The 144,179-nt window shown below is 39.6% G+C and overlaps 7 protein-coding genes across 22 annotated transcripts in view; 3 read left to right on the forward strand and 4 right to left on the reverse strand.

Annotated features, from left to right (window-relative positions):
* Positions 1-5,494, forward strand: part of LOC110531520 (butyrophilin subfamily 1 member A1) — an 8,853-nt gene extending 3,359 nt beyond the window's left edge. For 3 of the 4 annotated variants that reach the window (XM_021614730.2, XM_021614731.2, XM_021614729.2), the window contains 4 exons: positions 1-15; positions 4,406-4,444; positions 4,552-4,578; positions 4,741-5,494. The exon at positions 1-15 is cut by the window's left edge and continues 57 nt beyond it. In XM_021614730.2, the coding sequence (XP_021470405.2) occupies positions 1-15; positions 4,406-4,444; positions 4,552-4,578; positions 4,741-5,267 (608 nt within the window). In that variant the 3' untranslated portion in view covers positions 5,268-5,494. Of the gene's footprint in view, positions 16-153; positions 171-4,405; positions 4,445-4,551; positions 4,579-4,740 lie in introns of all 4 variants that reach the window. The other variant, XR_005053422.1, reaches the window with a different exon arrangement.
* A 13,937-nt stretch (positions 5,495-19,431) lies between these two features.
* LOC110531522 (butyrophilin subfamily 1 member A1) lies at positions 19,432-37,370 on the reverse strand. The gene is made up of 11 exons (XM_021614735.2): positions 37,186-37,370; positions 36,729-36,808; positions 28,237-28,575; positions 26,171-26,461; positions 24,911-25,030; positions 23,498-23,524; positions 23,325-23,360; positions 23,189-23,236; positions 23,036-23,062; positions 21,219-21,248; positions 19,432-21,055 (listed from the first exon to the last, which is right to left on the reverse strand). The coding sequence occupies exons 1-11, from the start codon at positions 37,245-37,247 to the stop codon at positions 20,523-20,525; spliced, it is 1,593 nt and encodes a 530-aa protein (XP_021470410.2). The 5' UTR covers positions 37,248-37,370; the 3' UTR covers positions 19,432-20,522.
* Positions 37,371-45,515: 8,145 nt separating this feature from the next.
* Positions 45,516-61,933, forward strand: LOC110531525 (E3 ubiquitin-protein ligase TRIM39). 2 transcript variants are annotated; one of them, XM_036989217.1, is made up of 7 exons: positions 45,516-45,627; positions 49,423-49,484; positions 50,024-50,062; positions 50,366-50,410; positions 50,632-50,649; positions 52,693-52,886; positions 61,041-61,933. In XM_036989217.1, the coding sequence occupies exons 2-7, from the start codon at positions 49,481-49,483 to the stop codon at positions 61,476-61,478; spliced, it is 738 nt and encodes a 245-aa protein (XP_036845112.1). In that variant the 5' UTR covers positions 45,516-45,627; positions 49,423-49,480; the 3' UTR covers positions 61,479-61,933. The 2 variants fall into 2 exon arrangements, with proteins under 2 accessions (XP_036845112.1, XP_036845113.1); XM_036989218.1 differs by lacking the exons at positions 45,516-45,627; positions 49,423-49,484; positions 50,024-50,062; positions 50,366-50,410; positions 50,632-50,649 and adding an exon at positions 52,101-52,145.
* A 243-nt stretch (positions 61,934-62,176) lies between these two features.
* On the reverse strand, positions 62,177-107,780 carry LOC110531523 (butyrophilin subfamily 1 member A1). Of its 10 annotated transcripts, none has more exons than XM_036989174.1 (12): positions 71,504-71,586; positions 71,179-71,341; positions 68,368-68,447; positions 67,585-67,923; positions 67,152-67,439; positions 66,508-66,627; positions 66,279-66,305; positions 66,061-66,096; positions 65,906-65,953; positions 65,784-65,810; positions 63,944-63,970; positions 62,177-63,561 (listed from the first exon to the last, which is right to left on the reverse strand). In XM_036989174.1, the coding sequence occupies exons 3-12, from the start codon at positions 68,438-68,440 to the stop codon at positions 62,756-62,758; spliced, it is 1,791 nt and encodes a 596-aa protein (XP_036845069.1). In that variant the 5' UTR covers positions 68,441-68,447; positions 71,179-71,341; positions 71,504-71,586; the 3' UTR covers positions 62,177-62,755. The 10 variants fall into 10 exon arrangements, 9 of the variants coding, with proteins under 9 accessions (XP_036845069.1, XP_021470413.2, XP_036845066.1 ...); XM_036989173.1 differs by lacking the exons at positions 62,177-63,561; positions 63,944-63,970; positions 65,784-65,810; ... (7 more) ...; positions 71,179-71,341; positions 71,504-71,586 and adding exons at positions 98,786-100,323; positions 100,611-100,637; positions 102,487-102,513; ... (7 more) ...; positions 107,292-107,411; positions 107,639-107,770; XM_036989172.1 differs by lacking the exons at positions 62,177-63,561; positions 63,944-63,970; positions 65,784-65,810; ... (7 more) ...; positions 71,179-71,341; positions 71,504-71,586 and adding exons at positions 98,786-100,323; positions 100,611-100,637; positions 102,487-102,513; ... (7 more) ...; positions 105,563-106,405; positions 107,639-107,748.
* On the forward strand, positions 76,547-88,834 carry LOC118966141 (probable E3 ubiquitin-protein ligase TRIML1). 2 transcript variants are annotated; one of them, XM_036989214.1, is made up of 7 exons: positions 76,547-76,664; positions 78,339-78,419; positions 78,665-78,820; positions 79,125-79,172; positions 83,140-83,172; positions 86,099-86,116; positions 87,664-88,834. In XM_036989214.1, the coding sequence occupies exons 2-7, from the start codon at positions 78,350-78,352 to the stop codon at positions 88,224-88,226; spliced, it is 888 nt and encodes a 295-aa protein (XP_036845109.1). In that variant the 5' UTR covers positions 76,547-76,664; positions 78,339-78,349; the 3' UTR covers positions 88,227-88,834. The 2 variants fall into 2 exon arrangements, with proteins under 2 accessions (XP_036845109.1, XP_036845108.1); XM_036989213.1 differs by lacking the exon at positions 83,140-83,172 and adding an exon at positions 84,250-84,282 and having other exon boundaries at positions 87,664-88,832.
* Positions 107,781-131,658: 23,878 nt separating the features above from the next.
* Positions 131,659-133,482, reverse strand: LOC110532994 (endonuclease domain-containing 1 protein-like). The gene is made up of 2 exons (XM_021617133.2): positions 133,189-133,482; positions 131,659-132,233 (listed from the first exon to the last, which is right to left on the reverse strand). The coding sequence occupies exons 1-2, from the start codon at positions 133,360-133,362 to the stop codon at positions 131,733-131,735; spliced, it is 675 nt and encodes a 224-aa protein (XP_021472808.2). The 5' UTR covers positions 133,363-133,482; the 3' UTR covers positions 131,659-131,732.
* Positions 133,483-140,877: 7,395 nt separating this feature from the next.
* LOC110531529 (E3 ubiquitin-protein ligase TRIM39) overlaps positions 140,878-144,179 on the reverse strand; it is an 8,744-nt gene continuing 5,442 nt past the window's right edge. For both annotated transcript variants that reach the window (XM_021614748.2, XM_036989190.1), the window contains 2 exons: positions 142,943-142,969; positions 140,878-142,762 (listed from right to left, as the gene is read on the reverse strand). In XM_021614748.2, coding sequence (XP_021470423.2) covers positions 142,224-142,762; positions 142,943-142,969 — 566 coding nt within the window. In that variant the 3' untranslated portion in view covers positions 140,878-142,223. The remainder of the gene's footprint in view (positions 142,763-142,942; positions 142,970-144,179) is intronic.

The following is a 144,179-nucleotide window of genomic DNA, read 5'->3' on the forward strand; positions in this document are numbered from 1 at the left end:
TATCTCCTAAGAAAGGTGAGAAATATTGTACATTAATACAGAGGATGCTGTATAACTTCTGGGTAAGCACCAACTTTGCACCAACTTACACAATATTAAGTCAGTGTCACGCCTTGACCTTAGATATCTCTGTTTTCTTTATATTTTGGTTAGGTCAGGGCGTGACTAAGGTGGGTACGCTAGTTTTTGTATTGTCTAGGGTTTTTTGTATGTCTAGGGTTTTGTAGGTCTAGGTGATTTGTATGTCTATGGTGGCCTGATATGGTTCCCAATCAGATGCAGTTGTTTATCGTTGTCTCTGATTGGGGATCATATTTAGGTAGCCATTTCCCTTTGGTGTTTGGGGGATCTTGTCTATGTGAAGTTGCCTGTCAACACTCATTTGTATAGCTTCACGTTTCGTTTTGTTATTTTGTTAGTTTGTTCAGTGTTCATTCTTTAAACTTCTTATGGCTGGGGGCAGTATTGAGTAGCTTGGATGAATAAGGTGCCCAGAGATGCCCAGAGTAAACGGCCTGCTCCTCAGTCCGAGTTGCTAATATATGCATATTATTAGTAGCATTGGATAGAAAACACTCTGAAGTTTCTAAAACTGTTTGAATGATGTCAGTGAGTATAAAATAACTCATATGGCAGGCAAAAACCTGAGAAGAAATCCAAACAGGAGGTTGGAATTGAATACACAGTGGGATATTGGTTATGTTGCAGTTCCTAAGGCTTCCACTGGATGTAAACCGTCTTTAGAAACTTGTTTGAGGATTCTACTGTGAAGTGGGACCGAATGAGAAGGGAATGAGTAAGGTCTGCCATGAGCTGACCATGCTCTGACCATGCACGCTCACATGAGAGGTATCTCTTGTTCCATTGCTTTTCTACAGACATAGGAATTCTCCAGTTGGAACATTATTGATGTTTTATGTTAAAAAACATCCTAAAGATTGATTCCATACATCGTTTGACATGTTTCTACGGACAGTAACGGAACTTTTCATCTGCAACTAGGGAACGCGCTTCATGACTTTGGATTTGTTTACCAAACGTGCTAACAAGAGTAGCTCTTTGGACATTAATGATGGACATTATCGAACTAAATCAAACATTTAATGTGGAACTGGTATTCCTGGGAGTGCATTCTGATGAAGATCATCAAAGGTAAGTGAATATTTATAATGCTATTTCTGACTTCTGTTAACTACCCAATATGGTGGATATCTTTTTGTCTGCTTTGTTGTTTGAGCGATGTACTCAGATTATTGCATGGATTGCTTTTTCCGTAAAGTTTTATTGAAATCTGACACAGCGATTGCATTAATCTCTAGCACTTAGCCATCCCGGATCCGGGATCGTGAATACAGCCTCGAGCTCATTACCATAACGCAACGTTAACTATTCATGAAAATCGCAAATGAAATGAAATAAATATGCTAGCTCTCAAGCTTAGCCTTTTGTTAACAACACTGTCATCTCAGATTTTCAAAATATGCTTCTCAACCATAGGAAAACAATAATTTGTGTAACAGTAGCTAGCTAGCATAGCATTTAGCGTTAGCGTTAGCGTTAGCATTTAGCAGGCAACATTTTCACAAAAACCAGAAAAGCATTCAAATAAAATAATTTACCTTTGAAGAACTTCAGATGTTTTCAATGAGGAGACTCTGTTAGATAGCAAATGTTCAGTTTTTCCTGAAAGATTATTTGTTTAGGAGAAATCACTCCGTTTGGCTACCAAAAAAACCAGAAAATCCAGTCATCAAAACGCCAAACTTTTTTCCAAATTAACTCCATAATATCGACTGAAACATGGCAAACGTTGTTTAGAACCAATCCTCAAGGTGTTTTTCACATATCTCTTCGATGATATATCGTTCGTGGAAGTGTGCTTTCTGTTCTGAATCCCAGGAGAAAATGCCTGCAGCTGAAGATTACGCACCAATTTAGACAAAGGACACCGGGCGGACCCCTGGAAAATGTAGTCTCTTATGGCCAATCTTCCAATGATATGCCTACAAATACGTCACAATGCTGCAGACATCTTGAAGAAACGACAGAAAGGGCAGGCTCGTTCCTGGTGCATTCACAGCCATATAAGGAGACAATGGAAAACAGAGCCTCAGATATTCTGCTCATTTCCTGTTTGAAGTTTCATCTTGGTTTCGCCTGTAGCATGAGTTCTGTGGCACTCACAGATAATATCTTTGCAGTTTTGGAAATGTCAGACTGTTTTCTTTCCAAAGCTGTCAATTATATGCATAGTCGAGCATCTTTTTGTGACAAAATATTGCGCTTAAAACGGGCACGTTTTTTTTATCCAATAATGAAATAGCGCCCCCATAGACTCAACTGGTTAAGGAGAAGGGGATCTAAAGTTCCATGCATAACAGTTGTATCTTTTATCAATGTTTATTATGAGTATTTCTGTAAATTGATGTGGCTTTCTGCAAATTTACCAGATGTTTTGGAACTACTGAACATAACGCGCCAATGTAAACTCAGATTTTTGGATAGAAATATGAACTTGTGTATCTATATTTCCATGTCTAACAATTGTATTTTCATCGACATTTATAATGAGTATTTCTGTAAAATGATGTGGCTCTCTGCAATATCACCAGATGTTTTTGGAACTAGTGAAGATAACGTGCCAATGTATACAGAGATTTTTTTATATAAATATGCACTTTATCGAACAAAACATATATGTATTGTGTAACATGAAGTCCTATGAGTGTCATATGATGAAGATCATCAAAGGTTAGTGATTATTTGTATCTATATTTGTGCTTTTTGTGACTCCTCTCTTTGGCTGGAAAAATGGCCGAATTTTTCGGTGACTTGGTGGTGACCTAACATAATCGTTTGTGGTGCTTTCGCTGTAAATCCTATTTGAAATTGGACACTTTGGTGGAATTAACAACAAGATTACCTTTAAAATGGTATAAGATACAGGAATTTTAATTATGGGATTTCTGTTGTTTGAATTTGGTACTCTGCACTTTCACTGTCTGTTGTCATATCAATCCCATTAACAGGATTGCAGCCCTAAGAAGTTTAAATAAGAATATGTGCATACCACGCTGCACCTTGGTCCGCTCCTTATAACGAACGTGACAGAAGATCCCACCACAAAAAGACCAAACAGCATGTTCAAGAGGAGTGGACATCCTGGGCTCGGGAGAAAGATGAGTGGAGGACATCCTGGACCTGGGAGGACGTAATGGCAGGGGAGAAGACCATGACATGGAAGCAGGTGGAATGGCGACGATATGAGGGGACACGGCTAGCACGGAAGCCCGAGAGGCAGATTTTTTGGGGGGGCACACAGGGAGAATGGCAGAGTGAGGGGTTAGCCCTGAGCCAACTCCCCGTGCTTACCGTGGGGAGCGTGTGACTGGTCAGACACCGTGTTATGCAGTGATGCGCACGGTGTCTCCAGTTCGCATTCATAGCCCGGTGCGCTCTATTCCAGCTCCTCGCTTTTGCCGGGCTAGAATGGGCATCCAGCCAGGACTGATGGTGCCAGCTCAGCGCTCCTGGTCTCCAGTACACCTCCTTGGACCAGGATATCCTGCGCCGGCTCTGCGCACTGTGTCTCCGGTGCGTCTGCACAGCCCAGTGCTTCCTGTGCCAGCTCCCCGCACTTGCTGGGCTCAAGTTAGCATCTAGCCAGGACGCATTGTGCCAGCTCTACGCAGATCTCCAGTGCGCCTCCACAGTCCAGTACGTCCTGTGCCTCCTCTCCGCACTCGCCCTGAGGTGCATGTCTTCAGCTCGGTACCACCAGTGCCGGCACCACGCATCAGGTTTCCAGTGCGCCTCCACAGTCCAGAGCTTCCGGTGACAGTTCCCAGTCCAGAGCTTCCGGCGATCGTTCCCAGTCCAGAGCTTCCGGCGACAGTTCCCAGTCCAGAGCTTCTGGCGACGTTTCACAGTCCGGAACCTCCAATGACGTTTCACAGTCCGGAACCTCCAATGACGGCCCACAGTCCGGAACCTCCAACGACGGCCCAGAGTCTGGAACCTCCAATGACGGTCCACAGTCCGGGAACCTCCAATGACGGTCCACAGTCTGGAACCTCCAACAACGGTCCACAGTCCGGAACCTCCACCGACGGTCCACAGTCCGGAACCTCCATGTCTATCGTGGTTTGATATGGTTCCCAATCAGAGGCAGCTGTTTATCGTTGTCTCTGATTGGGGATCATATTTAGGTAGCCATTTCCCTTTTGTTAGTTTGTTCAGTGTTCATTCTTTAAATAAATAAGAATGTACGCAACCCACACTGCGCCTTGGTCCGATCCTTATAACGAACTTGACAGTCAGTATATTTTTGTTAGTGACACATTATCTTTCCCAGTTATTAGCTTTGTGTTCCATACCTCATTCTGGTTTATCATTACAATTGTAGATGCATCAGCAAGATCCATCAAGAAGACTGCAAAGTTCGGTAATGCATCTCTTTTAAAATACAATATCATTTCAGATAATATTCATCTGATATGTGAGACATTGAATTTCTCTTTGCTATTCTTTTTTAAATGTATTTTTTTCCAGATATAAATCAAGCACGCTCACATGAAGGTAATGGGCTGTGAAAACATAATCTGTTTTTCAACTCAATTAAAATACCTAATAAAATAAAACACTTTCTCTGTCCTTTATAACTAAGCTTTAAATCACTGAAGATTAAATTACAATGAAAATGATGAGTAAATAAATATTTGGTCTTCCCATTCTCCACAGTGGATGTTACTCTGGATGTGGACACTGCTCACCCTAAGCTGAAGATACATGGGAACTCACTACAGTGGACTAATGAATCACCACAGAGAAAAATTAAAGTTGAAAACTGTTTTGATGAAGAGCCTTTTGTGTTGGGCAAAATGGGCAGTCCTTTGAAGACTTACTGGGAGGTGAATGTGAAGGAGAAGGATGACTGGCTGCTTGGCGTTGCCAAGGAAACGGCTAACAGGAAGGGGCCGTTGGCTTTCAGTCCAACTAATGGCTTCTGGGTAATCAGACTATCCAATGGGCAAAGACTTAAAGCCATGGAGGATGAAGAACATGTTCTTGACAAAGGTATTCCAGATAAAGTCGGTATCTATCTGGATTATCAGGAAAGGAAGGTGACTTTCTTTAATGCAGAAGAAGGTTCGCTCATCTACTCATTTATTAATGGACCAAGTTATCAGGATGATGTCCTCCCACTTTTCTCACCCTGGAACAACGATGCAGATCCAATCACAATTTTGCCCATTACAGCAACATAAAAAAACATCATTCATCACATACCCTGTATGTCAATAGCTTATTGTGGTATAAAGCTATGTGAATCATTTTCGATTAAGTGATGTACAGAATTGTGGATTAATTCTCATCCTTTGCTGTCATCGAACCAGGCATCAATGTTGTGTTCCCTATTCTTTATTAATATATTAGACATTCATTATTTCAGTAGAGTATTGTGTGTGAGATTAAACATGCATTTTTGTTTTAAAACATGTTGATTTGTGAAAAATACAAGTTCTTATTTGGTATCTGGTTGTCAATGTATTGATGACTAGGATTGAAAGAAACAACTGCAATCTACTGTAGTTGTTTTGACAAGTTTAATAATCATCCATCACATAAAACCTTGATTATCTTTACAATGACCAACAATGCAAGCTAGTTAGCCAGATACTTGACACAATATATATTGACCCAGTGAAGCCTGTAGTTAGTTGTACAGTGTAACATCTAGTTGGATCATATTATCATTACAGATATTTCTACCGACATTCTAGTTCTATCAGTCTGGGATATAAAGTAATTCTTTGAATTAAAAAATAAATAAATATGACTATACACTATGAATATGACAGAACATTAATATGACAAATGAGTATGACAAAACAAAATATGTTAGTTTATACATCATTACAGCAGATGATATTGTCTCACTTTACAATAATGAGTATTTACAGGATCAAAACAGAGATATTTGTAGTTTTTTACAGTTACATCTACAGTTACATCAATAAGTTGTCAGTTACAACTACATCAAGGGGAAAACGGTCCATCTCAAATCGCTCAGATCAGTGAAGAAGTAAAAGATTAAAGTAACTCAATCTTCAAAAAGTTAATAATTGCTAAAGCTAAAATAAAATGCTTAAACGATGGAAGATAATCTGCATTGCACTCTGTGCATCAGCTGTTTTTCCCATGGTTAAATAAAACCACAGATAGTTTTGGGGTATTAGAGTAATAATAAAACCACAGAGAGTTGTGGGGTATTAGAGTACTAATTAAACCACTGATAGTTTTGGGGTATTAGAGTACTAATAAAACCACAAAGAGTGTTGGGGGTATTAGAGTACTAATTAAACCACAGAGAGTTTTGGGGGTATTAGAGTACTATTAAGACCACAGAGAGTTGTGTGGTTTTAGAGTACTAATTAAACCACAGAGTTGTGTGGTTTTAGAGTACTAATTAAAACCACAGAGTTGTGTGGTTTTAGAGTACTAATTAAACCCTAGAGTTGTGTGGTTTTAAGGTACAAATACATAATAAAGCTACAGGCAGTAGTAACCAAAGACTGAACAAACAATGCTATGGCCTTGCCTGTTAACTGCAATCTTTTACAGGTTCACTTTGCAGCTTGTGGAGGATTTCGCTTGTCAGACTGGTGCGCTTTTGAGTTCATTTTTACAACCTAACAAAGGGCCGAAGAATGGATAGAGTTTCTTGGTAAATGTTCCAGTGAAGGAGTGGATGTGGCATCTCTTCTCAACGTTGAAAAATACTATCTCCCCCCTCATAGTGCTCTAACACTCCCTGCTTCTCAGGTTTCAGTCCAGTCAACTGCTTTCAATACTTTGTTTTCCACCGATTGGTATCACCTCGTTAGTCAGTATGTGTTACATCCGGGATGACGTATAGTGTAGGAACCATGACGTTTAACAAGTACTGACTCCCAAATGAGATGCTGCTTTCATGGGCTGTAGCAAGCTCGTAGGTCTCTGGAACACTGTAAGATGGCGCCGGAGAAGATGGCAAACGTTTTACGTGCCCCCAGCCGATTGTGTTTTTTGTTTGTTTATTTGAGTTGTTTGTAATTAATTGTTTTACTTATTTTGTACATAATGTTGCCTCTACCGTCTCTTTTGACGAAAAATTACTTCTAGACATCAGGACTGCGATTGCTCACCACTGTAACTGTTTTTTTTTTTTAATTTTTTTTTTATTTCACCTTTATTTAACCAGGTAGGCTAGTTGAGAACAAGTTCTCATTTGCAACTGCGACCTGGCCAAGATAAGGCATAGCAGTGTGAACAGACAACACAGAGTTACACATGGAGTAAACAATTAACAAGTCAATAACACAGTAGAAAAAAGGGGAGTCTATATATACATTGTGTGCAAAAGGCATGAGAAGGTAGGCAAATAATTACAATTATGCAGATTAACACTGGAGTGATAAATGATCAGATGGTTATGTAAAGGTAGAGATAGAGATATTGGTGTGCAAAAGAGCAGAAAAATAAATAAAAACAGTATGGGGATGAGGTAGGTGAAAATGGGTGGGCTATTTACCAATAGACTATGTACAGCTGCAGCGATCGGTTAGCTGCTCAGATAGCAGATGTTTGAAGTTGGTGAGGGAGATAAAAGTCTCCAACTTCAGCGATTTTTGCAATTCGTTCCAATCACAGGCAGCAGAGAACTGGAACGAAAGGCGGCCAAATGAGGTGTTGGCTTTAGGGATGATCAGTGAGATACACCTGCTGGAGCGCGTGCTACGGATGGGTGTTGCCATCGTAACCAGTGAACTGAGATAAGGCGGAGCTTTACCTAGCATGGACTTGTAGATGACCTGGAGCCAGTGGGTCTGGCGACGAATATGTAGCGAGGGCCAGCCGACTAGAGCATACAAATCGCAGTGGTGGGTGGTATAAGGTGCTTTAGTGACAAAACGGATGGCACTGTGATAAACTGCATCCAGTTTGCTGAGTAGAGTGTTGGAAGCAATTTTGTAGATGACATCGCCGAAGTCGAGGATCGGTAGGATAGTCAGTTTTACTAGGGTAAGTTTGGCGGCGTGAGTGAAGGAGGCTTTGTTGCGGAATAGAAAGCCGACTCTTGATTTGATTTTCGATTGGAGATGTTTGATATGGGTCTGGAAGGAGAGTTTAGAGTCTAGCCAGACACCTAGGTACTTATAGATGTCCACATATTCAAGGTCGGAACCATCCAGGGTGGTGATGCTGGTCAGGCGTGCGGGTGCAGGCAGCGAACGGTTGAAAAGCATGCATTTGGTTTTACTAGCGTTTAAGAGCAGTTGGAGGCCACGGAAGGAGTGCTGTATGGCATTGAAGCTCGTTTGGAGGTTAGATAGCACAGTGTCCAAGGACGGGCCGGAAGTATATAGAATGGTGTCGTCTGCGTAGAGGTGGATCAGGGAATCGCCCGCAGCATGAGAAACATCATTGATATATACAGAGAAGCTGTCTGCTTCCAACTCATACTCTCAAACACATAGATCCCCTGAACGCAGCTAACTCTCCAGATCCCAATCACCTGAATTCTGATAACCTGTTCACACACCTGTATGTCATTTACATACACTATTTAGGTCAGTTATTTGCACCCCATCATAGTGAGGTATTGTTTGTTTTGATACACATTTCTATTCGGAGCTCTGTTTTGTCCGTATTAGTTCTCCCGTGTATCGTAGTTTTTTGCCATCCTCACTAACGATGCCTTTTTGCCTATTCCCTGCCTGTACTTTTGTCTATTGGATTTCCTGTCATCAACCTCTTTCCTGATCTCCCAGACTACGTTATTAGTCTTTTCCCTGCCTGTACTGTTACCTTTTTGGAGCCCTTGTGTATGACCATCTGCCTGCCCCTGGATCCAGTTACCTGCCTCCTCCTGTGGTCCTTTACAATTAAACACCTGCTGCGCCCTGCACTTTAAACCAGCACTCTGTCTCCCATCGTATTCATGACAAGCACGGACTAGCAGAATCCTTTTTTTCCTTTCATGACTCTGACGAGCACAATGCGAAGAATACACTGCTTCCTCGTGATCTAAGTGAAGAGGAGGCGGAAAAAGAGAGGCTGAAGGTCGGGTTGCCTTCTGATAATTCGTAGGTGATCGAATAAACCCACACTTTCCTCCATTCTGCTAGCAAACGTGCAATCTTTGGACAATAAAATTAACGAGTTATGCGGAAGATTAAACTACGAACGGGACATTAAATACTGTAACATCTTATGATTCACGTAGTCGTGGCTGAACAATGACAACATCAACATACAGCTGACTGTTTATACGATGTACCGGCAGGATAGAACAGCGGCACCTGGCAAGACAAGGGGCGCCATCTATTTATTTTTGTAAACAGCTGGTGCACGATATCTAAGGAAGTCTCGAGCTATTGCTCGCCTGAGCTAGAGTTTCTCATGATAAGCTGTAGACCACACTACCTACCGAGAGAGTTTTCATCTGTATTCTTTGTAGCTGTTTACAAACCACCACAGTCAGAAGCTGGCACTAAGCCAGCATTGAATGAGCTTTATTCTGCCATAAGAAAACAAGAAGAAGCTCACCCAGAGGCGGCACTCTTAGTAGTCGGGGACTTTAATGCAGAGAAACTTATTTCCGTTTGACCAAATTTCTATCAGCTTGTTAAATGTGCAAACAGAGGACAAAGAACTCTGGACCACCTATACTCCACACACAGAGATGCATTCAAAGCTCTCCCTTGCCCTCAATTTGGCAAATCTGACCATAATTATTGCCTCCTGATTCCTGGTTACAAGCAAGAATTAAAGCAGGAAGCACCAGTGATTCCCCCCCCCCCCTGTTGTCATCTGTGCATAGTCAGTCACTTTAATAACTCTACCTACATGTACATACGACCTCAAACTACCAGTGCCCCTGTAACGGCTTTCTTCTGTGGACGAAGGATCGGACCAAAGCGCAGCGTGGTTAGTGTTCAACATGTTTAATAAAGACCATAAACGTGAACACTACAAAATACCAAAACAACAAATGTGAAAAAAACAAAACAGTCCTATCTGGTGCATAGACACAAAGACAGAAGACAACCACCCACAAAACCCAACACAAAACAGGCTACCTAAATATGGTTCCCAATCAGACAATGACAAACACCTGCCTCTGATTGAGAACCATATCAGGCCAAACAACAAACCCAACGTAGAAACACAAAACATAGAATGCCCACTCAGCTCACGTCCTGACCAACACTAAAACAAAGAAAACACAAAAGAACTATGGTCAAAACGTGACAGCCCCCACACATTGACTCTGTAATGGCACCCCCCTGTATATAGTCTCGGTGTTGTTATTTCAATGCTGTTCTAAAATGACTTGTTACTTTTATCTCTTATTCTTATCTGTATTTTTTTAGACTGAATTTTTGGTTATGGGCTCGTAGCATTTCACTGTAAGGTCCTACACCTGTTGTATTCGGCGCATGTGACAAATTCAATTTGATTTGATTTGATTTTCATATGTGTGTTTATGTGAATTGGCTAGCTAATTAGCAGTGTGCTAGCGGTGAAATCACCTGCTCTGAGACCTAGAAGTAGTTGTTTCCTTTGCTGTGCAAGGGTTTTTGTGACACTGCTGTTAACACTACTTTGTCGGTGACATGTGTCAATGTGTTCAGGGAGTCACTCGTTTGAGCACAGGTTCAGACAACAAGAATCATGGAAGCAACACCATTAGCCTCAGACAGCTCAGCCAATACCTCAAAAACAATTTCTTATCCCTCCGTGACAAAATGCTGTTTTTGCTAGTCAACTTTCAGTGGACACTCCCATGAGTGTCTTTCAGAACCCCTACTAAAACCCCAGCTGTTTCATTTTGGTTGTTACCGGTGACTCTTTGGTTTTCTAGGAACGTAACAGTATCTAAGAGGAAAGCCCTCATGCTCATCACATTGAGAAACAATCACGGATCACCTATAGATTGTGTCCCAAATCACTGTACAGTGCATTGCCAAAGTAGTGCACTAAGTAGGGAATAGCATGTCATTTCAGATGCAGCCCTAGTAAAGCCATAGGTTGGGTCTACATGTATCTTACATACAGGACTGAATGCAGCTACATATGATGACCACTGTGACATCAAAACACTGTACCATAAAACAACTATTTCAATATCAGACAAGGTTGAGTGGATTGTCAATATGAATTGAATAACCTGACTGACAATAAGTGTCCCAAACATGCTCGTAATAACAACAGTGATGAATAGCACAATTTTTCCACTGAAAGCAAATGCGTAGGATGTGTGAATAGTAGCTGCATTCTTCCTTGTTGTTGGTTGTAGGCAAGCACAGAGTGTCAAGTAACATGGCTATCAGTATTTTCATTACATATTGTATTTGATTTGGATATATTTGTAATCACAGGGGTCATCTGTATAAAGAGACCTTGTTCTCAGCATGACTACTTGTAAAATAAAGATTACACATTAGGGTCATACTCACAAAGCATTCTGACTATGGCGTTAGTGAGGTTTGGCACTGGAACAAACACACACACACGCAAGCACGCACACACGACTGCATCTTTATTTAACTAGGAAAGTCAGCTAAGAACAAATTCTTTTTTACAATGATGGTCAAGGAACAGTGGATTACTGCCTTGTTCAGTGGCAGAACGACAGATTTTTATCTGTTACTTTATCTTTAGCTCAGGGATTCAATACACCAACCTTTTGGTTACTAATAAACTAGTGTATGCCTTAGGTTGGATATTACCTGGTTCTTAACCAACTACTGGATCACATGACAGTAAATGCCGTAAGAGTTGGTCAAAGCACAAACAGATCCGGGTACCAGGATAAGAGATAGAACGGTTGGGTGATTAGATCTTCATCAGATTCTGATGCCCCACAAAAATGCAGTCCCACCTGTTCAGCAACACGACAGGGTTTTTCACCACAAGAATTAAAGGTTATCGAGCTCTCTCTCTCTCTCTCTCTCTCTCTCTCTCTCTCTCTCTCTCTCTCTCTCTCTCTCTCTCTCTCTCTCACATCTTTCAACACTGAGTCATTCAGGAAAAATCTGTTTTCCACTAAATAAAACGAGAACATTTAGTTGAGTCACCAAAACATCAGATAAGGACTTGCTCACCATGTAATCATTTTAACTACCATTACATCCAATAGCAAAGAATACAAGATACACATTTCAAAGCTGTTATTTTTGTGCTGAATAGAACGAATAGTCGATGGTAAATATAATTTTCCAAACAGTATTTGACTAAAACTTGACACGCACAATTAAAAATAATAATTTGTATCCAAAGGCAGGTTATGAGGACGTTGAGAAATGTGTCAGTCTTACAGTTTCATTATCCTTATACAATACATATTTGGACAAATAATCAGAAATATGGGTATTGTAAAGCAGTTGGCTACTGTATTAACGTAGCATGGTGTTGTATGCCATTTCTTCCTCGTGCAACATTGAACAAGATCACCTTTTCTACGTGACTAATACAGTATTGCCTGTCAGAGAGAATAAAGTAGACGGCACACGTCAAACGTATGATTTATGACCCTATGTCAGGATGACGTGTGCATGCCCACATTTGGGCATCCGGTCAGGACATCCTGTTCCTGTTCTCATGCCTTAGGGGGTGTGCTAATTTATGCATATATTGTATCTATTCCTTTGAAGTTGTCATGATGATTGATGTGTAGGGCCCTGGTTGAACTGGGGTGGGGCCTGTGTTTGAACGTTGGAAAGAGAATGGCCCCACACCCACTATTTTATTGCCCTTAGGGTTGTTGTCTATGAAGCAGGAATGACTGGGAGGGGGATTATGTGTGTGTGTGTGTGTGTGTGTGTGTGTGTGTGTGTGTGTGTGTGTGTGTGTGTGTGTCTCTGCATGGTGTGTTAGAAACAAGGTCCCTTTGCATTGTGTACATTTCAAGCTTTCAACAACAATAAAACAACCATCTAAATAATGTTTCTCGGCCTAACACACTGTTGAGTTTCCTATTTGGTTCTCTTTATATGTACATGCACCGAGCTTCCAGGTGGCTCCAGCCTATGGATGTTCGGGGCATGTACACAGGGGGGGGATTTTGAAAGAGGGAGATTAGAACCCCAAAGTAATAGGGGGTAAGATAGATCCTAAAGGTAATTTCAGATTCAGGTTTAGGGTGTAATAACTTTAGGGAAACCGCATTTCACACTATGTACAGACATAGAGAGCCAAAACATAAAGGTGTAACAGGGATGAATGGATATTCAATGTACAACAGTAGTCTTCTGTAACAAGCGTTACGTGTTAAATATGACAGCCTCTTTTTGAAAGGCCTTTGCTTATGACTTAAACAGATACATTTTCTACCCAGCTTATTCATTAATGCTGGGGGATAAATCAGGTGTTTCTAGGTGGGCTTAAACAAATCTACAGTGAAACAAACGTGTACACTTTACACACATGTTTATAGTAACGTGACAGATATAGTGGAGATGCGACAATGTCTGTCCGTTGTCATGTATCTTCCAAGGCATGCATGGATGTCTTGACAGTGTTTAGCTTTAAATGGCGTGATTATCCCATATTCATAACCCTTATGAAAAAGCTGGACCGTCTTTTCCAAATTCGTGAACAATTACGGCGCTGGCCTCGGCTATCCTTGACACATACCCAGGACCTTCATGCCCGACGGATTATCAACCCATGGAGGGAAAACGCTTTGATGGAGCGTGCAAGAATGTCATGGCGACGGTGAATTGGAAACGGATGCAGGTCAGGGCTAACCAGGCCCTATATCTGTAAGAAAGGAATAGTAAAAAGGTTTAATTATGACATGCTTTAAACTCTATGTACTTAATATTTTGAATTAAATAAAATTGTATCTCACCCCTTAATGAACGGGAAGCTCTCATTTTCGCTCTCACACTGGTCTGTCGTGAAGGAAAAGACTTACGGAAAAGCCATGTGCGTGCGTGTGCTGGCGTGTATGTGTGTGTGTTTCAAAAACAAAAAGGGTATGGGGGTGTGTCTCTGTAGGTTTGCACTATCATGCATACTGTATGTCCAGATATCTGCCTACCCCCCATCAAAAAGTGTGTGACGGCGTCTCTTAAATGGGCACTTTCGATTCATTAACACATAGGTCTTTCAAATCCAAATTTATCTCACCCCAGAGGATGTGGGGGCTAAAAAGTCAAACACCCAGACGATGTGAGGGCTAAAAAGTCAAACAAACCAGAAAGAATACAGTATGGCGAGATAGCCCCCTAGGGTTTAAAACAATGTTATTTCTAATCAGCGCCAGGTCCCGCCACCCCGGTCTATACATTTACATCGGACACACCCCAAGCTGCTACCCCTGAGGATGTAGGAAATCAAAAGGCAATACATGCAGAAGTAATGTCTCGACATCCCCTCCTGTTGTTTGAAATCACTACCTTTGTAATCTAAACCAAATATACAGGGTGTTGCATACAGGATATCCGTACTATCTCTAGTTAGGGACACGACCGTGAACGAGTCTAGTGAAACAGATACTTTCCCACTCTGTTCGCACCGCTTTAGCGCATCTACAAACCCACAGGCCAACAGATAAAAAGATAATCTGTGAATCCATCCTAATGGAGCTTTCTGAAGGTGAGTTAGTGAAAATAATACATAAGATTTGGAGTCGGGGAATTTTTTTAATATTATGGATATTATTGTACTATTAAACAGGACTTAAATGTGTTTTAAACCGATTACATTGATTTTTTTTTTATGTCAAATGCCCATATTCTTGTAATTTAAAAATGTATATATATCGTATAACATGTTAATATTATCTAATATGGCACACCTGTATTTGGGGAGTTTCTCCCATTCTTCTCTGCAGATCCTCTTAAGCTCTGTCAGGTTGGATGGGGTGCGTTGCAGTACAGCTATTTTCAGGTCTCTCCAGACATGTTCAATCCAGTCCAGGCTCTGTTTGGGCCACTCAAGGACATTCAGAGACTTCCCGAAGCCACTCCTGCGTTGTCTTGGCTTTGTGATTAGGGTCGTTGTCTTGTTGGAAGGTGAACCTTGGCCCCAAACTGAGGTCCTAAGCGCTCTGGAGCAGGTTTTCAACAAGCCGACATATTGAATTGTTATAAGCTGACATATTGAATTGTTTTAAGATGGTCATACCTTGGATCATTTAGCTATTTCATTTAGAATTTTAGGACCCCTTTAGGTATAAAAACATATATAAAACAATTATTTGATAAAATATAGAATATGGCCATCACTACTATAGCCCATAGAAATGCATTGAACAACACATTCATAAATTTTTTTTTTTAAAGACAGTCAAAAATTAAATCTTGAGAAATAAGTTCATTTTTTTTTAAAGTTATTTTTACATCATCAGTTGTCACAAAGTACCACACTATAATACTATCATCCCAATAAAATAAGTCCATCATCTGCATAGTATCCTCTAATTCAGAGCATCCCAACACAGTGTTAGTGTGTGTGTTTTTATGTTTCTGTCTGTTTGGATGTAGACGTTCAGGATGAGAAGGATTCTCCCTGGTGCCCTGTTTGGCTATGGAGCTAAGGATTCTCCCTGGTGCCCTGTTCGGCTATGGAGCAAATGATTCTCCTTGGTGCCCTGTTTGGCTATGGAGCTAAGGATTCTCCTTGGTGCCCTGTTTGGCTATGGAGCTAAGGATTCTCCTTGGTGCCCTGTTTGGCTATGGAGCTAAGGATTCTCCCTGGTGCCCTGTTTGGCTATGGAGCAAAGGATTCTCCTTGGTGCCCTGTTTGGCTATGGAGCTAAGGATTCTCCCTGGTGCCCTGTTCGGCTATGGAGCTAAGGATTCTCCCTGGTGCCCTGTTTGGCTATGGAGCTAAGGATTCTCCCTGGTGCCCTGTTCGGCTATGGAGCTAAGGATTCTCCCTGGTGCCCTGTTCGGCTATGGAGCTAAGGATTCTCCCTGGTGCCCTGTTTGGCTATGGAGCAAAGGCCACCCTATTTTCACTATTCCATTTTCTCTTAGTCACCCATGTCTTTTTTACTCAAGTTGTTGTTTCCTGAATTTCATATGAATTCATATTAATCTGAATATTAATAATATAACAATGTAATAATATCTTCACTATAGGAGGGCATATTGGAGGTTCAGCCTCTGGAGATAACTACAGTTCCAGTACCTAGTGCAGAAATCCCACTGGACACTGAAGATGCATGTACTGTACATTGCCTTCAGAAATAATTCAGAACCCTTAACTTTTTCCAAATTTTGTTACGTTACAGCCTTATTCTAAAATGGATGAAAAAAAAATATCCTCAGCACTCTATCCACAATACCCAATAACGACAGCAGGCTTTTAAAAATGTTTGCTAATTATTGAAAACTAAAAAACAGAAATGTCTTATTTACAGTACAGAAGTATTCAGACCCTTTTCAATGAGACTCGAAATTGACCTCACAACAGCAGTCAAGAATCCAAGCTAACTGGCTAATGTTGGCTAGCTTGCTAGCTACTTCCAGACATAAATGAGAGAACACCTCACTCTGACCCTTTTACTCTGTTTTCATGTTATCAAGAGCTTTGGTGACTGTAACTGTGCTGCTGGCAACAATTTAACTAAGCTTTTTTCTGACAGCAATTACAGCCTTGAGTCTTCTTGGGTATGACGCTACAAGCTTGGCACACCTGTATTTGGGGAGTTTCTAGCATTCTTCTCTGCAGATCCTCTCAAAGCTCTGTCAGGTTGGATGGGGAGCGTTGCCGCACAGCTATTTTCAGGCCTCTCCAGACATGTTCAATCCAGTCCAGGCTCTGTCTGGGCCACTCTAGGACATTCAGAGACTTGTCCCAAAGCCACACCTGCGTTCTCTTGGCTTCGTGCTTAGGGTCGTTGTCTTGTTGGAAGGTGAACCTTGGCCCCAGTCTGAGGTCCTGAGTTCTCTGGAGCAGGTTTTCATCATGGATCTCTCTGTACTTTGTTCCATTCATCTTTCCCTCAATTTTGACAAGTCTCCCAGTCCCTGCCACTGAAAAACATCCCCACACCATGATGCAGTCACCACCATGCTTCACCGTAGGGATGGTGCAAGGTTTACTCCAGACGTGGCGCTTGGTATTCAGGCCAAAGTGTACAATCTTGGTTTCATCAATCTTATTTTTCATGGTTTGAGAGTCTTTAGGTGCCTTTTGGCATCCTCCAATCGGGCCGTCATGGGCCTTTTACTGAGGAGTGGCATCCGTCTGGCCACTCTACCGTAAAGGCCTGATTGGTGTAGTGCTGCAGGAATGGTTGCCCTCTGATAAGTTCTACCTTTTCACAGAGGAACTCTAAAGCTCTGTCAGAGTGACCATCCCTGACCAAAGCCCTTCTCGTCCACTGTGTTCTTGGGGATCTTCAATGCTGCAAACATTTTTTGGTACCCTTCCCCAGATCTGTGCCTTGACACAATCTGTCTCAGAGCTCTACAGACAATTCCTTCGACCTCATGGTTGGTTTTTGCTCTGACATGCACTGTCAACTGTGTAAAGAAATGTGTGTGCCGTTCAAACCAATTTAATTTACCACAGGTGGACTGGATGCACCTGAGCTCAATTTCGAGTCTCATTGAAAAGGGTCTGAATACTTATGTACTGTAAATAAGGCAATTATGTTTTTTTAGTTTTTATTAATTCACAAACATTTCTAAAAGCCTGTTTTTGCTTTGTCATCATTGGGTATTGTGGGTAGAGTGCTGAGGACTTTTTAGAATGAGGCTATAACGTAACAAAATGTGGAAAAAGTTAAGGGATCTGAATTATTTCTGAAGGCGATGTACAGTACATGCATCTTCACTGTCCAGTGGGACTTCTGCACTAGGTACTGGAACTGCAGTTATCTCCAGAGGCTGCAGCAACTTGAGTAAAAAAGACATGGATGACTAAGAGTAAAAGGAAGTGTGTGAAAATAGGGTGGTCTTTGCTCCATAGCCAAACAGGGTTCCAGGGAAAATCTTTCTCATCCTGAACGTAAACATCCAAACAGACAGAAATATAAAAACACACACTAACACTGTGTTGGGAGGCTCTGAATTAAAGAGTACTATTCAGATGATGCACTTATTTTGGGGGGATGATAGTATTATAGTGTGGCACTTTGTGACAACTGGCCTTTTAAAAATGAATTACAAGCTGACATATGGAATTGTTATAAGCTGACATATTGAATTGTTTTAAGATGGTTATACCTTGGATCATTTAGCAATTTGAATTATAATGTTTGGACCCCTTTAGGTATAAAAACCTATATAAAACAATTATTTGATAAAATATAGAATTTGGCCATCAATACTTTAGCTTAAATTCTTAAATTCTACTAGCTTAAATTCTAGTTATTACAATTAACTACAATACTTGTAAAAAGCATATGCCTGTGAGATTGTTGAACATTGACTTTGAAATTTGACCATTATCCATGTCCTGAGGACACCAGGAAATTACTTAAAAACTGGCCAATAGGAGGCAACAGTGCGCACTATTCCAGTGGTAGACCAGTGTTTTTTATTTATTTTGTTTTAACACTTACTTTAACCCTTCGGAACCCTATGCCAAACCTTTACCTTAACTATGAGTGTCGAATCCCTAAACTTTGATTTAGGTTATATCAACTTCGAAAATTGATGTTTGGAGAAACGTAACAAAGCTGAGCAGGAGTCAACCCAGTCCAGGGTGGAAAAAACAGTTAGAAATTTGACATTTGGCGAAATGTGGATGAACTTCAGAATCTGAAGTCAAATTGGTAAAACCGTGATATGCAGACACTGCTTCTCAATTAGAAATCCCTGATCATTCTTGTAGGTGACGTTAGCTAGCATAGTTCATGCACAAAAACACGTCATTGTGTCTAATAGTCTCATCGTGCTGTACTACTTAGGCCGTCAAATAAAAGGCATTCCTTTGATATAAAGTTGTTTTGACAATACATGTAACGTGTCAATTTGTCACTTTTACTAGGTTGTAGTAATTACAGGTTCACACACACACACACACACACACACACACAATCAAGCATGTTTTTCTTGTACACTGAGTATATCATGTACAATTATATTTAATATTCTTTGTTTACTTGATTAAACACACTTTTTTAATGTACTTGTATTTTTGGTGTGGTTTACATATCAGCCCGTATGGTCTTCCAACCTCACATGCACACCGTTTTGCGAATAAATAAAACCTAAAAAAAACAAAAAAGAAATCTCACTCTGGAACAAAGATGCAAAACCAATCCAAATTTTGTCAATCACGGTAACATACAAAAACATAAGCTGTCTGTCAACAGCTTATCGTGGTATAAAGCTATGTGAATAATTTTCAATTAAGTAATATCAAGAAATGTGGATTAATTTGTATGATCCTTTGCTGTCATCAAACCAGGCATCAACGTTGTGTTCCATATTCTTTATTACTGTATTATACATTTTTATTTCAGTAGTTTGTTGCTTGTGACATTAAACAAGCATTCGATTTGTGAAGCTGTTGATTTGTGAAAAATACCATATCTTATTGGTATGTGGATGTAGATCTATAGATCTATTGATGACTAGGATTGAGATAAACAACTACATTCTATTGGCTTTTATGTAGTTGTTTTGACAAGTTTAATAATCATCCATCACAAAAAAAATGATATCTTTACAATGACCAACAATGCAAGCTAGTTAGCCAGAGACTGGACACAATATATTCACCCTGTGAAGCCTATCCAGTGTAAGATCTAGTGTGTCCATATTATCATTACATATATTTCTAACAACATGTTAGTTCAATCAGTCTGGAATATAAAGTCATTCTATGATTTGAACATGACAAAATATTAATATGACAAATGAATTTGACAAAATGGAATACATTAGTCGATACATCATTATAGCAAATGATATTGTCTCACTTTACAGTAATGAGTATATACAGAATCAAAACAGTTACATCTAAAACATTAGAAATAATACAGCTATAAAAAAAGGGGAAAACGTCACATCTCTCATCGCTCAGATCAGTGTGGGATAGAAGAAGAAAAAGATTAAAGTAACTCAATCTTCACAAAGCTAAATAAATGCTCAAACAATGGAAGATAATCCGCATTGCACTCTGTGCATCAGCTGTTTTCCCCATCGTCAAATAAAACCACAGATAATTTTGGGGTATTAGAGTACTAATAAAACCACAGATAGTTTTGTGGTATTAGAGTACTAATAAAACCACAGATCGTTTTGGAGGTATTAGAGTACTAATAAAACCACAGATAGTTTTGGGGTATTAGAGTACTAATAAAACCACAGATAGTTTTGGGGGTATTAGAGTACTAATAAAACCACAGATAGTTTTGGAGGTATTAGAGTACTAATAAAACCACAGATAGTTGTGGGGTTTTAGACTACTAATGAAAACGGGGAGTTGTGGAGTAATAGAGTACTAATAAAACCACAGGCAGTAGTAACCAAATATTAAACAAACAATGCTATGGCCCGACAGGATCACTTCTCAGCTTGAAGGGTTATATCTTGTGAGATTTTAAGTTCCTTTTTACAATCAAACAAAGGACCAAAGAATGGATAGAGTTTCTTGGTAAATGTTCCGGTGAAGGAGTGGATGTGGCATTTCTTCTCAACATTGAAAAATACTATATTTCCCCCCTCGTAGTCCACTAACACCCCCAGCCTCAAAGGTTTCAGTTCAATGGGAAGGACTTTCAAAGACTGTTCAACTGCTTTCAATACTCCATTATCCAAACGGATGCTCCAGTAGCCATTCTTTGGAATCATTTGGATGTTTGAACCTCTGTTCTCTGGGTCCTGGGCGACTCCAACACTCCACTGAGTCTTCTCCCCCAGGTCAACTTCCCAGTAATGTCTACCTGTATCATATCCCTTCACTCCCAAGACACAACGTATTTCCTCAAACCTCTTCTCAGTTCTGCTTTCTTTCCGTAGGTCTCCAAACTTAACACACTTGTTTTTGTCAGATACTGTGAGTCTGGGGTGTGCAGTGTCAGGGTCCAGAGTCACATCTACTTTAAACAAGTATATTTTTAATTTCATGCATATTCATACATATTTCATTGTTCAAAGCAGTTCTGACACCTTGACTTTTGAAGTTTGTGTGCGTGTGTGTGTGTGTGTGTGTGTGTGTGTGTGAATATTAAATTAGTCCTAAAAGTTGAAATATATTACCTGCAAGATGATGCAACATTAAGGTCCAAACTGTATAGAAAAAGGTAAATAATGGTTTTATATGTACAGTACCAGTCAAAAGTTTGGACACGCCTACTCATTGAAGGGTTTTTCTTCATTTGTATTATTTTCTACATTGTAGAATAGTGAAGATATCAAAACATTGAAATAACACATACTGTATGGAATCATGCAGTAACCAAAAAAGTGTTAATCAAAACAAAATATATTTTATATTTGAGATTCTTGAAAGTAGCCACTATTTTCCTTGATAACAGCTCTGCACAATCTTGGCATTCTTTCAACCAGCTTCATGAGGTAGTCACCTGGAATGCATTTCAATTAACAGGTGTGCTTTGAATTTCTTTCCTTCTTAATGCGTTTGAGCCTATCAATTGTGTTGTGACAAGGTAGAGTTGGTATACAGAAGTAAAATACCAAGTCCATGTTATGGCAAGAACAACTCAAATAAGCAAAGAGAAACAAGAGTCCATCATTACTTTAAGACATGAAGGTCAGTCAATCCGGAAAGTCGCAATAACCATCATGCTCAATGATAAAACTCTCATGAGGACAGACACAGGAAAAGAAGACCCAGAGTTACCTCTGCTGCAGAGGATAAGTTCATTAGAATTGCCAGCCTCAGAAAGCGGCAATTAACTGCACCTCAGATTGCAGCCCAATTAAATGCTTCACAGAGTTCAAGTAACAGACACATCTCAAAATGTACTGTTCAGAAGAGACTGTGTGAATTAGGCCTTTATGGTTGAATTGTGGTAAAGAAACCACTACTAAGAACAAAAATAATAAGAAAATACTTGCTTGGGCCAAAAAACACAAGCAATGGACATTAGACTGGTGGAAATCTGTCCTTTCGTCTGAGTCCAAATTTGAGATTTTTGGTTTGAACCGCCGTGTCTTTGTGAGATGCAGAGCAGGTGAATGCTTGATCTCTAAATGTGTTGTTCCCACCATGAAGCATGGGAGGAGGAGTTGTGATGGTGTGGGGGTGCTTTGCTGGTGACAGTGTCAGTCATTTATTTAGAATTCAAGGCACACTTATCCAGCATGGCTACCACAGCATTCTGCAGCGATGCACCTTCCCCTCTGGTTTGTGCTTAGTGGGACTATCATTTGTTTTTCACCACGACCATGATCCAAACCACACCTCCAGGCTGTGTAAGGGCTATTTTACCAAGAAGGAGAGTGATGAAGCGCTGCATTAGATGACCTGGCCTCCATTATCACCCAAACTCAAGCCAATTGAGATGGTTTTGGATGAGTTGGACTGCAGAGTGAAGGAAAATAAGTCAACAAGTGCTCAGCATATGTGGGAAATCCTTCAAGACAGTTCGAAAAGCATTCCAGGTGAAGCTGGTTGAGAGAATGGCAAGAGCGTGCAAAGCTGTCATCAAGGCAAAAGGTGGCTACTTTGAAGAATTTAACACTTTTTCGGTTACTACATGATTCCATATGTGTTATTCCATAGTTTTGATGTCTTCACTATTATTCTACAACACAGAAAATAAAAATAAAGACAAACCCTTGAATGAGTATGTGTCCAAATGTTTGACTGCTACTGTATATAGATTATATGTTAATATGACCATGTAAGTGCCTTAAGCTGTCTACCTGTATTAAGGGTTCTTATTTGTTGAAATGTGTTATTACAGTTATTTAGTGTGTACTTTTCCCTCCATTGAATGCTAATTGTCAAAAGATTCCTATTTTGTTCTGTACTTTGTGTTTTCTTGCAATACATTTGTTATTTTTTGTGTTTTTTTTGTTTTATATGTATGAAAGGAGCATAATGTTACCTGCATCCGGAATCGTTCCAGTTATTTCTGTGTGGATGAAAAATGACTGACATCACATACACTTGTTAACACTTGTTAATAAATCATCAATCGGATTTTAAATGTATAAACAACATAGTGATTAATCAACTATAAATAGCACATGAAGCATACCCATTAACTTGTCCTTTTCATTGAGTTCTGCAAGACACTGGATTTTCTCTGTACAAAGGAATGTCAATCTTTCAGATCAAAGTTTTGCAAAGATTGGAAAAACTTCAGTTTCCATATTTACAGTGATTTGACATACCGTTTTCTGTCTCTTTTAACTTTGTCTTCACGCCATCTGTAATGATGAATAAAGAACAAATACAATTGTTTGGAGGAGTTGAGTAGATACACACTATACCAAAATTGAATTATCAAAATTGTAAAAATGTTTTACTTTAACCAAAACATTTGAGTATTTAAATATGATCTTACTCATCGGCTTCAGTTTTTCCTGAAGAGCTGGAGGGAATATTATGTTCTCATAATTACACACATTTGTGCCAAATATGACATTATATGATGTTCTTTCAAGGACATGTGACATGCTCTCTCCCCTTTTTAAACAAAAATCATGTCAAGTCAGTGTAGTCTACACCCATTTTACCTGTTATGTATTTATTTTGCTGCCTTTAAATTAAATCTAAACATTTAGTTTTAAAAAACAGCTGTGAATCATTTTCATTAAGATTCTACAAATGTTCCACAATATTGCTCAAGCTCATAAAATTTGGTCAGTAATCATTGATGGACAGCGATATTTAAACTTTGTCTCTGATTTAAGTCAGGACTGTAACTAGAGCACTCAGGAACACTCAAAACCTCTTGGAAAGATATTCTGGTGTGTCTTTTGCATAAAAACGTGTGTAATTGTCCCGGAGAAAAAAATTAAACCCTATCCCAGGGTTAGGCTTTCAGAACACTGAGGTGGGTTTTCCACTAACTTTTTTCCTGAGCTTTGCTCCTTTCATATTTCCGTTGATTGAAACAAACTCCTCAGTCCTTGCCGGTGACAAGCATACCAATAACATGATGCTGCTACCACAATACTTGAAAATACGAAGGGATCAACAACATTGCATTCTCTCCACATTACTGGCCTGTATGACAAAGTGTTAAAAAATCCACTGCAAATCCTCCGTTCAGTTCGCAACAAGGCTGTTAAGTAATACTGCAAGACAAAACTAGAGTGTTGGGTCATATCCAATACAACAGGAGTGAAACCCTGTCTATTTTCAGGTATTGTGGTGGCAGCATCATGTTATGGGTATGCTTGTCATCGGCAGGGACTGGGGAGTTTGTCAGGATCAAAATAATTATAAAAGGAGCAAATCACACGTAAAAACTTAGAGGAAACGCCTCACGCCTCAGTCTTCGGAAAACCTAAGCCTGGAGTTTTCTTTTTCAGCGAGACAATTACATTTTTATGCCAAAGAAACACTAGAATGTATTTCCAAGAGTTGATGAGTGTTCCTGAGGGGTCAAGCCTCAGTCCTGACTTGCATTTGCTTGAAAATCTAAGAAAAGGTTTGAATATTGACATCCATCAATGATTCCTAATCTAATTTAATGAGCAATTTTGAAAATGATTCACAGCTGTAATGGCTGTTAAAGGTGCATCCACCAAGTATTAACTCAGGGGGTTGGAGACATATCCAATTATGATACTTCATTTTGTTTTCTTAATTTGGAAAATGTTCTATAACTTTCTTCCACTTCAAAATGTGGAGTAGGTTGTGTTTGAAGGAAAAACAATCAACGTGATCCTTTTTAGATTTAATTTGCAGGCAACAAATGTGAAAAAGTGTAGATTTTTTATGGCCACTGTAATTAAAATGAGAGACAAACCTCTTCTCTGGTGGAGGACATAGAGCATAGATGCAGTGATGCACACCAGTGCCAAAAAAACAGGAATAATAAATGCAGATATGTAGACCCGGTCAGGCATACTGCTGAGGAAGAACTCTTCTGTGAAAAGATGGTGTAAGGTCAGCTTAGGGTACCGCTACAGTACAATTTCCTAAATGTATAAGGTTCAACATATACAACATATGTACTGTAGTGTAACATTACACAGAATAATGGGCAATACTAGGTTGTGATTGAGTTTTGGCTAGAAAAATGTGTTTATGGTTTCAAGAGTTTAAAGCTGATGGTCCCTAGTTTGGGAATCATGACTCATTCTCTGTCTTATACTTGCCGGTTTCTACAGATGTAATTAGATACGTCAATCCAAGTTTGTAAAATGTTTTCAGAAAACAAAAGTGGTATAATGCTGAGAACTCCACGTCCTATGACCCCAGGACTAGGACACAGATTTACCTGCAGTCCATAACAATTACATTAATATTTCTCATTCATTTGGGATTGTGGCATATACCTAAATGTACATGACAGATGGCTCAGAACAATTGAAATGAGACCACTTTTGAGGTCTGATGATGTCTGACAAACCTTAATGTTGGAGTGATATATCACATTAACATCTGACTGAAGAGCAACTCTTTCTAGACCCAGTTTTGTATTAGGGTATGGCTCTAATTCTACTTGGCCCTACAAAAAACAAAGAGAAAACTCTGTGCACAACAGTGTGTCTAGATTGTATAAAATAGAACCCTAATGTCTTGTTCGTTATGAGGATCTGACCAAGGCGAGTACATTCTGGTATGCGTACATTCTTATTTATTTAAAGAATGAACACTGAACAAACTAACAAAACGAAACGTGAAGCTATACACACACAAGTGCTGACAGGCAACTGCACATAGACAAGATCCAACAAACACCAAAGGGAAATGGCTAGCTAAATATGATCCCCAATCAGAGACAACGATAAACAGCTGTCTCTGATTGGGAACCATATCAGGCCAACATAGAATAACAAAAACACTTAGACCTACAAAACCCTAGACATACAAAAACCCTAGACAATACAAAACCCCTAGACAATACAAAAACTAGCGTACCCACCCTAGTCACACCCTGACCTAACCAAAATATAAAGAAAACAGAGATATCTCAGGTCAGGGCGTGAAAACCTAGTTAAGGTTTGCATTTTTTACAGTTGTTGTTGGCTACTTGGGCCTACATCGCAGTTCCTAAACTCACCAGTCATCTGCTGTAATGCTGATTCTAGAATGGTTCCCTTGCCCTTTGACATCACCGCACATGTGACCCCCTCCAGTTGGTCCATCCTTATTCTCAGGTGACTGGTTATGGAGTACAGGATACCCCCCTCCTTCTGTTTGGGTCTCTCTGTCTCTGCTGAGGTGATCTCCTTCCCACTCCTGTCCGTCCACAGCATGTGAGGCTCTGGGTACCAGTTCTCTGAGCTGCAGCTGAGCTGGATGAAAACTCTGTGGTGCTTCCTCATGGAGATCCTGGGGACACTGCCCTGCTCTGCTCACAATGGAAGGAAGTTTATAAATCAGGAAGATATTCCAAAACTGATTTTATGTGGCTCTGTCAAGGACAGTCTCGATTTAAATTTTTGATTTAATTTCACCTATATTTAACCAGGTAGGCTAGTTGAGAACAAGTTCTCATTTGCAACTGCGACCTGGCCAAGACAAAGCATAGCAAATCGACAAATACAACAACACAGAGTTACACATGGAATGAACAAAACATACAGTCAATAATACAGTAGAAAAAAAATAAAACAAAAAGTCTATATATAGTGAGTGCAAATGAGGTAAGATAAGGGAGTTAAGGCAATCAATAGGCCATGGAGTGATAGATGTGCAGAAGATGAATGTGCAAGTAGAGATACTGGGGTGCAAAGGAGCAAAATAAATTAAATAAATACAGTATGGGGATGAGGTAGATAGATGGGCTGTTTACAGATGGGCTATGTACAGGTGCTGTGATCTGTGAGCTGATCAGCTTCAGTGATTTTTGCAGTTCGTTCCAGTCATTGGCAGCAGAGAACTGGAAGGAAAGGCAACCAAAGGAGGAATTGGCTTTGGGGGTGAACAGTGAGATATACCTACTGGAGCGTGTGCTACGAGTGGGTGCTGCTATGGGACCAGTGAGCTGAGATAAGGTGTGGCTAGCAGAGACTTGTAGATAACCTGTAACCAGTGGGTTTGGCGACGAGTATGAAGCGAGGGCCAACCAACGAGAGCATACAGGTCGCAGGGGTGGGTAGTGTATCGGGCTTTGGTGACAAAATGGATGGCACTGTGATAGACTGCATCCAATTTGTTGAGTAGAGTGTTAGAGGCTATTTTATAGATGACATCGCCAAAGTCGAGGATCGGTAGGATGGTCAGTTTTACGAGGTTATGTTTGGCAGCATGAGCGAAGGATGCTTTGTTGTGATATATGAAGCCGATTCTAGATTTAATTTTGGATTGGAGATGCTTATTATGAGTCGGGAAGGAGAGTTTACAGTCTAACCAGACACCCAGGTATTTGTAGTTGTCCACGCATTCTAAGTCAGAGCCATCCAGAGTAGTGATACTGGACGGGTGGGGAGGTGAGAAGCGTGATTGATTGAATAGCATGCATTTCACTTGCTTTTAAGAGCAGTTGGAGGCCACGGAAAGAGAGTTGTATGGCATTGAAGCTCGTCTGGAGGTTAGTTAACACACTGTCCAAAGAGGGGTCAGAAGTATACAGAATGGTGTTGTCTGCGTAGAGGTGGATCAGAGAATCACCAGCAGCAAGTGCACCCGTGACAAGCTCTGAAACCAGATTGCATAGCGGAAAAGCTACGGTGGGATTCGAAATGGTCGGTAATCTGTTTGTTAACTTGGCTTTCGAAGACCTTAGAAAGACAGGGTAGGATAGATATAGGTCTGTAGCAGTTTGGGTCTAGAGTGTCACCCCCTTTGAAGAGGGGGATGACCACGGAAGCTTTCCAATCTTTGGGAATCTCAGACGATACGAAATAGAAGTTGAACAGGCAAATCAAGATGTTAGCCCAGGCCTACTAACTGCTAGCTTGTTAGCACCGACCTGCTAACTGTCTGAATCGCCGTGTCTCCAGCCAGCCCAACCACTCACTGGATTTGATCATCTACTGTTGGCTTCTCTTCTTCAGCATGTTGAAATCAGATCTGTTTAACCAATCCTGTCTAACTTTAGTAATACTTTATTTTACGGTTGAACTTGACATTGACACCATTGATAATTGGACACTTGTTAGGGTCTTGATAAGCTTCTCTTACTTGTAACTTGTAGCACAACGGCTGGTTCCTGGATCCAATCCAAGCGGCTGGCCTGACATTTGTAGCGTCCCTTATCTGACACCTTGACATTCTTCAACAGCAGCGATAAATTGCCTCTTTCCAGCTCCTGGGTGAGCAGACTCACTCTGCCCTTATAGCCCTCCCCCTCTTCCCCCGTTCTGCTCTTATACAAATACAGGGGGTTAGTGAAGTCTCCCTCCTTAAACCACCTGATATCCATGTCAACAGCACTACTTTGAGGAGAGAGATTACAGGGAAGGATGATGTCATCCCCAGCAGAGGCCACTACAGGGTCAGGAGGGACCATGAGGCTGAGGTCTGGAGGGAGAGAGGAGGAGAGGAGAAGGTGTTACAGAAGGTGTGAAGTATGGCGTGTGAAGGTCACAAAGTTAAGAGCAGCTCATATTGAGCACAAAGACAGTAACATCTTCACAGTTCCCTTTTACCAGTGCTAAACCAGCAGTGCCCAAAACATAATTGGATCCATTGATAAAGATGAGCAAAAAGACTGTATAAAATAATAATACAAATACTTATCTACAGTCATTTTTCCACAAAGCAGAAAACGCAAACCAGATTTTAAAGTTTGTAATTTCCACTTTGAAGTTTCAGACCTGATTTGTCCTAACAAAACATGTATCAATCCCTAAAACATTTTTAATTATAATCCACATGGTATAGTAATTCACATTTCCTTTTGCTGCAGGATTTTTCTGCTGTAGCAAACTGTCTCTAAATAAGATCCTAAATATATATATATTGTATGCAAAAAACAGGTTATACTAATACATTTGCTCAAAGAAAGAGTAAGTAATACATACAGTATTTTACTATATGACATGAAAATAACAGTCTAACTATGAACATGTGAAAATCTATAACAAATTGTTGATGGAATTTAACCAAATTATGTGTGTAGTTTTAGTCAGGGAAATTGTAATAAATGTGTAGTTTTAGTCAGAATTAGGGTAAAACAATAAGTATGTACAATATATGTCTTTATAGTATCTTAAACACAGACTGTCATAGCAGAATTCGGTGCCGACCTGGCTAGGGCCTCTGAGAAATTGGGGAAAGGACGGGAGGTACTTCCCAGGGTCTCCCTATCTTGAGGGAGAACAAGGAGTGATTCTCACAGCCTCCCCTAATCTTTGTCGGCTGGGTAGCACGACAGTGTATGCGTAGGATACCTAATGTTTGTGTGTGAAAGTATGTGCATAGGATACCTACTGTTGGTGTGTGTATGTATGTGCGTAGGATATCTACTGTTTGTATGGAAGTACGTGCGCAGCTATAAAATGGATGTCTTTGTATTCTTGACTTTAGAACGTACTCTGAATAAACTCTACTAACCTTTTGCATAAGCTGAGTGTTTGACTAATTATTATTATACCCATGGTCTTACAAACCTCGGGAATTGGTCAGAGCTATTGATTGTTAGTTATTATCATTGGGATTAAAAATTCTCGTGACACAAAGTCTACAGAAGGTTCTAATGTTTATTCTACATAAAGCTTTCTTTAAATGTCTCTGCATTGTTCTGTCGAAGGCCAAACTCAATGCTTGTGTGAGTTGCAAAAGACCTCTATTTTTGTGTGATATTTCCAAAGCACTGGCTCCAATCCAAGTGCCAAAGCCGTTTAGCAAACTCCAGGCAGTGCTATGGTTAGATGACATACAAATAGAGCTCTTTGGTAACGCACAAATAACAATTTATATGCAGAAAATACCTCATCCTTAATGTGAAATTTTGTGGTGCATCTTTGAAGTTATGTGGCTATTTTGCTTCCAGTGCTCCTGGGGTCCATGTTAAGATCAACGTCATCTTTAACTTTATCAAGTACCAGGACATTTTTGCCAAAAACCTGGTTGTCTCTGCCAGGGATCTGAAACTTGGCCGCAAGTGGATCTTCTAGCAAGACAATAACCCCAAGCACATATCAAATCTACAAAGAAATTGTTATTTGACCACAAAATGAACATTTTGCAATGGCCATCCCAGTTTCCAGACATGAACCCCATTGGTTTGAATTGAAGAGAACAGTCCATAAGCGCAAACAAATGATATTTTACAACATAACCACATGAATTTTACATGTCAACATGTGATCTCATGTGATTTAATGTGACGTTACTATGGTAACGTGACAAAATGTGAGGTAGCCTAGTGGTCAGTTTTGTGCTAGTAACCGAAGGGTTGCTAGATCGAATCCCCGAGCTGACAAGGTAAAAAATCTCTCGTTCTGCCCCTGAACAAGGCAGTTAACCCACTGTTCATAGGCTGTCATTGTAAATAATAATTTGATCTTAACTTACTTGCCTAGTTTCAACAGAGGTTAAATAACATTAAACTACAAATGACAGCACATGTAACAATGTGATCTTGTGAAACTAATGTGATACCATGAAAATACACGTGACAAATGTTTGGCACATGTGAAAACACAGGTGTCAAATATTTTGTTTTTAAAAGGCATACAGTATTTGACATTCATTTGATTGAATCACTTCCAGGTTTATTCCAGGGACGTCCCCCAGACGGTTTTCAGGACGTCCTTAGAGCATTGTGTCATGGTCCACTGGAGGTTTTGTCTAGGTGCGGTGAAAATGCATTAAATCTAAAACAAGTTACTATATTTTTACAGCTACGTTAAGGTGTTAATGGACATGAAGCTGCAGTATGCTGATTACTTGGGACAACCTCACTTGGGACTGACAACCTCTTGGTTGACAACTACCCGAAATTCCTGCTGTGCCACCAGGTCTGTGGACATAAAAAAGATTGGCTACGCATATATTGCAAAGAATACATTTTTGAACTTTGCCTAAAGTGCTGTATATACTAACCTGAAGGTGTTATTTCTATACAATTACATCATGCTTCAGTCTTCTGATTTAAATGATCATAAAACAAATATTGCATTATTTTGTACTGTGACAACACTTATATGGGATTTGAACTTGTGATCTCTTGATCACTAACAACCTGAAATATTTTATTACACGTCCTGCTACACCACCAGGTCTACGAGCCTGAAAGAGACAAGAGCTACAGACTTAGTGGCAAGAAAACAGGTCTGGACTTTGATAAAAGCTGCCCAGAAGCAAGTTAATAATTGTCAAATTATTGCAACCAACATCACATCAATAGAAAACTAGCAGTGCTCAAGGACACTTGACATAGAGGATACATGAATGCATAAGCAATTTGAACTTGCAACCTATTGGTTGAGTGCATCAATGTCTCTGCATTGCCACCACATCCATACTCCTTGTTTGGAATATGTATTATCACTCTCTCAAAGAACAAGGGCATGGTTAGGGTACAGTGTTGTTCCCTGGGGTACAAAAAACTCATAGGTAAACTTCACAGGTACACATATGAACTCATATTTTATTTTATTTTTTATTTATCCGTTATTTTACCAGGTAAGTTGACTGAGAACACATTCTCATTTGCAGCAACAACCTGGGGAAGAGTTACAGGGGAGAGGAGGGGGATGAATGAGCCAATTGCAAACTGGGGATTATTAGGTGACCGTGATGGTTTGAGGGCCAGATTGGGAATTTAGCCAGGACACCGGGGTTAACACCCCTACTCTTACGATAAGTGCCATGGCCTCAGAGAGTCAGGACACCCGTTTAACGTCCCATCCGAAAGACGGCACCCTACACAGGGCAGTGTCCCCAATACACAGGGCAGTGTCCCCAATTAAACATGGTACAGTTCGGTACATTGTAGGTATAATTGGACATTTTTCCACCCAATATTTTAAATGTAAGATGCAACCGTCACTGTGCTTTGATAGATGGGGGCAATGTACTGTAATGTGGGGATCATTTGCATATTTGGGGGCACGGTCAAATATATGTGTATTTGTGGCAACCGTGTTGTAGCAGTTAAGTGTTTGATGGTTATACCAATGCCACTTGAGCACCTCCTTTAAAATAGTCTGTTCTGCAAACTATGTTGGAGAATGTGTCTGTAATGTATTGCACTGTAAAGAGTTTAGTGTGCATTTTCCAGTAATGTCATGGCAACATGTAGGCAACTTGCAGTCCTTGCCAGTAACCTACTGTGCCTTCACTGACTCTTCTGTTGACAACATGGGTGTCACTTGCTGATTGGCAGCAATCCGTAGCAGTGGCAGCCTATCAGAAGATTGCAGGTGTAGCTTGTTGTGGGCGTGGCTTTCAGTTATGTATTTTCGGTGTCCCATAAGAGGGAATGTCATTCCAGTTAATGTTGTATTTTTAGTCTTCTTAAACATTAAGCCTTTACAATATTGGTTTAGAAGTGTTGTTAAAGGTTTATATAAGTGTTAACAGTAGTGATGCTACGTTTGTGATACCAGAGCTCTGGAACATGTGTCGAAATCGCTAGGCAATTTATTTTGAAGCAGCGTGCCGAAAGTTGTATCAGAACCACGTGATCAGTCCAAAGCTTTGTTTCGTTGATCAACCACCTGATTGGTTTGGTATTGGTTTCGTTAGAAGACAAAAAGGCTTCCCTGAGCACGTGCTACGGCGTGTGCAACATCATCTATAGTAATTTGGCTATTCTAAATTATTTTCACCAGCAGATAGATGCCACTAGTGTACATCAAAGCCTTGTGTAATGACCCTATTTTCAACACAATTGGCTGGAAATTCTCGAAGCTTCATTTCCACATCACTATTTAAAAGTAAGTTATTAAAAATGTAACTTCAACTTTCTGTGAACCAGCTGCCAAAATGCTACTGGGAACATACTGCAATCTCTTAACAGTAATGCTGTCACAACCTGATCAGTTACACCTGTCCTCGTTATTGTCTCCACCCCCTCCAGGTGTCACTTTTTTGCCCCAGTGTATTTATCCCTGTGTTTCCTGTCTCTCTGTGCCAGTTCGTCTTATATGTTTCCAAGTCAACCAGCAGTTTTCCCGTTCTCCTGCTTTTTGCTTTCTCCTTTTTCTAGTCCTCCCGGTTTTGACCCTTGCCTGTTTCTGGACTCTGTACCCGCCTGCCTGACTATTCTGCCTGCCTTGACCACGAGCCTGTCTGCCACTCTGTACCTCCTGGACTCTGATCTGGATTAATAAACATTGTAAGACTCTAACCATCTGCCTCCTGTGTCTGCATTTGGGTCTCACCTTGTGCCGTGATACTTGCTTGACAGAACTGACATTGTCAAAAGCTGTGCCACATAATGATAAACAACCTAAACTGGTACAACATTTCCACTAATGGTTGGATCAAATACAACATATTTTAGAACATGCCCCCACATATGCTAATGAGTTCCTGACTGCACAATGTCCCCAAAGTGCAGTAATGATTACACCTTACATTGAATATATTGGGTACATTGTTTACCATTATATTAGATTATCTGCACATGTACCCTAAAATATATCAACCAGTACCATGTTTGTTCCTATGTGCACCTCTGTAGGTACCTTTTGTACTGTAACAACATTGTACTGTAACCATACTCTTATTTTTGAGATTCAGATTCAGTGTTTAATAGTCACATGTACAGGGTTGCAGGTGTGATTGCAGGGTACAGTGAAATTATTAGGTGCCAAACTGCAACATGCAGGACTAAGTTAAATACATTTCAAAATGGTAATAAAAAAACAACAATACACATAGAAATAGCACTATATTCATAATAATAAAAGTGAATACGTTAGCAAGCTACCAATTTACCAAGCACCGCTGAGACATTAACGCACACCAGATCGAAAGTTAATATCCCGAAAGTATTTATGCACTTAAAGTCAAGTGTCCCTGTTGGTGTTGTCAAATAATTGCACAATTATTGACTTGAATCTGTGCAACTCTTAGCAGTGCAGAAATGTATTCTTGACAATAAATATGAGGCCACACACCTGGTGGCGCAGCAGGAAATTCAGTTTGCTGGAAATCCCAGTACTTCCATGGCCTGCATACTCATCAGACATGTCAGGCATTGAGCATGTTTGTGATGCTCTGGATTGACGTGAACAACAGCGTGTTCCAGTTCCAGCCAATATCCAGCAACTTCACACAGCCATTGAAGAGGAGTTGGGCAACATTCTACAGGCCACAATCATCAGCCTGATCAACTCTATGTGAAGGAGATGTGTCACGCTTTATGAGGCACATGGTGGTCATACCAAATACTGACTTGTTTTTTGATCCATGCCCCTGCCTTTTTTTAAAGGTATTTGTAACCAACAGATGCATATCTGTCTTTCCAGTCATGTGAAATCCATAGACTAGGGACTAATTAATTTATTTCAATTGACTGATTTTCTTACATAAACTGTAACTCAGTAAAACTTTAGAAAGTGTTGCATGTTGTGTTTATATTCTTGTTCAGTGTCGTTGTGGCATCCGGATGTCCACTACAGAGGACATTTCTTGATAAGCTCTTACTCTTCCTTATCTATTATTTATTGTGAAAAAACATATTACAGTCCTGACAACTCACTTAACTACTCCTGAGATATTCATTTACTAGAAACAATTTGAATATCAAACTAAGTAAAAATTATAATTAATATTTACACACACTTATTTTCAAATGTCCATAAAATGTGTTAATTTTGAAGGCAGCCATTTCTTTAAGAACCAGGAAGATAAAGTTGTCAAGTTCACACCCCCACACATGTGATATCATTGAAAACCCCACATTGTCCTCCCAAAGGGACAACAGGACTTAATACAGTGGTTTGTGTGGCAAAAATTTATTGATGGGTCTCAGCAGGCTAATGAGTGTTTTCTGTATAATAGTCTAACGTTGGTGGGACATATTACTCCGTTTCAATGTTACTCCTGTATCACTATGATAAATATAATAGTTTTCCTCATGTGTATTTTTAACAAAGCTGACTATCACTTTGAAGTCCAAAGTGTATGAATACAGGTTAAATCAATTATGAATACAGACATGGTGGTGTAGCAGGAAGATTGGAATGACTGTGACCAAACGCTTTTGAGTTAAAATCTCAGGTGAGGACAAAATGTATATTTACTGTATAAATAAAAATACACAATTTGAGTCAAATACGCGAGGTGAAATTATGTGTTTTTTCTCTAAGGGACATCAAGGATCTGGAAAGATCATGTTTGGAGGAATGGTCTAAGATTCTTCTATATCTGTTCTCCAATCTCATAGAACATCTTACAAAAAGGCTTGTGGTGTTATCCTCACAAGGGGAGGGTACCTGGGTTTTGGAAACAGAGGATCCAATCATTTTGACCCCTATCTTCTTGATAGGGGTCAGAACAATCTCAATTCATTGGGATATGGACTCTGCAAGGTGTCGAAAGCATTCCACAGGGATGCTGGCCAATGTTGAATCCAGTGCTTCCCACAGTTGTATAAAGTTTGCTGGATGTCCTTTGTGTGGTGGACCATTCTTGATACACACAGGAAATTGTTGCGCTTGAAAAACCCAGCAGAGTTGCAGTTCTTGACACAAACCACCTACTACCATAGCCTGTTCAAATGCACTTAAATATTTTGTCTTGCCCATTCGCCCTCTGAATGGCACACACACAAACCATTTCTCAATTGTCTCAAGGCTTCAAAATCCTTCTTTAACCTGTCTCCTCCTCTTTATCTACACTGATTGAAGTGGATTTAACTTATGACATCAATAATGGATCATAGCTTTCACCTGGATTCATCTGGTCAGTCTATGTTTTAATGTTTTGTACACTCAGTGCCTTAATGATTTAAACATTAAGCACACAATATAGCTCAGTATTTGTATTATTTATTTTAGTCTTTTTTGTTCATCTTTATTAAGGGATGCAATCATTCTGTACCCCTGTAGGCCTTTTTTTCTATCAAAAAGTTATTTTTGGCCATATCAAAGAAATTCAGATAACTTAATATTTTTTTGTTTTCAAATTTGTAATGTCACTATATATTTTCCATACATGGCCCTCGTGGGAATTTAACCCACAACTCTGGCATTGCAAGCACCATGTTCTACCAACTGAGCCACATGGGACCACAAAACATCACAATCAATGAAAACCCCAAACTGAGCTTCACTTTCAAGCATTATGTAAAGAATTGTTTTTAAATCCAATTTTCAAATCAACAACATACATAATATTCTGTTGTGTATGTTATCAGAAACAGCTTTGATTTATTTTCAATGGTTTAACCCAAGTTCACCTTTGCATAATAATCAGAACTTTTCATTACGTTGCACTTAGCACCATTGTCATCCTTGACCATTAAAACATAGGTGAAGACATCGCCTTTTATTAGTTTACTTCAGCAGATATGAAGGAAGATAAATTGTCAGGCGATGGAGGAATAGCAAAACGGCTGCCACAGGAGGTGTTTTTTGCAATGTCTCCCTTTCTGAAAATTCTCAGGGCCCCAAACTTTACAAGTGTACCAAGATTCATGCTTTTATGAAAAAGTTAACATCGTTTTTACATATGCCTGGACTAATACAGTATATGCTTGTAATATTTATTACCTGCAACAGATGAAGTGGCATCGAAGACGACGAGGAAAGTTAGCAAACAGACTTTGTGAATCAAAGGTTCCATTACGCGTCTGTCAGGGAAACAAACCATGTTCTGTTAATCATTGCATTTCCCAAGTCATAACATAATATATCCAGTTGCATTAAAGCATTGGTTTGTTTTTAATTCACAGTCCCATCTGAGTAATGTTTGCTGACAAAAAATAAGTAATAATTCAAATATTGTGTTTACATTTATGACAGTTGAAGCACAGAAACAAATAGAAGTGAAGCAATGTGTTTTAGTTCAATGCCAAGACTAAAGGTATGGTCAAAATATACAATGGAAATATGTAACGGGACATAAAAAATCCACCTTTACATTTTCATTATACACGCCAACTTCTTTTGAAAAAGAAAATACCTATAAATAAAATGTTTTAGCCATTATTTCACTAGAGCCTCTTACCTGACTGCTGGTCCCAGGAAAGTATACCGGAGAGTCAGTTGTAGATATGAGAACACTTTCATTTTCCATCAATACTGTATTACACACCCACTTGGACATTTAGGAGGGAAGACACATTTCAAAAGACAGAATATAGTATGGTTTTCAGTTACTGTTAAAGCTGTCTTAACATGTACATATGTATTAATATTCTTTAGATTCATTTATCATGTATGTTAAAGTATAACGTCTGCATACTGTAGCTCCCAGATGTATGGTACACAAGCCCCCTCTACAGGCTGCTGTAGGGGTAATGTGAGAGCAGTTCATGGTCAGTTTCTCTAATACACCAGTTTGTTACAATATGTGCTTATCCTGCTGTGAATGTTATAATTGTTAGTTAACCATGAAGCCAGGTTTAATGTATTTTGACAATTAATCTAGTGACTGTTAGTGGAATATTTTATTATGTATATTTTTTAAATTCCAACAAGCCAAAGTATATATAGGTGGTTATTAATCATTAAACTCATTGTCATAAACAGCTCGAGAGAAAACAAAACGTTTTTCATAATATATACAGTACCAGTAAAAAGTTTGGACACACCCAATCATTCTAGGATTCTATTCTTGATTTTTACTATTTTCTACATTCTAGATTAATAGTGAAGACATCCAAACTTTGAAATAACACATATGGAATGATATAGTAAGCAAAAAAAAACTTGAATGAGTTGGTGAGGCCAAGCTTTTGACTGGTTCTGTGTATATACACTGAACAATAATATAAACGTAACATTCAACAATTTGAAAGAATTTATGAAGTTACAGTTCTTATAAGGAAGTCACTCAATTGAAATAAATGAACAAGGCCTTAATCTATGGATTTCACATGGCTGGGAATACAGATGTGCATCTGTTGGTCACAAATACCAACAACAACAAAAAAGTAGGGATGTGGATCAGAAAACCAGTCAGTGACTGGTGTGAACACCATTTGCGTCATGCAGCGCAACACAACTCATTCACATCTCCTTCAAGTTGATCAGGCTGTTGATTGTGGCCTGTGGAATGTTTTCCCATTTCTCTTCAATTGCTGTGCAAAGTTGCTGTATATATCCGCGGGGACTGGAACACACTGTCGTACACGTCGATCCAGAGCATCCCAAACATGCTCCAATGGGTAAAATGTCTGGTGAGTATTGCAGGCCGTGGAAGAACTGGGACATTTTCAGCTTTCAGGAATTGTGTACAAATCCTTGCAACATGGGGCTGTGCATTATCATGCTGAAACATGAGGTGATGGCAGCGGATGAATGGCATGATAAATGGACCTCTGCATCTCGTCACGGTATCTCTGTGCATTCAAATTGCTATCAATAAAATGCAATTGTGTTTGTTGTCCGTAGCTTATGGCTGCCCATACCATAACCCCACCGCCACCATGGGGCACCCACACACACAATGCCATACACACTGTGTGCCATCTGCCCGGGACAGTTGAAACCAGGGTTCATCAGTGAATGGAACACTTCTCCAGCGTGCCAGTGGCCGTCGAAAGTGAGCATTTGCCCACTGAAGGCGGTTACGATGCCGAACTGCAGTCAGGTGAAGACCCTGGTGAGGATGACGAGTATGCAAATAAGTTTGCCAATTGCACGCTCCCTCAAAATTGGGACAACTGTGGCATTGTGCTGTGTGACAAAACTGCACATTTTAGAGTGGCCTTTTATTGTCCCCAGCACAAGGTGCAACTGTGTAGTGATCATGCTTTTTAATCAGCTTCTTGATATTCCACACCTGTCAAGTGGATGGATTATCTTGGTAAAGGAGAAATGCTCACCAACAGGGATGTAAACAAATGTGTGCACAAAAGCTTTGTGAATATCTAACATTTCTGGCGTATTTTATTTCAGCTCATTAAACATGGGACCAACACTTTACATGTTACGGTTATATTTTTGTTCAGTATATGTACAACTATATACAGTTGATGCCAAATATAGTAGTACTATATTAGCATTTCTCTTAAATAAGTCCCTGTTTCTTCTAAAATACTATTTATGTGTAAATTGAAATATACATTTGGTCTTCAGACATAGTTATTGGATTTTTAGCATTTCAGAACCAATTTAGGTTTTTGAAACTTAAGTTTATACTTTTTATTTATAATAGGGAAATTATTAACCCCCAAGACTCCACACAGATTTTGGCCAAGATAACTGCTGACAAACACTTATTGTAGCCATCAAGGAGCTTGCAGCATCCTTCTACTGGAAGTTTGGATCACTCTTCAGCCGCAAACTGATCCAATTCTGCAATGTTTAAGGATTGCTCTCAACCATCTGCTGTTTTCAGATCTTATCATAGGTTTTTAGATTGGATTCAACTGTGACCATTCCAGAACAGATGGTTACAAGAAGCATTTGTCACCAGTTATCTCAGGTGAGGGCTGTGCAACCAAGTATAACATGATGACCACACCACCCACGTTGCTTGTGCGAGCGTTGCAAAATAAATGTACACACGTTATTCACTAATTTCATCCAAACTGCTTGCGCTCGTCAACGAGCGTCTACATAGCCAAGCGCTAAAATAGAACTTGGTTTTATTTTTGATGCATGATGCTCTGCAAGCCCCGCCTCTCTCATCTGCTCATTGGTTTTTATGAGCATATACCCATGTGGGTGATCGAAAGATGAACTGAGGTCCCTACTCCAGTCCAGTTGGTGGCCGTAATGAACCTTAACGTTGGTTGTCAACCGCCATTTAAAATCTAGAGAAAAATAAGGCTGAAGGAGGATAGATTACTAGAAACAAACTACTTTTCCCTTTTTATCTGTGGATTAATTGTTGGGGTAGAGAACAAAAATTATTTTGTGTGACTCAAAATGGCTGAAAATTCTACAAAGATCCTGAAAAAAGGACCTTGTGCATTTCAGGTAAAATAACAACACAAGGTTTATATCCCAGGACAAATGAACTAGCAACAGCAAGCTAGCTAGCTAAACGTCCATGAATGTTTCATGTGTTTCGACCTGTCCCAAAATGAACATAGTTGCTTCAGAGTTAATATTGATATTTCAAACTGTGAGTCCCAATCTCCTCTGATGTGGATGGACAAAACCAACATGCGCGCAATGGCGTGCCCTGTCTAGCCAGCATATAAGCTCTTGGGTGCTCATTTTTTGTCCATTCCATTTGTTTTTCCATTTCTAAATTAAAATGGTAAACATGTTTTAAAAAACTGCTTAAAATAGTTTCTATAATGATGTCGAAAATATAACAATGTGGACCAAAACCTTTTTAAATTTCAACTTATTTGAGAAGAAATATAAATGTCCAAGGGTGCCAATTTACTTGGCCATCACCGTATATAGCATAACTAGGTTTGCATTCAACATTTAGGTTTTGTCTTTGTCTTAGTAGGACAACTAATTTATGTCAATTGTCTGCCTCAACACTCATAAATGTAAAGCCAAAATTAGGATTGCGTTTATATTGTGTAAAGGAATGTTATCATTCGATTGGTTAATGATTATCATAGCTTATGAATTACAACATGCAAAGGTCAGGTGTAGCATGGGACCTTTGATCAAGGACGTCTATTCCTTAGTTTGCCTCATCATCTTTTATCCCTGTTTATTGTGCTCCCGAGTGGCGCAGTGGTCTAAGGCACTGCATGTCAGTGCTAGAGGCGTCACTACAGACACTGTTTTGAATCCAGGCTGTGTCACAACTGGCCATGATTGGGAGTCCCATAGGGCGGGGCACATTTGGCCCAGCATTGTGATGGTTTGGCCAGTGTAGGCCATCATTGTAAATAAGAATTTGTTCTTTGCTGACTTGCCTAGTTAAATAAATGTTTAAAGTAATCTTATACAGCCTTGCCAAGGCTGTGACTAAGGTGGTAGTTTCACCTGATGTTAGGCCTACATTCTTGGCTGCGGACCATTATTGTGTCCTCTTTAATCTGCCTCAGTGTCTCCCCCACTGTTGAACATGTACAATGTTAAAATTAAGTGCTTTGTAATATCAAAACTAGAGGTGTGCCGGGTGGCACAGTGGTCTAAGGCACAGAGATTCTGGGTTCGAGCCCAGGCTCTGTCGCAGCTGGCCGCGACCGGGAGGTCCATGGGGCGGTGCTCAATTGGCCCAGTGTTGTCTGGGGTAGGGAGGGTTTGGCCGACAGGGATATCCTTGTCTCATCCTGCACTAGCGACTCCTGTGGCGGGCCAGGTGCAGTTCAAGACTTTAACTACTACCAATTGGATACCACAAGATTGGGAAGGGAAAAAGGGGGTGAAAAAAAAATATATATATATAAATGTATAACAAAAAACGGATGGCCTTGAGATAGAAGCTGTTTTTCAGTCTCTCTGTCACAGCTTTGATGCACCTGTACTGACCTCGCCTTCTGGATGATAGCGGGGTGAACAGGCAGTGGCTCGGGTGGTTGTTCTACTTTATGATTTTTTGGGCCTTCCTGTGACATCGGGTGGTGTAGATGTCCTCAAAGGCAGGTAGTTTGCCCCCGGTGATGCGTTGTGCAGACCTCACTACCTTCTGGAGAGCTTTATGGTTGTGGGTGGAGCAGTTGTCGGACCAGGCGGTGATACAGCCCGACAGGATGCTCTCGATTGTGCATCTGTAAAAGTTTGTGAGTGTTTTTGGTGACAGGCCAAAATTCTTCAGCCTCCTGATGTTGAAGAGGCGCTGTTGTGCCTTTTTCACCACACTGTCTGTGTGGGTGGACCATTTCAGTTTGTCCATGATGTGCAAGCCGAGGAACTTAAAACTTTCCACCTTCTCCACTACTGTCCCGTCGATGTGGTTAGGGGGGGTGCTCCCTCTGCTGATTCCTGAAGTCCACTATCATCTCCTTTGTTGTGTTGACGTTGAGTGTGAGGTTATTTTCCTGACACCACACGCCAAGGGCCCTCACCTCCTCCCTGTAGGCCGTCTCGTCATGGTTGGTAATCAAGCCTACCACTGTAGTGTCGTCTGCAAACTTGATGACTGAGTTGGAGGCGTGCATATGAATAGGGAGTAGAGGAGAGGGCTGAGAACGCACCCTTGTGGGGCCCCAGTGTTGAGGATCAGCGGGGTGGAGATGTTGTTTCCCACCCTCGCCACCTGGGGGCGGCCGGTCAGAAAGTCCAGGACCCAGATGCAAAGGGCGGGGTCGAGACCCAGGGTCTCGAGCTTAATGACGAGTTTGGAGGGTACTATGGTGTTGAATGCTGAGCTGTAATCGCTGAACAGCATTCTTACATAGGTATTCCTCTTGTCCAGATGGGTTAGGGCATTGTGCAGTGTGATTGCGATTGTGTCATCTGTGGATCTATTGGGGCGGTAAGCTAATTGGAGTGGGTCTAGGGTGTCAGGTAGGATGGAGGTGATATGATCCTTTACTAGTCTCTCAAAGCACTTCATGATGACGGAAGTGAGTGCTATGGATCGATAGTCAGTTAGCTCAGTTACTTCAGCATTCTTGGGAACAGGAACAACAGTGACCTTCTTGAAGCATGTGGGAATAGAACACTGGGATAGGGATTGGTTGAATATGTCCGTAAACACAATCAGCCAGCTGGTCTCCGCATGCACTGAGGACGCGGCAGGATTTCTTATAAGCGCCCAGATTAGTGTCCCGCTCTTTGAAAACGTCAGCTTAGCCTTTAGCTCGATGTGAATGTTACCTGTAATCCATGGCTTCTGGTTGGGATATGTATGTACGGTCACTGTGGGGACGACGTCGTCGATGCACAATGCCATTGGATGAATCCCGGAACATATTCCAGTCTGTGCTAGAAAAACAGTCCTGTAGCATACCATCTGCGTCATCTGACCACTTCCGTATTGAGTGAGTCTCGGGTACTTCCTGCTTTAGTTTTTGCTTGTAAACAGGAATCAGCAGGATAGAATTATGGTCAGATTTGCCAAATGAGAGCTTTGTATGCATCTCTATGTGTGGAGTAAAGGTGGTCTAGAGTTTTTATTTTAAAAAATCTTCTCTGGTTGCACATGTGACATGCTGCTTAAAATTTTGTAAAACTGATTTAAGTTTGCCTGCATTAAAGTCCCCTGCCACTTGGAGCGCTGCTTATGGATGAGCATTTTCTTGTTTGATTATGGCCTTATAAAGTTGGTTGAGAGCGGTCTTAGTGCCAGCATCGGTCTGTGGTGGTAAACAGATGGCTATGAATAATATAGATGAGAACTCTCTTGGTAGATAGTGTGGTCTACATCTTATCATAAGCTATTCTACCTCAGGCAAGCAATATCTCGAGACTTCTTTAATTTTAGACATTGCTGTTATTGACTAAAACACACACACCCCCACCCCTAGCTTCTTCACTGTTCTGCCGATACATGTAAAATCCCGCCAGCTCTATATTATCTGTGTCGTTGTTCATCCACGACTCAGTGAAACATAAGATATTACAGTTAATGTTTTGTTGGTAGGATAATCGTAATCGTAGGTCATCAATTTTATTTTCCATTGCATGTTAGCCAGTAGAATGGATGACAGTGGGAATTTACTCGCTCGCCTACGGATTCTCAGAGGCAGCCTGCCCTTTTTTATTTTCTTCATGCAAATGACAGGAATTTGGGCATGTTCCCAGGAAAGCTTCTTCCAGTTTGTGGTGAGTAATTGTTGTTCTGATGCCCAGAAGTTATTTTTGATCATAATAGATGGTAGCAGAAACATTATATATACAGTAAGTAAAAAAAGAAGTTATAAACAACGCAAAAAAACTAACAAAGTTAGTTGGTTAGGCGCATGTAAAATGTCAGCAATCCTCTTAGGCGCCAGTAGAGCTCCGAGACAGGATTGTGCCTCGGCATAGATCTGGAGAAGGGTACCAAAATATTCTGCAGTATTGAAGGTCCCCAAGAACACAGTGGCCTCCATTTTTAAATGAAATAAGTGTGGAAGCACCAAGACTTCCTAGAGCTGGCCTCCCTGCCAAACTGAGCAATTAGGGGAGAAGGGCCTTTTTCAGGGAGGTGACCAAGAACCAGTTGGTCACTCTAATAGAGATCCAGAGTTCCTCCTGTGGAGACTGGAGAACCTTCCAGAAGAACAACCATCTCTGCAACACTCCACCAATCAGCCCTTTATGGTAGAGTGGCCAGACGGAAGCGACTCTTCAGTAAGGCACATGACAGCCCACTTGGAATTTGCCAAAAGGCACCTAAAGGGCAATGACCATGAAAAACAAGATTCACTGGTCTGATGAAACCAATATTAAACTCTTTGGCCTGAATGCCCAAGCGTCACGCCTGGAGGAAACCTGATACTTTCCTACGGTGAAGCACGGTGGTGGCAGCATCATGCTGTGGGGATGGTTTTCAGCTGCAGGGACTGGAGCTGAAACGATGGAAGGGAAAGATGAACAGAGAAAAGTACAGAGAGATTCTTGATGACAACCTGCTCCAGAGAGCTCAGGACATCAGACTGGGGCGAAGATTCATCTTCCAACAGGACAACGACCCTAAGCACACAGCCAAGACAATGGAGGAGTGGCTTCGGGACAAGTCTATGAATGTCCTTGAGTGGCCCAGCCAGAGCCCGGACTTAAACCAGATTGAACATCTCTTGAGAGACCTGAAAATAGCTGTGCAGCGATGTTCCCCTCCAAAGCTGATAGAGCTTGGAAGGATCTGAATAGCGAAAAGCGCTTTTATTAATAAATGTGATCTAGCAGAGGTAAATGGCAAGTATGAACCATGTATGCTGTCTATAGTGCTTATAATTGATTTAAGTCAACATCTAAGTATTGTTATTGTTATGGCAGTATTGTTTTTAAAAACCCAATAATGTTGTGGGTCCATCAGACCTGCGAACATTGGGTGAATAACAAAAACATTACCACCACATGTTAAAAATGGAAAAAGTGTCTCCGCCAACAAAAGTGGTGTGAACAGTTTGTGTCGTGGACGAATGGGTCCTGAGGTGTTTTTTTTACTATGCCAATAAATGAAAAAATCCATCTTGAGCTTTGCAAAATAGAACATTTGTGTGACTGGACCGCTGACGTAGTACCACACAGCTTTAGATTAATAATACAGTATCCAGATACCTTGCTTTTGTTTAAACAGTAACTAGCTGAAATGAAGTGATTACTTATCTCCAGCTTTTGGTTATCATATGACCACTTCCTAGCATTAAGAAAAAGTATAAGATATCAGAGGATGAAGTGATTAAACTCTGTATGTGAAAACAGGTTGTATCTCTCCCAAACTGAAATGTATAAAAATTCAACACTATAAATCAGGTCATGAAAACATTAGCACAACTGCTCGCTGTATGGTGTTTGGGTCATTGTGGACTTTGTGCACAACTGTAATGGTGCTGTCAATCTGTTAGCTGCTATTAATGATTACCTCCTGAATCTGAATAGATTCCCTTCCGAGGGCACATTCATGAACGAGACACTCGTATCAGAGAGAACCAAGGTAAAGCCTTTTTGATTATTATTACTGAACATGACCATGTTTTATAACAAATCCCTTGAAATATCAAATCAAATTGTATTAATCATATGCGCCGAATACAACAGGTGTAGACCTTACAGTGAAATGCTTACTTACGAGCCCCTAACCAACAATGCACTTAAAAAAATATATATGAATAAGAATAAGAAATAAAAGCAACAAGTAATGAAAGAGCAGCAGTAAAATAACAATAGCGAGACTATATACAGGGGGGTACCGGTTCAGAGTCAATGTGTGGGGGCACCAGTTAATTGAGGTAATATGTAGGGTGAGTTATTAAAGTGACCATGCCTAGATGATGACAACAGAGAGTAGCAGCGGTATAAAAGATGGAGGGGGGGTGACAATGCAAATAGTCTGGGTGGCCATTTGATTAGCTGTTCAGGAGTCTGGCGCTCCGGTACCGCTTGCCGTGCGGTAGCAGAGAGAACAGTCCTTGACTTAGAGCTGGGCGAAATCGCCAAAATTTCATATCATGGTATTTAAAAAATGTATCACGGTATTTGACGGTATTTTATGTTTTTGATTAATACAAGTTATACATTTGCTTCATGAGTAGTGTGTGACCCTAGGCTGGCAACACATAAACTCAGCAAAAAAAGAAATGTCCCTTTTTCAGGACCCTGTCTTTCAAATTTAATTAATGAAATTCCAAATAATTTAACAGCTCTTCATTGATTAAACACTCTCTTTAATTACACATGTTTATTTCTTAACACTAAATCATTATATCACTATATCAAAAACATTTTATACCAATTCATTCAGTTATTATCTAAACCATTTGCGCCAAATATTGCTCACATTTGTAAGCATTATGGCGATTGCCTTAATTCCACAATTTCATCTCTCTGCCATTGGGTTTGAAACTACAGTACTATATCTCAGAATAGCATACAGAGTTTCCTGCAATGATACTTTCTTATCAATATTTTATGGTCAGCATTACCTTCAGTACAATCCGTGTTTCAGGGTATTACAATGATTATCTTGTCTTTTCACCTGAACAGATGCAAAGAATGTGCCTTCAGAAAGTTTTTCACAACCCTTGACCTTTTACACATTCTGTTGTGTTACAAAGTGGGATTAAAGTGTATTTAAGTCTCTAACAGCCTTTTCACACCTGGATTGTACAATATTTGCCCATTATTTCAAAAATTATTCAAGCTCTGTCAAGTTGGTTGTTGATCATTGCTAGAAAGCCATAGATTTTGAAGCTGATTTAAGTCAAAAGTGTAACTAAGCCACTCAGGAACATTCAATGTCATCTTGGTAAATAACTCCAGTGTATATTTGGCCTTATCTTTTAGGTTACTGTTCTGCTGAAAGGTGAATTAGTTTCCCAGTGTCTGGTGGAAAGCAGACTGAACCAGATTTGTGTCCTGTTTTCCGTTTCTATTTATCCTAAAAAAGTCCATAGTGCTTGCTGATAAAAAACATACCCATAACAGCCTATTGCTTGACAATATGAATAGTGGTACTTCATGATGTGTTGTGCTGGATTTGCTCCAAACATAACGCTTTGTATTCAGGACGAAAAGTGCATTTCTTTTGACACACCTTTTGCAGTGTTACTTAACACTAGGAGCAGCGCAATTCCATAACTACTAGAACGGTCATGACGGTCATCATGACCGTTACATTTTCAGTTATGTAAATATTCGATAATAAATAATAAATGGCTAAATTTACCATGGCTCTGTGTGAGTTCCTCATGGGAAAAGGCTACAGGTGATGATCAGCAATAGCCATTTGGGAAAAATATATTTTCTTCTGTTAAATTCCATTATATTTTTACTGTAAAATATGTGTGTTGACTATGGTAGGGCAGGGACTGTGATGCTAAATTAACAAATTGATTACATTGACATGGTGCAGCATCTAAGCACAGATAATTGCAACTCAAAACATGCTATTCTGTTCTTTTTAAATAAATAGTCTTGGATCTTGTATATGTCCTTCCTGAACAAAAAATGAATGGTTTTCTTTGTGATTGTGTATATTAACACTAGAAAGACAGAGAGCATCATAATGTAGCAAAATTAATCGAAATGTTTAAGTGCTCTGCCATTTTTAAAGTCATGTCCCCCTTATCCTTGACTTTCCCCAAATACACTACATACACCTGCTTGTCGAACATCTCATTCCAAAATGATGGGCATTCATACGGAGTTGGTCCCCCCTTTGCTGCTATTACAGCCTCCACTCTTCTGGGAAGCCTTTCCACTAGATGTTGGAACATTGCTGTGGGGACTTGCTTCCATTCAGCCACGAGCATTAGTGAGTGCAGGCACTGATGTTGGGTAATTAGACCTGGCTCATAGTCTGTCTTCCAATTCATCACAAAGGTGTTCCATGGGGTTGAGGTCAGGGCTCTGTGCAGGCCAGTCAAGTTCTTCCACACCGATCAACAAACCATTTCTGTATTGATCTTGCTTTGTGCACGAGGGCATTGTCATGCTGAAACAGGAAAGAGCCTTCCCCAAACTGTTGCCACAAAGTTGGAAGCACAGAATCACATAGAATGTATGCTGTAGCGTTAAGATTTCCCTTCACTGGAACTAAGGAGCACGAACCATGAAAAAATAGCCCCAGACCATTATTCCTCCTCCACCATACTTTACAAATGGTACTATGCAGTCGGGCAGGAGAGTTCTCTTGGCATCCGACAAAAACCCAGATGATTCATCACACCAGAGAACGCGTTTCCACTGCTACAGAGTCCAAAGGCGGCAAGCTTTACACCACTCCAGCCTACACTTGGCATTGTGCATGGTGATCATAGGCTTGTGTGTGGCTGCTAGGCCATGGAAACCCATTTCATGAAGCTCCCGACAAACAGTTGTTGTGCTGATGTTGCTTCCAGAGGCAGTTTGGAACTCGGTAGTGAGTGTTGCAACCGAGGACAGACAATTTTTACACGCTATACGTTCAGCACTCATTGGTACCGTTCTGTGAGCTTATGTGGCCTACCACTTCACGGCTGAGCTGTTGTTGCTCCTAGACGTTTCCAATTCACAGCACTTACAGTTGACCGGTGCAGCTCTAGCAGGGCAGAAATTTGACAAACTGACTTGTTGGAAAGGTGGCATCCTATGATGGTGCCATGTTGAAAGTCACTGAGCTCTTCAGTACGGGCCAATCTACTGGCAATGTTTGTCTATGGAGATTGCATGGCTGTGTGCCTGATTTTTTTTTACACCTGTCAGCAACGGGTGTGGCTGAAATAGCCGAATCCACTAATTTGAAGGGGTGTCCACATACCTTTGTGTATATGTAGTGTTTGTCTATTTATTAACACACTGCCGTTGTTAGAATCTTAATATCACGACAGAACGGGAGATATAACCAGTTTTAGGAGGGCATGTCATTTTTTAAATGGTTTTCCCTGTTAAGCACATTTTTGGTCAAACTTATTTATTAAGCTTGCCATAAAAAAGGGGTTGAATACTTTTGTTCTTATTTTCTATTAATTTCCCAAAAATTCTACAAACAAAATTCCACTTTGACAATCTGGGGTACTGTGTGTAGATCAATTTGACCAAATCTAAATGTAATACATTTTAAATTCAGGCTTTAACAACAAAATGTGGAAAAAATCAACTTGGTGTGAACACTTTCTGAAGGCACTGTATGTCTCTACTTAGTGCAAAACTTGTAGTTGTTTTGCCTTAGCTAATTTTTTGTCATTTGTCCTACTGCTTGTTTAATTTAGCAGTATCTCTCCTCACTTCTTCCCTGTGTTTTTATCCACAGAAGAATAATACAGTACACAGCTGTTTCTGAACTTGGTCCCCATCTACTGTTAGCTAGAATGGGTAAATCTGCTGCACAGATTAAACTGTACACTATTAAAATAAAAAAAGCCAATTAGGGAGGGAGATATATTTTGGGGTTATACATTTCAGTCCCAAAAATGATATAGTCCCAAAATGTTCTATATGTCAGCAATCAAGTTTAAGAAATGTAACTTTCAAAATACAGAAATCTATCCCATATGATGCATTTTCCATCATGTGATGCAAATTACATAATGCAGGCCAGATGTCTGTGTTTAGAAAGTTACATATCTTGAAAACGATTGCTGACATATAAAACATTTTGGGACTATATCAACAATTTACTAATGAAATAAATACTAAAAGATAGTTTTGGGTGGAGTTTTCCTTTTAATAATGTAAAAAAAGAAATGTATAACCCAAAAATATATCTCCCACCCTAATTAATATCATTAATCAACTATTACTAATATACTCATGTATGAAGAAAGAGATGCACACATTTTGAACTAAAGAAAGTACATACTGTATATCTCTTTATCAGATCACGATTACACTGCAATTTCTTCCTTGTACAGGTGGCTTTGTCAGTAGAAGAACTGTTGAAGACGACACAGGTACATTAAGTTGATTGTATTTGCTGCATTAAAATCATAATGGTGGATTTAGTAATTGTCTAGTTCAAAAGAGCAAAGTAATATCTTTGGACATTTGGTCATAACTATGTGATTTGAACAACACGTTGTACAGGAGCAGACATCCAAAATAACTATAGTGAACATTTTTTTACTTCAAAAGTAGAGAATCCCCATGTACATTTAAAATATGATTTCTAGGATTTAAGTATATCAGATGAAAACTGTTTTATCAAATTATGAGGAAGTCTTTTTTTTTTTTACATGATTCATATAACACCGCAGTTATTAAACAGCCAAAGACGTCTACCACATCACCCCGTAAGCAAGGTACTGTAAGGAATGTAAACTACACACTCATACATGCACACTCATAAGACATACATTTAAATCAAGATATACCATACAGTAAGTACAGCATTATAGGAATACCTGTTATTTACTGTGTATTTCCAGGTTAATATATTTGAATTATTTTTGATTCACTTGTAGATGCATCAGTGCTTTGCTATTGCACTTCTCTGTTTTCAATTTCTTATTTTTTTTTTCAGATGAGAAGTTACATGAAGGTACTAAGATATTTACTATCATTTTTCTTACATGTGGCTATTCATATTTTGTCACGTTTTCTAATCAACAGTCAAACGTTTTTGACACACCTACTCCAGGGTGATTCTTTACTTTTACTATTTTCTACATTGTAATATATTAGTGAAGACATCTAAACTATGAAATAGCACACATGGAATAATGTAGTAACCAAAAAAGTGTTAAACCAGTCAAAATACATGTTAGATTTGAGATTCTTCAAAGTAGCCACCCTTTGCCTTGATGACACCTTTGCACACTCTTGGCATTCTCTCAACCAGCTTCATAAGGTAGTCACCTGGAATGCATTTCAATAAACAGGTGTGCCTTGTTAAAAGTTAGTTTGTGGAATTTATTTTCTTCTTAATGCATTTGAGACATTCAGTTGTGTTGTGACAAGGTAGGGGTCGTATACAGAAGAAAACCCTACTTGGTAAAAGACCAAGTCCATTTTATGGCAAGAACAGGTCAAATAAGCAAAGAGAAACAACAGTTCATCATTACTTTAAGACATGAAGTTCAGTCAATCTGGAAAATGTCAAGAATTTGGAAAGTTTCTTCAAGTGCAGTCGCAAAAACCATCAAGCGCTGAAACTGGCTCTCATGAGGACCGCCACAGGAAATGAAGACCCAGAGTTACCTCTGCTGCAGAGGATAAGTTAATTAGAGTTATCAGCCTCAGAAATTGCAGCCCAAATACATCCTTCACAGAGTTCAAGTAACAGACACATCTCAACATCAACTGTTCAGAGGAGACTACGTGAATCAGGCCTTCATTGTCAAATTGCTACAAAGGAAGCACTACTAAAGGACACCAATAATAAGAAGAAACTTGCTTGGGCCAAGAAACACGTGCAAAGGACATTAGACCGGTGAAAATCTGTTCTTTGGTCTGATGAGTTCAAATTTCAAATTTGAGGTATTTGGTTCCAACCGCCGTGTCTTTGTGAGACGCAGAGTAGATGAATGGATGATCTCCTCATGTGTGGGTCGGCAGGCACCCTAGTGGTTAGAGCATTGGGCCAGTAACCGAAAGGTTTTTGGATCGAATCCCCGAGCTGACAATGTAAAAATCTGTCGTTCTGCCCCTGAACATGGCAGTTAAACCACTGTTCCCCGGTAGGCAGTCATTGTAAATAAGAATGTGTTCTTAATTAACTTGCCTAGTTAAATAAAGGTTTAACAAATGTGAAGTTGCAAGCATGGAGGAAGAGGTGTGGGGGTGCTTTGCTGGTGACACTGTCAGTGATTTGTTTATAATTCAAGTCACACTTAACCAGCATGGCTGCCAAAGCATTCTGCAGCGATACGCCATCCCATCTGGTTTGCGCTTAGAGGGACTATATTTTGTTTTTCAACAGGACAATGACCCAACACACCTCCAGGCTGTGTAAGGGCTATATGAAGGAGAGGGATGGAGTGCTGCATCAGATGACCTGGTCTCCACAATCACCCGACCTCAACCCAATTGAGATGGTTTGGGGTGAGTTGGACCACAGAGTGAAGGAAAAGCAGTCAACAAGTGTTCAGCGTATGTGGGAACTCCTTCAAGACTGTTGGAAAATAATTCTTCATTAAGCTGGTTGAGAGAATGCTAAGAGTGTGCAAAGCTGCATCAAGGCAAAGGGTGGCTATTTTGAAGAATCACAAATATATTTTAATTTGTTTAACACTTTTATGGTTAATACATGATTCTATGTGTTATTTCATAGTTTTGATGTCTTCACTCTTATTCTACAATGTAGAAAATATAAATAATTAAGAAAAACCCTTAAATGAGTCGGTGTCTCCAAACTTTTGACTGGTATTTTTTTAATCAAATATGATTTCTAATTGTTGTACCTTTTAAATGGGTCCTACAACTCTAAATCAAACAGCTAAATGATCCATGGTATTACCGTCTTAAAACAATGCCATATGTTAGCTTAGTACCCTTCCCCCTCCACCCCAACGGCTTAGAGGTTTTTAAGATCAAAATAAGAAAAATGTTTCTTCAACATTATGTATGTGTTTTCTTTCCTCAGTGGATGTAACTCTGGATGTGGACACAGCTCACCCTAACCTACTGATAGATGGGAAAACAGTAAGCTGGATAAAGGAAACACCACAGAGACTGTGTAGTGAGAAGATGTTTGATGAAGATCCCTATGTGCAGGGCATTATGGGCCGTGCTTGGAGGGCCTACTGGAAGGTGAATGTGGAGAAGAAGGATGACTGGGTACTTCCCCCTCCTTGTATGTTTATTGGTAGCACCTGTTTGTGATGATTAGTTGGGCTTCTTTAGACAGCCTGCCGCCTGTTTGTTGTGCGGGATTATTCATTGTAATCTTCGGCTCTGTAGTAGAGGAACGTGTTAGTGCCTGGTCGTGCATTTTTCAGTTGTACATTTTTCATTCCCCGTGTTTGGGGCCGTTATTATTGTGAGCACCCTGTGGTGCGTTGGTGCAATTAAAGAGCACAGCATTGCACTCTCTGTCTCCTGCGTTTGACTCCACACTCACGACACCCGGAGCATTTCACTGCCTTGCTATGTTGTTGTCTTAGGTCTGTCTTTCTGTTGTGGTGTCTCTCTTGTTGTGATGTGTGTTTAGTTCAATATTTATATATTTTTTAGTTTTTATCCCTGGACCCCGTCCACGCAGGAGGCCTTTTGCTTTTGGTAAGCCGTCATTGTAAATAATAATTTGTTCTTAACTGACTTGCCTAGTTAAATAAAGGTTAAATAAATTATAAATAAACAAAAATCAAATTTCTTCAATTGGGTTACAAGCAAAATAAATAAATATTGACTCTAAACACACATTGGCCATGACAATCAACCATTTGTGCCTCTTACAAGTGCTAAAATTATACCAGCTAAATTAAATTTACATAAATACAATCACAATTTGTCTTCAAAACTGGTAATTAAACCAATGTGTTTTACACCATTAATGCTGTAGATAGCACTGTATTGTAGATAAAATGCTGAATGATACTGTTATTAAGTGTAATTGGAAGGCTCCTGTAAAAATTACTCTAACATACTATATTTCTTTACAGTAAAAGCATATGCCTACTGTAGATTCAAATTATCATTTTCATGCACCAACTTCATTCTATTTTAGAAATATTTTCTTTAGCGGCTGTGAAGGGGAGGAATATTTCCAGCAGCTGCTGGTAAGGTGCCTTGACTTGTTTCTAGCCAATGTTGAATGTTGAGCCAAACCTGAATTACTGCATATTTTCTTATCTAAACTAGCTATCTGGTTGGCTAATGTTTCCAAGCTAGCTAGCTAGTTAGCTAACTTAAGTTGACACAGCCATTTCGGTCAAATCTAAATTGCTTGTAAATATCTTGCTGCGCACCGTAGAATCCAATCTGACAGAGTTTCATATAGAGAATAAACTGAGTGCAGATATGTGCATGTTATGTTTTCACTACTGAGAAAATGGCGTTTCTAGTAGTTCAAAAGATAAGACCCATACTGTATTATTACTATCACGAAATTGTATTTACAGATTGACGGGCTTAATTTGACATAAAACCTTGTCGTGGTCTGATAAACTACTCGCGAGCCACTAAATCCAATGTGAATGACGAGTGGACCGGTGTTGTATCAGGTGCCTGTCGGCTATAGGGTGCTTGACACTGGGCAGCTGTAACAGTGTCGCTGGCAGTAGCTAGAAATGTGGACAATATTTTTCCCTCCCAGGATTATATTTCAAATAGTATTGCAGTTTACAAAATAAATAAATAATATTAGTATCCATCTAGATGTCATATACATATGCCATTGTTTTGCAGGCCAGGAGTGTCCGAATAGCCTCATCCCGCTAAACAACATTTTCCCATGATGTTACAATATTAGTTAACACTGTTCACTTTATTATTCGTATGCAAATGTTTGGTGGCACAGAAAGAAAGGAAAATAGTATGAATCTGGTAAAATAATCTGTGGTATTGTGTATGCTATAGCAATGTTTTATTAGTTAGCTGTCTTATTTGTATTTATCAATGCCTCAATTGATTTCATTAACCTTACTGGATATATGGCTGTACAGACTCCTGGTCCACATCAACCCAAGAAACAAGAAAGAAACCTCCTTAGCTGTCACAACCCTGCGTGATTCGGTCTGTAGCCATGAACTGCTTTGAAAGACTGGTCATGGCTCACATCAACACCATCAATCCCAGAAACCCTAGACCCACCCCAAAAGATTTACAGATGATGGAGTCTCTATTGCACTCCACACTGCCCTTTCCCACCTGGACAAAAGGAACACCTATATGAGAATGCCATTTATTGACTACAGCTCAGCGTTCAACACCATATTGCCCTCAAAGGTCATCAATAAGCTAAGGACCCTGGGACTAAACACCTATCTCTGCAACTGGATCCTAGACTTCCTGACGGGCCGCCCCCAGGTGGTAAGGGTAGGTAAAAACACATCCGCCAGCTGATCCTCAACACAGGGGTCCCTCAGGGGTGTGTGCTCAGCCCCTTTCCTGTACTCCCTGTTCACTCATGACTGCACGGCCAGGCACAACTCCAACACCATCATTCAATTTGTCGATGACATTAACAGTGGTATGCCTGATCACCGACAACGATGAGACAGCCTGTAGGGAGGAGGTCAGATGCCTGGCTGTGTGGTGGCAGGACAACAACCTCAACCTCAACGTGATCAAGACAAAGGAGATGATTGTGGATTACAGGAAAAAGAGGACTGAGCACGCCCCCATTCTCATTGACGGGGCTGCAGTGGAGCAGGTTGAGAGCTTCAAGTTCCTTGGTGTTCACATCACCAACAAACTAAGATGGTCCAAACACACCAAGACAGTCGGGAAGAGGGCACGACAAAGCCTATTACCCCTCAGGAGACTGAAAAGATTTGGCATGGGCCCTCAGATCCTCAAAAGTTTCTACAGCTCCACCATCGAGATGGTTGCATCACTGCCTGGTATGGCAACTGCTCGGTCTCCGACTGCAAGGGTAGTGCGAACGGCCCAGTACATCACTGGGGCCATGCTCCCTGCCATCCAGGACCTCTATACCTGTCGGTGTCAGGGGAAGGCCCTAAAAAGGTCAAGGACTCCAGCCACCCTGGTCATAGACTGTTCTCACTGCTGCTACTGCACGGCAAGCGGTACTGGAGCGCCACGTCTAGGTCCAAGAGGCTTCTAAACAACTTCTACCCCTAAGCCATAAGACTCCTGAACATCTAGTCAAATGGCTACGCCCCCTCCACCCTTCACACCACTACCCCTCTCTGTTGTCATCTATGTAGTCACTTTAAAAACTCTACCTACATGTACATACTACGTCAACTAACCGGTGCCCCTGCACATTGACTCTGTGCGGGCACCCCCCTGTATATATTGTTTCTGCTGCTCTTTAATTACTTTTATCTCTTATTCTTATCCATAATTTTTTTTAACTGCAATGTTGGTTAGTTGCTCGTAAGTAAGCATTTCACTGTAAGGTGAACACCTGTTGTATTCGGCACATGCTTGGTACTTATGGTCTGCACTTTAAGAGATCTTCTGTACATCAATCAAGCTGCATTATGATTATTTTTGAAAGACCTCAAAGGTGAACCGGAGTACCTTTGGATAGTTCAAGTTAGAGCATACATGTCAGCAAACAGCATGGCGCAAGCACATGCGACCAAAGTCAGCTCGTTCAGCATTTACACACCTTCAATGGAAAGAGTCCCCTTCTTTCTGGAAGACAAATATTGCTATGGTGGTCTGCTTCAGCTTCGTCTCAGCCTTACCTTTCTGAGTGTCCTGCAAAAGAAAACAAAGAAAAAACGAATTTTAAAAAGGACAGTGCATTCTCTGATCTTGGAAGTTACAAATAATCATATAGTGTGTACACCTCACTAATGAACAGGGAACGTATTTAAGAATATTGCACAATTTCATAAATTGACTTGGAATGGGAATTAATATTGAACATATATCCTTACCAGGTACTATTTTATCAGGTGTTCAACATCTTCACCCAGGTACATGAGCGTTTTCAGTAAGTATTCTCTTCAGGTCCACACACTGTAAACTCCAATTGGTGTGCTGTCATTACTCAAAACGTTTGTGGCACCCATTACACTACCATATCTAAGTACAGTTACTTGAAGTGATTTATACTGAACAAAAATATAAACACAACATGTAAAGTGTTTGTCACATGTTTCATGAGCTGAAATTAAAGATCCCAGAAATGTTCCACATTCACAAAAAGCTTATATCGCTAAAATGTTGTGCACAATTTTGTTTACATCCCTGTTAGTGAGCATTTCTCCTTTGCCAAGATAATCCATCCATCTGACAGGTGTGGCAGATCCAGAAGCTGATTAAACAGCATTACACAGGTGCACCTTGTACTGGGTACAATAAAAGGCCACTGTAAAATGTACAGAGTGAAAGAGACAACATACTGTATCACTGCGGTTTAAGAATATCAAGGTGTCAGATAGGGGGCACTACAATGTCAAGGTGTCAGATAGTGGGCACTACATTGTCAAGGTGTAAGATAGGGGGCATTACAAATGCCAAGCTAGCTACTTGGATTGGATTCAAGAACCAGCCGTTATGCTACAGGTTACACGTAAGTTAAGGCAAAGTATTTAGCAAAGCTAAACTTCTTAATTCAGTGTGGTGCTTACTGTAATTCAGTGTGGTGCTTACTGTAATTCAGTGTGGTGCTTACTGTAATTCAGTGTGTCTGGTACACAATTCATCAACAATGATCCGTTATGATATGGTAATACTGTTCTTCTGCCCATCTTGAGCAGAGCAGGGCAGTGTCCCCAGGATCTCCATGAGGAAGCACCACAGAGTGTTCATCCAGCTCAGCTGTAGCTCAGAGAACTGGTACCCAGAGCCTCACATGCTGTGGACGGATAGCAGTGGGAAGGAGATCACCTCAGCAGAGACAAAGAGACCCAAACAGTAGGAGGGGGTGACCTGTACTTCATCACCAGTCACATGAGAATAGGGATGGACCAACTGGAGGGGGTCACATGTGTGGTGATGTCAGAGTACCAGGGAAGCAAGATGGAGTCTGCGCTGCAGATGACTGGTGAGTTGAGGCACTGGATTGTATTGTCAGCTGATACCCTTAAACAAATTATCTAGGTCCTTTTTGTAATGAAGTTTGTCATGCTTAAGTTTGGTACATGTGGTGGTACACTTAGTTGTCATTTGACCCTGATTGTTTCCTATGTAGGAGCTTTACCTCAGCAGTCTGCCTGACTGGGTTTACAGTATGTTAGGCCCCAATATGTTCAGTTACAGATAAAGGCCTAGAACATACCGTAGGTTCACTTAGAATCTAAATTGACACACACAAACCGCACCTCGCAGACATTGTATTTGGACAGTGACAAGAAAATCACACAGATTCTACAGTGACGTTTTTCTTTAATGTATTCAGTTAGGTATTTCACAAATGTCGATATTATTACTATTATTACATTATGTCATTGTTGTGTGCCATATTTTGTCTAGAACATAAACATATATATTTCTTCACTTCCAGTTTGTCAGGAGAAAAATAAGTAATTCAGTAAGATCTGGCAGATACTGTACATGATGCAACACATTTGTGATTAATTTTGGGGACAAAACTCCCATTTCTATTTGTGTTACAGTACATGCAAAGTTAATTACGTGAATTAACATGATTTTTTTAAGCAATTGAGGCTTAATTTGTTTTTTAAAATATTTATTTCACTCTTTTCAATTCCAAGAGTTTTCACTAAATCCATTTTCTGATTAGATATCATTAAAGATGAAGAGAAAGCAAGTTCTTGCAGAAATCACCAAAAAAGATACAGTCCTTAAAAACAATGCTATGAGTATACACAGTATTATAAATGATAGTTACCATCATTTCTTACATCAATGCCCAGTACTTATTTATATAGTATTGAGCATTGATGTAAATATGATTATGTATAGAGGACTTATTTAAATAGTATTGAGCATTGATGTAAATATGGTTATGTATACAGGACTTATTTATATAGTATTGAGCATTGATGTAAATATGGTTATGTATACAGGACTTACTGGAAACATTTCTGGCTTTTATGTTATTTGGAAAAATAAATGTTATTTATCATTTTGTTTACCATACCATTTAGATGAGCAATTGTCTTTTCCATCATAGTTTGGAGTCTATTTGTTGATCATGCAGTTGATTTCAAACCAACCACTTTCTTTTCACACACACACACACACACACACACACACACACGCACAGCACGCACGCACGCACGCACACACACACACACACACGCACACGCACACGCACACGCACACACACACACACACACACACACACACACACACACACACACACACACACACACACACACACACACACACACCAGTGTTTTATAAATATATATATAGTTTTTTTTTCAAAATATTACTTATCATATTTTATTATATGCTTTTTAAATATATAATAGTTCTAAAGACACTAAATATGTTTTTAAGCATTTGGATTACCAGTTTATGATGGGGGGTGTTGAATCGCAAAGCATCTGAAACTACTTTATTTCAGTGGATCGACCCTGACATTGCGCAACCCCAGTCTCACAGTAAATCAGGACAGGACAAATGTGTGAAGTTTAAAGAAAAACACAAAGAAGAGAGTACTGGGACACCTGGGAAGAACAACGAAGAAAAGGGTCCTGGGAGAGGTTTTTGGGAAGGAAGTTTGTCTTGGGAATGGAGGGATATGATACAGGTAAACATTAGTGGGAGGTTGACTTGGGGAGGAAGACTCAGTGAAGTGTTGGAGTCACACAGGATCCAGAGAACAGCTACTGGATGCTATATTATCCAGAGAATGGCTACTGGAGCATGTTATCATGGAGAACTGAGAAGTGTTGATGAGCTTCCCATAGAACTGGAACCTGAGAAGCTGTGAGTGTTAGTGGACTAGTAGGGAGGACAGATACCATTTTTCAACGTGGAGAAGAGGTGCCACATCCACTCCTTTTTGGAACATGGACTAAGATAGTCTATCTTTCTTTGGCCCTAATGAAATTTGTAAAGAGTAACTCAAAATCTTTGCATAAATGCATAAATGTATATTGGGAAACTTCATCCAAAGATGAAAATGTAAATTGTAATTTATGCTCATCCATTAAAGCTACACATCTTTAATTTGTAAAAATAAAATAAAAGACTGTTCCACCACTCGGATTCTCTTTAATTGAACAATTTTACAAAATATAAGTATTGAGTGACTGTGTTGTTTGTAGTGTTGTAATGTAGTTCTGTAATATTCTGTCACCTGTATCTAATATCTAGTAAACCCCTCAAGCTCTGAGAACTGATGACAGGTGAGATGCAAGACCACAGTAAACCAAAATACTTTATAAAGGAATATCAAATGTGTTGGAGTAGTATCTTATCTATAGATGGACATGTACTTTCTAAATTCTGCTAGCGTGAGGCAAACCAGGGATAAAGAAATACATAATAAAGTAGATCCTCTTGTTGCTATAGCAACCTTAGATCAACACAATGACACTTAGTGATTTTATGCTCTTGGGGAGGTTAAAAGAGGCATAGTTCAGCCATAATCAAAGTGGAAGTTGTATCTCTTTAATGGAAGCTTGAGGGAATCATTTTTGCTATAATAATGCACTTTTTCAGTACAATTTTCAATATCTTCAATTTGTATTTAATAAAATTATTTGTCAAACGTGAAGAGGGTCATTCGTTAAAAATATAATTACATTTGAATGGCCTGACCTGTTTTAACGTGTACTGCTGGAGAAACCTCTAGAGGGAGCCTCTGAACCTTCGAGCCTCAAAAGTCTCATTGTGGTTAAACACTATTCTCATTGTTATAAGAAGCTCTGGAGAGAATATAACGTTTATTTCATATCTGAAACATACACTCCGTTATAGCTCCGTGCTCTGATATCTGCATTCAGGTAAGAGGTTCTAGTTAATTCATTAATTTCTAAAAGCTTATCTTTATCTATTGCGAAATCATGTGATATGTAAAGTACATGTAATAATGCTTTGAAATGTCTTGATGGTTTAATTGTATAATACCGCGTGAACAAATACATACATGTAATTTATTGTACCTCAGAAGTACTGCAGTGCTTAATTTGTAAATCGGGAGGTGCTGTGACAAAAAGTGAGCGCTAGAAGGGGGTGACTTGGAGAGTTCTGAGCTACGCATGAGAAAAAAGTCAATAGCCCAGGCCTAGGTTAAATAAAGGTTAAATAAACAAATACAAATAGTTTTGTGGAGACACATTGTAGGCTACAATATGAGGAAATTATGTCTTTAAAATGTGTTCCAGTTTCACTGACACACCCGCTGGGCTGGTCAAGGAGAAAAAGGACTGGGTACTTGGTGTTACCAGGGCAACAGCTAACAGGAAAGGACAGTTGGTTCTCATCCCAGCTAATGGCTTCTGGGTAATCGGGATCTCAGATGGCAAAGACTTTACAGCATTCATGGATGATGATGATGATGATGATGATGATGATGATGTCCATAAAGAAAGAATTCCACACCGAGTGGGTATCTATGTGGATTATCAGGAAGGGAAGGTGACTTTCTACAATGCAGAAGATAATTCACTCATCTATTCATTCACCAAAGGACCAAGTTATGAGGATGAGGTCCGCCCACTTTTCTCACCCTGGAATAACGATGCAGATCCAATCACAATTGTGTCCATTGAAACTAAACAATCTAAATCATCTGAAGCATTAAGGATCACCTCTACATCAATCAATAGGTTACTTTGTGTTGGAGAGCTAAACTTGAGTAGTGATTGACTAATGGTGGTCAATCACTAATGATTGTCACTTCAGTAATATTTACACTTTGCTTGAAGTTGTTTAAATGTTATGATACTTTTTTGCTTATTATAGAAATGTGTTGCTTTCTCACATTGACTTTATATTTGTTGTCTTTGACTTGAATAAAATTGAACTGCTATTTCAGTTGTTTTTTCAAACCACGAGGATATTGTCAGAGAAATCATGCATAGTGAATAGGTAATGTCATGCCTCCTTTCATACACATATACTGTACACTGTATTGATTTGTGAAAAATGTAATATTGCTTTAAAGACTTGGATGTGTATCAGTTTATACCTTGCGATCATGAGGATCAATCAGTTTGTTAGATTAGGAAGGTTTGTAATCAGCCATTGGTCAGCACAAGCATCAGTGGCCTTCGTAAAGACTGCTATTCTGGGACCTCATTAATAAAATGTTTGCACCCACAGATTTGATTGTAAATTGTACATATAACATCTACAGGAACATGTGATTCATAAATCGTGAACTTGAAATGAAAATATGGAATTTACATAAATTCTGCAATAAATTTTGGGATTTATAAATGAAACATGTTTTTTTGTGATGAACACACATTTTAATAAATGTAAAAACAAATAATACTTAGCAAATGAGGCCTTTGGGCCTTTAAACCAATATCCGCTAACCTACAAGTACTTTTCATGACACATTTTTATTAAAATGCCTTTTATTATTGTCACAAAACTGTTTACATTTTTACAGATTTTGTAAAAATGTGAGTGTAAAGCTTTTAAACAGAATATTACACATAATTACAGTGAGTGAGTCAATTATTCTATAATGTCATATGTATTGTAATTAAAACAACTGTGACTTTACATTTAAATAGATTAACACAGTGTACAAAACATTAAGAACACCTGCTCTTTCCATGACATAGACTGACCAGGTGAATCCAGGTGAAGCTATAATCCCTTGTTGATGTCACCTCATCATACCAGTTTAGATGAAAGCGGGAGACAATGCTTAAAAATCCTTCTTTAACCTAAGACAATTAAGACATGGATTGTGTATGTGTTCCATTCAGATGGTGAATGGGCAAGACAAAAGATTGAGGTGTATTTGAACGGGGTATGGTAGAAGGTACCAGGCGCACCGGCTTGAACTTTTCATGCTAAACAACATTTTAGGATTTACATTTTCATCTTAAATTTAAGTGTCTATAATATACTTTGGGTTCTAAATACCTTTCTGTTTTCACTGACTTTGTCATCTTCCATTATTTACACTAACAGTTCTTGGAGGTTGAGGGTTTGTCTCTTTTTACCACAGGTGAGATTTTGAGTTCCTCTTTACAATCAATCAAAGGACCAAATAATGGATAGAGTTTCTTAGTAAACTTGCCACAGAAGGAGTGTATGTGGCATTTCTTCTCCACGTTGAAAAATGTTATCTGTCCCCCTTCATAGTCCATGAAAACTCCCAGCTTCTCAGGTGTCAGTTCAATGGGAAGGAAAGTGGAAGACGGTTCAACTGTTTTCAGTTCTCCATCTTTGTAACATATGCTCCAGAAGCCAGTATCTGGATACATTTGGATGTTGTCTCTCTTCTCTGTGTCCTGAGCGATCCCAACACTCCACTGGCTCTTCTTCCCCAGGTCAACCTCCCAGTAATGTGTACCTTTGTCATATCCTTCCATTCCCAAGACACATTGATTATATTTAAACTTGTTTTTAGTTCCTTTGCATTTTTCTTCTAAATTCTCAGTGGCCTCGTCTTTGCGTACTTCCTCAACCTTCAGAGTACCTTCGTTGTTTTGTCCTTTTTTCATCATCCAGTTAAATAATCCAGTTTTCTTGTCTTTGTCTTTTCCTGAAACATTTAACATACTATTTTCTGTAGGTTTTCCTCCAAAACGCTCTGTGTCTTCTTCTTTGTGTTCTTCTTTAAACTTCATGCTGCTGCTTCCTTTGCATTTATCTTTGAAATTCTCACAATCCTTTTTTTCTTTTAATTCAACAAATTTGAGACATTTGTTATCATCAGATAAAGATAGTCTGAGATGTGCAGTGTCAGGATCGAATGTCACATCCACTGAAAAAAAATGTCAATGTAATTTTTGTTTCAATGTTAAAAATAATTCTGATATTTTAACACAAGATATAAATCCTATAACATTAGCATATTTCAACATGCTATGTTTGTTCTATAAATGAATTAGCATGACCATTGAAAAAACAATACAATTTAATTGAATTTATGGTAGGCAATGTGATCACGTTAATGTTAAAAAGATAAAATATCAAACATTGTTATTGAATTGAATCTTATTTGTGGTTGGAAATGTGATCACATGTTAAAAATGAAACATACAATGATATAGGCGTGTGTGTGTGTGTGTGTGTGTGTGTGTATATATATTCTATTAGTGCCAAACATCATGACACATAGGAAATATAAAAGTGTTCATAATTACCTGCATGATCAACCATCAAGCTCCAAACTATGTAGGGGACAACAAAAGGAATTGATGTAAGTATACATACAAAAGTATTGGGACAGTGACACATTTTTGGTTGTTTTAGCTCTGTATTCCAACACTTTGGATTTTAAAAGACACAATGAGTATTCGGTTATGAGGGTCATTTTGGAGACAATTTTATTGTAAATAAGAATAGAAAATGTTTCTAAACACTTAGTTTTGGTTGTGTTTCAGATCATTTTGTGCCCAATAGAAATGAATGGCAAATCATGTATTGTGTCATTTTAGAGTCACTTTTATAAGAATACAATTAGAAGTGTATAAAAGCACATTTTATTCTTATTTCTAATAAATGTGACTCCAAAATGACACGATACATTATTTACCATTCATTTCTATTGGGCACAAAATAATCTAAAACACAACCAAAACGAATTGAAAATGTATCCAACAAGTATGTAGATTCACAAGCTTGATGTACTCATTACGTTCTAGGAATATGGCACCAAATACTAAATATTAAACTACTTTATTCATAAGAATCTTTATGGGTGTCAACAATAATTATCAAAAATGTTGACCTCTACCTTTTTGACAAAAAAAAAAAAGGTAAATCACTTGTTCAACAAAATCTATTTCTCTGAGATATTGTATCTGTATAAAATAATATAATTTCAGGATTTTTTAACGTACAACATAGCTCAGTATCTGAATTATTTTTTGAATACAGTTATTATTGCTCATCTTTATCAAGGGTGTCAAAAATTGCAGTCCCCTTTAAGAAGTAATCTTTTCTGCTTATGCATTCTCATTTTGACACCAAACCCACCACTGGTGCACGTGGCCAAAGAGCTCTATTTTTATGTCATCCATAAAATGTAAAAAACTGCAGTTTGCTAAACTACACTGGCATTTGGATTGGAACCAGTGCTTTGTTCAGATTCCATGAAAATAGAGCTATATGGCCACGTACACCTGTGGTGGGTTTGGTGTCGAAAAGAGAATTAATGAGCAGAAAATAACCCCATAACTGCTATAACATATGGTGGATCTTTGATATTATTGGGGTTATTTTGTTCCAATGGTCCTGGGGCCCTTGTTAAGGTGCAACGGCATCATGAACTTTACCAAGTACAATGACATTTTATCAAAAAACCTGGTTTCCTCTGCCAGGAGGCTGACACTTGGCCGCAAGTGAACTTTTCAGCAAGACAATGAACCCAAGCACACGACAATGTCAGTCTCCGGACTTGAAACCCGTTGAAAACCTATGGTTTGAATTGAAGAGGGAAGTCCAGACGAACTATATCAAATATCTGGAAGGTTTCTGTATGGAGATCCCTCCCAATGTGTTTTCCAACTAATCCTCGCAAGGTGAGGTAATGAAATGTATGGAAAACAGGTGAGTCAATCATTTTTACCTCATTTTTATCATCATTTTTACCAATACCTAAAGTTATTGTTAATCAAAATCTGTTTCTCTGTGAAATTAAATAATATATTTCCTTTGAGCATACAATATTACTCAGTATTAGATTTTTTTTATCCAATCATTGTTGCACATCTTTATCAAGGGTGTCAATAATTTCGTACCACATTATATATATGAAAACCAAACTGCACGGATTATAATATAACGACCCTGGGTTTATAAACGAGGACATCTACTCTGCCATATGAGCATGCTTTTGCGACACAGTCGATAGCGCGCCAGACATCGGGCTAGAAGGTTTGAGGGTTCGAGACCTGCTCCCTGCTGTTTCATTACAATATATTTAGATGACAAATTACTTGAAGTTTGTGCAGCATTAATGTGAAAGTAGCCGATAGTTACCAGAGTCTGGGATTGTTTCAGTAATTCCTGTGAAAATACAAAATCATGTTTCTGTATCAATTCACTTTTAATACTTGTGAAAAAAATAATGGTCCATCAACTGTAAAACACATAATACGTACCCATTAACTTATCCTTATAAGTGAGTTCCTCTGTCTTTTTGATGAGCTCTGTAATATACAGTAGAGGAAAGTTGTTATTTTGGTTTGAATTAAAACAGTTTTAAATGATTCATTTTAAGGAAATACTGTATATAGGTAATATAAATATTGCATACCTTGATCCATAGCTTTTAATTTTGCATTCATATCATCTATTGTAAAAAAAAATATATAAATATATATTTGTGAAAGTTCAATATACAGCATATGACTTAATATTTTAATTCCTTTTTGACATTAGTTTTTATTTTATAAAGAATGATACTTGAGATGTTAGTGTTTTTCAAATATGTTACAAAACTCAGTTAATGCATCTTCCAGTATCTGTTCTTACCCAAAGGCTTCAGTGTTTCTCGAACAACTGGAGGTGAATATATAATGTCATCATCATTGCACAAAGTACTTGCACAACAATATTGCATTCCACAATGAAAGTATATAGAATTTAATTCCAATAACATCTGAAATTGCCTACAACAATGTTGTATCACAGAACCTACTAATAAACATGATTGTGTATAATTATAACCTGATATCATATTTAGATAACAAGTGAGATCCACCTCTTCTCTGATGGAATAAGGAGAGCACAGATGCAGTGATACACAGCAGTCCCAAAAACACAGGAATCATAAATGCAGAGATATACACCCTGTCAGGCAGACTGCTCATGTAGAATTCCTCTGTAACACAAGCAGGGTTAAAGATTAGATTTGATTACCATTGCAATACATTAGTCCTGCAAAATGTATGAGGTTCAGCATTCCACATTTTTACAAATGTCACATAATTACACTCAAACCTAATCTTAGTCTTATATAAGATGTACCTTGAGTTGGTAACTTTACACATTATCACCATGATGAACAAACCCTGGACCCTGGACCACTTGTTAAGGGCATTGGTCTACAGCAGGGATGGGCAACTTTGATGGGGGTATAGGCCACAAAAAACAGAACTCAACATTTTGCCATAGGGTGGAGGCAAATGTTAAAAGTTTTTAATGTGATAATTCGGTCAGTAATTCGACCATGCTTACAACAAGTTTAGATAGCTGGCCGCAAGACTAACTTACCAATCAAAATGTTTGCTGACATGGGCTAATTGAGTGACTGCTGATGCACAATCAAATTTAGAAATTACACCTTGTGTATTCTATTATTCTAACTCTCAACAGTAAGTTGAGACCTAAAGTTCCTAAACTCACCAGTCATCTGCAGCGCAGACTCCATCTTGGTTTCCTGGTTCTGTGACATCACTACACAGGTGATCCCTTCCAGTTTGTCCATCCCTATTCTCATGTGACTGGTTATGGAGTACAGGACGCCCCCCTCCTTCTGTTTGGGTCTCTCTGTCTCTGCTGAGGTGATCTCCTTCCCACTGCTGTCTGTCCACAACATGTTAGGCTCTGGGAACCAGTTCTCTGAGCTGCAGCTGAGCTGGATGAACACTCTGTGGTGCTTCCTCATGGAGATCCTGGGGACACTGCCCTGCTCTGTAAAGAAAAAGGTGAAAGAATAGTTTTACCCTATTGTAAAATCTAAAATACTCTACATTCTGTTGATCTGCTTTGATGATTCTGCATTAGACAGGAATGGATTAAAATGATCCTCTGACTGAGTAAGTTCATATTTACGTACGTTTAACCTGTAGCACAACAGGCAGTTCCTGAATCCAGTCCATGTAGCTGGCATGGCATTTGTAGATTCCCCTTTCAGAAGCCATGACATTATTCAGCAGCAGTGATATATTGCCTTTCTCCAACTCCTGAGTGAACACACTCACTCTTCCCTCATAGCCTTTCCCCTCTGTTACCTTTCCACCCAAATACAGGTACAGGGGGCTAGCGAATTCTCCTTCCTTAAACCACCTGATATCCATGTTAACAGCACTGGTTTGAGGAGAGAGATGACAAGGAAGGATGACATCATGACCAGCAGAGGTAACTACAGGGTCAGGAGGGACAACAAGCTGCTTATCTGGAGGGAGAGACGAGAAAGTGTTGCAATATCAGTCTGACGGACAAAAACATAAGAGCGGCTCATATCGGGCAATAACTTATCAAGACATTTACACAAAGTTTGCTTTTAACATAGGTGACTATCAAACTAATGTATACAGCGTACTACTAATACCAAAGAAGTAGACATCTATATTTTTTATCAATAGGCTAACTTATTAGTAAGACCTACTGAATACAACATGATAATAACGTTCAAGAGCATCAAATTGGTGATGCATTTACATATAATAATAAACTGTTGTTTAATAAGATGCAAAGTGATTTGTAGATCACTCTGCAATCGCCGACTGCAATGCAGTCAATCTCAAACAAAACCACTGACACATTTAAATGTGTTTATTATATTTAAGTTGTAGGTAAACGTTTACATGGATAAAACATTGCTTGTAATCTTAATTACCTGCAACAGATGAACAGGCATTAAAGAAGATGAGGAATGTTAACAAACAGACTTGCCGGATCAAAGGTCCCATGATGCACCTGACATGGAACATAAAACCAGGTCCTGTTAATCACATGGTTCATTAAGTCTACAAAAATATATATTAAGCTATTAAAAAGTCAAAAGATACCAATATTTTACTTGGTATCACAAAAAAAGCATTCTGTGGGGAGGATATTTAAAATGAATTGACATCCATGTGTGAAAAGGTTACAGCGTTCTTCTAAAATGTTTTACATTACTTATTTACTCAATCTACACACAATACCCATAATGACAAAGGAAAAACTGTTCTTTAGAATTTTTTGGAAATGTAAAAAAAATAATGGAAATATCACATTTACATAAGTATTCATACCCTTTACTCAGTACTTTGTTGAAGCACCTTTGGCAGCAAATAAATCCTTGAGTCTTCTTGGGTATGACGATACAAGTATGGCACACATTTATTTGGGGAGTTTCTGTCAGGTTTGATTGGAAGCATTGCTACCTGTTGGAATGTGAACCTTTGCCCCAGTCTGAGGTCCTGAGCACTCTGGAGCAGATCTTCATTAAGGATTTATCTGTACTTTGCTCTGTTAATCTTTTCCTCGATCCTGACTAGTCTCCTAGTCCTTGCCACTGAAAAACATCCCCACAGCATGACGCTGCCATCACCATGTTTCCACCAGACGTGACGCTTGGCATTCAGGCCATATTGTCCAATCTTGGTTTCATCAGACCAGAGAACCTTGTTTCTCATGGTCTATGAGTCTTTAGGAGTCTTTTACTGAGGAGTGGCTTCCGTCTGGCCACTCTACCATAAAGGCCTGGTTGGTGGAGTGCTGCAGAGATGGTTGTCCTTCTGGAAGGTTCTCCCATCTCCACAGAAGAACTCTAGAGCTCTGTAAGAGGTTCTTGATCACCTCCCTGACCAAGGCCCTTATCCACCGATGTTTCAGTTTCGCAGGGTGGCCAGCTCTAGGAAGAGTCTTAGTGGTTCCAAACTTCTTCCATTTAAGAATGATGGAGGCCACTGTGTTCTTGGGACATCATGGCATGGTTAATGCTCTGACATGCACTGTTAATTGTGGGACCTTATATAGACAGGTGTGCGTCACGCCCTGACCTGAGTATTCTTTGTTTTCTTTATATATTTTGGTTAGGTCAGGGTGTGACGAGGGTGGTATGTGTGTTTTTGTCTCATCTAGGGTTTTTGTACTGTCTAGGGGTTTTGTAGATGGGGTTGTTTCCATCGAGGTGTTTTTGTAGGTCTATGGTTGCCTAGATTGGTTCTCAATTAGAGGCAGGTGTTTATCGTTGTCTCTGATTGGGAACCATATTTAGGCAGCCATCTTCTTTGGGTATTTCGTGGGTTATTGTCTATGTTATGTTGCACGTTAGCTCAGTGATTCGTTAGCAGTCACTGTAGTCTTATCGTTTTGTTGTTTTGTTTAAGTGTTCTTCCTTCAATAAAGAAGTATGTATTCTAACCACGCTGCGCTTTGGTCTACTCCAGACGACCATAGTGACAGTGTGTGCCTTTCCAAATCATGTCCAGTCAATTGAATTTCTAAAAACCTGTTTTCGTGTTGTCATTATTGGGTATTTGGTGTAGATTGACCTTTTATTCATTTAATCCATTTCAGTATAAGGTATAAACGTAACAAAATGTGGACAAAGTCAAGGGGTCTTGTAATATAGACACAAGGAGTCAGAAAGTAAATGCAGTTAGTGAGTTCACTAATAATGTACATCGCGCGATACAACGCAAGAGAAGCGTCTGACATAGAAACAAATACACTACCACCCGATGACTGATAACAAAAGAGTGCTTTATAATGGGTAAGTAATCAAGGGTGTGATGAAGTCCAGGTGTGAGTGATGATTAGACGCCGGTGTGCATACTGATGGTTGCCAGGTGTGTGTAAAGATGTGTTGGCAGGACCGGTGGTTAGTAGACCGGCAACGTTGTGCGCCGGAGAGGTGGAGCGGGAGTGGGAGTTGACGTGACAGGTCTGAGTACTTTCTGAATGCACTGTATATCCATTATAGTCTAGCTGGTGGTGGTAATGCAACATATATTGGATGCCAACCACCGTTAAACCTCACCAAAGAAGAAGAAGCAATGTATTACAGACCAAAACAAGGATGTGGTGAATACAAAAATGGTTGAATGTATTAGAAGGTATAAAAATACCTTTTGAGCAGATGACAAGATTACCATCTCTAAATCTATTATTTCCATATCTACAATATTTTTGTATTTATTTGTGTTGTAGAATGCTGTATATGCATTGTTTAGCTGAGGTGGAATGTTTGTATCCTGTATATTTGACTGTGATATGTGGTTAAGATGATTGCACTTACTGTAAGTCACTCTGGGTAAGAGCATCTGCTAAATGACTAAAATGTCAAATCTAAATGTTTTACATACAGTACAGATCTCATATTACTCTATTGAATACTATTTATTTATGATGTCACAAATGTATAATTTGTTCCCTGAGAGTGAGGAGGATATATAGCATTTTGTACCAATTTTAAAAAAATGATTATTTGACTCTGGAATGTAACCCATCAAGTGATAGATTTTAAACACATGTATGTCTGTCATTGAACAACTCCAGGGCATGACTAAATAGTGAAAAAACACCACAAATCAATCTCTCACATCAATTTCTTGAAACAATAAACGCGAATTTACTATCATTTCTGAAAATGGATATATAGCATTATGGAATGAAACTCATCATATGCATTTATAAATGAATGGATAGAAATTGTTACCTGAACACGGCCACAGCAAGTTTAAAATGGAGAGTCTGTTGAAGATAAGTTAAACTCTTTCCTTTTCTCCGTAGAACATTTTATTGCAAAGATTAATGTTTAACCATCAATAGACTTTGGATATCCGTGAGCAATAAATGTGTCTGGAGCTTCCAACGTTGAGCTGAAATGGGGAATCATAGAAAACAACAAGGTTAAATCGAATCCAACAAAAGTGTGAAATGGTTTGAAGAAACTAAGGTTCAAGCAGATGGGTTTTAAAGTTAGAATGTCTTTATTTACTCTGCATAGACCATAATAAACACCAACTTGTATATTAAGTTACCTTTCGCATAACTTAACTTCCAAATATGTGGTTTAGAGGCTCCCTCTGGAGGAGTCTGAAGAGTGAAGGTGAGTGCAGTCATGACTAAACAGATCTAAACAGATTTGCATAGTGCCACTGTAATGGGGAAAGTACCCAAAGTCACCAGTAAAAACTTGAATAAAAGTTGAAAAGTTTGTTGTAAATATACTTCAGTATCTAAAGTAAATGTAATTTCTAAATTATACTTCCTTATCAAAAGTAAATGTAATTGGTAAATTATATTTTAGAATCAAAAGTAAAATAATTAATCATTACAAATTCCTTATATTAAGCAAACCAGACAGCACCATTTTTTATTTTATTACATTTCCGGATATCCAGTGGCATCCTTCAACACTCAGACATCATTTACACACAAAGCATGTCTTTTGTGAATCTTCCAGATCAGAGGCAGTAGGGATGACCAGGGATGTTCTCTTGATAAGCGTGTGAATTAGACCAGTTTCCTGGTCCTCCTGTCCTGCTAAGCATTCAAAATGTAACAAGTACTTTTGGATGCCAGGTAAAATGTATGGAGTAAAAAGTACATAATTTTCCTCAGGAAAGTAATGAAGTAAAAGTTGTCAAAAATAGCAATAGTAAAGTACAGATACCCACAAAAACTACTTAAGTAGTACTTTCAAGTATTTTTACACCACTGGGTACTTTATAGGTAAGAGAGAGGAGGTCAAAGGCCTATCCAATTTGCTCCATTAATTACCCCTATGTAATGAGTAACCTAGCCTGTAGTCTGGTATCCCAGAGATCTCATACTATACTCATATTCTAGAATGAACGGCCAAGAGGCTCCCTCTGGAGGCTGATTCAGTCTAAAGACTAAGTTACACATTAACCCTGATATTTGGCATTACAGTCAAGTAGTTCAGTGTAAATGAGATCACTGAGGTTGATTCTTGTTGACATTTTTTTTATGTTAGATTCTAGTCTCAGTAGGTAGCACCAAGGTTTTGGTTTCAGGTCCACATTCAAACACAAAAGTGTACAAAAGATGATAAAACAAGATTACAACAAATGACTGTTAATCACCATGTTACTCATACTGTTAATAAGTAACTTCTGAGTCTGAGTAATATTCCTTGTCTCTAACAAGAATAGGATTCTCGTATCAGGACAACTGAGTTACATCCTTATGCAAAATTAAACCAAATACTAATTTCAAATCTCATGTCTATTCTACATCAATAAAATAAGTGTTTTCATCAGGCAATCTTATGAGGTGGGGTTGACGGGGAGACCCTGTGATATAATAGACAGCCAAGAGGTAAATTGTATTTTGTTAAAAAGAAAGGACTAATCTTTTTGCTAATGCAATTCACAGCCAAAATAATACAAAAATATTTCTGTAAACTCTACAAAGTTGTGTTCTCTGAGTAGGCTGATACCCCATGTCATGAGTGCACAATCTCTAGCTTAGACTGTACAGTCCAAGATGTATGTTGAATACGCATAATAGGCTTTATAGTCAAAGTCCTGCAATAAGAGCTAAGATGCTAATATTTGTGTAAACTCTACAAGGTTGTGTTCTGCGAGTGTCACTGAGTAGACTGATACCAGGTGCTTAATGTGTAAATCGGGAGATGCCGGAACATATAGTGAGCATGAGAGGTTGGGGGGGTTATCCGGGCTGGAACACGTTGAGAAAAAAAGTGTCAAACACAACATAGCAGCCAAGTAGCCTACTATCTATGGTGGTGAAAAGGACAGCACTCTCGCTAATTCATTTCAAGCATTTTAGACGTCACTGCAGTATCCCCACATACTTGAGTAGAGCTACAGGGTTTACACATGTCGGAATTTCCTAAAGCCTAATTTTCTAGACATCAATGTACAGCAACATTTTTAGATGACACTGCAGAACACTGCAGAACATATCAAATCAAATCACATTTATTTATATAGCCCTTCTTACGTCAGCTGATATCTCAAAGTGCTGTACAGAAACCCAGTCTAAAACCCAAAACAGCAAGCAATGCAGGTGTAGAAGCACAGTGGCCAGGAAAAACTCCCTAGAAAGGCCAAAACCTAGGAAGAAACCTAGAGAGGAACCAGGCTATTAGGGCTGGCCAATCCTGTTCTGGCTGTGCTGGGTGGAGATTATAACAGAACATGGCCAAGATGTTCAAATGTTTATAAATTACCAAAATGGTCAAATAATAATAATCACAGTAGTTGTTGAGGGTGCAGCAAGTCAGCACCTCAGGCGTATATGTCAGTAGGCTTTTCATAGTTGATCATTAAGAGTATTTCTACCGCTCCAGCTGTCTCTAGAGAGTTGAAAACAGCAGGTCTGGGACAGGTAGCACGTCCGGTGAACAGGTCAGGGTTCCCTATCCGCAGGCAGAACAGTTGGAACTGGAGCAGCAGCACGGCCAGGTGGACTAGGGACCTCAAGGAGTCATCATGCCAGGTAGTCCTGAGGCATGGTCCTAGGGCTCAGGTCCTCCGAAAGAGAAAAAGATAGAGAGAGCCTACTTAAATTCACACAGGACACCGGATAAGACAGGAGAAGTACTCCAGATATAACAAACTGACCCTAGCCCCCCGACACAAACTACTGCAGCATAAATACTGGAGGCTGAGACAGGAGGGGTCAGGAGACACTGTGGCCCCATCCGATGATACCCCCGGACAGGGCCAAACAGGAAGGATATAACCTCACCCACTTTGCCAAAGCACAGCCCCCACACCACTAGAGGGATATCTTCAACCACCAATTTACCATCCTGAGACAGGGCCGAGAATAGCCCACAAAGATCTCCGCCACGGCACCACCCAAGGGGGGCGCCAACCCAGACAGGAAGATGACGTCAGTGACTTAACCCACTCAAGTGATGCACCCCTCCTAGGGACGGCATGAAAGAGCACCAGTAAGCCAGTGACTCAGCCCCTGTAATAGGGTTAGAGGCAGAGAATCCCAGTGGAGAGAGGGGAACCGGCAAGGCAGAGACAGCAAGGGCGGTTCGTTGCTCCAGAGCCTTTTCGTTCACCTACACACTCCTGGGCCAGACTACCGTCAATCATATGACCCACTAAAGAGATTAGTCTTCAGTAAAGACTTAAAGGTTGGGACCGAGTCTGAGTCTCTCACATGGGTAGGCAGACCATTCCATAAAAATGGAGCTCTATAGGAGAAGGCCCAGCTGTTTGCTTAGAAATTCTAGGGACAATTAGGAGGCCAGCGTCTTGTGACCGTAGCGTACGTCTAGGTATGTACGGCAGGACCAAATCAGAGAGATAGGTAGGAGCAAGCCTATGTAATGCTTTGTAGGTTAGCAGTAAAACCTTGAAATCAGCCCTTGCCTTAACAGGAAGCCAGTGTAGGGAGGCTAGCACTGGAGTAATATGATCAAATGTTTTGGTTCTAGTCAGGATTCTAGCAACTGAAGTTTATTTGTTTATCTGGGTAGCTGGAAAGTAGAACATTGCAGTAGTCTAACATAGAAGTAGCAAAAAAGCATGGATTCATTTTCTGCATAATTTTTGGACAGAAAGTTTCTGATTTTTGCAATGTTACGTAGATGGAAAAAATCGGTCCTCGAAACAGTATTGATATGTTAAAAGAGAGATCAAGGTCCAGGTAAAAATCAGTTTTTCTGCCACTGAACAAGGCAGTTAACCCACTGTTCCTAGGACATCATTGAAAATAAGAATTTGTTCTTAACTGACTTGGCTAGTTTACATGAGGGTAAAAAAACAAACATTTTATACATAAATTATTTCAGTAGTTTGTGTGTGACGTTAAACAAGCGTTTATTTGTGAAAAATACAAGATGTTATTTGGTATCTGGATGTAGTACATTATCGACCCTGTGTTTGATCTATTGATGACTAGGATTGAGAGAAACAACTACCTTCTACTGGTTGTATGTAGTTGTTTTGACACATTTGATAATCATCCATCACATTAAAAATACTATCTTGGTCATTGTGAAGATAATAATCTTTACAATGACCAAGAATGAAAGCTAGTTGGCCAGAGACTTGACACAATATATTGACCCATATTTTTATTAGAGATATTTCTACCGACATGCTAGTTCAAACAGTCTGTGCCTGTACATATCTAGCATTTAATAAACCCCTCAAGCTCTGAGAACTATCACAGGCCACACTAAACCAAAATAATCAATAAAGGAACAGGAAATGTGTATCTTATCTACAGATGACAATGTACTGTAACGACCCTGTGTTTATAAGCGTGGAAATCGACTCTACCGCTTGAACATGCTTTTGCTGCACAGTAGATAGCGCTCCGGACTTCGGGCTCGAAGGTCGAGGGTTCGAGACCTGCTCCCTGCTGTTTCATTACAGTACATTCCAAATTCTGCTTGCATAAATTAAATACATATATTTTTTAAATTATTTAACAGGTTTTGCAAGAGGAAGAATAATTTAAAATGACAACTCTTACATTTCTGACAATAGAAAGCATTACTGAACACTAATTACTTCTCCTTGAGTGATTAGCGTACTTCCATGTTAACAGACATATGAAATAAGCAAAGACGAAATGTTGGACATTTACGTGATTGTGTTACTTTGCCAGTCAGAGTGTACTGCATCTGTTTGGCCATAAGGCCATACACATGGTATTAAATGTTGAACAGATTTCTTCATTTGTTTATTAAGTGAGGCAAGCAACAGAAAAATAAATAAATAAAGTAGATCATCTTGTTGCTATAGCAACCCTAGTTCAACACTTAACAACACCTAGTGATTTTATGCTCTTGGGGAGGTTAAAAGAGGCATAGTTCAGCCAAAATCAAAGTGGAAGTTGTATCTCTTTAGTGGAAGCTTGAAGGCATAATTTTTTGCTATAATAATGCACTTTTTCAGCATAACTTTTCAGTATCTGCGATTTTTATGTAATTAAATTATTTGTTAAATGTGAAGAGGGCCATTGTTAAACATTTAATTACAGTTGTATGGCCAATCCTGTTTTAACGTGTACTGCTGAAAGAAACCTCTAGATGGAGCCTCTGAACCTTTGAGCGTCAAAGTCCACAGTAGGTGTGGTTAAACACTACTCTCATTGTTACAAGAAGCTCTGGGGAGAAAATAACGTTTATTTCATATCTGAAACTCCGTTATAGCTCCGTACTCTGTTATCTGCATTCAGGTAAGAGATTCTAGTGAATTAATTCATTTCTAAAAGCGTGTCTTTATCTATTGCGAAATAATGTGATATGTAACTTACATTTAATAATGCTTTCAAATGTCTTGATGGTTTAATTGTATATTACTCTGGTTCATAGTGAACCACAAAAAGTGAGTGGTAGAGGGGGCTGAACTGGGGAGTTCTGAGATACCCGCACGCATGAGGGGAAAACAACACCTTTGTCATAAAGCATTTCATGCATATCATCGCATTTTCGCAGTGGCATTGAGCAGTAGAGTAGAGGCACTTACAGAAATTGAACAAATGGGGAACATTTTTTGTAACCTACGGTCCGGGAAAATGTTGGCCTTTTAAAAATGCATATCATGCAATTCTACGTCATTTTACTTGACCGGAGACTTTGTCAGAATTACATTTTTAATATCGCACAACTGATCAAAATGGCAGGTTACTTTGACACTGACAAACTGAGATCAATAAAAACGACCTTGTCTTGAATCCATCAATAGCCTACACCTAGGTTAAATAAAAGTTAAATGCAATTTAACCTACAATAGTTGTAGGCTACAATATGAGGATATTATAGTCCTAAAAATGCTTTCCAGATTCACTGACTCACCCAATGATGCGCAGTTCACAAAAACTTATCTCCCTCTCTCTTTCTTTTGTAAAATATATTTTCAAGTTGATCAAATATTTTGGTGGCCTACAGCATAGAGTCTTCTCTTTTCATCAGGAGTCGTAGCTTTTCAACCTGTATTCTTTCATTTGTATATGAAATGTTTTGTCTGCATGCTGTTTTTTCACTGACCGATTTGCCATGCGTTCCCGACTGTAGGCTATGCCTTATTATTGGGCTACAATCCACAACTAGGCTAAATTAAACTATTTAACCTATGTGGCTAAATTATAGGCCTTCTCTTTGTGTAGTGGGCTATTCTGAATGATTTCATTTATTTCTGAACAGCCAGAGGTAATTATATAACTTTGGCAAATGTATTTCAATGTATCAGGTGTACTGCCAGGCTGTGGTACTGCAGTTCCCCCAGAAACCTTCGCGCAGCTGTGATTCTATACGGAAATAAATGATGAAGTGCAATGCTGGAGAAATGAGAGTTGCAGGCTCATGTCTATCAGGGCAGAGAGGGAGAGAGTTCATAGAAAGTTAATCTCATTCCAGTTATGTGAGAGATACTGGCGCGCTTCTCACACAACCACGCGTTGGTCTTAAACATATATGGTTACAATGCTGCGAAAACCATAAACCCGGGCCGGCCCAACCCAAATCAACTCATATGATATTAGGCCCGGTCTGAAAATCTACTTTTTCACATGACGTTATTTGTGGCGAAAGGAATATTAAAGAGGAGGCAAATCGAATGATATTCGATAGCTTTTATTTATAAATGATTTGTCATGCCACGATAGGTATTGGATCCGGCCAATTATGTTCCAAACAAAACAGTCCAAAATGGAGAGGTGCCGGATCCTCTTCTGACAGGTTCTGGCTCAAATTAAGCATTGAAGTACTGGCACAAAAGTATATCTGAGTAAACTTGTTGACAAAGATTTTGTTGAAAGAGTATTTGTAAAATAAAGGAATGCTATCCATACTTATTATTTTACAACATTCGTTTAATAATCTTGATGCAGGTCATGTTTTTATGTTCCCAGGCAGGTGCATCATGGGACCTTTGATCCAGCATATCTGTTTGGTAACATTCCTTATCTTTTTTGCCTGTTCATCTGCTCCAGGTAATAAGCTCATAGTAAAGTATAAGGAAGGGCTATGAGGGCAGACTAAGTCATTCATCTAGGTACCACATGTCCAAATGTTGGTTGTCAGTCTCCATTTGAACCATAAAGCAACATCAAAAAACAACATATCATGTCCCACACCACTTATTTTAATCAACAGCTGAGAGATTGTTTATTTTCTAACAAAGAGGACACGTATTTAAATGTTGAGTTCAAGACCTAATTCTGATTAACTATTGCAGTTGCAGATGGAACAGAGACTGAGAGGCAATCAACTTGCGAGTCAACCAGTACACTGTATGGTTTGAATTGCACTGTGTGGTTTGCTGGATGTGTTACATTTGGGATCATTATTATCCTGGGAGTGGTTTTCTTGGTATGGTATAAGTGCTGTGGAGGTAAAGCTTAATTCATTATACTTTATTACTTTTTAAAACAATAGATTTATCACTTAAATCAGGGAATCCCACCACATTACTTTTTAACATAATTTTCATTATCTTCAGCATGTTTAGACTATGAGGTTATAAAGTAGTGGAAATACCCTTAAATTAAAACTGACAGCTTTTTCAACTCTTTTGCAGATATGAAACAAGCAGACAATCATAATATTAGTAAAAAATATAAAATTCCCAGTTTATCTTAAAAAAATTACTTTAGAAAAGGATACACTTAAATGACATGTGTTGTCATTTTTAACAGATGCAAATCAAAAGCTGCTGGGAAGATTTAATGTCATTGGAGGAGACGGTGAGTGACCAATTTTGAATGTATGGCTAAAATGTTACGTTGCTTCTGCAGCCCTTTCCTGCAGTCAAATGACCAAATCGCTCTCTACTGGCCTCATGAGTGGAATGTTATTCATATTTTTTATAATTTCATAATGAATAAACATTCATAACAAAAACCGAAATCTGGTGTTTCTATGTCAAATGGTTTAGTTATATTTCAGTCTTCTGTGATGTATATAAAGTGTAATATTGGAATGCAAACCCAAAATTTAATACGTTTTATATCTGCCATGGTACAGGTCTTCTTTTTTAAAAGCCCATAACCATGTACAGTGCCTTGCGAAAGTATTCGGCCCCCTTGAACTTTGCGACCTTTTGCCACATTTCAGGCTTCAAACATAAAGATATAAAACTGTATTTTTTTGTGAAGAATCAACAACAAGTGGGACACAATCATGAAGTGGAACGACATTTATTGGATATTTCAAACTTTTTTAACAATTCAAAAACTGAAAAATTGGGCGTGCAAAATTATTCAGCCCCTTTACTTTCAGTGCAGCAAACTCTCTCCAGAAGTTCAGTGAGGATCTCTGAATGATCCAATGTTGACCTAAATGACTAATGATGATAAATACAATCCACCTGTGTGTAATCAAGTCTCCGTTTAAATGCACCTGCACTGTGATAGTCTCAGAGGTCCGTCAAAAGCGCAGAGAGCATCATGAAGAACAAGGAACACACCAGGCAGGTCCGAGATACTGTTGTGAAGAAGTTTAAAGCCGGATTTGGATACAAAAAGATTTCCCAAGCTTTAAACATCCCAAGGAGCACTGTGCAAGCGATAATATTGAAATGGAAGGAGTATCAGACCACTGCAAATCTACCAAGACCTGGCCGTCCCTCTAAACTTTCAGCTCATACAAGGAGAAGACTGATCAGAGATGCAGCCAAGAGGCCCATGATCACTCTGGATGAACTGCAGAGATCTACAGCTGAGGTGGGAGACTCTGTCCATAGGACAACAATCAGTCGTATATTGCACAAATCTGGCCTTTATGGAAGAGTGGCAAGAAGAAAGCCATTTCTTAAAGATATCCATAAAAAGTGTCGTTTAAAGTTTGCCACAAGCCACCTGGGAGACACACCAAACATGTGGAAGAAGGTGCTCTGGTCAGATGAAACCAAAATTGAACTTTTTGGCAACAATGCAAAACGTTATGTTTGGCGTAAAAGCAACACAGCTCATCACCCTGAACACACCATCCCCACTGTCAAACATGGTGGTGGCAGCATCATGGTTTGGGCCTGCTTTTCTTCAGCAGGGACAGGGAAGATGGTTAAAATTGATGGGAAGATGGATGGAGCCAAATACAGGACCATTCTGGAAGAAAACCTGATGGAGTCTGCAAAAGACCTGAGACTGGGACGGAGATTTGTCTTCCAACAAGACAATGATCCAAAACATAAAGCAAAATCTACAATGGAATGGTTCAAAAATAAACATATCCAGGTGTTAGAATGGCCAAGTCAAAGTCCAGTCCTGAATCCAATCGAGAATCTGTGGAAACAACTGAAAACTGCTGTTCACAAATGCTCTCCATCCAACCTCACTGAGCTCGAGCTGTTTTGCAAGGAGGAATGGGAAAAAATGTCAGTCTCTCGATGTGCAAAACTGATAGAGACATTCCCCAAGCGACTTACAGCTGTAATCGCAACAAAAGGTGGCGCTACAAGGTATTAACTTAAGGGGGCTGAATAATTTTGCACGCCCAATTTTTCAGTTTTTGATTTGTTAAAAAAGTTTGAAATATCCAATAAATGTCGTTCCACTTCATGATTGTGTCCCACTTTTTGTTGATTCTTCACAAAAAAATACAGTTTTATATCTTTATGTTTGAAGCCTGAAATGTGGCAAAAGGTCGCAAAGTTCAAGGGGGCCGAATACTTTCGCAAGGCACTGTATATGAGGTTTATACTTTTCATTCAAAGTAGATTTGTTTAAGACTACCAAGAAAGACTCTGCGTGACCCTGATATAGCCCAATGCAGTAAAAGATTATAAATGCACAGTGGACTGCCCTTCAGTAATTTAGAATTGAGTATTCAACAAACATGTGATGTGAGAAGATGTACTGTGTATGTTTACCTTCAAATAAAAAACATGTTTTTTTGGTTTGGTTATACAGTACCAGTCAAAAGTTTGGACACATCAACTCATTTAAGGGTTTTTCTATGTTTACTATTTTCTACATTGTAGAATAATAGAGAAGAAATCAACACAATTAAATAACACATTTGGAATCCTGTAGTAACCAAGAAAGTGTTAAATAAATCAGTATAATTTACTTTTGAGATTCTTCAAAGTAGCCACCCTTTGCCTTGATGACAGCTTTCCACACTCTTGGCATTCTCTCAACCAAGTTCATGAATGCATTTCAATCAACATTGCCTCCTTGTTAAAAGTTAATTTGTAGATTTTTTTTCTTCTTATTGCGTTTGAGCCAATCAGTTGAGTTGTGAAAGGTAGGAGTGGTATACAGAAGATAGCCCTATTTGGTCAAAGACCAAGTCGATATTATGGCAAGAACAGCTCAAATAAGCAAAGACTAATGACAGTCCATCATTACTTTAAGACATGAAGGTCAGTCAAAAACGTTGAAAGTTTCATCAAGTGCAGTTGCAAAAAACCATCAGGTGCTAACATAAAACAGTCTATCATGAAGACTGCCACAGGAAAGGAAGACACAGAGTTACCTCTGCTGCAGAGGATAACTGAGTTAAGTACAACTGCCACGCAGCCCAAATAAATGCCTCACAGAGTTCAAGTAACAGACACATCAAAACATCACCTGTTCAGAGGAGACTGTGTGAATCAGGCCTTCGTGGTCAATTTGCTGCAAAGAAATCACTATTAAAGGACACCCATAAGAATAATAGACTTGCTTGGGCCAAGAAACACGAGCAATGAACATAGATTTTTGGTTCCAACCGGCATGTCTTTCTTTATGAGATGCAGAGTAGGTGAACGGATGATCTCCGCATGTGTGGTTCCTACCGTGAAGCATGGAGGAGGAGGAGGTGTGGGGGTGCTTTGCTGGTGATTCATTTAGAATTCAAGGTACACTTAACCAGCATGGCTACCACAGCATTCTGCAGCGAATTGCCATCCCATCTATTTTGCACTTTCTGGGACTATCATTTGTTTTTCAACAGGACAATGACCCAAAACACACCTCCAGTCTGTGCAAGGACTATTTGACCAAGGGGAGTGATGGAGTTACCTGGCCTCCACAATCACCTGACCTCAATCGATTGAGATGGTTAGGGATGAGATGGACCGCAGAGTGAAGAAAAAGTAGCCAACAAGTGCTCAGAATATGTAGGAACTCCTTCAAGACTGGTGAAAAATAATTCCATGTGAAGCTGGTTGAGAGAATGGCAAAAGTGTGCAAAGCTGTCATCAAGGCAAAGGGTGGCTACTTTGAAGAATCTCAAATATACAATATCTTTTGATTTGTTTAATACTTTTTTGGTTACTACATGATTCCATATGTGTTGTTTCATAGTTTAGATGTCTTCACTATTATTCTACAATGTAGAAACTAGTACAAATAAAGAAAAACCCTTGAATTAGTAGGTGTGTTCAAACTTTTGACCGGTACTCTATATTTTCAGTTGGTCACATGGATATACTGCCATTACAGACAAAAATATCTCTCCCCATCCCAAGATGCCTAAGGCAGTTTCAATGAAAGATGAGGCTAAATGAAGGTTACTTAACCATGCTGATATCAATAGGAAATAATCCTTTTGTCACAGGACACTTCAATGAAGAACATCTTGAATAAGCAACAGTCAACCAGAAATGAATCTGTTTCAAGTACAGTTTACAAAATAAATAACAGTACTAGAATAAGAGTGAATTGTGAGATGTATTACTTTTTTCATATTTTTTTATGTGTTCTAATTGTATTGTATTTTTTTCAGATAGGAATATGAATTTGGACCTCCCACATAATGGTAATGTGCTAATCAGTATTAACCATTGTATTTACGATACATACATTAACTTAACCCAATGAGTCCCACCATATCACTGACACATTTTGGACTTCTAACCCCTTTTAAACTCCTTGATTGTTTCTTCCACATCTGTAAATACCAACCATTAGTCTGTGTGATTAACGGGGGCTGAGCTAGAGCAGTGTTGATGAGACAAGGGCAGGTCCCGAAGGGGCCCGGGGCCAGGGTTGAAAATCTGAGACTCTCACAAACATGCACGTGTAACATGTTTTGCTCTATGACCTCACAAGCTACATAAGAGTTGTTAGAAGATAAGGGGTTGTTCTACAATGAACATCCTAGGAAATCCCAGGACATAGTGTCTATAACACTGTAATAAGCTCACATAGTTTCTGTCACAAACTTCAAACTCCACACAGTTGTAACTGACTAGTTGGATATCCATTTCCTTGTGAGCAAACTGGAACTCCTTCAAGACTGTTGGAAAAGTATTCCAGGTGAAGTTGGTTGAGAGAATGGCAAAAGTATGCAAAGCTGTCATCAAGGCAAAGGGTGGCTACTTTGAAGAATCTCAAATATTCAAATATATTTTCATTTTTTAAAACACTTTTTTTGGTTACTACATGATTTCATATGTGTTATTTCATAGTTTAGATGTCTTCACTAATTGACTACATGTAGAAAATAGTACAAATAAAGAAAAACCCTTGAATTAGTAGATGTGTTCATACTTTTGACTGGTACTGTATATTTTCAGTTGGTCACATGGATGGATATACTGCCATTACAGACACAAATATCTCTCCCCATCCCAAGATGCCTAAGGCAGTTTCAATGAAAGATGAGGCTAAATGAAGGTTACTTAACCATGCTGATATCAATAGGAAATAATCATTTTGTCACAGGACACTTCAATGAAGAACATCTTGAATAAGCAACAGTCAACCAGAAATGAATCTGTTTCAAGTACAGTTTACAAAATAAATAACAGTACTAGAATAAGAGTGAATTGTGAGATGTATTACTTTTCTAATGTATTTTTATTATGTTCTAATTGTATTGTATTTTTTCCAGATACGAATACGAATTTGGACCTCCCACATAATGGTAATGTGCTAATCAGTATTAACCATTGTATTTACGATACATACATTAACTTAACCCAATGAGTCCCACCATATCACTGACACATTTTGGACTTCTAACCCCTTTTAAACTCCTTGATTGTTTCTTCCACATCTGTAAATACCAACCATTAGTCTGTGTGATTAACGGGGGCTGAGCTAGAGCAGTGTTGATGAGACAAGGGCAGGTCCCGAAGGGGCCCGGGGCCAGGGTTGAAAATCTGAGACTCTCACAAACATGCACATGTAACATGTTTTGCTCTATGACCTCACAAGCTACACAATAATTGTTAGAAGGTAAAGGGTTGTTCTACAGTGAACATCATAGGAAATCCCAGGACATAGTGTCTATAACACTGTAATAAGCTCACATAGTTTCTGTCACAAACTTCAAACTCTACACAGTTGTCACTGACTAGTTGGATATCCATTTCCTTGTGAGCAAACCATTTCTGTACATACAGCATTCATATACATATATTTGATCAGGTTGTTGTTTTGGCTGACCTTTTTTTTATTATTGACATTTGTCAATACAACTCATGAGTGCAACTGTTTATGTCAAATTGTTTTGTGTTCTATTTGTAGCCCTGGTTGTCATGAAAAGGAAATGGTAAAACACTTAATCGTGAGACTAAATATAAGTGTTGGACATTAACCTCTAGCGTCGCAATCCCGTATCCGGGAGCGTAATCATAGCCTCAAGCTCATTACCATAACACAACGTTTCCTATTCATGAAAATCGCAAATGAAATGAAATAAATATATTGAAACACAAGCTTAGCCTTTTGTTAACAACACTGTCATCTCAGATTTTCAAAATATGCGTTACAGCCAACGCTAGACAAGCATTTGTGTAAGTTTAGCATGGCATAAAGCTATGCTAGGCGGGCTGGCAGCAGGCAACATTTTCACAAAAATAAGAAAAGCAACCAAATTAAATAATTTACCTTTGAAGAACTTCAGATGCTTTCACTCAGGAGACTCCCAGTTAGATAGCAAATGTGCCTTTTTTCCAAAAATAATATTTTTGGAGGCGAAAAACGTCACGTTTCTTTATCCTGCTTGGTTGAGAAATCGACCGAAAATACTTCAACTATAACGCCAAACTTTTTTCAAAATGTTCTCCATAATATCGACAGAAACACGGCAAACGTTGTTTAGGATCCATCCTCAAATTGTTTTTAACATTTTGTATTCAATAATATATCCGTGGAGGCAGTTGGTTTCTCATAAGAAACTATTGGAAAAATGGCTACCTCAGTATTTTACGCAAAGTTTTCTCCGGGAGACACCATGCGTCCACTCGCCCTATATGGTCTCTAAAAGCCATTCTCCAATGGAAATGCCTAAAAAGATGTCACAATGCTGCAGACACGTTGGGGAAAACGTGGAAAACGTAAGCTGACTCCTAGCTGCTTCACAGCCATATAAGGAGTCATTGGCATGAGGCTGTTTCAAAAAATGCGGCACTTCCTGATTGGATCTTTATCTGGGTTTCGCCTGTAACATCAGTTCTGTGGCACTCACAGACAATATCTTTGCAGTTTTGGAAACGTCACAAGGTTTTCTTTCCAAAGCTGTCAATTATATGCATAGTCGAGCATCTTTTCGTGAACGTTTTTCATCCAAAAATTAAAGTAGCGCCCCCTATATCCAAGAAATTAAGATAAATTAAAGTCAGATAATGGAAAATGATGATTTTTGCTGCGGCCTTGGGACTGATAGGGTTAACAAATCACAGTACTATAATAAGACTGAAACATGTTAAACCTGTCTGTTTCCTTTTCTTTTCTAGAGCCGCGCTCACATGAAGGTAATCATCTTTAATCATATTCTTTCTATGTCTAAATATTCAACCCTGCTGTGAAAAAGTATTTCCCCTGTTCTGATTTTCTCTATTTTTGCAAATTATTTACACTGAATATTATCAGATCTTCAACCAAAATTATGTTGTGCACAATATAAATTAATGGTAAATTATGTATTTTGTAATTTTGGAGTCACTTTTATGACAAATAACAATCAAATATGAATTGAAACATATCTACATGAATGTGGATGCTACCATTAGGGAAAATCCTGAATGAATTGTGAATAATGTTGAGTGAGAAAGTTACAGAGGGTCAAAGATCATACCTCCAAGACATGCTAACCTCCCCTGTTATTGGTAATGATGAGAGGTTAGCATGTGGAAAGACATTTTAAGCTGCCATGCCCTTATTAGTCCCATGTTGAGACAGCTTCCTAGCATCTTCTATATCTCATCTAACTTGCTCTTTAAGAGTGAACGTTTTAAGAGTGCAGTTTTTATTTTTTATTTCAAAGCATCACTGTATGTCTGGTAAATGTGATTATTTCATGAAAATAACTGTGTGTATATATATATATATATATATAACATTTATTTCCCTAACACTCGTTTTACCAATGAAATTATCAGTTCTGATGATGATACAAATGTAAATATAGTTACATAAACAGCGTTGATTGGTGGATTGGATCGTCTAGACTCAGAGCCTACCTTGCTAGACCCTTCAAAGCAGAAGGATACATTATGCAAATATAAGATGATAATAAGAATCAGATCAGATTGTGATGTCATGCTGTGGGACAAAAACTAAATTTTACCCGAACAGGCTGAAACTCCAGGCTCTTACACTAAAAGGGCATCATAATTTTCACAATTTCAGAGTGTTATTTTGAGTTCATATAGCGGAAATATCATGAACAAAACAGGAAATCAACTTTTTGACTGCACTGCCCTGTCACGTTCTGACCTTTATTTCCTTTGTTTTGTTTTTATTATGTATGGTCAGGGCGTGAGTTGGGGTGGGCAGTCTGTTTGTGTTTCTATGTTTTTCTATTTCTGTGTTTGGCCTGATATGGCTCTCAATCAGAGGCAGCTGTTTATCGTTGTCCCTGATTGAGAACCATATTTAGGTAGCCTGGGTTTCAGTGTTGGTTTGTGGGTGTTTGTTTCCGTGTGTAAGTTTGTCACCACACGGTACTGTTTCGGTTTGGTTATTTCACGTATTAGTTTATTGTTTTTGTATTTCATAGTGTTCAGTGCTTTTGTTATTAAAATCGCCATGAACACTTACCACGCCGCATCTTGGTCCGATCCTTACTCCTCTTCAGACGAAGAGGAGGAAATCTGCCGTTACATGCCCCTTTAATGTATGTTTGAATAAGAAAACACTGGATTAAGGCCTATTATATGGCTAGTAAGGCATACTCAGGGCCTTATTAGCTATGTATATACACACTTGTGAACCACAAATCAGTGGCTAGCTAATATGTGTACCTTAAATCTTACCAACTATGACGTAATTGGTTGACTCTTTTTTTTGTTATTATCAGTGGATGTTATTCTAGATGGAAAAACAGCTCACTCTCAGCTGAAGATATCACACAATGGGAAAGTTGTGGAGTGGGTGAAGCAGAAACAAGAACCACAGACAGAGATTAACAAGAATGACATTGACAAGCATTTTGATGTGGCCCCATATGTGTTGGGCAGTATGGGCCGTGCTATGAGGGCCTACTGGGAGGTGTCTGTCAAGGCGAAAAAGGACTGGGTACTTGGTGTTACCAGGGTAACAGCTAACAGGAAAGGACAGTTGGTTCTCAGCCCAGCCAATGGCTTCTGGGTAATCGGGATCTCCGATGGCAAAGACTTTACAGCATTCATAGATGATGATGATGATGATGTCAATAAAGAAATAATTCTACACCGGGTGGGTATCTATGTGGATTATCAGGAAGGGAAGGTGACTTTCTACAATGCAGAAGACAGGTCACTCATCTACTCATTTACCAAAGGACCAAGTTATGAGGATGAGGTCCGCCCACTTTTCTCACCCTGGAATAACGATGCAGATCCAATCACAATTTTGTCCATTGAAAGTAAAAAATCAAAATAATCTAAAGCATAAATTATCACCTCTACATCAATCAATAGGCTACTTTATTGTGATGGAATGCTAAACACGAGTGGTCTTAACTACACTAATGATGGTCAATCACTAATGATTGTCACTTCAGAAATATTTACACATTTGCTTGCAGTTGTTTAAATTGTATGAAACATTTAGTTTATTATGGAAATGTGTTGCTTTCTCACATTGACTTTCTATTCTTTGTCTATGACTTGAATTATAATAGACAGCTATTTCAGTTGTTTTTCTCAAACCACAAGGATATTATAAGATAAATCATGCATAATGCATAGGTAATGTTATGCCTCCCTTCATACACATATACTGTACAATGTATTGATTTGTGAAGACTGTAATATTGCTTTTAAGACTTGGATGTGTATCAGTTTATTCCTTGTGATCATGAGCATCAATCAGTTCATGCTCTTACAGAACAATGTATAGATTGGGTAGGTTTGTAATCAGCCATTGGTAAGCACAACTCTGCATCAGAGGCCTTTACAATGTAAAGACTGCTATTCTGGGACCTCATTAATAAAATGTTTGCACGCACAGATTTGATTGTAAATTGTGCATATATAAAAATCTACAAGAACAATGCTATTTATAAATCATGAACCTGACATGCAAATATGGAATTTACATAAATTCTGCCTGACATTTTCTGATTAATAATCGAAAAAACTTTTTTTGCGACTAACACAACTTTATTTATGGGTGTAGACATTATTATAAGGACATTTGTCTCATATTTAAAAAAAATAAATTAAAATGCTCTTACAGAGACATGTAAAAATGAATAATATTTTGCAAATGAGGCCTCTGGGCCATTAAACAGATATCCACTAACATACAAATACTTTGATCAGTTAATGACACATTTTAAAATGCCTTTTATTATTGTAACAAAAATGTTACACTTTTACATATTTTGCTGCATTGAGTATAGTGAGTGAGAGCTTTTTTTAACACATAATTACAGTGAGTGAGTCAATTATTCTATATTGTCATACAGTACTAAAAACAACTAATACTTTATATTTAAATAGATTAACACTGAGTGTACAAACATTAAGAGTGTCTCTTTCCTGAACAGGGGAAAGATATGACCCCTTATTGATGTCACTTGTTAAATCCACTTCAGTCAGTGTAGATGAAGGGGAGGAGACAGGTTAAAGAAGCCTTGAGACAATTGATTGTGTATGTGCGTCGTTCAGAGGTTGAATGGGCAAGACAAAATATTTAAGTGCCTTTGAATGGGGAATGGTAGCAGGTGCCAAGTGCAACGGTTTGTGTCAAGAATTGCAGCGCTGCTGCGTTTTTCATGCTCAACAGTTTCCCGTGTGTATCAATTATGGTCCACCACCCAAAAGACATCCAGACAACTTGACACAACTGTGGGAAGCATGTAGACATGAAATGAGGCTGTTCTGAGGGCAAAATTCCGAAGTTCTTAATATTTTGTACACTCAGTGTATATTCTACACTATAAAACTAACACGTGTAAAAGCTACAATTTAGGATTGACATTTTCAGCTTTAAATTAATCGTCTATGATAAGCTTTGGGTTCTACCTTTTTTTTCAATGACTTTGTCGTCTTCCATTATTTACACTAACAGTTCTCGGAGGTTGAAATCAGTGCGTCCTTGCTGGGATGACAAAATCAGTATACTACCGGAGAATATCAACACCAAACACATTGGTTCACCGTTCCACGGGAGAGGACAGTACACAGCATACCATAATGTTCTGAATAATGGCCAAGTCTACCTCGCTCCCTATTCCACTGAACCGCTTAGGCGAAACAAACACAAGTCCAACATTTATCAGAAACTGTTAAACTACCTGTTCACTACCCTCCTACTCTCCGGGGATGTGCAACTCAATCCTGGGCCTAACATCACCGAGCCAGCGATACTCACCGGAGTGGAAAGCAGTGGATGGCCTCGTCCACTGGTCGTCGCCGCTGTGGAAGTGAGTGAGTGCTATGGTCCCATGGTTTCTCTCGACTCACCCGGCTCCAGGATAGATTTTGACTCTTCAAACATATCAGAGTCGCTATATACGATCCCTGACTCTGTTTCTGGTACGCAAGCTGTTTTAATTAGTTCCCCGCATCCAGTGCAGGCGGGAGGGAGTGTTAATTGTGCTACCGAACTGCCCCTAATCAAAACTAAACAAAACGGCCTAAACCCAGCCGTCAGAAAACACAGACAATGTAACTTTTTTCAATGTGTCAATCACTCTCGAGTCATCTGGGACCCACGAGCTAAGCCCAAGGGACTACTAGGGGGGCACTTGAACATTCGTAGTGCCATTCGAAAAAGTGATCAAATTCAACATCTACTCACAGACTCCAACCTTGACTTCCTCTGCCTCTCAGAGACATGGCTCCATAAAACCTCTCCATATGCTGCTTTGATTGTGCCTGGCTACAATGTTTTCAGTAGAGACAGGACTGAAGGAAGAGGAGGGGGTGTGATGATTTACATTAAAGAACATATCCGATGTAAACAAATTGAGTGGTCATGTGATAATGAACTAGAATGTATTGGCCTGAATGTTACACTGTCTCCCCAAATGTCTTTTACCCTTATTGGAATGTACAGGCCACCTTCCACCAAAAGTGTGTTTTTTGATCAGTTTAATAACATGCTTAGGGAATGTGATTTTGGGAAAGAGGTCATCTTAATGGGAGATTTTAATATTAATTATGAAGACAAGTCTTGTAGGAAAACCCTCAAACGGATCACTAATACCTTTGACCTTACACAGCTAGTTAAAGGGCCAACCAGGGTGACTTGTTGCTCTAAAACACAGATTGATTTGGTGTTCAGTAATAAACCAGAGAGAATGACTAAATCATTCAATATGGTTACTGGGCTATCTGATCATAATCTGACACTTACAGTATAGCCAGAAATCTGTGTAAGAGCAGGTTTAACCTCTCTACTGTTAGAAAGCCGGATCAACTAAGAATACATAAGAGTGAATTAAACTATTTTGAAAACGCAATTAAGGGAATTAACTGGAATGATCTCTTGTCCTATACAGACGTGGAAGCTGATAGTCAGGTTTTTCTATCCACAATCCAGACTACAATAAATGGTTTCCTAAAGAAAACCAAATCCAAACCTGGCCATAAGAGCACTCTTCCTTGGCTAAATGGAGAAATCTGGAAATTGATGAAAGAATGAGATTGTGCTCTAAAAATAGCCCTAAGATCCAAATTAGAGCATGACAGACGTAGGTTTACCATGTTGAGAAATAAGGTGATGAAGGAAATCAGACAGGCCAAGGCAAACTTTTTTATGAACATAATTGGTGAAGCAAAGGGAAATTCTAAATTGATCTGAGAGAATCTAAAAAAGTTAACAGGGAAAGACCATAGTAACACTGCAAAAAGACTAGAAATCATGGTGAATAACAATCTAACACAGGATGCAGTCGAAATAGCAATAGCCTTCAATTCCTACTTTTTTCACTCTGTCAGGGTACTGACACAGAACCCCTCCACTGGATTCTTGGGCTCAGTGCTAGTAAATGACACTCAATCTGTCTTCATCATAAGGGAGGTTTCTGAGTCAAAGGTGAACAAGATGATTAGCTCACTAAATAACTCTAAAGCCAAAGATGTGTTTTCGAAACACTCCACAGAAACGGCCAACTGCTTTCTTCTGGAAAATGTGAAGTCCAAGATGGATAAAGGGGGCATTGTTGGGGCTGTGTTTCTGGACCTAAGGAAGGCTTTTAATACTGTTAACCATGAGATTCTCATCACAAATTTGTCCAAGTTCAACTTTTTCGCTGATGCCTTGAGATGGATGAAATCATACCTTGAAGGCAGAACACAGTGTGTCAGAGTGAGCAATGAGCTGTCGCCCACTCTTAGCTATGATGTGGGTGTAACGGATGTGAAACGGCTAGCTTAGTTAGCGTGGGCGCTAAATAGCGTTTCAATCAGTGACGTCACTTGCTCTGAGACCTTGAAGTAGTAGTTCCCCTTGCTCTGCAAGGGCCGCGGCTTTTGTGGAGCGATGGGTAACGATGCTTCGAGGGTGACTGTTGATGTGTGCAGAAGGTCCCTAGTTCGCGCCCGGGTATGGGCGAGGGGACGGTTTAAAAATTATACTGTTACATTGATGCTGTTGACCCGGATTACTGGTTGCTGCGGAAAAAGGAGGAAGGTCAAAAGGGGGGTGAGTGTAACGGATGTGAAACGGCTAGCTTAGTTAGCGTGGGCGCTAAATAGCGTTTCAATCAGTGACGTCACTTGCTCTGAGACCTTGAAGTAGTAGTTCCCCTTGCTCTGCAAGGGCCGCGGCTTTTGTGGAGCGATGGGTAACGATGCTTCGAGGGTGACTGTTGATGTGTGCAGAAGGTCCCTAGTTCGCGCCCGGGTATGGGCGAGGGGACGGTTTAAAAAATATACTGTTACATGGGCATGCTCCAAGGGTCAATACTGGGGCCCCTCCTGTTCAGTCTGTACGTTAATGATCTGCCTTATGTCTGTACTGGGTCTGAAGTTAAAATGTATGCAGATGATATAGTGATATATGTGCATGCAAAGAGCAAACAACAAGCTGCACAAGAACTCACTACTGTAATGGTCCAGGTTACAAAGTGGCTCAGTGACTCGTGTTTGCATCTCAATGTGAAAAAAACTGTTTGCATGTTCTTCACAAAGAGGGCAACAGATGCTACTGAGCCAGATGTCTATGTGTCAGGGGAGAAGCTCCAGGTGATGTCTTATTTTAAGTACCTTGGCATCATACTTTATTCCAACCTCTCTTTTAAAAAGCATGTGAAAAAGGTAATTCAGATAACCAAATTCAACCTAGCTAATATCCGATTTATACTAAATTGTTTGACTACAGAGGTAGCAAAACTGTACTTCAAATCTATGATACTCCCCCACTTAACATACTGCTTGACTAGTTGGGCCCAAGCTTGCTGTACAACATTAAAACCTATTCAGTCTGTCTACAAACAGGCTCTCAAAGTGCTTGATAGGAAGCCCAAAAGCCATCATCACTGTTACATCCTCAGAAATGATGAGCTCCTGAGTTGGGAAATTCTTGTGCAATACACTGACGCATGTCTTGTATTCAAGATCCTAAATGGCCTGGCTCCCCCTCCACTCAGTATTTTTGTTATACAGAAAACCCAAACATATGGCAGCAGATCCACAAGGCCTGCCATGAGAGGTGACTGTATAGTTCCCTTAAGAAAAAGCACCTTTAGTAAATCCACTTTCTCTGTGAGAGCTTTCCATGTCTGGAATACACTACCATCAGACACACATAACTGCACCACATATCACACTTTCACAAAATGCATGAAGACATGTAATTTAGGAAAAACTACTTAAGTAGTACTTTCAAGTATTTTTACACCACTGGGTACTTTATAAGTAAGAGAGAGGAGGTCAAAGGGCAAACCGGTTGGCTCCATTAACCTGTTGATCCTACTTGAGACGCAGACGTCTCAAGTAGGCACCTGGAAATGCAAATGCGCTACGCTAAATGCTAAATGTACTCGTTAAAACTCAAACGTTCATTAAAGCTACACTCGTTGTGAATCTAGCCAACAAGTCAGATTTTTAAAATGCTTTTCGGCGAAAGCATGAGAAGCTATTATCTGATAGCATGCAACACCCCAAAATGCCTGAAGGCGACGTAAACAAAATAATTAGCGTAGCCGGCGCTACACAAAGAAGCAGAAATAAAATATAAAACATTCATTACCTTTGACGAGCTTCTTTCTTGGCACTCCTATATGCCCCATAAACATCTCTATTGGGTCTTTTTTTCGATTAAATCGGTCCATATATACCCAAAATAGCCATCTATGGAAACTGTGTAATTCAGAAAAAACATTGTTTCAAAACGCTGCGTCATTTTTTTAAATTAAAAAAGTTGACGATAAACTTTCACAAAACACTTCGAAATACTTTTGTAATCCAACTTTAGGTATTAGTAAACGTTTATAATCTATCAAAATGATCACGGGGCGATGTGTATTCAATAGCTCCACGTCTTCAAATCATGGTCGAAAATCTCGACTCCAAAACATCCTGTCGGAGACGGGAAGAAATGGAATGTCTTTCCTTTGTTTGACTAAGAAATAACTCTCAGGAAAATGACGACAATGGCGACATCGTGTGGAATCTGTAGGAATTGCATCCTATTTAATTTGGTGTCCTTTAAACAATACATGAAAGTGGTGCATGGATATTATTTTCAGCTTTCAGTGACCAGTTTTTCTTGCGCTTTTCGATGAAACACAGGCTCTGTTATAGTCACAGCCGTGATTTAACCAGTTTTAGAAACTTCAGAGTGTTTTCTATCCACACATACTAATCATATGCATATACTATATTCCTGGCATGAGTAGCAGGACGCTGAAATGTTGCACGATTTTTAACAGAATGTTCTAAAAAGGAGGGGGTAGACTTAAGAGGATTACCCTTGTATAATGAATAACCTAGCCTGTAGTCTGGCATCCCAGACATCACATACCATACTCATATTCTAGAATTCTAGCCCTCTGGAGTCTGATTCAGTCCAGAGGCTTATTACACGGAAACCAAACCGTGCGCTATCGTGCATACATTTATTTTGTCCCCTTACACCAAACGCGATCACCACATGTAGGTTAAAATATCAAAACAAACTCTGAACAAATTACATTAATTTTGGGCCAGGGTAGCCTAGTGGTTAGAGCATTGGACTAGTAACCAAAAGGTTGCAAATCCCCGAGCTGACAAGGTACAAATCTGTCTTGTTGCCCCTGAACAGGCAGTTAACCCACTGTTCCCAAGCCGTTATTGAAAATAAGAATTTGTTCTTAACTGACTTGCCTAGTTAAATAAAGGTAAAACATTAAACATGTATGGCTAGTTAGCTTGCTGTTGCTAGATAACTTGTCCTGTGATAAAAAATATTGAGTTGTTATTTTACCTGAAATGCACAAGGTCCTCTTCTCCGACAATGAATCCACACATAAAACGGCCAACCGAATCGTTTCTAGTCATCTCTCCTCCTTCCAGGCTTTTCATCTTTGAACTTAAATGGTGATTGGCATCTACACTTTCATAGTATTACCATGACGACCGGCAAAACATTTAATCTTTCAATCACCCACGTGGGTATGACCAATGAGGAGATGGCACGTAGGTACCTGCTTCTATAAACCAATGAGGAGATGGGAGAGGCAGGACTTGCAGCGTGATATGCGTCAGAAATAGAAAGGAGTTCTATTTTAGCTCTTGGCGTCGCAGACGCTCCTTGGCGCACGAGAGCAGTGTGGGCGCAATAATTGAATAACATGGATTTCTACATTTATTTTGCGACGCTCGGGCACGTGGCGTGTCCAGTCTGGTCAGCATGTGAAGTCACATATTAACCCTGATATTTGCCATTACAGTCAAGTAGTTCAGTGTGAATGAGATCACTGAGGTTGATTATTGTTGACATTTTTTTTATATTAGATTCTAGTCTCAGTAGGTAGCACCAAGGTTGTGGTTTCAGGTCCACATTCAATCACAAAAGTCTACAAAAGATGATAAAACAAGATTACAACAAATGACTGTTAATCATCATGTTACTCATACTGTTAATAAGTAACTTCTGAGTCTGAGTAAAATTCCTTGTCTCTAACAAGAATAGGATGCTCGTATCAGGACAACTGAGTTAGATCCTTATGCAAAATTAAACCAAATACTCATTTCAAATCTCATGTCTATTCTACATCAATAAAATAAGTGTTTTCAGCAGGCAATCTTATGAGGTGGGGTTAACGGGGAGACCCTGTGATATAATAGACAGCCAAGAGGTAAATTGTATTTTGTTATAAAGAAAGGACTAATCAATTTGCTAATGCACTTCACAGCCAAAATAATACACAAATATTTCTGTAAACTCTACAAAGTTGTGTTCTCTGAGTAGACTGATACCAGGTGCTTAATGTGTAAATCGGGAGGTGCTGGAACATATAGTGAGCGTGAGAGGTTGGGGGGGTTATCCGGGCTGGAACACGTTGAGAAAAAAAAGTGTCAAACACAACATAGCAGCCAAGTAGCCTACTATCTATGGTGGTGAAAAGGACAGCACTCTCGCTAATTCATTTTAAGCATTTTAGACGTCACTGCAGTATCCCCACATACTTGAGTAGAGCTACAGGGTTTACACATGTCGGAATTTCCTAAAGCCTAATTTTCTAGACATCAATGTACAGCAACATTTTTAGATGACACTGCAGAACACCCTCCATATGCACACATACTCAACTGGGGGGGGGGGGGGGGGGGGGGGGGGGCTTACAAGACCTGAATTTCATATAATTTTCAAGACATCAATGTAGCAGTAGAACAAATATCACAATATCGGAATAGAACTTCAAATAAAATATGTCTCCTGCCTATTTGATAATATGAAGCACATATTTAGATTTACTAACTTGTTCTGTTGGGGTATTGTCACTTCTAGGTTAGACTACTGCAATGCTCTACTTTCCTGCTACCCTCATAAAGCACTAAATAAACTCCAGTTAGTGCTAAATACGGCTGCTAGGATCCTGACTAGAACCCAAAAATGTGATCATATTACTCCAGTGCTAGCCTCCCTACACTGACTTCCTGTCAAAGCAAGGGCTGATTTCAAGGTTTTACTGCTAACTTACAAAGCATTATATGGGCTTGCTCCTACCTATCTCTCTGATTTGGTCCTGCCGTACATACCTACACGTACGCTACGGTCACAAGACGCAGGCCTCCTAATTGTCCCTAGAATTTCTAAGCAAACAGCTGGAGGCAGGGCTTTCTCCTATAGAGCTCCATTTTTATGGAATGGTCTGCCTACCCATGTAAGAGACACAAACTCGGTCTCTTTACTGAAGACTCATCTCTTCAGTGGGTCATATGATTGAGTGTAGTCTGGCCCAGGAGTGGGAAGGTGAACGGAAAGGCTCTGGAGCAACGAACCGCCCTTGCTGTCTCTGCCTGGCCGGTTCCCCTCGTTCCACTGGGATTCTCTGCCTCTAACCCTATTACAGAGTCACTGGCTTACTGGGGCTCTTTCATACTGTCCCTAGGAGGGGTGTGTCACTTGAGTGGGTTGAGTCACTGATGTGATCTTCCTGTCTGGGTTGGAACTTTGAATGTTTCTTTAAGTGCAGTTGCAAAAATCATCAAGAGGTATGATGAAACTGGTTCTCATGAGGACCGCCACAGGAAAGGAAGAGCCAGAATTACCACTGCTGCACAGGATAAGTTCATTAGTTACCAGCCTCAGATTTAGCCAAACCTCATTATTTTTCAGTTGATAATGCATTGCCTTATTTAACACTGATGGTGTCTCTAGTATTTCTATGTCTGTATTTTTTAAGTTTTTAGAACTGGTCAGCACTGTGAAATACATGGCTTTTAAAACTTGCAGTTGAATAAGGTCTTGGGTCAGCAACAATGAGCAGGTCGTACTCAGATCTGAAGGGTAAACCTAACTTACAGGTGGATCCGGTGTGTGAGTCATGGGAGTTGGAAATCATCAAACCAGTGTGGTTAATGTTTACCACATGACCCTGTGCCGTAAGTTATGAGGATGATATCCGCCCACTTTTCTCACCCTGGAATAAGGATGCAGATCCAATCACAATTGTGTCCATTGAAACTAAACAATCTAAATCATCTGAAGCATTAAGGATCACCTCTACATCAATCAATAGGTTACTTTGTGTTGGAGAGCTAAACTTGAGTAGTGATTGACTAATGGTGGTCAATCACTAATGATTGTCACTTCAGTAATATTTACACTTTGCTTGAAGTTGTTTACATTTTATAATACTTTTTTGCTTATTATAGAAATGTGTTGCTTTCTCACATTGACTTTATATTTGTTGTCTTTGACATGAATAAAATTGAACTGCTATTTCAGTTGTTTTTTCAAACCACGAGGATATTGTCAGAGAAATCATGCATAGTGACTAGGTAATGTCATGCCTCCTTTCATACACATATACTGTACACTGTATTGATTTGTGAAAAATGTAATATTGCTTTTAAGACTTGGATGTGTATCAGTTTATTCCTTGTGATCATGAGCATCAATCAGTTCATGCTCTTACATAACAATGTATAGACTGGGAAGGTGTGTAATCAGCCATTGGTAAGCACAGCTCTGCATCAGAGGCCTTTACAATGTCAAGACGGCTATTCTGGGACCTCATTAATAAAATGTTTGCACACACAGATTTGATTGTAAAGTGTGCATCTAAGAAAATCACCAAGAACAATGGTATTTATAAATCGTGAACCTGACATGCAAATATGGAGTTTAAATAAATTCTGCATGATATTTTTTTGCAACTAACACAACCTTATTTATGGGTGTAGACCTTATTATAAAGGACATATGTCTCATATTTTAATAAATCTTAATAAATGTTCCTACACAGAAATGTACCAATAAATAATATTTTGCAAATGAGGCCTCTGGGACTTTAAACAAATATCCACTAACATACAAGGACGTTGATCAGTTCATGACACATTTTAAAATGCCTTTTATTATTGCAACAAAAGTTTACATTTTTACAGATTTTATCACATTGAGTGCAGTGAGTGAAAAGCTTTTTTTTAACACATAATTACAGTGAGTGAGTCAATTATTCGATATTGTCATACAGTACTAACAAACAACTAAGATTTTATATTTAAATAGATTAACACTGAGAGCACAAAACATTATCAACTGCTCTTTCCCGATCCCTTATTGATGTCACTTGTTAAATCCACTTCAGTCAGTGTAGATGAAGGGGAGGAGACAGGTTAAAGAAGGATTTTTAAGCCTTGAGACAATTGATTGTGTATGTGTGTTGTTCGAGGGTGAATGGGAAAGACAAAATATTTAAGTGCCTTTGAATGGGGAATGGTGGTAGGTGCCAAGTGCACCGGTTTGAGTCAAGAATTTGCAGCGCTGCTGCGTTTTTCATGCTCAACAGTTTCCTGTGTGTATCAAGAATGGTCCACCACCCAAAAGACATCCAGTGGGAAGCATCTAGACACCTTGTAGAATGAAATGAGGCTGTTCTGACGGCAAAATTTGGAAGGTGTTCTTAATATTTGTACACCGAGTGTATATTCTACACTTTAAAGCTAACATATGTAAAAGCTACATTATAGGATTTACATTTTCAGCTTTAAATTAAGCATCTATAATAAGCTTTGAGTTCTAAATACTTTGTTTTTCAATGACTTTGTCATCTTCCTTTAATTACACTAACAGTTCCTGGAGGTTGAGGGTTTGTCTCTTTGTACCACAGGTGAGATTTTGAGTTCCTCTTTACAATCAATCAAAGGACCAAAGAATGGATAGAGTTTCTTAGTAAACTTGCCACAGAAGGAGTGTATGTGGCATTTCTTCTCCACGTTGAAAAATGTTATCTGTCCCCCTTCATAGTCCATGAAAACTCCCAGCTTCTCAGGTGTCAGTTCAATGGGAAGGAAAGTGGAAGACGGTTCAACTGTTTTCAGTTCTCCATCTTTGTAACATATGCTCCAGAAGCCAGTATCTGGATACATTTGGATGTTGTCTCTCTTATCAGTTTCCTGAGCGATCCCAACACTCCACTGGCTCTTCTTCCCCAGGTCAACCTCCCAGTAATGTGTACCTTTGTCATATCCTTCCATTCCCAAGACACACGTATTTTGATTAAACCTAATTTTAGTTCCTTTGCATTTTTCTTCTAAATTCTCAGTGGCCTCGTCTTTGCGTACTTCCTCAACCTTCAGAGTACCTTCGTTGTTTTGTCCTTTTTTCATCATCCTGTTAAATAATCCAGTTTTCTTGTCTTTGTCTTTTCCTGAAACATTTAACATACTATTTTCTGTAGGTTTTCCTCCAAAACGCTCTGTGTCTTCTTCTTTGTGTTCTTCTTTAAACTTCATGCTGCTGCTTCCTTTGCATTTATCTTTGAAATTCTCACAATCCTTTTTTTCGTTTAATTCTCCAAATCTGAGAGATGTGTTATCATCAAATAAAGATAGTCTGAGATGTGCAGTGTCAGGATCGAAAGTCACATCCACTGAAAATATTTTTGTGTTATTTTTTTTTTTAAATGTTAAAAAGAATTCCGATACATTTCACACAAAATATGAATCCAATAACATTAGTATATTTCAAAATGTTATATTTGTTCCATAATGAATTAACATGATTATTGAAAAAACAATACAATATAATCTTATTTGTGGTAGGAAATGTGATCATATGTCAAATTGAAACATAAAATGCTATAGATGTGTGTGCCTGCACATTATATTAGCGTCAAACTTCATGACACATAGGAAATATAAAAGTGTTCATAATTACCTGCATGATCAACCATCAAGCTCCAAACTAAGAAGGGAAAACAAAAGGAATTGATGGAAGTATATATACAAAAGTATTGGGACAGTGACACATTTTTGGTTGTTTTAGCTCTGTAATCCAACCCTTTGGATTTGAAATGATATAATGACAATGAGGTTATGAGAGTCATTGTGGATACACCTTTATTGTAAATAAGAATAGAAAATATTTCTAAAAACATAGTTTTGGTTGTGTTTCAGATCATTATGTGCCCAATAGAAATGAATACTAAAAAATGAATTGAAACATTTTGGAGTCACTTTTATAAGAATACATTGTGCTTCTATACACTTTTACATTAATGTGGATGCTACCAGGATTACGGATAATCCTGATACAATTATGAATAATGATGGGTGAGAACATTACCCCCAAGACATGCTAACATTAGCATGTCTTTAGGATATATGTGACCCTCTGTAACTTTCTTACTCATCATTATTAACAATTCATTCAGGATATTCCCTAATCATGGTAGCATGTAGAAGTGTATAGAAGCACATTTTATTCTTATTTGTAATAAAAGTGACTCCAAAATGACACAAGACATTATTTACCATAAATATCTATTGGGCACAAAATAATCTGAAATATAACCAAACTAATTGAAAATGTATCCAACAAGTTTGTAGAGTCACAAGCTTGATGTAGTCATTGCGTTCTAGGAATATGGGACCGAATACTAAACATTTTACTACTTTATTCATAAGAATCTTTATGGATGTCAATAATAATTGTCAATAATTTTGACCCCTACCTTTTTGACAATAAATAATAATAATTACTTTTTCAATTCTATAAACATTTCAAATACTGAGTTGTGTTGTATACAGTTTTTATTGCTCATCACTATCAAGGGTGTCAATAATTGCAGACCCCGCTAAGAAGTAATATTTTCTGCTCACACATTCTCATTTCGACACCAAACTCACCACTTGTACATGTGGCCAAAGAGCTCGATTTTCATCCATGAATTGTAAAAGCCTGTAGTTTTCTAAACTACATTGACATTTGGATTGGAACCAGTGCTTTGTTCAGATTCCATGAAAATAGAGCTATATGGCCACGTACACCTGTGGTGGGTTTGGTGACGAAATGAGAATTCATGATCAGAAAATAACCCCATAACTACTATAAAATATGGTGGATTATTGATGTTATGGGGTTATTTTGTTCCAATGGTCTTCGGGCCCAAGTTAAGGTGCAACGGCATCATGAAATTTATCAAGAACCAGGACATTTTAGCCAGAAACCTGGTTGCCTCTGCCAGGAGGCTGACACTCGGCCGCAAGTGGACCTTTCAGCAAGACAATGAACCCAAGCACACGACAATGTCAGTCTCCGGACTTGAAACCCGTTGAAAACCTATGGTTTGAATTGAAGAGGGAAGTCCAGACGAACTATATCAAATATCTGGAAGGTTTCTGTATGGAGATCCCTCCCAATGTGTTTTCCAACTCAAAAAAAACATTTTAGAAATAGTCTCAGTGTCATAATCTTCGCAAGGTTTAGGTATTGAAACATATTGAAAAAAGGAGTGTAAATAATTTTGACATCTACATTTTTGAAAAAAAAGAGTAGTTCTTAAACAAAATCTCTTTCTCTGAGCAATTGTATTAGTATAAAATAATATAATTTCCAATTTATTTGAACATAAAACATAGCTCAGTATCTGAATTATTTATTTTATCCAGTCATTGTTGCTCATCTTTATCAAGGGTGTCAATAATTCGGTACCACACTGTATATATGAAAAAGAAACTGCATGGATTATATGCTTAGATGACAAATCACTTTAAGTTTGTGCAGCGTTAATGTGAAAGTAGCCGATAGTTACCAGAGTCTGGGATTGTTTCAGTAATTCCTGTGAAAATACAAAATCATGTTTCTGTATCAATTCACTTTTAATACTTGTGAAAAAAATAATGGTCCATCAACTGTAAAACACATAATACGTACCCATTAACTTATCCTTATAAGTGAGTTCCTCTGTCTTTTTGATGAGCTCTGTAATATACAGTGGAGGAAAGTTGTTATTTTGGTTTGAATTAAAACAGTTTGAAATGATTCATTTTAAGGAAATACTGTATATAGGTAATATAAATATTGCATACCTTGATCCATAGCTTTTAATTTTGTATTCATATCATCTATTGTAAAAACAATAATAATATTAATATATATTTGTAAATGAGTTCTATATACAGCATATTACTTGATATTTTAATTCCTTTTTGACAATTGCTTTTTATTTATTTATAAAGAATGAAACTTGAGATGTTAGTGTTTTCAAAAGTGTTACAAAACTCAGTTAATGCATCTTCCAGTATCGGTTCTTACCCAAAGGCTTCAGTTTTTCTCGAACAACTGGAGGTGAAAATATAATGTCATCATTGCACAAAGTACTTGCACAACAGTATTGCATGCAATAATGAAAGTATATGGAATTTAATTCCAATAACATCTGAAATGGCCTACAACAATGTTGAATCATAGAACCTACTAATAAACATGATTGTGTATAATTATAACCTGATATCATATTTTAACAACAAGTAAGACCGACCTCTTCTCTGATGGATTAAGGAGAGCACAGATGCAGTAATACACAGCAGTCCCAGAAACACAGGAATCATAAATGCAGAGATATACACCCTGTCAGGCAGACTGCTCATGTAGAATTCCTCTGTAACACAAGCAGGGTTAAAGATTAGATTTGATTACCATTGCAATACATTAGTCCTGCAAATTATATAAGGTTCAACATTCCACATTTTTCCAAATGTTACCTAATCACACTCCAACCTAATCTTTGTCTTATATAAGCCGTACCTTGAGTCTGAACTTTACACATTATTAACATCCCCTAGACCACTTGTTAAAGGCATTGGTCTACAGCAGGGGTGTGCAACTGTGATGAGGGTGGGGGCCACAAAGAAACAGAACTGATCATTTTGCCATAAGGTGGAGGCAAATGTTTGCAGTTTTTTATGATCAATAGGCCCCACGCCAATCAATAATTCAACTATGCTTACTACATGTTTAGATAGCTGGTTACTAGACTAATTTACAAATAAATAATAAAATAGATGACATGGGATAATTGAGTGACTGCTGATGCACAACCAAGTTTATAAATTTCACCTCCAGTATTTTATTATTCATCTCTAAACAGTAAATTTAGATTTTTTGGAGGTGGTCAAATTGGTCCAACACAAGGGGGGCTGCCAGTTGTCAATTCCTGGTCTACAGTATATTCCAGTTCCTAAACTCACCAGTCATCTGCAGTTTAGACTCCATCTTGGTTCCCTGGTACTGTGAAATCACCACACATGTGACCCCCTCCAGTTGGTCCATCCCTATTCTCATGTGACTGGTTATAGAGTACAGGACGCCCCCCTCCTTCTGTTTGGGTCTCTCTGTCTCTGCTGAGGTGATCTCCTTCCCACTGCTGTCTGTCCACAACATGTTAGGCTCTGGGTACCAGTTCTCTGAGCTACAGCTGAGCTGGATGAACACTCTGTGGTGCTTCCTCATGGAGATCCTGGGGACACTGCCCTGCTCTGTAAAGAAACAGGTGAAAGAATAGTTTTACCCTATTGTAAAATCTAAAATACTCTACATTCTGTTGATCTGCTTTGATGATTCTGCATTAGACAGGAATGGATTAAAATGATCCTCTGACTGAGTAAGTTCATATTTACGTACGTTTAACCTGTAGCACAACAGGCAGTTCCTGAATCCAGTCCATGTAGCTGGCATGGCATTTGTAGATTCCCCTTTCAGAAGCCATGACATTATTCAGCAGCAGTGATATATTGCCTTTCTCCAACTCCTGAGTGAACACACTCACTCTTCCCTCATAGCCTTTCCCCTCTGTTACCTTTCCACCCAAATACAGGTACAGGGGGCTAGCGAATTCTCCTTCCTTAAACCACCTGATATCCATGTTAACAGCACTGGTTTGAGGAGAGAGATGACAAGGAAGGATGACATCATGACCAGCAGAGGTAACTACAGGGTCAGGAGGGACAACAAGCTGCTTATCTGAGTGGAGAGACGAGAAAGTGTTGCAATATCAGTCTGAAGGACAAACATAAGAGCGGCTCATATCAAGACATTTGCACATGTATCAAGACATTTACACAACGTTTCACCAAAAGTGTATATCATACTACTATATATACCACTAATACCAAAGAAATAGACATCTACATTGTTTTACAAATCTATAAGCCTACTTAATAGAAAGCCGTGCTGAATACAACATGACACAAATGTTTGAGCGATTCAAAAATTTGTAAGGCGTTGTGCTACGCAAGGAAAATCTGATTGATCTACCGTACATATAATAATATTTTATTGTTTTTTAAGATGCAAGGTGATTTTTAGATCCGCAATGCAGTCAATCTCAAACATACGTTTATTATACTTAAGTTGTAGGTGTAGATAAATGTTAACATGGACAAAATATTACTTGTATTTGTAATTACCTGCAACAGATGAACAGGCATTAAAGAAGATGAGTAATGTTAACAAACAGACTTGCTGAATCAAAGGTCCCATGATGCACCTGACAGGGAACATAAATCCAGGTCCCGTTAAACGCACAGTTCATTAATCTACAAAAACAAATATTAAGATTTTAAAAAATCACATGATACCATGAACTTACTTGGTATCACACATTTTCGGGGAGGATATTTAAAATGAATTATGCATTGACATCCATGTGTGAAAACACAGCAATTCATATACATTTGATTTCTCACAAAAAAAATAAAAATATTCTGACGACAGAAAGGGAACTGAGGAAGAAAGAAATATACCGAAGTCAAAGTGAGGACGTTGGATAAATCACAACACTTGGGTGGAGGACGAAAATGAATCTGTCAAGACTGACGATGAATTACCTGCGGTGGCAGGTGTGGTGAAGATGGTCGAGGTTGAGCCTCGTCCCAATGATGATGAGGATGAGTTGGAATGAGATCTTTGGAGAGAATGGATCCTTGCCTTCTGGCGGATGCATGTGTGGTGTCAGGTTGGGTGGAGGTAGGGGACTTCTGAGTCAATGAAAGTAACTTGAGGTAGACTCATGATGGTCTTTTTGTCCAGAGGGAGTGGGCACTCCGAACCAAGCGCCTAGGGACAAGAACTCCGGAGCAGGGTGCCATTGAAAGGAGTTATAACTGGGTGGCATTAAGTGTTGAGGAGCAATTGAAATGGAAGATTCCTGGTGTATGTGTTGCCCAACGTTTGGTGCGAAGCAGACCTGGTGGAGAGCGTGGTGACAGGGAAGACTGTCTGTCCTGATGAGTTTTTACCCGACAAAGTTAAGTTAGGATGTGTCAGTTATCCCGTGAGAGCTTTTGTCCCGAACCCATTACGTTGTTATAGGTATACTGGCAGTTGGATGTGTCTGGTGAGAGAATGGCAGGTTGAGGTTGCCAGGGTCAGAGTAGTACAGAAGGTGTCATGCTGAGGCAGTGGTAGAGGATGATGGGTACAGGGCGAGGGATACTGAGAGGATTCCGGTGAGTAGGCCAATGGGGGGTGATAGGAATAATATGTGCTTCAGTGAGGTCTTAGCATCCAGAGCCATGGTTATCAACTCTACTGCAGAAATGGAACGTTAGTTATAGAAGGTAGAGGTTGTGGTGGCAGCTGCAGAGAAGTACTTGGGATTGCGAGGTTTTACTGCAGAAGCGTTGCTGCGGGTGTTGAGTGGTAGTGCTCCGTCCTCCCAGGCGGTAGGCCTGGTGTAGGATTATATAGGGGAATAGGATTGTGGGTTTTTAATGAGTGTAGGGTTAGTTGGCATGGTAGTTTTTTTCCTGTTCCCATTTTGTATCACAGAGTATAATGAATATACTCCAGTCTAGTTGGTGGTGGTAATGCAACATATATTGGATGCCAACCGGCGTTAATCCTCACCAAAGAAGAAGAGATGTATTACAGACCAAAACAAGGATGTGGTGAATCTAAAAAGTCCTGTTGCAACAGATGACAAGACTAGCATATCTAAATATATTATTTCTATATCTACACATTTTTCTAAGTGGTGTTTTTTCATCAGAAATTATATCTTATGGGTACCTTTATGTGTGTGTAAAATATTACTGTTCTTAGATTTTGTATTGATAGATTTTAGATGTGTATGATTCATTTTCTTTTTTTTTTCAGAAATCTGTATATCCATTGTTTAGCTGGATTGGAATGATTATATCAAATATATAAATATATATATATATATATATATATATATGACTGTGAAATGAGGTTCTCATCTATTTATTTTAAGAGGAATGCACCTACTGGTTTACATACCGTACAGATATCATATTACTGTATTGAATACTTTTATTTAAATAATGTATAAAAATGTATTAAAAAAAATGTATAATTTGTACAGTTCATATAAAATGTTTTGTTATTTGTTCAAATTGACTTTGTAAAACCTAGCAGAGTGAGGCGGACATACAGTACCAGCCAAAAGTTTGGACACACCTACTGAATCAAGGGTTTTTATTTATTTTTCTATTTTCTACATTGTAGAATAACAGTGAAGACATCAAAACCATGAAAAAACATGTGGAATCATGCAGTAACCAAAAAAGTGTTAAACAAATTAAATATATTTACATTTGAGGTTCTTCAAAGTAGCCACCCTTGACAGCTTTGCACACTCCCTTGAATAATTAGGTGGGTCCAATCTTTTGACGGATACTGTATAGCATTTTTATAACATGATGTTTTGTCTCTCTGGAATGAAACCATTAAGTGATAGATTTTAAAGAAAAACATGTCAGTCATTGAACAACCCCATGCCATGATTAGATAGTGAAAAAACACACCACATCAATCTCTTTCATACATTTTTGAAACAATAAAAGTGAATTTACCAACATTTCTGAAAATGGATATATAGCGTTATGGAATGAAACTCATCATATGCATTTATAAATGAATGGATAGATATAAATTGTTACCTGAACGCTGCTACAGCATGTTTAAAATGGAGAGTCTGTTGAAGATAAGTTAAACTCTTTCCTTTTCTCCGTTGAGCATTTTATTACAATGATTAATGTTTAACCATCAATGGACTTTGGATATCCTTGATCAATCAATGTGTCTGGAGCTTCCAACGTTGAGCTGAAATGGGGAATCATAGAAAACAACAAGGTTAAATCGAATCCAACAAAAGTGTGAAATGGTTTGAAGAAACTAAGGTTCAAGCAGATGGGTTTTAAAGTTAGAATGCCTTTATTTACTATGCATAGACCATAATAAACACAACTTGTATATTAAGTTACCTTTCGCATAACTTCAATTCCAAATATGTGGTTTAGAGGCTCCCTCTGGAGGAGTCTGAAGAGTGAAGGTATGAGCAGTCATTTTTTATTTATTTAACCTTGATTTAACTAGGCAAGCCAGTTAAGAACAAATTCTTATTTACAACAATGGCCTAGGAACAGTGGGTTAACTGCCTTGTTCAGGGGCAAAACAACAGATTTTTACCTTGTCAGCTCAGGGATTTGATCTAGCAACCTTTCAGTTACTGGCACAACTCTCTAACCATTAGGCTCCCTGCCGCCCCAATCATGACTAAACAGATCTTCAAAACACTATTTTGCATAGTGCCACTGTAATGTAGGTACTTTATAAGTAAGAGCGAGGAGGAGGAGGTCAAAGGGCTAAGAAGATGGCTCCATGAACTACCCTTGAGTAATGAACATTCATATTGCAACGTACAGCCTAACCTATGGATCGTGCACCCGTGAAATGGGGTATCAACCTACTTAGTGACACACACAGAACACAACTGTGTAGAGTTTACACAAATATTATCTTCTTAGCTCTTAGCGCAAGACTTTGACTGTGGGAAATCAGCTCACTATGAAGCCTGCTATGCGTATTCAACATACATCTTGGACTGTACAGCCTAAGCCAGAAATTGTGCACCCATGACATGGTATCAGCATTTCAGTGACACACACGAGAACACAACTAACATTCATATTGTAGTCTGGCATCCCAGACATCACATACTATACTCATATTCTAGAATGAACGGTCAAGAGGCTCCCTCTGGAGGCTGATTCAGTCTAAAGACTAAGTTACACATTAACCCTGATATTTGGCATTACAGTCAAGTAGTTTAGTGTGAATGAGATCACTGAGGTTGATTCTTGTTGAAAAAAACATGTTAGATTCTAGTTTCAGTAGGTAGCACCAGGGTTGTGGTTTCAAGTCCACATTCAAACACAAAAGTTTACAAAAGATGATAAGACAAGATTACAACAAATGACTGTTAATCATCATGCTACTCATACTGTTAATATGTCACTTCTGAGTCTGAGTAATATTTTTTGTCTCTAAACAAGAATAGGATGCTTGTATCAGGATAACTGAGTTACATCCTTATGCAAAATTAAACCAAATACTCATTTCAAATCTCATGTCTATTCTACATCAACAAAATAAGTGTTTTTCAGCAGGCAATCAATCTTATGAGGTGGGGTTAACGGGGAGACCCTGTGATATAATAGACAGCCGAGTGGTAAATTGCATTTTGTTATAAAGAAAGGACTAATCTTTTTGCTAATGCACTTCACAAACAAAATGACTCTACTAGCTGTAAATGCTTGGCTGGGAAATTTGCCTACTAGTTTATCAAGCAAGGTATTTTTGAATACAACTTTTCAAATATATATAACCAGATACATAACCAGCAGTCAGTCTATGGTCTAGCTACCGGTATACTCAGCAACACTGCACTGGGGACTAACGAACTCCAACCACCTATTCGACATAATAGTCCTTCAGCAGGGCATGCTATGTAAACTCTACATAGTTGTGTTCTCTGACTGGCACTGGAATGCTGATACCCCATGTCATGAGTGCACAATCTCTAGCTCAGGCTGTACAGTCCAAGATGTATGTTGAATACCCACAATAGGCTTTATAGTCAAAGTCCTGCAATAAGAGCTAAGATGCTAATATTTGTGTAAACTCTACACATTTGTGTTCTGTGTCACTGAGTAGGCTGATAATCCATTTCATGGGTGCACGGTCCATACCTGAAGATGTTCAGTGTACGTTTGTCCCCAATGCAATTCTAAATGCTATTACATTCACAGTTTGAAATTAACTAATTATTGCATTTTGTTTAATTTATATAACACCCCGATCTTGGTAATCATTATCTAGTTCAAATATGGCATGATTCCACTATATGTATCCGTTTGAATTACTTTCAATGGGGGACTTTAATTTTGAAAGCGAACCACAAATTCCAATATTGTGGCTAGTCCTTGTTGTATCCAACTTCACACAGGTGTGCATGGCAGAGATGTTGACAAATGTCCAACACATGGCGCAGTTGTTAATTTGGCACTGTTGATCAGCACACATTTGGATTAAAATGTCCAGAAGACAGGAGAAGGAGCATAGCGGAATGTGTTATGCATGTTAAAAACTTAGTTTTTCTAACGATAGAGTAGCAACCCGTATTATCGGCATATTCAACAGCTTTTAAGACATATTACCTTCAACACTGTTATCTTGTGATCAAGCCATCAATGTTTTGTGATTATTGGTGTTGTAAAAATGTTAGCTAACGTGTTAGAAATTAGCATGTTTAACATTTCAGTGGAAATACTACGACTAGCAGATTTTTGATAAACGGTTTAGCAAAAAAATATGTCCAGTATTATTGGCCACCTTACTGTTTTGTTCAATTACAAGATATATCCGTTTAATTTTGATACAAAAATAGTGACCAACCTCGTATCCGAAGTGTTTACTAGATAGTTGGCTAGCCTTCCGATAAAACAAAACATGACTTGTGTGAAATCCGCTAGCTACATTTAGGAGGTAAAAAGTTTGATTTTAAAGGATGTGTGGTCTGTCGTACAGTCAAATGTTTAAATATACAGCGTGTCCCCAAAAAATTGAAAACTCTCAAAACCTAACGTACATAAATTGCAATGAAAATCGGTGGTCAGCTAATTAGCTAGAAGGTTGTCTGTAGTTGCAAAACTTACCTTAATTCTCCAGTCCATTTAAATGTTGAGCTCGATGTGATATAATCCTTTAATCTCTAGAGTGTCCTAAATTAGGGGGTGTCCGATGTTGGGGAAAAATAGCTAACAAGTATGCATTTGCACACTGCAGTCAATGCACAACAGACAGATGCGCTGTTTGTTTATTTGTAACGTTGGCTAGAAATTTTTCTCAGCAGTTTGAGATGTGTCATACCGTAGCTTGGACTATGGAGTAGCTAGCTAGATAGTGTTTCAAAATACCATTGTATGCATTGTAAGGTGACAATTTTAATAAGTTTGATGTTGGTTTTGAACTGATTTACATTCGCTAGCTAGCCATGTTTCGTGGGAAACTGTAGGACTGGCATTTGGAATTGAGCTAGCTATCAATAGCTTGCTTCTGTGTTGAGGTCAGATGTTGTTGGGCTATAGCAAATAGCTGAAGTAATTTGTGTAAAAACCATCCATAATCAAATATAGCTACCTTTATTTTCCTGTTCGTTAGCTAGAGGTGTGGTTAAGGTTACGTTTAAAATCAGATTTTATGAAGAACAATTCTAGAACTAGGCGTTACCGTGTTAGCCACGTGGGCGATAGCGCGGAGCTCTCCTGTCAGGCAGCTTCTGGCGATACCTTTCAAAGTAACCAGGAAGACAACGGTTACGGATGACATCACAGGCCACGATAACAGGCTGGGGAGTACACGCAGAAACTCGTCAGCCAAGAGGACCTGCAATAGGTGTGCAATATGTATAATGCATGTGGCTGTACGAGACAATGTATGTATTATGTTGAATGTATTTTGTTTACAGCAGTACTCTGCCTCTAAGACAATTTCCCCTCTGGGACATTAAAATGAATGCTATCCTACTTCTTGTAGGACGTGTTGATGTAAACCGTGTACACAGCAAGCGGCCTGGCGCTGATTCAACTTGTTGCGGTTGTACGTGCCCTGGTGGGTCCACAGGCTGGTGCCATGGCCTTTGCAGATCTGCTGGACGTCAAGGTCGTGTTTCTGGTACTGGTTCTTCCGCAGAGGCAGTTTCTCTTCAGGTGTAGTGTGTTTCAGGGTAATGATCCCAACTTCTCAAACAATATATTTAACACTAGTTACAGCTAGCTCACTATCACTTAGCTAGCCTAGCAATCTTAGTCCAGATGTTAATGTTGCACTTACTGTTATTAATCCATGTAGTTTCTCTGTTTTCCTCAAATATTGGGTAGCCTAGTGGTTAGAGTGTTGGACTAGTAACTGGAATGTTGCAAGTTCAAATCCCTGAACTGACAAGGTACAAATCTGTCTTCCTGCCCCTGAACAGGCAGTTAACCCACTGTTCCTAGGCCACCATTGAAAATAAGAATCTGTTCTTAACTGACTTGTCTAGTTAAATAAAGGTAAAAAAAAAAAAACACAATAAACAATATATAACGTAAACTCACCCCATTCCGTGAAAATGTGCGCAACCGCAACATTCAAACGAGGCTACAAAGAAAACTAATGGGACTGTAGAGACTGTGTTGACTTCAAAATCGGGGGTGTGAACTAGGTTTCTATTCAAGCGTTGATCGACATGGTAATGGCTCTATAGTATGGGAGAAAAGTTGAAAAAACGGACCCTCTGTTACATCGTGACGTGTCATGTCGTATTGTACAGCATGCATAAAGCAACTATTTCTGTTATACAATCTCTCTCCACTTGGTGTAGCACTTCTGTCATCGTTTAAAAACAAGAAATGGACAGTAAGGGGGGGTTACCTTCTCATTTTTTGCGTCATCATTGCATGCGATCATCATTCCCAAAGCCGCTGTTTACTTATCACCGCCCTAAAAACCTGATTCAAATTCGACACAAACCTTCAAATAGGTATGTAATGACACATTATATAAACTCTTTATTGTGTTTTATTTACATTTTAGAGGCGATAAGGTGATAAGTTGGACAGATCGAGTGAAAAAAAGCTATTTTCCCACACATCATCTCTCCTTCTCACTATCACGCCTTAGTTTCGCTACCCCACCCAACATTTTTAAAAAGACCCGACGGGGCTCATTGCCTGCTTGAATTGCAGAACCGGGCAGCGTTTAGGTCATGTAATTGATTATGTTGGAAAGGGGAGAAATTGTGCTTTACAATGGTATTGACATTACAGTTGATCTGGAAGTATTACTTTTTGGGTGCTAAAATAAGGGCAATTGTACGGACAAACGCGATGTTACGAGTTTACGTGAGTTTACGTTACTTGTAGTCTTTTATCTATAAGTTATGTAGTCAGTCGGGTTCCTTCTCCACTTATGCCGGGAATTGGTGTTGAAGGACAAAGTTGTTGTAACTGTTGTTGTTGTGGCACGTCCTCTGACATGGTCGGCGGTTGTAGGGAGGCTGAGCGATGCTGATTGTTTCGTTGCTGTCATTTGTTGTTGTTCTGGTCACTGCTGCATGAGCTCTCCTTGAGTGACGTGAGTGATAGCCAAAAGAAGGATTGCAGTGAGACGAGTGATGTTCATTCTGTCTGCTTTGACCAGAGAGAGAGAAAGAGAGAGAAGGAAGGAAGGAAATAGTTAGATCATGTAAATGAAAGTATGTTAAACTGTAATAGGCCTACATCAGGTTTGGGGTCAATTCAAATTGTAGGTTATTTTGATTTGAAATTCAAAAATAGAAAAACTTTTGAAATGAATTGTTTCTACTTTTTAGTTTATTGAGAAGTCATTTGAAAATAGTTGACTTTTTTCAAATTTTCGAATTGTAATTTAAGTTTGCTTCCTAAATTGACTGCCGTCAATTCCGATTGACCCCAACCTGGCCTCACTACGGAATCCTTACACATTCTCTTCCTCCCAAAAATTGGACCTGGAGTTGTTCTGTCTGATGCCATTCTCGTTATCTTGCTCAAAATCCATTTGAGCACGCGGAAGGGCCTTCTATATATTAGTGGGAAAACACTGACACCACCTGGGAGAATTCGTACACTAAAATGTTATGGGATGATCCTAAAACTGATGTGTGAATTATTGTCAACATCATCTTTTCCTGTACTTGTTTGCATTATACAACAAATATGTTGGCTTACTGCTACTAGTAAGTATATAGTACAATTGTTTCCTGGGGCTCTATTCAATCTGTATCATTGAAGCGTTACAGATTGCGCGATAGCTTTTTAAAAGTAATTTCCGATTGAGCTGACATATGCAGTGTTAACCGTGAATGCAATCTCCGCTAAAGTGGGAACATTGTTTTTAAATTGTAATCACGTAACTCTCGCTATAAGGACTGAATAAAGCCCTTAGTTGCATAAAACTAGGTCTACCAGCAGCATTGGTTTTAAATTGTATAGCTAGGCTTATTAATTTCTCGTAAGCTATTTATTTATGCAACTCTCGTATCTTATGTTTGTGTATTTATGACATAACACAGTTAAGAATTCACGAGTATAGCTACAGTATACTGATTATACATTACTTAATATGAGTATAGTTACACTATACTGATTACACATGGGTTTACAGTGGGGCAAAAAGTATTTAGTCAGCCACCAATTGTGCAAGTTCTCCCACTTAAAAAGATGAGAGGCCTGTAATTTTAATCATAGGTACACTTCAACTATGACAGACAAAATGAGAAAACAAATCCAGAAAATCATATTGTAGGATTTTTTATGAATTCTTTTGCAAATTATGGCGGAAAATAAGTATTTGGTCAATAACAAAAGTTTATCTCAATACTTTGTTATTTACCCTTAGTTTGCAATGACAGAGGTCAAAAGTTTTCTGTAAGTCTTCACAAGGTTTTCACACACTGTTGCTGGTATTTTGGCCCATTCCTCTAGAGCAGTGATGTTTTGGGGCTGTTGCTGGGCAACACGGACTTCAACTCCCTCCAAAGATTTTCTATGGGGTTGAGATCTGGAGACTGGCTAGGCCAATCCAGGATCTTGAAATGCTTCTTACGAAGCCACTCCTTCGTTGCCCGGGCGGTGTGTTTGGGATCATAGTCATGCTGAAAGACCCAGCCACGTTTCATCTTCAATGCCCTTGCTGATGGAAGGAGGTTTTCACTCAAAATCTCACGATACATGGCCCCATTCATTCTTTCCTTTACACGGATCAGTCGTCCTGGTCCCTTTGCAGAAAAACAGCCCCAAAGCATGATGTTTCCACCCCCATGCTTCACAGTAGGTATGGTGTTCTTTGGATGCAACTCAGCATTCTTTGTCCTCCAAACACGACGAGTTTAGTTTTTAGCAAAAAGTTATATTTTGGTTTCATCTGACCATATGACATTCTCCCAATCTTCTTCTGGATCATCCAAATGCTCTGTGTTACTAATGGTACTTTTAGGCTTTGTTACTTATGTCCCAGCTCTCTGCAGGTCATTCACTAGGTCCCCCCGTGTGGTTCTGGGATTTTTGCTCACCGTTCTAGTGATCATTTTGACCCCACGAGGTGAGATCTTGCGTGGAGCCCCAGATCGAGGGAGATTATCAGTGGTCTTGTATGTCTTCCATTTCCTAATAATTGCTCCCACAGTTGATTTCTTCAAACCAAGCTGCTTACCTATTGCAGATTCAGTCTTCCCAGCCTGATGCAGGTCTACAATTTTGTTTCTGGTGTCCTTTGACAGCTCTTTGGTCTTGGCCATAGTGGAGTTTGGAGTGTGACTGTTTGAGGTTGTGGACAGGTGTCTTTTATACTGATAACAAGTTCAAACAGGTGCCATTAATACAGGTAACGAGTGGAGGACAGAGGAGCCTCTTAAAGAAGAAGTTACAGGTCTGTGAGAGCCAGAAATCTTGCTTGTTTGTAGGTGACCCAATACTTATTTTCCACCATAATTTGCAAATAAATTCATTAAAATCCTACAATGTGATTTTCTGGATTTCTTTTCTCATTTTCTCTGTCATAGTTGAAGTGTACCTATGATGAAAATTACAGGCCTCTCTCATCTTTTTAAGTGGGAGAACTTGCACAGTTGGTGGCTGACTAAGTACTTTTTTGCCCCACTGTAGTTGGTAAACCAGGCTAGGCAATCATTTGAGAAACCAAAGCTGTCGAGTCTGCCAATAAGAATGTTGTGATTGACAAGGTCGAAAGCCTTGGCCAGGTCGATCAATACGGCTGCACAGTAATGTCTCTTATCGATGGCGATTATGATGTTGTTTAGAATCCTGAGCTTTGCTGAGGTGCACCCATGACCAGCTCTGAAACCAGATTGCATAGTGGAGAAGGTATGGTGGGATTCGAAATGGTCAGTAATCTGTTAGTTAACTTGGCTTTCGAAGACCTTAGAAAGACAGGGTAGGGTAGATATAGGTCTGTAGCAGTTTGGGTCTAGAGTGTCACCCCCTTTGAAGAGGGAGATGACCGCGGCAGCTTTCCAATCTTTGGGAATCTCAGATCATACGAAAGAGAGGTTGAACAGGCTAGGAATAGGGGTTGCAACAATTTCGGCAGATCATTTTAGAAAGAGAGGGTCCAGATTGTCTAGCCAGGCTGATTTGTAGGGGTCCAGATTTTGCAGCTCTTTCAGAACATCAGCTATCTGGATTTGGGTAAAGGAGAAATGGTGGGGGCTTTGGCGGGTTGCTGTGGAGGGTGCCGGGCAGTTGACCGGGGTAGGGGTAGCCATGTGGGAAGCATGGCCAGCCGTAGAGAAATGCTTATTGAAATTCTCAATTATAGTGGATTTATCGGTGGTGACAGTGTTTCCTAGCCTCAGTGCAGTGGGCAGCTGGGAAGAGGTGCCCTTATTCTCCATGGACTTTACAGTGTCCCAGACCTTTTTTAAGTTAGTACTACATGATGCAAATTTCTGTTTGAAAAAGCTTGCCTTAGCTTTTCTAACTGCCTGTGTATATTTGTTCCTAACTTCCCTGAAAAGTTGCATATCACGGGGGCTATTCGATGCTAATGCAGAACGCCACAGGATGTTTTTGTGCTGGTGAAGGGCAGACAGGTCTGGCGTGAACCAAGGACTATATCTATTCCTAGTTCTACATTTTTTGAGAGGGGCATGCTTATTTAAGATGGTGAGGAAGGCACTTTTAAAGAATAGCCAGGCATCATCTACTGACGGGATGAGGTCAATGTCATTCCAGGATACCCCGGCCAGGTCGATTAGAAAGGCCTGCTCGCAGAAGTGTTTTAGTGAGCGTTTGACAGTGATGAGGGGTGGTCGTTTGGTCGCAGACCCGTCACGGATGCAGGCAATGAGGCAGTGATCGCTGAGATCTTGATTGAAAACAGCAGAGGTGTATTTGGAGGGTGAGTTAGTTAGGATGACATCTATGAGGGTGCCCGTGTTTACTGATTTGGGGTGGTACCTGGTGGCTTCATTGATCATTTGTGTGAGATTGAGGGCATCAAGCTTAGATTGTAGGATGGCCGGGGTGTTCAGCATGTCCCAGTTTAGGTCACCTAGTAGAACGAGCTCAGAAGATAGATGGGGGAAATCAATTCACATATGGTATCGAGGGCACAGCTGGGGGCAGAGGGAGGTCTATAGCAAGCGGCAGCAGTGAGTGACTTGTTTCTGGAAAGGTGAATTTTTAGAAGTAGAAGCTGAAATTGTTTGGGTACATACTTAGAGAGTAATACAGAACTCTGCAGGCTATCTTTGCAGTAGATTGCAACACCGCCCCCTTTGGCAGTTCTATCTTGGCGGAAAACATTATAGTTAGCGATGGAGATTTCACGGTTTTTGGTGGTTTTCCTAAGCCAGGATTCAGACACGGCTAAGACATCTGGGTTGGTAGAGTGTGCTATTGCAGTGAGTAAAACAAACTTAGGGAGTAAGCTTCTAATGTTAACATGCATGAAACCAAGGCTTTTACAGTTACAGAAGTCAACAAATGAGAGCACCTGGGGGGTGGGAGTGGAGTTAGGCACTGCAGGACCTGGATTAACCTCCACATCACCAGAGGAACAGAGGAGAAGTAGGATAAGGGTGAGGCTAAACGCTATACGAACTGGCCGTCTGGCACGTTCGGAACAGAGTAAAAGGAGCAGGTTTCTGGGCAAGATAGCATATATTCAAGGCATAGTGTACAGACAAAGGTAAGGTAGGATGTGAGATCTAGAAGAAAAAGAAACGCACACCTATTTAGGTGAGGTGCTGGCTAGCGGAATAAAAGAGAGCCGCACACTCTAGGAGCTCAGATGCAAAAATTTAGTAAAATGTTTGCATCTGAGCTCCTAGAGTGTGCGGCGCTCTTTTATTTTCAAGGTAGGATCTGAGTACATTGGAGGTAAACCTAGACATTGAGTAATGATGAGAGAGATATAGTCTCTAGAGATGTTTAACTTCTTGCTCCTACTTGAGACGCAGATGTCTCAAGTAGACACCTGGAAATGCAAATGCGCTACGCTAAATGCTAAATGTACTCGTTAAAACTCAAACGTTCATCAAAATGCACATGTAGGGTATTGAATTAAAGCTACACTCGTTGTGAACCTAGCCAACAAGTCAGATTTTTAAAATGGGTTAGCAAGCAAGCAGTTAGCAGGGGCTAGCAGTTACAGACCGGGCAGGCAAGCTAGCAGTTAGCAGACCGGGTTAGCAAACAAGCAGTTAGCAGGGGCTAGCTGTTAGCAGACTGGGTTAGCAAGCAAGCAGTTAGCAGGGGCTAGCAGTTAGCAGACCGGGCAGGCAAGCTAGCAATTAGCAGACCGGGCAGGCAAGCTAGCAGTTAGCAGACCGGGTTAGCAAACAAGCAGTTAGCAGGGGCTAGCTGTTAGCAGACTGGGTTAGCAAGCAAGCAGTTAGCAGGGGCTAGCAGTTAGCAGACCGGGCAGGCAAGCTAGCAATTAGCAGACCGGGCAGGCAAGCTAGCAGTTAGCAGACCGGGTTAGCAAGCAAGCAGATAGCAGGGGCTAGAAAGTTAGCCTTTGGGGGATGTCGCGATGGGGGTAAGTCTGTTTTTGCCTCTTCGTGCGGTGACATCGATAGACCAGTCGTGGAATTAGTAGGGTTCCAAGTAGCTCTAGGTAGCTAGCAGGCCTAGCTGGTTAGCAGAATGGGCCTTCAGCGGGCGTTGCGCCTGAGGGGCCTGTTCGAGTCCTCGGGCAGATTATGTTGGTATTCCAGTCGTAGGGGATCTGCAGGGTTCCATGCCCCATACCGGCTGTAGAAGCTGTCCGGATATTGTAGCCCAGGAGTCTGCTACGGTGGTAGCACAGGAGCCCTGGCCGGGCTAGCTTCAAGCTAACTGGTGCTTGCTCTGGGATGGAAACGCTAGCCAGGAGTAGTCATCCGGGATTGCGGTTAGCTAGTTGTGAAGATCCAGATGAAAATGTTCAGGTTGCGGTAGGGATCCGGGGGTAAAAATAATAGGTCCATTATGCTCTGGTTAGAGTCACATTGTTCAAACTGGCGAGAGCTTTCCGAGCCGAAGGTTAGCTGATGACCGCTGGCAATGGTTTGCTGACTGATAGCTGGTAGTTAGCTGGCTAGCTTCAGTTGAGGGATTCCAGATCCGAAGTAAATATGAATACTTTAGAAAAAAAAGCAGATCCACGCCACATTGGGTGAGGCGGGTTGCAGGAGAGTATTTAGATGTTGAGGTTTAGCTAAATATTTGTAAAGATATGTGAAGAAAAAGATGTAAAACCATATATACAAGGGACACGACAGGACATAGACGTCTGACTGCTACGCCATCTTGGAATTTCAGGCTTGATGATACAGTGGTAGCAATACATAATATCTGTTGCCGTTTATATTCAGAACCACGTTCCTATGAAGCTTAGAGAGGATCTCATATTAAATACTGTTGAAGAAATGTCTTCAAATTCATCTGCCTCACCTAAGCCCATTCTGGTGGGAAGCTGCTATAGACCACCAATGTCTAGCAGACAGTCTCTGGATAACGTGTGAAATACTTGATAATGTATGTGATATCAACAGAGAGGTATATTTTCTGAGTGATTTCAATATTGACTGGCTTTCATTAAGCTGCCCACTCAAGAAAAAGCTTCAAACTGTAACTAGAGCTTGTAACCTTGTCCAGGTTATCAGTCAACCTACCAGGGTAGTTACAAACAGCATGTATTGATCTCATCTTTACTAATGCTGTAGAAATTTGCTTTAAAACAGTATCAAAATCAATTGAATGCAGTGATCACAATATAGCAGCCATAGATAGGAAAACCAAAGTTCCAAAGGCTGGTCTAAGAATAAAAGGTAACACAATAGGGATTCCTATGTTGTTGATAAATAATGTTTGTTGGTCTGTGGTGTGTAATGAGGAGGAACCAGACGCTGCACTTGACACATTTCTGAAAATTGCTTATTCCAGTTACTATTAAGCATGCACCCATGAGTGAGTTTGGAAAAAGTGAACAAATGATTAGAAAGTGTTTGCCCTTAGGCCTGGAGGGAAGCAAAAGTACTTCTGCTACCCAAGAATAGGAAAGCCCCCTTTACTGGCTCAAGTAGCTGACCAATCAGCTTGTTACCAACCCTTAGTAAACTTTTGAAAAAAATTGTGTTTGACCAGATACAATGCTATTTTACTTTCAGATTTTCAACACGCTTATAGGGAAGGACATTCAACAAGCACGGCACTTACATAAATGACTGATGATTAGCTGAGAGAAATGTACGATAAAAAGATTGTGGGGGCTGTTTTGTTAGACTTCAGTGCAGCCTTTGACATTATCCACCATAGTCTGCTGTGGATAAAGAGTTACCTGCCCAACAGAACTCAGATGGTGTTCTTTAATGGAAGCCTCTTCAACATAATCCAGGTAGAATAAGGAATTCTCCAGAGCAGCTGTCTAGGAGCCTTACTTTTTTCAATCTTTACTAATGACATGCCACTAGCGTTGAGTGTAGCCTGTGTGTCTATTTCACAGCGAGTGAAATGACTGCAACACTTAACAAAGAGCTGCAGCTAGTTTCAGAAATGATGGCAAGGAAAAAGTTAGTCCTAAATATTTCTAAAACTGAACACATTTTATTTGGGACAAATCACTCACTAAACCCTAAACCTGGAATTGTTAGTTAGATTACTTGTTGGTTATTACTGCATTGTCGGAACTAGAAGCACAAGCATTTCGCTACACTCGCATTAACATCTGCTAACCATGTGTATGTGTGACAAATAAAATTTGATTTTTCGCTACACTCGCATTAACATCTGCTAACCATGTGTATGTGACAAATAAAATTGTATTTTATTTGATTTGATTTGATTTGATTTGACCTAAACTAAATCTTGAAGTAAATAATGTGGAAATTGAGCAAGTTAAGGTGACACATTTTTGGACTGTAAACTGTCATGTTCAAAACATGTTGACACAACAGTAGCTAAGATGGGGAGGAATCTGTCCATAATAAAGCTCTGCTCTGCCTTTTTAACAACACTATCAACAAGGCAGGTACTACAAGCTCTGGACTACTGTTTAGTCGTGTGGTCAGGTACCACAAAGAGGGACCTCGAAAAATTACAATTGGCTCAGAACAGGGCAGCACGGCTGGCCCTTAAATGCACACGGAGAGCTAATATTAATAATATGCATGTACATGGCTCAAAGAGGAGAGATTGACTTCATCACTACTTGTTTTTGAAAGAAGTGTTGACAGGCTGAATGCACCAAGGTGTCTGTTTAAACTACTAGCACACAGCTCGGACACCCATGCATACCCCACAAGACATGCCACCAAAGGTCTCTTCACAATCACCATGTCAAGAACATACTATGGGAGGCTCACAGTACTACTTAGAGCCATGGATGCATGTAACTATTCCACATCAGGGAACTGATGTAAGCAGTAGAATCAGATTTAAAAAACAGATACAAATACACCTTATGGAACAGCAGAGATTGTGAAGAGACACACAGACAGAGACACACATACAGATGATAAGACAAGCACTCTACACAAACATACACATGGATGTTGTATTGAAAATTTGTGATAACGGAGTAGTGGCCTGAGGGAACACACTAAATGTATTGGGTAAAGTGTTATGAAATGTAATGTCATGTAATATTTAAAGTATATATATAACTTCCTTAAAGTTTCTGGATCCCAGGAAGAGTAGCTGCTGCCTTGGTAATGGGGATCTTTAATACAAATAGCCTACTTTATGTGGTTGAAATACTATCAGCTTTTATGATGAAGACTGCACCTCTACAGTTGGTGTCAAACTGAGCATTGTATTTTCTTAATTAAATAAATCACATTTCTCCACTCCTGTTCCCAAGTCCAAATTCTGCCTACATTTGATGTATCATTTTCATTAATATATTAATTTTTTTAATAAGGCTATGTGAGAGGTTATAGACATACAGTCAGTGTCCAGATTTAAGTTTCCATGTAACCCATCTAGACAGTAGACTACATTTTCCTGGACATTCCATAGGCCTATTAGGAAGATGGCGCCGACAGACATGGCAGCTCTGCTCCTGAGCAACTTTGCAGTACTTCGTTTTTTGTGTGTTTTGTGTTATTACATACAGACTGAAAGAATATGGATATAAGAGTGACGGTAACTCACCAGCATTACAACCAGGTTATCATGCGGTGCTTTTAAGAGGCTAGTTAAGGATCATATTACCTCCACCTTACCTGATACTCTAGACCCACTTCAATTTGCTTACCGTCCAAATAAACCCACAGACGATGAAATCGCCATTGCACTGTACACTGCCCTATCCCATCTGTACAAGATGAAAATATTTGCGTCTGAATGCTTTTCATTTACTATAGCTCAGTCTTCAACACCATAGTACCCTCCAAGTTCATCATTGAGCTCGGGGCTCTGGGTCTGAACCCCTCCCGGTGCAACTGGATCCTGGACTTCCTGAAAGGCTGCCCCCAGGTGGTGAAAGTAGGAAACAACACCTCCATATTGTTGATCCTCAACACAGGTTCACCACAAGGTTGTGTGCACAGTCCCTTCCTATACTCACTGTTCACCTATGACCCATGACGAGACAGCCTGAGGGCCCTGGCGAGGTGGTGCCAGGAAAATAACCTCTCCCTCAACGTAAAAAAAACAAGGGAGCTGATTGTGGACTTCAGGAAACAACAAATGGAGCACGCCCCTATCCACATCGACAGGACCGTAGTGGAGAAGGTGGAAAGCTTCAAGTTCCTAGGCGTACACATCAATGACATTCTGAAAAGGTTCACCCACACTGACAGTGTGGTGAAGAAGGCGCAACAATGCCTCTTCAACCTCAGGAGGCTGAAGAAATCAATCTTGGCCCCTAAGACCCTCATATACTTTTACAGATGCACAATTGAGAGCATCCTGTCGGGCTGTATCACTGCCTGGTATGGTAACCAGAGGGTGGTGCGGTCTGCCCAACGCATCAGCGGGGGCACACTGCTTGCCCTCCAGGACACCTACGGCACCCGATGTCACAGATAGGCCAAAAAGATCATCAAGAACATCATCCACCCGAGCCACTGCCTGTTCATCCTGCTATCATCCAGAAGGTAGTGTCAGTACAGGTGCATCAAAGCTGAGACCAAGAGACTGAAAATCAGCTTCTAGCTCAAGGCCAACAGAGTGTTAAATAGCCATCACTAGCCGGCTACCACCCGCTTACTCAACCCTGCACCTTAGAGGCTGCTGCCATATGTACATAGACATGGAATCACTGTCTGCTTTAATAACAGAAAACTAGTCACTTTAATAATGTTTACATAGTGCTTACTCATCTCATATGGATATACTGTGTTCTATGCTACTGAACTTTTGTCAATGCCACGCCGACATTGCTCGTCCTAATATTTATATATTTCTGATGGAAAACCTGTGTAAGACAACCGCATTCTTTGAGAACCTGTAACAGCTGTTGGAAGGAGAGGACCAAGGTGCAGTGTGGAATGTGTCCATATTTATTTAATGAACACTGAAATCACAAAAATGACCAACCGAAACAGTTCTGGCTGGTGCAGACACACAACAGAAAACAACTACCCACAAATCATAGAGGGCAAACATGCTGCCTAAGTATGGTTCTCAATCAGAGACAACGATTGCCAGCTGCCTCTGATTGGGAATCATACCAGGACAAACACATAGAAATAGAAAACCTAGAAAACACAACATAGAATGCCCACCCCAACTCACGCCCTGACCAAACTAAAACAGAGACATAAAAAAGGAACTAAGGTCAGGACATGACAGAACCTCTGCAGCTTTATCTGTCTCTGGCTCCTAGTATAACACTCCTTCTACAGGCATATACAGCATGGCACCAGTGTAGAAAACAACAAAAATGAAAAGTATTATATTAATACTTTAATTTATGAATACTTGTGATATTCATATAATATTAAAACATAATAATAAGCTAATGTCACCTACCAGTCCTTTAAGGAGGAGAATATAAAGTCAAGCCCTAGGCCTACGGTGGCACAACAAGTGTGTGAGTGTGTGTGCTGTAAAGTGGCACACTCATTGGTGATCTCCTCACCCAATCAAAAGGGTGAGGACACGCCTTGTCACTGTCGATTAAAGGGAGGCACATTTGGACAACTCCATGCAGGAAATGACCAATGCCTCTGACTTTTTGGCCTTGCTATACACGTAAAAGTAAGGGTAGAGTTTCTCAGTGAAAGACTGGTTTGTGAAAGAGTAGATGTGAGATTTTTCATCCACGTCGTAGAAGGAGACCTGACCCCTCTCATAGTCCACATAGATCCCAATTTTTCTAGGCCTGGGGTTCAGATAAAGATTCTTAAGGGGGGAGGAATGAACCTTATAATCAAATCCATATTTTCCCAGTGCAAAGAACCCATGCGCTGAGTTAATTTGAACCTCTTCCTTCCTGTTAATTAAGTCTACCCCTTCCTTTTTCGAACATTCTGTTAAAAATCGCGCAACTTTTCAGCGTCCTGCTACTCATGCTAGGAATATAGTATATGCATATGATTAGTATGTGTGGATAGAAAACACTCTGAAGTTTCTAAAACTGGTTAAATCACGGCTGTGACTATAACAGATTGTGTGTTTCATCGAAAAGCGCAAGAAAAACTGCTCTCTGAAAGCTAAAAATAATTTCCATGCGTCACTTTCATGGGTTGTTAAAAGGGCACAAAATTAATTATGGACCTGCATGCAATTCCTACAGTTTCTACACGATGTCGCCATTGTCGTCATTTTCCGGACTTTTTTCTTGGTAAATCCAACTAACTGGATTCAATTTCTTCCGGTCTCCACCAGGATGTTTTGAATGTGCACATTGGCAGCCATTGATTTGAAGACGAGGAGCTATCGCCCTGTAATCATTTTGATAAATTATAAATGTTTACTAATACCTAAAGTTGGATTACAAAATTATTTTGAAATGTTTTGTGAAAGAGACATCTGCGTCTCAAGTAGGAGCAAGAAGTTAACTGTTTCCTTGGCAATGCCTACATCCCAGTCATTTCTTAGGCCCACCTGAACCTCCCAGTAATGACATCCAGAGTTAATGCCTTTCTACCCCAAGACTATGGTGTAGATGTCAAACCTCTCTGGGTTGTTGGATAAGACCTGGGCGTTTTTTGTGCCTTTGAGACGTTTGGCACCATCAGATAGACATAGCCACTGACTTGCTGTGTTCAATTCCAGGGTGACGTCCTCTGTGGAAAGAAATTGAAAATTATTATTTTCATGGCTGAGTACAATCAATAATCTGATTTAAATGTAGTTGTTCAAGAATGTATCCTCTCACCTTTGAACCCTTTCATTCTCTTCAGTTCTGAAAAAAAATGATATTGATCAAGCTTGCTTGACATTCAGAAGTTAAGGTAAAAGTTATTTTCAACAATTACACTACAAACAACACTGTAAGTCTGTAAGTGTTTTCAATACTCTCTTGAATATCTCCACTTTGATGGACAAGGCCCTCCTCACTGTCCCAACACACAGATCAGAGTACACACAGATCTCAGACCAGTCCTTGGTGAGTGGAGGGGCACGTAGGGCCAGGTAAGTATACAGCAAAGGAGATCAGAAAGCTATTTACATGAAGATATGTATAGCAGTCTTCTGATACATTGACATCAACCACTGAGAGTGAAACTGGCCTGTAGGAAGTGGAGGTGGTCCTCAGTGTGTGAGAGCTGCTCCAGCTCAGTGCTTCTCCTCTGTAACTCAGTGATTTCCTGCTCCAGGTCATTGACGAGCCCTTCAGCCCTTTTCTCTGCTGCTGTCGCCTCCATCACCTGCTTTAGATTGGTTCGTCTTTCTTCAACCGAACGCAACAGATTGGTGAAGAGATTCTCACTGTCCTCAATATCTTTGTATGTACTTTTCTGATGTAATGGAAAGATGTTTACACACTATTTATTAACTGATTGAATTGTTATACCCATTTTCCCATTGATTACATTGACATTGTGTATTGGTGATATTTTTTATTACGACATTTCTAAAGACTTACCCTACTGAGCTCCACTGAGTGTTTGATTTCATCCACCTTCTTCTGTCTGACCTGGACCATCTTTTCAACCTCTGCTTTAGCGGCCGCAAGCTCACCCTATAGACAGACAATATTGAAATAAATCAATTTAATAAACAGTTTTTGCAGAAAAATAAATGTTAACTGTGTGGTTTCAACAAATCTCACCTTCTGGTGTGCTCCCATGTCTTCAATGGGCACAGTATCGTGAGACTTGTGGTCTGTCTCGGGGGAACAAAACACACACACATCTGGTCAGTCCTACAGAACAGCTCCAGGAGTCTTTCGTGCTTCTTACTCATTCTGTCCTCCAGGTTCTCCGCTGGGTCAATCAGCTTTTGTCTCTTCAGATTCACCACTCTCTGATGATGCTCCAGGTGAGTCTCACAGTAAGAGGTGAGACACACCAGACAGGACTTCAGGTCCTTGAGCTTTCTTGTCGAACAATCATCACAAGCCACCTCCCCAACGGAAATTGAGCATTCATCTAAATTATACATCTAAATTACGTATATAAAACTTATATATATACATTTTATTTTCTTGACAGGCACCATTGATGTCACCAGACTCTGGCTTTCGGGCCTTCCGCCCTGAATGATTTTGTCTCAGCCCCGAGTCCTTTGCCCTGCTGGGATGTTGTAAAACAAACTAGTCTACACTGCATTACACACTGCAATGAATACGGAAGGGGGTAACTACATCCCAATATGGTAACTGGAGTATGGGCGAGTGGGTGTGTCGAAAGGAAAGTGGTGGGCGTGTGGAAGGAGTGGGAGTGTCAAAAGCGCTCTGCTATAGGTTAGACTGTTTTGATTGAGATGTTTTTTTCTCGTTTCTTACCATGCAACTACGATACATTAAGCTACCATACTGCGAAAGTTCGGACTTCTGTTTGTAAGACAGAATCTTGAATCTGTCGTATTTCACTGTTAGTTCTACACAAATAATTGTGCATTTTCAGTTATAAAAGTATTCATGATTTACCTACACTCCATGTTGAACGAACAAATTGTCTGTGTACATTTATAAAATTGTACCGGCATTTCCCGTTTCCATCAGCCTGATTTTTCCTGTGTCAGGTAATTCATCCACATGAAATGGTTGGATGGAAACCTGGTTATTGACTGATATAAGAAGAGGAAATCTGCACTAACACATTTCTAAATTGCACCTTGGGCATTCTACTACTACAACTATCAAAAGTAGGTTGAAAGTATATCTATATATGTACACACTGTACACACACCGACATACATTCACACTGTGCACCGAATGGGATTGATCAGTCTAATCAACCATACCTCGAGAATTTGGACTTCTGTTTTTACGCCAGAGGCTGCAGCTAAACAAAGCTGGAGAGCGGAGTTAACATTGTTTTTCCAACTTATAGAAGATGGACTTACGGAATTTCTTCTTCAGAAAAAACTAGATGTAGGAGTAAGTAAATAGATGTGTGTGTGTTTTCAAAACAATTGTAAATGAACTGATATTATTCTGCATCTACATAGTGTCGTGGCAGAATCAGAAACCTTTAGGTAACATTTATAAATAAGATGTTTTATTCATTTTCATACGCATGCTTATGTGGGCAAAGTTACTTTGGCCCAGAGAGGGGAGAGGTCGGGTTAGTCTTATCTGTGAATGTGTCTGTAAACTATTCCTAAACCATGTGAAGGGATGGTGTGATTAATGGGGAACCAGTTAGGTGGCTCCACAATGTCTGTGTGCCAGTCACTTCTCTCTGTAAGCTTGTCCAGGAGGGGGTGTATTTGATATATGTCATTGGATGAGATAATGTTTTGGTCCTAAGTGGTACCAAGAACGAGATAAGAACTTCGTCTAAGAGGGCAAACTGAAAGATAATTTATAGCCAATGCTGTCTGGCTATGGGATACTCCTCTCTGAAGTAAAGTCTTTCTTTGTATAATGTTCTTAAGATCGGTTATTTGTTATGTCGACTAGGGGGGTGGATCTTTGCTATAAAGGACCTCAGTTGCCAATATGTTGACACTCTCAGAGAATTCATTTATAGACACTGAATTGATCTGAGAGTCACAGGGTTGTGATGAAGCTCATATAATCAAAGATGGACTTTATGATAACTCTGACTTGTGTGTCTTTTGCTCTCTCATGATTTGGTGATACAGGAAATTTCCACGACAATAGAGAGACATAGGCCAGACAGAGCTGCATACAGGAGAACACACAGAAAGAGAGCGAGAACACAGGTATTGTGGTTATAGGTTAAAACCAGTTAAATGTAACTAAATGTAATCAAAAAGGTAATCTACATAATCCCCAGAAGTAATTATTAGGCCATAAACAATAACTGGTAATGCTGTATATTCCAAGAAAGGTTACACATCACCTTTCTGGTCAAAATAGTAAAAACATTGCTGTGGTGTAGTCACTTCTGAGGACACAAGCTGAAGTACACAGTACGCCGGACGCTTTATCTGGACATGGTTCTACAGGACCTCCACCAGCCGAAGCTAAGTAGTAACATTAAACATTATGCCTTCTAATTGCTGAACTCATAATATACAGGAGAATGATCGCCTTACGGTGAGGATAGCCGTGCTGCAAGTCTAGCTTCAGACACAATTGTTAGGCGAGGGAAATTTAAGTGTAGGAAAGGATGAAACAGCATCTGTGCCACCAATAAGTACAGATAGTAGTATAAATCCCCTCGCACAGTCCCCGCAGCCGGACAATATTCTCATGGCTTCTGGAGGGAATGGCTGTAGGAATGCTCAACCGGTGTCGCTCATTCAGCTGGCAGAAATGTTCAACCGGTTCTCCCCATTAAGCAATGAGTCGGAGTCAGAGGCTGAGCCTTCTCTGCTCTCTCCTCCACCCATTACGAGGTCTGAGACGCCGAAGCCTCCCACCATTAGCTCTGACAAATTGAAAACCCTTGTCATTGGCGACTCCATTACCGCAGTATTAGACTTAAAAATAATCATCCAGCGATCATACACTGTTTACCAGGGGGCAGGGCTACCGACGTTAAGGCTAAACTGAAGATGGTGCTGGATAAGGCTAAAACTGGCAGGTGTAGAGAGTATATGGACATTGTTATCCATGTCGGCACCAAAGATGTGAGATGAAACAGTCTGAGGTTCTGACCTGGTTAGATCCTATCTGTCGGAAAGATATCAGTTTGTCTCTGTGGATGGTTTGTGCTCTGATAAATCTACTGTAAATGTTGGTGTTCCTGAAGGTTCCATTTTAGGACCACTATTGTTTTCACTGTGTATTTTACCTCTTGATGATGTCATTCGGAAACATAATGTTAACTTTCCCTGCTATACAGATGGTACACAGCTGTAGATTTAGAAAAACATGGTGAAGCCCAAAAATTGCCCTCCCTGGAAGCCTGTGTTTCAGACATAAGGAAGTGGATGGTGGAAAATGATTTACTTTTAAACTTGGACAAAACAGAGATGCTAGTTCTAGGTCCGCAGATCGAATTATAAGCAAAAATTACAGTTATAAACGGTACCAGAACCACACAGTGACCGACATCAACATGAGGGGAGGGGTGGGGGCAATCAAATATTGTACATGGTTTATGAAAACATTGCAACAAAATAATGATAAAAACACTTTTCCCCAAAAAAACGTATTCATGGGGAATTACTTTCTAGTAATTTGTACATGTTAATAGATTTTTAAAAATATGTTATCGTAGTAGTAACTACGCAATTACCAAACATCATATTCGATGGGTTTACTGACCACAATCACTGCTAGCACCCCATATCCTTCATCACAGTCTCACATAAAATTGTTTCTTACATTTTAGACATTAACATATTTCACTGTTAGTGTTAAGCACTAATACAGGCTTTGCTGAAGGTGTGGACACAAGGAGTAGTAACTGAGTCAGTGAACACATAAAGCTGGATATTATACTTTACATAAAGACAGCTCACCCTAAACTGCGGATAGAAGATGGGAAAACAGAATGCTGGATAGATGAAGCACCACAGAGACTGATTTACTTTTATATAGTTTTTTCTTCATGAAAATCCTTACCTGTTGGGGCAATAGGGTCCGTGCTTGAAGGACCTACTGGGAGGTGTGTTTCTTAGGAGGCTAGTTGGAGGAGATATAGGAGGACAGGCCATTATACTGGACTCCCGAGTGGTGAAGTCGTCTAAAGCACTGCATCTCAGTGCCTGAGGCATCACTAGACACCCTGGTTTGAATCCAGGCTGTATCACAACCGGCCGTATGCTGTCATTGTAAATAAGAATTTGTTCTTACTGACTTGCCTAGTTAAATAAAGGTTACACACACATATTGACTGGAATGGAATCAATGGAATGGCGTCAAACACATCAGGAGCTACAGGAGGACGGGCTCATTGCAATGGCGGGAATAGAATCAATGTAACGGAGTCAAACATGTTGTTTACATATGTTTGATACCGTTCCATTGATACCATTTCCGCCATTACAATGAGCCTGTCCTCCTATAGCTCCTCCCACCAGCCTCCTCTGGTGAGTATGAAGGAGAATGAAAGACTGGGCACTTGATGTTACCAGTGTAACAGCTAACAGGAACGGACAGTTGGTTCTCAGCTCTGCCAATGGCTTCTGGGTAATCGGTCTGTCCAACGGGGACAGGCTTGAAGTCGTGGATGAAGAAGAGCATGTCCTTTCCAAAGATATTCAAGAGAAAGTGGGTATCTATGTGGATCTATCTATCTCATGAGGAAAGGAAGGTGACTTTCTTTATTCCAGAAGACAGCACAGTCATTTACCAATGGACCCTGTTATGAGGATGATGTCCTCCCACTTTTCTCACCCTGGAACAACGATGCAAATCCGATCACTATTTAATCCATTGTGATTACACAGGTTTAGAATAAACGTCAGATGGTATATTAAAGCTAACATTGATACTCTAACTGTTGATTGTTTGTTACATTGCTTGATGAACAACTTCCTTCCTTTCTAACGGACAAAAGCAGTACGATTTATATCATTGCATGTCTTGATTCTCCTGTTAGTCATATTCTGTTAGTAACTTTTGATTTTGAGTTGTAATACATAAACCTTCCACATGATGGCGGTAAGTGACTTTTGAGTTGTAATACATAAACATTCCACATGATGGTGGTATTGAAGCTATGAAGACTTTTCTTTTTCAGCCTGACTCCAATTCCTTCATTGTAACATTTGCTGAACTTGTACTAAAACAGTATGCAAATTAATTGTATTTACATTCTACTTGGGCCTATATGGTCAAATAGTGGTCCCGTTTAATTGTCAAATTACGCAATAATGTGGAAAGGTACATTCTAGCCAATAGTATCTTGACAGAAATATGAAGGAATGATGATGTGATAGATAATTCAATAGTTATGATTAATCATTCAAAATCACATATTTCTCAATTTTGTTTTTGTTTTAAATATGAATTAATTGGTCATTCTTGTAATTACCTAAATCAGCCAATGCACTTCTACTGGAGATACATATACCGTAATTACGAAGAACAATTGGTATTTTATTTAACAAAAATACAATTTTCATGTGTTAAAAACAGTAAAATGTATAATTGTTGCAATACTAGTGTTGTTCAAGATTTAATTAGCATTAGCTAGCTTACTTAGCGTTAGCATCCGCCTTGGAACACAGAGAAAGTTGAACCATATAATTTGCTGAGTTCTTTCTCCAGTTCTTGCACAGTCAGTGTTAACACTATGTCGTTGTTATCAGGACCTACGTACCCTTTAGACTCCTTAATTCCATTTATAATAACACAACAGTATGCACTCCAGTAGAACTTAGCCACTCTGACACCATTACCTATCGCTATGTTATCAGGCACTACACCAGTGACTACATAGACCTTTGAGCATTTTTGCAGTAGGCTAACCAGGTTCCTTTCATGTGTCTTCCATCCGCCCCTGTTGAAGCTTGAGCCTTGTGGGGCTGCGTTGGTCAGGGTAGAGGTGGCTAGCATGGATAAATATGTGGAGGTGTGGTAGACTGGGTAGAGGTGGCCCTTATCGTAGACTGGTCCCCAATAGTCGCTATTCAGGGCCTGGTGTTGACCCCAGTTTATGGTTGAGGGTTTCTGTGCGCCCATGCAGAGGTCTCTACCACCATCGAGCTGTGAGTCAAGGAATGTCATTGGTTATGAGCAACACATTTTATTACCAGTCTTATCAGTCTGTGGATATCTTTGGTAAATGGAAATTCATGAGGAAGTTAAAATTTACAGAGATTTGTGTGATAAACTTTAAAAAGTATAATATATATATTTTCAAAATGTATACATTTCTTCTGTTTGTGCAGCTTGTTGGTGAATACACAACATCTGTTTGGGAAAATATAGGCAGTATGGTAGCAATTTACTTGAAGCTTTATACTCAAAACATTGACACCTTTATGGATATTGCAGTTTCATTCATGCCAACCTTCAAAAAACATTTATTCAACATCATTCATACAGAGTTTTCTAAATAAATGTCCCTTCATGCAGATCTTTATTTATCCATTGTTCAACAGAAACTTCTATTTTTCAACCACAGTACCCAACTTCCCAATGTACCATAAAAACATGTTTTTGTCTTGGCAGATAATATACTGTATGCCTAAACTAAGTTGGTGCTCCAGAATTCACTGTAAGCCAGGTACTGCGTTCACTTCAAACCACCTTCTCCTGGATATCGTCTAAGAAAAGTAAATAGTTTAACGATATTTCATGATGATTCCAAGGAATGTTTACCCAGTGGCATCCTGTCACACTGAGAGATCACGAGAGAGGATTCACAACAGTTAATGCACTGCCACTTTTTGCTAGCCCTGTGCTGCTTCCAGCCTGTTACATGTGTCAGAGGGTGGGGTACGGTGGCAGTAAAAAAACAAATGTACTTTGTACAAAGATCCAGTTGGAAAGCTCCTTTTGAATGAAGTTGAATAAACACGTTATGAAAGTTGTTATGAATTAATCTGCAACACTCATCAGGGCCTTATGTATACCTTGTTAAGTAAACAGTTCCCCAAAAATGTACAGCTTGAAATTAAATGCTATTCATGTCCGGGAAAAAAATGGGTATGCTTACCTGAGGTTCGACATACCAAGGGTTCTCTCGGGAAACGGTTGAATGTTGAAGCGTGTAGGCAGAATACACAGGAATCTTATTATTGGTATCGTAGAGCGTGGCATAGTAGTAAATTACTTGGTTTTTCTGGTCCATGAGACACTGGCATATCTGCTGGTAGCGATTGTTGTTCATAAGATCTCTGAGAACCGTGGGATGGACCCCATTCACAAAGAACTGAGGGCAATTTGTGAACGGGGTCACATTCCCCTGGGAAAGCAGAGGAAACAACAGCAAAACTAAAATGTCACAACGAAGCCCCATGATAAGACACGGCCAGCACTGGTGGAGATGAGATGATGACTGAGCAGAGTTTCTATGAAGATAAAGCCAAAGGCGATTGACTTATATGAGCTTCCACACATCCTACATTTTCTCTGGAAGTGTCCCACTGTCAACATTTTGTGTTCAGTGGCCTGGGGTGGTTTAGTGGTTTATTTACTGCTGCCAGTTAGTATGGGTTTGAATCTGGCCCAAAACTCTCCTACCAATGCTCTATCTCTCTTTTTTCCTTTCAATAAAACAATAAAATATACTGATGATAATAATAATAATAATATGTGTTCAATTTAACATTCAAAGCACACAATACAATCGTGAATATCGTACTAATCTGTATAAAAGACACTTGCGACTATAGCAATATTGTAATCTGGTTCAATAATTGTCTTAACTGTACATCATAATCAGCATGAATAATGTTATTCTGATCTACCATTCTAGTTGCACGTGGGACAATGCAGATCAGGAGACAGTCCTGTGGTAAAGTTTATATTTCTGAAAATATGATATGAAAACTTTTGATAATTACAGTGTACATTTTACACTTGCTGAACAGCTTCCTGATTTTTTTAAAGGACAAAATAACTATTAACTCTATCATGAAATCTCTTTATCGTACATTAACGTACATTAACAAATGTCACTTTTGAGTCATTATACAGAAACATTTCACAGGATTCCGCACTCAAGCCATGGAAAATGTTCAGCATGACTTCAGGTAACACTTTATTTTAAGGTATACATATTAGCCACTCAAGAAGAAACTCAATATGTTGTGTATTTATGACATTAATGTACACCAATTATCCACTTTTATCTACAAATACTCACACCTCCCAGACAGTTTAGCTAAACCCTTCAATGGATTCTTCCAGGATAATTCTGAAATCCATCTATATAACACATGACACTGTGATAACCTTCACCCACCCCTCTGCCATACCTCACATAGTCAATTATCTATCAGATATATAGCGGTACCATACTCTGAAGTTGTTATCTTCACATCATCATCCCTCAATAACTTAAAGTGAAGACTGGGGGTCAGCCTGATGAAGCAGACTACTCAGTAATCTCCTCCATGAAGACTGGGAGTCAGCCTGATGAACCAAACTACTCAGTAATCTCCTCCATGAAGACTGGGGGTCAGCCTGATGAACCACACTACTCAGTAATCTCCTCCATGAAGACTGGGGGTCAGCCTGATGAACCAAACTACTCAGTAATCTCCTCCATGAAGACTGGGGGTCAGCCTGATGAACCAAACTACTCAGTAATCTCCTCCATGAAGACTGGGGGTCAGCCTGATGAACCAAACTACTCAGTAATCTCCTCCATGAAGACTGGGGGTCAGCCTGAAGAACCACACTACTCAGTAATCTCCTCCATGAAGACTGGGGGTCAGCCTGATGAACCAAACTACTCAGTAATCTCCTCCATGAAGACTGGGGGTCAGCCTGATGAACCAAACTACTCAGTAATCTCCTCCATGAAGACTGGGGGTCAGCCTGATGAACCAAACTACTCAGTAATCTCCTCCATGAAGACTGGGGGTCAGCCTGATGAACCACACTACTCAGTAATCTCCTCCATGAAGACTGGGGGTCAGCCTGATGAACCAAACTACTCAGTAATCTCCTCCATGAAGACTGGGGGTCAGCCTGATGAACCACACTACTCAGTAATCTCCTCCATGAAGACTGGGGGTCAGCCTGATGAACCAAACTACTCAGTAATCTCCTCCATGAAGACTGGGGGTCAGCCTGATGAACCAAACTACTCAGTAATCTCCTCCATGAAGACTGGGGGTCAGCCTGATGAACCAAACTACTCAGTAATCTCCTCCATGAAGACTGGGGGTCAGCCTGATGAACCAAACTACTCAGTAATCTCCTCCATGAAGACTGGGGGTCAGCCTGATGAACCAAACTACTCAGTAATCTCCTCCATGAAGACTGGGGGTCAGCCTGATGAACCAAACTACTCAGTAATCTCCTCCATGAAGACTGGGGGTCAGCCTGATGAACCAAACTACTCAGTAATCTCCTCCATATAGCCTAACTCTCACACTCGCATGCACACACACATTTAAACAAAACACAGTTTTATTGTTTTGTTCAATTCATTCATACATTTATAATGAATTATAATTTAGTTATCTGTTTTAACAAACTTTTTGTTTTTTGTACTTATATATTTATTGTATATTGTTTCTGTGTGTTGTGGTTTTCATATCAAATCTTGGGCTTCCAACCACACCTGCACACCTTTGTTTTGTTATAATTGGTTTTTATCTGTATTGTTTTCTATCACTTGGTGCAAATACTGTAAATAAATAAAATAGGTCAGTAATACATGAATAATATTTGTAAGTAAACACTTAATCAAGGCCTAATATTTGGCTATTAAGACATAATAAAGGCCTAAATAGCTAATTATATATGCACACTGGCTGATCTGTGTAACGTAAAATAAGGTGTTACCTGTTCAGGTAAGACTTTATTTTAAGGTACACATATTAGCCACTATTTTTGAGTTAATAAATGTGTTTACAAGCAGCTTATAAGGCCTTTATTATGTGTTGTTGGACATATATTAGGCTTAAATAAAAATTTTCCTATTGAAAACATAAGTCATGTGTTACTGGCCAATCCTTAGTGTTGTTAGCCATAATGAAGACATATTTTTTGTTGAATTAAGAGCAAGTTACACAATAAGCAGACTCTTAGTATGCTGTCTCAAAGTGGAACTAAACGCATGGTACCTTCAGATGTGTTCCCTTCAGATGTGTTTAAATCATAATGACCACTTCAGGACATGTGGCCATAAAGGACTTCTTGGGAATCATATCTTGTCATATCAGTGTTGTCACATTGGTGTTCCAAGGAAATGAGAGAAAAGGTTTACATAAGGTGTCGACTAGTCACAGCCCCTATACAAACACGTATAATGCATCAACATCTACATAAACAAACTCTACCTTACTGAATCATTGGCAAATACAAAGGAAACTTTAAGCATCACTGTCCAAATACATATGGAGAAAACTATATACTTTAATACCTATTGGTAATGGTCATTCGAATTTAAAGTATTGTGTGTTTAGTTACACATTGAGACAGCATACTAAGAGTCTGTTTCTTGTGTATCTTGCTCTTTATTAAATATGCATACAGTATGCCTTTATGACTAACAATGAGGTTATTAATGATTGGCTATTACTACATTATAATGTTTGAATAAGAAAACATTGAATTAAGGCCTAATATGTGGCTAATAAGACATATGTAAAGTGTTGGTTCCATGTTTCATGAGCTAAAATAAAAAATCCCAGACATTTTCCATACCCACAAAAGCTTATTTCTCAACATAAAATATTGGCACAAATGTGTTTACATTCCTGTTATTGAGCATTTCTAATCTATCCACCTGACAGATGGTATATCAAGAAGCTGATTTAACAGCTTGATCATTACATAGGTTCACCTTGTGCTGGGGACAATAAAAGGCCACTTTAAAATGTGCCGTTTTGTCACACAATACAATGCCACAGATGTCACACATTTTGAGGGAGCATGCAATTGGCACACTGACTGGAGGAATGTCCACTAGAGCTGTTGCTTGAGAATTTAATGTTAATTACTCCACTATAAACTGCCTCCAAAGTAGTTTTAGAGAATTTGGCAGTACCTCCAACCGGCCCCACATACAACCTCGCCAGCCCAGGATCTCCATATACGGTATGTGTGTGTGTGTGTGTTGGGGGGAGGGGGGTATTGAGAAGTATTTCTGATTGTAATGAAGCCCCTTTGTGTGTAAAAACAAATTCCGAATTCCGATTGGCATTTTTCATGGTGTCCTTTTTATTACAGGAGATATTGGTTTCTTTACAAAGAGGTTGGTGTTACGGAGTCTAGTTGATAGGTAATCGACTAGCCGGACTGTTCCCCGGACTCCGTGTGTAGGGATTTGTACATTGCATGAACAAGGCTATTGAACCTGACATTGGTGTCTTGCCTTTATTCCTTTATCCAACACATCATACTGAAACATGGTATCAGAAGTGGCTTGAAAACCACACGTTTGTTATTTTTGCTAAGTACAGTATAGGCGCAGTTACGTTCCATATGTGAACACATGCCGTTTCCTACTCCTAGTCACAACACTGATCAACTCGTTGTTAGCTGGCTAGCTAGCATCACTACCTACCTCGATGGCTGAAGGCAAACAGATCTCCTATTCCATCGCTATGACAATGAACATTCTGCCACCAAATCCCATGATTTTCACAGGGGACTGGAATACTAATTGGGACAACTTCAGGGATGAATTTGAGGATTATGCGCTGGCGACCGTTCTACATGAGAAACCCAACGAGGTACAAGCGGTGTTTAATGGCCAGCAAATGCAGGCATATCTACCGGCACAATCTCACCCTCACAGCACGTCAACAGTGTGATGCAAAGGCTATATTGGATGCATTAGAGAATTGCTTCAAACCCGCCAGGAACGTAATTTACGAGCTATTTGTTTTCGGTAGCTGCAAACAGGAAGGGGGTGAGTCAGTACACAACTTTGTAAACCGTTTGAGAGAAAGATCCGCCACTTGCGAATACAAGGGATTGAAAGATGAATTGATTCATGACAAAATAGTACTGGAAATTGCAATTAATAGAGAGAGGCTTAACATTAGTAACTGCCATTGAAATGTGCCGCACTGCCAGAGTCACTGACATGAGAATGAGAGCAATGGAAATTGAAACCCCACGCTCTGACGTTGATACTGTTCACGCTGTTGCCAGGCAGACATTCAGACAAAATCAATTGAGTGTCACGATCACCGTATTGATGAGACCAAGGCACAGCGTGATAGGAATACATTCTTCTTTAATTAACGAAGAACACTAACAAAACAACAAACCGACCGCGAAGCTACGCTAAACCGATTGCTGACACAGGCAACTACACATAGACAATAACCCACAAAACCAAAATGGAAAATGGCAACCTAAATAGGATCCCCAATCAGAGACAATGATAAACAGCTGTCTCTGATTGGGAACCAATTCAGGCCACCATAGACCTACATATACCAAGACATACCAAAACCCCATAGAATACAAAAAACCCTAGACAAGACAAAAACACACATACCACCCTCGTCACACCCTGACCTAACCAAAATAATAAAGAAACAAAGATAACTAAGGTCAGGGCATGACAGTACCCCCCCTCGCTAGAGACCCTGGACTGGGGACCGTCGCTGGAGACCCCGGGCTGGGGACCCCGAGCTGGGGACCGTCGCTGGAGACTCCGGGCTGGGGACCGTCGCTGGAGACCCCGGACTGTGGCCCGTTGTTGGAGGTTCCGGACTGTAGTCCTTCGTTGGAGGTTCCGGAATGTGGCCCGTCGTTTGAGATTCCGGACTGTGGCCCATCGTTGGAAGTTCCGGACTGTGGCCCGTTGTTGGAGGTTCCGGTCTGTGAACTGTCGCTGGAAGCTCTGGACTGGATACTGTCGCCCTATGCTCTGGACAGGGTACTGTCGCTGGACGCTCTGGACTGGGTACTGTCGCTGGACGCTCTGGACTGCCGAGGCGTACTGTAGGCCTGGTGCGTGGTGCCGGCACTGGTGGTACCGGGCTGGGGACACGCACCTCAGGGCGAGTGTGAGGAGCAGGAACAGGGCGTACTGGACCCTGGAGGCACACTAGAGGCCTGGTGCGTGGTGCCGGCACTGGTGGTACCGGGCTGGGGACATGCACCTCAGGGCGAGTGCGGGGAGGAGGAACAGGGCGTACTGGACCCTAGAGGTGCACAGGAAGCCTGGTGCGTGGTGCCGTCACTGGTGGTACTGGGCTGGTGACACGCACCTCAGGGTGAGTGCGGGGAGGAAGCACATGTGGAGACACATTGGAGATCCAGAGCATAGAGCTGGCTCAATACGTCCTGGCTGGATGCCCATTCTAGCCCGGCAAATGCGCACCGGGCTAGAATAGCGCACTGGAGACACCATGCGCATCTCTGCATAACACGGTGCCTGACCAGTTACACGCTCCCCACGGTAAGCATGAGGAGTTGGCTCAGGTCTCCTACCTGACTCAGCCAATCTCCTTGTGTGCCACCCCCCCAAAAAAATTACTGGGGCTGCCTCTCGGGCTTCCATGCTAGCCGTGTACCCTCATATCGTCGCTGTTCCTCTATTCTCAGAGGAACAGCTGTTCCTCTATTGTTCCTCTATTATTTGTTTCAAAATGTATACCTTCACCAATTTGGCCACTTGGGTACATTTGGGCTACTTGTGTGGGACACCTGGGTGACTTCATGATAAATGTCATGTAGCACACTCATTTTGGAAGTTATCATTCTGAAACTTTGCACAAGTACTGTTGCCCTCTTATATGTTCACTGAAATTGTCCCCATCATCCTATCTCAATGTTTGTTTTATCTTGTTCATTTTAAAGATGATACAAAAAGAAAAACATGTTTTTTTTCATTGTTTTATCCAAACCAGATCTATTGTGTGTTATTCTCCTACATTCAATTCACATTTACACAAACTTCAGAGTGTTTTCTTTCAAATGGTACCAAGAATATGCATATCCTTGGTTCTGTGCCTGAGCTACAGGCTGTTAGATTTGGGTATGTCTTCAGGTGGAAATTGCACAAAGTAGGGGGGGGGGGAGCTGCAAGAGGTTAAAAAGAGGATGATCACATCAGCTTTCTATAGGCTAGGCCTACTATATTTATTTCTCAACTTTCTGTTACAGTTTCTGTTTTATTGAGTGTGTTTCCTTAGGTTACTGCTGGAGGGCACCCTTACCTTGTTTTCTAGTTTCCAGGTTACCCTGATGGTTTGTTATTGGCTTCACCTGTGTTTGATTGCCCCCTCTGGTCACCTGGTTGCCTGGCTATTTAGGTTCCTCTGTTGGCCTGGATCCTTGCTTTGATCTTATTTTTAGTGCAGTCTTGTGTGGTTGCCTTGTTTCTGTTAAGACTTTTAGTAAATATCTGGATTTACCCTTACCTCTGCTTGCGGTGTTTCTCTGCGACTGGGTTCAAGTTTGTACAAGCATCATTGTAACACCTTCCTAATATTAAGCACGTTGCTTATATTTATAACAGGAGTATAGCCTACCTGACTGGAATGAAAATGAACCATGGGAAAAGCATCCTCAATTCGCTCTTAAAGTGGATAGATGACATGTTTTTCCTGCTGCCCCTGTTTTGATACAGGTGCATGATAATGGTCCATTCTCAATCAAAACAAATGTCATACAAATATTATTTAGTATATGTAAAGATTTAATCAAGAATAGTCTGATGGGTGACAATATTAGCCGATTATATTTTATCCCTTGTGAATGATGCCCAGCATAAGAAACAATGACTTTTTATGCGACTTTTTCTAATCATAGTTGCACACCTCATGTAGTCTAAAGTTGCCAAATAACTTCTTAAAACTAAGCACATTAATCCGCTTTACACAGGGTGTAAAACCTAACAGACATACATAAGCAGCGTGTGAGTTTAAAGTTTGGGTAAGATAATTTTCACCAGAAAAATGCACCTTTGTAATAACAGCATTACAAGCATAATTGTATTTGCAGTCACTTTTGATAAGTGTTTTCCGCTAATTATAGCCTACTACCATGTGCGCATTGCTGCGCTTATGTGAAGAAATAGCCTAATAGCCTAACATTTTAAGCTAAAAGTTCTGATCTGTTGGGTCAGTCATATTGCATAAAAAAGTTTTTTTGATGCTAGTGGTTGTATTAATTTGGGATCTATCACATCCCACAACTGGCCCAGACTGTTGTTTTGGAATATTTATTTATCGCATAGAACAAAATAGGTTGACTTTTGCACTATGGGGGATAGTAGATTGACATAGGCTAGTGCTTTTGCTGTTCGGTAGGCCTACTCATCATGTTGGCTGACGAAAAGTAAATGTGGACAGTTCTTCCAATAACTTAAATATGAACCTCGGAATTGGATAAGGACGCGCGCAGTTGTGTCCCCCTTCACTTGTAGCCTGTGAGAAAGACTTGATCAAGTGATGGAGAGCCATGTGAGTGAGAGGTGATTCAGAGCGAACAGCACTCAGGAAGAAGGGCACAATGGCAACTGGCTGCAAAAGACATGACATTTTTTAGGATGCATTACGGCCACTAAAATTCTAGGCATCATCAAGTGCTTGTAAATTGTGAATGAGTGACTGATGTAGTGTGTACAGCCTGCACCAAAAAACTAAGCAGAGCTCATGCCTTTTAAATGAACTAGTGTAGCCCACAGCCATTTGGCATAGCCAGATCAGGACCTAAAATAAGGACATATCAAAGTATGCTATTCTGTTCTTCTGAAATAGACTACATTTTCCTAAAATCATGCTTCTTTAGACCTGTCTAAAATAAATAATGGATTTGTTGTGAATTTGTAGGCTATATTACATGGACTTATTAGACTTTTTCAAATGTTAACGTTCCAAAGGTCTGCACCAGTGGCTTGTATGTGTGGAAGCCAGGAGATGCTAAATGTGTTTGTTAATTAACGGTCAACTACCTTGACACCGACAGTTATTTGCTTGACAATCATCGGCTGACAATTTTGTGACCGCCACAACCCTAACCCGACCCAACCCAAACTCTAGCTGTAGCCCTAATCCTAACCTGAAGTGAATGTATTTTACCTATAAGGCTGAGCAATGCGTGACATCACCCTGTTTTGGTGATGACCAGTGGGTCTGAGTTCTCCTCCCCATTCAGAAGATGTGGGCTGAGATATGGATATATTTCCCCAATAAAGGAATACCCAGTGAAAGAATGTATGTGAGCCTTAGCCTCCACATCATAAAAAGACACCAACCCCTCCTCATAATCCACAAACACCCCCACCTTCTGGGGCTTTTCTCTCAGTGACAACAGAAAAGGTGGGTCCCCCAAGGCTCCGTATTTGGCACCATTATAATTCACTATAACCCAGTAACCGTTAGTAGGATTCACAGAGAGCTTCCCCTTCCTGTTGGCATCTCCTCTTGCTATTCCCAGATCCCAACCCGTCTTGTTCCCGACATCCACCTCCCAGTATGATCTCCCAGAGGTTAGCTTGTTGTGTCCTAGGACGCTGCCGAAGTGATCGAAGCGATGCGGACAGTCAGGGATGTCCTGTATCTTCCCTCCATCTCTCACTTCTTTCCCGTCCTCAGATAGAATCAGCTGTGTGTTTGCTGTGTCCGGGTCCAATGTCACATCAACTGAATAACATCATATATGGTTGTTATTGTTAGGAAAATATGTATGGGCATATATAAGGCGTATCAGTTGGCCTGAATGAGGTTAACATGTGGCCTACTACAAAATGAATGTGGTTGAGATGTACTCTAAAATATTTGTATACTAATGTAGTTTTACACTGAAATAAAAACAATATACACCTGCAAACTTCAGGATCCTCTCAAGTTCTGTGGAAGAAATCACAGATTTGTGCTGTCAGGGTACTTGCAACATATCAAGCTAAACAGAAAAACACTGGAAAGTAGTCCTATAATATTTACAGTTGACGTCAGAATTTTACATACACTTATGTTGGAGTCATTAAAACTCGTTTTTCAACCACTCCACAAATTTCTTGTTAACAAACTATAGTTTTGGCAAGTCGGTTAGGACATCTACTTTGTGCATGACACAAGTCATTTTTCCAACAATTGTTTACAGACAGATTATTTAACTTATTATTTACTGTGTCACAATTCCAGTGGGTCAGAAGTTTACATACACTAAATTGACTGTGCCTTTAAACAGCTTGGAAAATTCCAGAAAATGATGTCATGGCTTTACAATCTTCTGATAGGGTGATTGACATCATTCGAGTCAATTGGAGGTGTACCTATGGATGTTTTTCAAGGCCTACCTTCAAACCCAGTGCCTCTTTGCAAGACATCATGGTAACATCCAAAGAAATCAGCCAAGACCTAAAAAAAAAAATTGTAGACCACCACAAGTCTGGTTCATTCTTGAGAGCAATTTCCAAATGCCTGAAGGAACCATGTTCATCTGCACAAACAATAGTACACAAGTATAAACACCATGGACCCAAGCAGCCGTCATACTGCTCAGGAAGGAGACCCGTTCTGTCTCCTACAGATGAACGTACTTCAGAGCAAAGGACCTTGTGAAGATGCTGGAGGAAACAGGTACAAAAGTATCTATATCCACAGTAAAACGAGTCCTATATCGACATAACCTGAAAGGCCGCTCAGCAAGGAAGAAGCCACTGCTCCAAAACCGCCATAAAAAAAGCCAGTTTATGGTTTGCAACTGCACATGAGGACAAAGATCATACTTTTTGGAGAAATGTCCTCTGGTCTGATGAAACAGAAATAGAACTGTTTGGCCATAATGACCATCGTTATGTTTGGAGGAAAAGGGGGGAAGCTTGCAAGCCGAATAACACCATCCCAACCGTGAAGCACAGGGGTGGCAGCACCATGTTGTGCACTTCACAAAATAGATGGCATCAATCAGGAAGTTAAAGCTTGGTCGCAAATGGTTCTTCCAAATGGACATTGACCCCAAGCATACTTTTAAAGTGTCAAAATGGCTTAAGGACAACAAAGTCAAGTTATTGGAGTGGCCATCACAAAGCCCTAATCTCAATCCTATTGAAAATTT

The sequence above is a fragment of the Oncorhynchus mykiss genome, chromosome 9 (genome assembly GCF_013265735.2).
Source record: "Oncorhynchus mykiss isolate Arlee chromosome 9, USDA_OmykA_1.1, whole genome shotgun sequence".
Taxonomy (NCBI): Eukaryota; Metazoa; Chordata; class Actinopteri; order Salmoniformes; family Salmonidae; genus Oncorhynchus; species Oncorhynchus mykiss.

Bases quoted from the DNA above. Each gene is read 5' to 3' on its own strand.
- LOC110531522 (XM_021614735.2), bottom strand. From the start codon at position 37,247: ATGAAAGTGTTCTCATATCTACAACTGACTCTCCGGTATACTTTCCTG. The intron at 26,462-28,236 runs GTAAGAGAAGCT...CATTGTGAGCAG, and splicing joins CGTTGTGCTACAAGTTACAA to AGCAGGGCAGTGTCCCCAGG. The intron at 23,237-23,324 runs GTATGTCAAATC...TCCTTTGTACAG, and splicing joins GTTAAAAGAGACAGAAAACG to AGAAAATCCAGTGTCTTGCA.
- LOC110531525 (XM_036989217.1), top strand. The intron at 50,063-50,365 runs GTACATTAAGTT...ATAACACCGCAG, and splicing joins AACTGTTGAAGACGACACAG to TTATTAAACAGCCAAAGACG. The intron at 52,887-61,040 runs GTACTTCCCCCT...AAAAAGGACTGG, and splicing joins TGGAGAAGAAGGATGACTGG to GTACTTGGTGTTACCAGGGC.
- LOC110531523 (XM_036989171.1), bottom strand. From the start codon at position 70,469: ATGTTGCATTACCACCACCAGCTAGACTATAATGGATATACAGTGCAT. The intron at 68,448-70,296 runs GTATGCACACCG...GTTCCATGTCAG, and splicing joins CACACACCTGGCAACCATCA to GTGCATCATGGGACCTTTGA. The intron at 65,811-65,905 runs GTACGTATTATG...GTATTTTCACAG, and splicing joins TTATAAGGATAAGTTAATGG to GAATTACTGAAACAATCCCA.
- LOC118966141 (XM_036989214.1), top strand. From the start codon at position 78,350: ATGGGACCTTTGATCCAGCATATCTGTTTGGTAACATTCCTTATCTTT. The intron at 78,821-79,124 runs GTAAAGCTTAAT...CATTTTTAACAG, and splicing joins ATGGTATAAGTGCTGTGGAG to ATGCAAATCAAAAGCTGCTG. The intron at 79,173-83,139 runs GTGAGTGACCAA...TATTTTTTTCAG, and splicing joins TAATGTCATTGGAGGAGACG to ATAGGAATATGAATTTGGAC.
- LOC110532994 (XM_021617133.2), bottom strand. From the start codon at position 133,362: ATGAACAACAATCGCTACCAGCAGATATGCCAGTGTCTCATGGACCAG. The intron at 132,234-133,188 runs GTAAGCATACCC...CTTGACTCACAG, and splicing joins CTTGGTATGTCGAACCTCAG to CTCGATGGTGGTAGAGACCT.